The following is a 142499-nucleotide window of genomic DNA, read 5'->3' as shown; positions in this document are numbered from 1 at the left end:
TACTGGCACTTAAAGGCAGTGACCAAGTACTCTGAATATGGAGAGGGAAACTTAATTGTTGTGTTTGTGTTGTAAAAGCGCTACTGCATGACCAGCGTTGGTTGGATCAGGCCAGAGGATAACATCCTGAAGAACTCCTGTAAGATCAACTGTGCTTGCAAACATGAACACAAAATTTTTCTGCATCTCACCAGTAGGAAGGAGTCTGTCGGTAGGGACTAGGTGAATTCTTGGTTTTGTCTGTCCTTAATTTATGTGATTCAGCTTACAATTGTAAAGCTGTTACATGACACCGGAAGCATTCTGGAGTGACATTAAAAGAAAAAAACAAACAAACCACTTTTAAAATATCAGCTCTGAAGTCACATTTTTTTTTACTTCCTAAGTGGAGAAGCAAATCATGCAGCAAAGAAAATAAAGGACTTACGCACTTTGCGCTCCTTGACCTTCTCACAAAGTGGTGGGAGACATGAGAGGCTGGAGGAGGCTTTAAGGAGGGTGTGGGGTGGGACACAGGTGGGTCCAGGGCATGCAGAAGAGGAAGCACATGTGAGCAAAAGCCCATGGTGGCCTAAGTGTTAGAGGAAGCTCTAAAGAGTAGTTGCAGCCTTGATAATGTGCCTTAAAGTCTTCACCTTGATATGTGCTAACCTAGGTCCATGCAATAGAACTGCTCATACAAACACTGGGTTTATACATTTGTTTTGAGTATTCTGGGGTTCTTTACAAGTCATTTAAGTTGTGGTTCTGTATCCTGGTGTATGCAAGTCTCCATGTACTTGTGGAGCATGCGGCGGTGTGCATTAGTGTCACCTGGTGAGTCCATTGTAAGTCCTTGTTTTCAGTTTCTTATGATTGTTGAAGAGAGAATTTCTCACACATTGTTTCTATTTGGAGGCTGCTTTTGTTCTCTGTTCATTGAGTTTTGAGGGAACATTTAGCTTGTTCAAGAGCAGAATTTACAAAGTAAGGAGGGAGAGAGGCAATCTCAATGTAAAAAAGCTGTATTATCTTTCTTTTTCTGAACAGCTCTATGCCTTAGGGATTTGACACAGGAACTTGAAATTTGGCAAGGATCTAGCCCTGAGGTCTGAGAAATGCATTCAGCTGTAAAAAATAAATAAATAAATAGGCAGAATTATGAGTCATAATGTATCACCACCTTCTTGTATCCAAGGTAGAATTTGCAGGATGTTTTGTTACCTGCTCTTGATCATGCTTTTATGCCCGTCATGCACACTTGCAGGCTGCTTTAAACCACCTGTATTAAATGGATTCTCCTCCTCCGTCTATTTAGGTGGTTGTACTGGCATGCATCAGTGTAGTCCTTAAGCTGCTGCTGCTTCTTGTGCTCCTGGAAATGCCACTGGCCTAGCAGGAGGTATAAAAGCATTGGGAGGCAGTAAGCACTGAGACTTAGTCCCGCTTGTTTAAGGGTGGAGAGCTCCTAAGGCTGTTAATTGCTGTTGAGAAGATACCATTTTGCTATGGTGACAAGCAAATATTAATGAAAGCAGATAGCAGCCGATTTGAAATCTGGTTTCCAATGTGATGAGGGCACGTACAGTTAGTTACAATCAGTGGAGGAGGGGGAGAGGAGAGGGAGACAATCTGTGCTGAGCTGTGTCACCTTTAAAAGCGCGGGGGTTCCTGTATAGCATGAGGGATGATTAGAGAATGAGTCGGGCTATCTGGCAAAGGAGGCCATCTGTAGGACTGCTGCTTTGGTCCCTGAAGAAACTGAAAGGTGTCTGGGGACACAAACTCTGGGAAATGAAAGGAAGGTCTTGTACTTCCAGCACTAGGCTAGGGCCTGGGAAAATGAAGGTGTCTAGAAATTTTTCGTCTGGGGAAAAAAAAATGTAGATTCAAGTCAAAAGGAACATTTTGTGAAATCATGTCTGTGCCAGATTGTTTCATTTTAAAGAAGGAAATCTCAGGAGAATAAAACCTTTTGTTTTGATGTTTTAAGGAGAAACTTTTTTGATAAACAGTTTTTAAAATGAACCATTTTTTACTGTTCTATTTTTTTAAAAGCCAATATGAAACATTTTGGGGGTTGAATTAAATATTTATTCAACCCAAAACACATTTAAAAATCTTCTCATGTCAATAATTTATTTCTTCCTCCTTTCCTTTTCCTATGTAACAGCACAGCAAGCAAAACAAAACAGAGCTGTAACTATGCAAAAAAAGTATCCCTAACTCTGCTGCTGTTTTATTGGGTATGATAAGCATTTACATAAGTCTGATACTCACTTTCAAGAATAATCATGCAGAGATGTCTGATGTTAAAAGTACTGAGTGCTCACAACTTGAACACTTTAGAGGTCAGAAAAAAAACTGCCTATGTGAAGTTTAGCTGCCAAGGTGACTGGATGACGTAGAAAATAAATGCTTATGTGACTGAGGAGCAGAGACATGCACAATGTATGTTAAAGGTACTTCTTCGTCAGTGCATCTGTGACTTTTAAGTACTGGTCATGTTTGATCGGTAGCTTCTATATGATCAAACATAAAAACTGGTTATGGCTTTGTGTGTCAAAAGCACCAGCACAAGGTACTGTGCTCACTGTAGAGGTACCTGGGGGATATTGGTAATAGAGAAAGATAATGTAGGTCATTTAGTGGTCGCCTCTGCCTGAAATTCTGAGAAGTTTACTTTGATGGAACCTGTTCGTTACCCATTAAAACCAGCGGTGGTAGGAGGTAACCGATAAAGTCTAGTTGCATGTCCTGTGGCAGGCTCCTTTCAGCCTCCCCTGGGCTTTGTGTTGGCTTCCCAGTGCTCCAGAACGGATCTGGCTTTGGCATACCCTGAAGCTGTGTGTGGACAGGCAGCACAGTAGCTTTTGGTACGTGCCTCCGTCATTACAAATTGTAATGCGACAAGGACCCTAAGCATGCCCTTATCTTGGTAGCACACATGAAGTCCTGCTGAAATCGGTTTGACAAGTTTTGCTTCTGTGTTGAATTAGAACCAGATCTTATTTTAAAATGGGAATCAAATGTGAATATTGCAGGGTTTAGACAGAGAGTTGGCTTTATTTTGGAGTCATAAGCAGCAGTGCCCTCTGAACTTTGCAGATAATGAACAACTGAAGAAGGTGGTACTATAAAACAAAGTCCTTCACCTTCTCGCTGAGAGGCAGCATAGACCAGATTACCTTATACTGAGGTCTGTGCAGAATAGTTTTTGACATGGATACATCTACTCTGAATAAATGGTAATAGTTATAAGGAGGCTAAACAAAGGATTGACAAATGCGTATTGTCATGAATTAATCAGAAGCTATAAGAAGACAAAACAACATTTTCTGTGTTGAGGGAGGTTGTAGGCAATTTGTAATCTAGGTGATTTTAAAAGTTAGAAGCAGTTTCTATTGCTTTGTCTTCTCCTGAGCCACCCTGTTTGTCCATATTCTTAAAATCACATTATATGGCTTTGGATTTTTTGTTGTCATGCTTTTCCTGCACGCCGGATGGAAATGTCACAGCAAGCAGGGAGAAATGCCTTTTCATAAAGCATACAACCTGCACACACAGTGAACACTTTCTGTAATCTCATTTATTTTCTTGCTGCATCAGATGCTCCTGTTTTGGGGAGGGAAGGAAGAGGTGGGTAAAAAATTTGTGCTAGAAACAGATTTTTACATGTGTCTGATGTCAACCCTGTGTCTTTTCCTTCTCAAACTACAATCAAAGGGGCAGAAGGTTTCTGCCTGCATTTAGAAAATACTTCTATAAATCTTTATCCAAATCTGTAGAGAAAACTTTAAATGTTGAATTCCACACTAGAGAATAAGTCTGTCTTAATATAATTATTAATCAATTGGGAGTATTAACTGTTTACGGTCTGTTTCTGAAGAGCAGTGTCCTGAGCAATTGACTGCTGAAAGATAAAATACAAGATCCTGGACCTTCAAAAAACTATGCCTACACTTACGTTTCTGTGTTCCTGGAAAAATGTCTGTTTCATGGGCTGGTTTTGTTAGGAATGTCAATTGTATGAAAATCTGAGGTACAATTACAGAAGGGGGTTGCAGAGATCAATGTCTTGAGAGATTAAGAGCACAACTAATTGAAACTTTTTCTCTAGATTCTTTCATTGAAAAAATGCTGCTTTGACATAAAGCAAACACCTGAAATATTTCATTACAAACCAAACTGCACAATATACTTTCAGTATTAACAGTGAGGGATAAAAATACAATCCAGACAAAAATAGAAAATCTTAAACAATATTGAGTCATGTATTGGACTCTAAAGTATGTAAGGGACAAGCCAAAGCAATCTTTGAACCTTTCGTGATGATCTTCAGGAATTCGTGGAGGATGGGGGCAGGTCTCAGTGGACTTGAGACAGGCAAACGTAGTACCTAGTCTGACATGGCAAAAAGGCATGAGCAGAGGACAACAGAATCTTCATTCTCAGGACAATACAGCAAGAATTCACTAAAAATCTGTGTGTAAGAACCTAGAGAATTGTAACAATGTTCCTAAAAAGGTGGATTGGTCAAAACTAGACTATGTCAAGCCAATCTGATTTCATTTCTTGCTGGAGTAATTGGCCTACTGGAATGGGATGTTGCAGACCTTACTGATGTGAAGATATGTGACAAGGTCCTACATGGCATTCCTGTAAGCAGTACAGGAGAGGTGTTTTAGAGGAACTGAAGTACAAGGGTGACGCATGCTTGGTTTGATAAACTACTCGGGTGTGAGTTTTCATAATCCCCTGGTAAATTGAGAGAACATGTCAAACAGGGTGCTACAGATGGAATAATCCCGTTAGCACCAAGGAGAAGGGAACAGAGGTTTCTGTAAAGTTTGTGGAGGAAAGAAGGCTGGGAAGGGTTGCAAGCATCTCGCTTTGTTGAGATTTCAGTGAATGCTTTTGTAGCTTTTCATAGCCCTGAATTAAACAGGGTTTTGAAATCACAACATTGGGTTTTGGTTTGTTTTGGTTTTGTTTTTTTTTTTTTTAATCTTACATAGCATAGTCAGAAGAGCATAGATGCAGCTTTCATTTTCTTAGATATACTTGCATCAAAGAAAGATGTTGGTCCGTTGGTGAACAGTGGAGGGACAGGATAATCTACATGTGGACCATGAGTGAAACTGAACCACAGCAAACAGAGATGCAATACAGAGCTTTAGCTAAAAGGCTGCAAGTGATGCAATTGCACATGGACGTGTAGGCTTACAGGCACTGTGAACGGTATTGGGTAAATGAGGGAACTGGAGAAAAATGCTTATTGATTTGCTGGACAGGTTTCCCATTTTATTTGTTATATCTAGCCTTATCTCAAGCATGCTTCAACACTGCCTCTCGGGTCAAACATTGCTTTCACTTGCGCTCTGTGCCATCCCTTGCGCTCTGTGCCATCCCAGAACAGGACCCTCAGCAAGCCCTTAAGCTCACTTGGGTTGCCCTGTGTATAGATTGTACATGCTGTGCTAGGGATGACACACTGCAGAGTACCAAAGTCACTTTTCAAACTGCAGCTTCAGTCAGCAAAACTAGATGTTAAGTAGCTTTTGAAAATGGGCATTTCTGGCGTTTCTGAAATTTTACTCAAGATCACAGAAAGATTAGGTAATACCACCCAGCTCTTCCCCAAGAGCATTGCTCAACATTGAGTCTTGGCAGTTGTCTGTCTTTTGTCAAGAACCCTCCAGCCCCACAGAGAAGCAGTACGGTTAATAATGCTCTACCTCTTGTCCCTCAGGACACCGAGACAAATGGATCCATTTAGCTTTGCTTCATGGTTCTCTCAGTGCAAAGATAAATGAGATAGCCTGCAATACATATTTAGTATATATGTTAAAATAAATATCTTTTACACTTCTTTGCAGTTTTACAGACTGCCAGCATTAACTTGTGGAAGAAGGGTATCTTTCAACCTCAGTACAATTAAATAATTATCATCCTGGAATGACGATTACCCAAGATTTATTGAGCATTGTCGGTGTCCTTAATACCATGTAACTGTATCCTTAGCATAAAAACCCCATCATGTCAGGCTGTGCGCTTTGGATGTAGGCACAGAAGTAGTGTGGAGGGTGACTGTTAAAAACATTTGGAGAGGATTTTTGTGAAAAAGTGAGGTAAGGCACAGAGCTTCAAAAACAGAGCTTATGGAACAGCACTGGGTGGCAGCTATGGATGACCACTTTTGGCTTTTCCCTAACAAAAAAAATGTGAAGCTAAGAATTATTTGTCTTCCTTCCCATCTACAGCCTCTGCCCTCCCATAATTAAAAAAAAATATCATTGTACAGTGAAAAATGGTATTTCTTTACCCCTTCCCATTTCTTGTAACTGCCTTTCTTCCTTTTACACTGTTCTTTTTCCTTTAAGACTTTGTCATGAGCAAAGCAGACCTTCTGTTTTTAACCTGTTACATGCTGTTCCCTTTCTAAACCTTCTGAAACAGCTACTGAGTATTCCCCTTGAACTTGAGCATACCCCCACTTTGGAAAGTAGATGATGTTCCACTGTCTAAAAATGCACGTACCTATGGGATTTCTGGTATGAGAAATCAGTGTCTTATTTTATTTCAAGAAGAAAACTATTACAGAGTTTATAACCCCTCTGGAGAAGTTTCTGCATCATTTCCAACAGACTAGTTGTGGTCCCTGTGGGATAAAATTCACTCCAGACTATGCTATTTATTCTCTGAATTTCTGTATGCCTCAACTTTATTTGATGGTACTTTAGTTTTTCTTAGAAATGGACAAGGAATTCTAAACAGAGAATACATAATTTTGTTTGGCTTCTGCTTGCTGTATCAGTCTTCAATGCTTTTTCTCTCTGGTACAGTTCACACAATCAATCATGTGCCTGTTAATGCATAGAGGCATGAAAACAGATTTTAGTTAATTGCCATGTGCTAGCAATCAACTTTTATTGGTTTGAGACTGGTCTTCAATTGGAGAATGACATTTGGGGAGCAAGGAAGAAAGGATAGTCATCTTTTGTCTGTCAAAGTGCCATAAAAAGGCATTGTTTTGCCGACTTGGGAGAAAGGCTCTGCATATGCTCATAGTCACATATATAATACAATAGAAAAACACTCTAAACCTGCCTTTTCTTGGGACCCTTCACAACCTCTGACGTGAACGACATGACAGAGTCGTAGTGGAGGTGTCATGCTGGGGTTGAGTTTGTGATTGGAAAGACTTGAGCCCACAGGGAAGTTGTCATAGCATTGGCAAAGTGGTCCAAAGGCAAGACCGAAAAAATTATGTAGGACAACTGACCTCAGCATTGTGCCAAGAAAAAGGCTTCTGAAGAAAGAAACAGTCAGAAAGTTACCTGTTTTACACCATCCTATGTTTTGTGCCTTTCCTTGCATTGCCATGAACTAAAACAAATTTCAGCCTGTAATAAGCAGATTGGATTTTGCCTTTTTTAACTTAGCTTCGAGTATCTCTTTTTGGAATGGGTCTTCTGGTTTCAGGGGATGAACCCCAAAGGGCTTAATTACCTTAAGCCAAAATATGTAGCAGAATAGAAGTTACTCTTTAAATTGAACTAATTCCCCTGTCTCTTCTTTGCTACAGGTGGTGGATGTGGACTTTAAAACAGTGTGTCTCAACATTTCATCCTCAACTATCTATTTTTAATCTGATTGCACTACAAAAGAAAAGCTGCTAATGGGATAAATGTTGAGACTTTACAAGAACTGACTTGAAGTACCAAAAGCCATTATTATTAATCAAGAAGATCTTGAAGCTAAGTCTGACTCTGACCAGTCAGTATCATTTTCACATAACAGGCATGGCAAGTAAACGAAAATCAACAACACCATGCATGGTCTTAGCCAACGAGCAGGATCCGGATCTAGAAATGGTATCAGACTTGGAGGAAGGACCACCTGTACTCGCGCCAGCAGATAACCCTACAGCAGAGAGCGTAACAAGTGATGAGGATGTTCATGAGTATGTGGATTCAGACAATCAGAAAAATACAAATAAAGTAGAAGGTGGTTACGAGTGTAAATACTGTACTTTTCAAACTCCAGATCTCAATATGTTTACTTTTCATGTGGATTCAGAACATCCCAACGTAGTATTAAATTCATCCTATGTTTGTGTAGAATGCAATTTCCTTACCAAAAGATATGATGCTCTCTCAGAACATAATTTGAAGTACCACCCTGGAGAGGAGAATTTTAAATTGACCATGGTGAAACGTAATAATCAGACAATCTTTGAACAAACAGTAAATGATCTCACTTTTGATGGGAGTTTTGTTAGAGAAGAAAACACTGAACAGGCCGACTCTTCCGAGGTCCCCTCATCAGGGATCTCAATTAGCAAAACTCCTATTATGAAAATGATGAAAAACAAAACTGAGACTAAACGTATTGCTGTTTTCCACAATGTAGTCGATGACATTCCTGGTGAAGAAAAGGGAACTGAAAATGAGCCAAACTCTGAAGAAGTAGTAGAAAACCCACCACCGACAGTTTCTGAGTCAAAAGCAAGCCATTCAGTTGTTTGCAGTGCAGCAGATGTGGCTAGTGCGGTAGTGACTCCAGCACCAGTGCTTCAGCCTGGGGTGGCGCAGGTTATAACAGCTGTTACAGCTCCACAGAACTCAAACCTGATTCCAAAAGTCCTAATACCTGTAAATAGCATTCCAGCCTATAATACCGCTTTGGATAACAATCCTCTTTTGCTTAACACCTACAACAAATTCCCATATCCAACCATGTCGGAAATCACTGTTCTTTCCACTCAAGCTAAGTACACAGAGGAACAGATTAAAATATGGTTTTCTGCCCAGCGTCTGAAACATGGTGTGAGCTGGACGCCGGAGGAAGTGGAAGAAGCAAGGAGGAAACAATTTAATGGCACAGTGCATACTGTGCCACAGACAATTACCGTTATTCCAGCACACATTTCTGCCGCTAGCAATGGTTTACCTTCAATCTTACAGACATGCCAAATAGTGGGTCAGCCAGGACTTGTTCTCACTCAAGTTGCAGGTGCAAATACATTACCAGTAACAGCCCCGATAGCTTTGACTGTAGCGGGAGTCCCAAACCAAACACAGTTACAGAAGAGTCAGATTCACACCGCTCAACCTGTTGCAGAAACCAAACAAGTAGCTGCCGTTCCAGCCCCTCAGCCTATCAAAAATGAGTCCACGCTGATGAATCCTGACTCCTTCGGCATCCGAGCAAAAAAGACAAAGGAACAACTGGCCGAATTGAAAGTCAGCTACCTTAAAAATCAGTTTCCTCAAGATTCAGAAATTGTTAGACTTATGAAAATAACAGGCCTGACTAAAGGAGAGATCAAAAAGTGGTTCAGTGATACACGCTACAATCAGAGAAACTCAAAGAATAATCATGGGATTCATCTCAACAGTGATTCATGTGCCACCATTGTTATTGATTCAAGCGATGAAATGAATGAGTCTCCAACGGGAGTCCCTCCACAGAGCAAGTCATCGTGGAGCGCTTTTCCTGATTTCACCCCACAGAAATTCAAAGAGAAAACTGCTGAACAGCTGCAAGTCCTCCAAGCAAGTTTTCTTAATAACCCTGTCCTTACTGATGAAGAGATGAATAGGTTAAGAGCACAAACCAAACTGACCAGGAGAGAGATTGATGCCTGGTTTACAGAAAGAAGGAAATCAAATGTCTTGAAGGAAGAGGGAGCTGACTTGAATGAGAGCAATGCTGGCAGCTCAAAAGAAGAGGCTGGAGAAACATCTGTGGGAGATGGAGCGGCAGGAGCAAAATCAGGGTGTTCAACTTCAAGCAAAATAGGCAAAAAATCACCAGAGCAGTTGCACATGCTTAAGAGTTCCTTTGTCCGTACTCAGTGGCCATCTCCACAAGAGTACAACAAGCTGGCAGAAGAAACTGGCCTCCCAAGATCAGAAATTGTGAGCTGGTTTGGAGATACTCGCTATGCCTGGAAAAATGGTGGATTGAAATGGTATTATTATTACCAGAGCGCCAATGCAAATAGTCTGAATGGCCAAGGCTTTGCAAGGAAGAGAGGGAGAGGAAGACCAAAAGGGAGGGGCAGAGGGAGGCCTCGGGGGAGGCCTCGAGGAAGCAAGAGGTTAAATTGTTGGGACAGAGGCGTGTCTGTCATAAAATTCAAAACTGGAACAGCAATCCTGAAGGACTACTATATGAAGCACAAATTCCTTAATGAGCAAGACCTTGATGAACTGGTAGCCAAATCTCACATGGGATATGAGCAGGTCAGGGAGTGGTTTGCAGAAAGACAAAGAAGATTAGAACTTGGAATAGAGCTGTTTGATGAGAACGAGGAGGAAGATGAAATGCTGGAAGATCAGGAAGATGAGGAAGAAACAGATGATAGTGATACTTGGGAACCCCCCCGACATGTTAAGCGTAAACTTTCAAAATCAGATTGACATACAATTTGGGATTTGGGGGCCAAAAACCTATGAATTAGGTTTGATGTTGTGGTGAAGAGCCAACTGATTTTTTCATGGCCTTCAGTTTAGCAAGCACCTGCTTAGCATCTTTCTTCCACCTAAAAGAACACGGGCAAGATGCTACCTGTGCAGGCAACAACTATTTGCTTCCTTGCTACAAGAGATGGACATCCACAGACCTAGCCTAGGACATGGGGTTATAAATCAGATCCAGTTCAGCTCCTCCTCTTCCACATTACCAATGGGAAGGTTGATGTTCATCATTCATGTGACTGCTTCTCAATATTTAATTGCCTTATGTTGTTTAATTCCAAAAAACACACAGACACATTTTTTCGTTGGTGTAGGAGAACATTGCCTGCTCATGAAGGAGGAAAATACAAAAAACCTAAGATGCCATTTTGCAAACATCTCTTCACCTGAAAGATTTCAAGGCCTGGGTTTATTTCTTAAGGAAAGAGTTCAAAACAAAAGAGAAGGGGAAAACTGTGACAAAGGAATCAATAAACCTAGGGGTGAGGATTGCTTGGTTTAAGAAAATGAGGTGATACTGGCACCTTTTGCGCATCTTCAGAGTGTTTTGGGTTTACAGAACTTGTGCTGATATGTTCCTTGTTGATAATTATGAGCTAACTGAATGAGTCTAATGCTAGAAGATGCTTTTCGTTACATTTAATCAGTGTATCCTACATCAATTTAATTTAATGCCTGACAGACTTGATGCAGTTGATAGTTACATTCGTTTTTAGCTTGTGGATTCTTTCCTTTGTTGGAAATGGTAAGAAAAGTATGTATATTTCTAGCTAAAAAGAATAACTTCTTGAAATCTTACACTGAATTTTAAGGTAAACGTGAGGTGGAAACTGCCTAAAAGTCATTCAGAGTTGCTTAAGGGTTTGTAAGGAATACACAGATATAGAGACGAAAAGCGTCTTCAGGTGCTAGTAAGAAAGGTTTTCAAGCAAGTTGTGGCAATGACGTGATGTTTGATTCTTAAACAAAATGAAGTTATATGGCTTTTAGGTGCTTAGGAATGTTAAACATGTTAGTGTTCAATTGTTCTTCAGCGATAGCCCAGTTGAATGATTTGTGTGCAAGTTTAGCTTAAATTCATCCCAATGGACTGAGCTCGCCACTATGCTGATTGTTCGTAGGGCAGCTGGGTGAACACACTTAATTTTAGAGGTGGTTTGATCTACCTGTACTGAACTCCGGAAATAGTTTATTCTGATGCAAAACATCTACATCTTGAATAAGTGTCTTTAAAACAGAAAAACAAACAATCAAACAAGCCATTTAAGACATTGAAATTATAGTAGAGTTTGAATTGCTGAGATGAAAACAATGGGCCAAATTCACGGAAGTTAGTTTAGGAAGATGGCTGGCATCCTAGAGGACTGGTACTCTGAGGACGAGTAGTTTGTGTTCTTGCTACTGTCGGTCTGCATTTTTTAGGGATAAATTACTTTATATTTAGATGTCAAAAGATGAATTGGTGTTGCTGTTGCCAGCATTGTCTGCTTTTACATTGGCACTAACAAAGAAAGGATACTAGCAATCTCCTTTAGCACATCTGTCAGCATCTTCTCTGTAGGCTTCTGCATCTGATGACCAATGAGAGACAGATTAGTGTAGAGAAAATGTGTCCTAATTTTTCCACATTTCCAAGAACCTAATCTGGAATTACTCTTTCTTCCTCACTGTGATAACTGTCAAAAGACCAAGAAAGTCCTTTTAGTCATGATTTTCTGAAGCAGAGGAGTCCATGTTAGATCTGTTTTTCATACCTGATTGTGGGTGAAACCCAAGTCAAATAAAGAAAGGGAATAATGTCTGACAAAAAAAAAAATATTGTTAACTCACCTTCCTCTCTGGACACTTGTAGCTGTCCTTCTGCTTCCAGATTGAACAGGCTGCCTGAGTTGCAGGAGGATGTTCTGGGTGAAAGCCATTAACCAGGGTGAGCTCTTCTGACTATTTGAGATTGCTGGAAAGAAAAAGGCTTTTGGTGTGTGACACAAATTTGATGATGAAACTATTTCCTGGCTTCCAAGGCTCAAATTGGTGAGACACAAAGTGGCCAGTGGTGCTGGAGAGGGCTAGCCAAGAATCCCTCAGTTTAACTTTGGGGTGGGGGAGAAGCAAAACCGTGTTGTCAGCGTATTTCATTGGAGTGCTTATGACATTGGACGTATTAGGACACGTGTATTTCATTGGAATGCTGGATGTGAGGTGGTATAAGAGAGATCAGGATCTGGCCTTTTCAGCATTGACTGCTACATGTGTTAGGGAGGTATTCTTGTTTGGCTGGTAATGGTATGGATGAGGCTGTTGTAGAGGCCAGCAGATATAAGAAAGATTTGTGTTAGCTTCAGGCTCTGCTGGAAATACAGGGTCAAAAATCAGTGCTTGCTGGGTGGGAAAGGACAAATCTAGTAGGGAAAGAGATGCTATTTTTAAGTTTCCAAAAATATTAAAGCAAATTCTTAAAATCCTTGGGAATATGCCTCTAGCAAGCAAAATCTGGAGTTGCCTTAAGCCTTAAAGTTGACCCCGAATTAATTTGCTTAAAAAAAGCCCCACAACACAACAACAAAAAACCCCACCCAAGCAGCCTGTCCGAATAAACATCTCAATTTTTGGTTAGCAGAGGCTGCATTTAGGTTAGCATTAAATCCAACCTTCTTTAGTAGATGGGGAAAAAATAAAGATCCAAGTTAATTATATGATTAAACTGGGAAATTTTGCATTTTGGCAGTGTTCTGTTAAATAACACTCAGCTACAATGGTAGGCCTTAGCACATCTGGTCTGAAAAACACAGGAAGAGGAAATACATTGTTTATCAGACTAAATATAGTTGGGTTGGACATCTTCTTTCAGTAAAATAGTCAGAGGTAGTGGCTGATGTATACTGGGCCAGATTTTCAGTTGCTGTAAATATTACAGTTCCATGTATTCCACTGGTTATAACAGTATTTACAGCCCGTTGAGGAACATCATCTCTTTGCAGAATATAAAATTTAAATTAAACCACGTGCTGTGGGCCGACCAGTGAGAGATACAGAGTACCCACATTTCCTTCGGGGTAGATGCACGTTGTAAGCCTTTCAGTTGTGCCAAGGATGAGAAAAATCTGAGTGGCTTCAGCCTGAAGACAGCAGTTGTATGCATTCATTATTGCTCATAGCCTGTCTGTTACTTCTGTTGAACAGAGTCCATTAATTACCAGTTTATTCATGTTTACAGTATGTATATATTTGCACTGCATACTAGGAGAGAGGGAAACTCCTTCCGGAGGCCTCCCGCATCAGGACTGACAGGAAAAGCATTGGAAAGAGCTGTCAGCGTGCTGGTCTGTTTTATCTGTGAATTGTGGTCGTGGCTGGTGGGAACTCAAAGCTACTGGTAACAGCAGTTCAGCGCAGATTCATCTCAGCCAGCCTTGGGCTGCTGTGCTCCTTTACCTGAGTGCCCAACGCTCACACACTATGTAGTCAACTGAGAAACAGAAGTCGCCTGGTGGGTAGAGAGGATACGGCACCTTCTCATTCTCTGCCAGTTAGACAGAAAACTTCCTGATCTTAAGCACATCAGCAAATGTCTTGATTTATGATGAATCTGAGCATTGCTGTGCTCATCAACAGTGCACCCCTGCAGCTTGGCTCCCTCTTGTAGCTTACGCACACCTGCAAGGTGTTTTGGAAGCCATTTGGCCTGAGCTACATTGACAGTGGGGAGGGAAGGGGCAAGCAAGTAGATCTACCCTGAGTATCCATGTGGGGTTTTGTTGATTGCCCTGCTCCGTGAAGAGCTGTGTGTAGATGAGCCTGTGGTATGTTTTCTGTATTTCTGTGGAGCTTCCCCTCTTAGGTTTGAACTAGTTATGAGCCAGGCTTCAGTGATTGTCATTGACAGTGAGATGAAGAAACTCTTTGCTCTTGCTCAGATCTTACCTCTAGGTAGCTGGTTTGTCCCAACAGTCTTCGTTGGGATCACTGTTTCAGAATCCAGCTGTGAGGACCAGTTCCTTTAGAGCTAAAGTAGAGCTTTCCTCTTCATCTGCTGTTTCTGCTAGGAGTACCTGATCTGATGATGCTAGTTACTGCCATCTCTGGAATTAAGCTAAAGAGAGAATAAAGCTAATCCTGTGCCAGAATGGAGAGGGAGAAGAGCTAAAAGAAAGCAACTGATGTCACAATCGGGTGAGGGATCCACTTTATCGTGCTGCTTCATAGTATGTTTCTCTCTTGCTTCTGGGTACAATGAAGGAGCACAGTTCCATCTTAAACAGTGTTGTCTTCCCAGTATCAACCTCTCAATGACCCCATGGTTAGCTTTTGTAAAAAGAAAGTCAGACCTATTCCTCCCTGGAGGTTTGAATGACCTAACAGAGTGCTGGCTTGTAAGTGGAAAGAAGGGAAAATGTAGGAGCTTGAAGGCTCTTGACTTTTGCTTGCCCTGCAGAATTCATGTACCTAAAAGCTGATAAGCAAAACAAGTTTTACTCTTGCTGTTCTGACAGAACAAGTAAAGTATTGCAATCACTCATTTTTAACACATAGAAATCTCTGCTTTGTTTTGAAAGCAGAGGAAAGATATCTAGTACCTCGTGATTAGAATTTAGTGGATTATCTCGAATACATTATAGTAAATGAGGCCATCCCCTTTTTTAACCTTGTCCAGTACCATTTTAAAAACTGGTTTTACGTGACATTATATGCAATATGATGTCTGGCTGTAACTTTGATTATAGGGAAGGAAACTCTTGCAATGCCCACACATGACATGAAATAATTTTTCTAATGCATGATTTGCTGACTTTGGGCAAAAGCCTATTTTATTCCTGGTCGCCAAGGAACTCTTGAGGCAGGCAAACGCACTCCCTTCTCCTTTACAGAGCAGAGAAAGCATTTCTGGAACCCATATGAAGTGATTCATGGCCTTTCACCGTCCCCGTAGGCCAGAAAGCCCAAAGATGCAGACACTCTTTCCCTCCTCCGTTTTCCTCTGAAATGAAAGCACAGCAGTAACTCTGACAACTAGGCCCTCGCTGCTGAGTAACCAAGCTGTAGGTTAAGGTGGGGAGCATTTTCCCTTTTGCACTTAATGGAGTACTGTGTATTCAGGCTGGATATCGGTATTTGCTCCTGTAAATATGACAGTATCGATTTGCGTCCTCCACCTGAGTCCCGTATCTGTCTATATTCATATCTCCCAAGGAGAGAAGATAATCTTTATGCTTCTGTAATATTAAATATCCCTGCCCTAACCTGAATGCACAAAAATAGAGTGCAATGAAATATAGCTACTTTCTTTGAGTTAATTTATTTTTTCTTGGAAAATAATTTTGCCTACGTTCAGTAGTAATGAAAAGATAGTATCAATGATCAGAGAGCAGTAAAACTGTTGAGAGTTGTTCGTAATGCCTCGGATGATCATTAATTTAGAGATGGGAAGGGCTAGTATAGGGCTCGGTTCCCTGCACTGAACAGTGCTGGATTGCACCTGTATTCTCCATCAAGCTTGTGATATCCTAGGATAAGCAGATTTTCCAAGTAGCATGACACAAACTTATCAGGTCAAGTTACTTGAGGTTTGGTGATGTATTAAAATCTATAGGAAGAGATTTTAAAGTGGAAGTTGTAACAGAAAGTGAAAAAAACCCTCAGTAGCTACTCAATAGCTCAAATTTCTGTATAATTTTCACACTTTTAAAAAGGGAGATTTTGAAGCACAGGTGGGTTAGAGCCAATATTTTCAAGTTTAATGGTCTGAGCTTTTGGGGGTTTTTCTCCTTCTGCGGTGAAGAGCATCTGCACTTTTTCAGTGGATAGTCATTGCCAAAAACGACTTACACAACATTGTAAAATGTAGAGTGGTAACTGAGGATCCCATAGCACTTTTCACTAATTAAGCTGAGATTTGTCTGATAGCATGTTGACGTCTGTATTTGAGCAGTCTACATAACAAATGCAAGCCAGCTTATCCTAAATGCCTGGAGCTGGTCAGACGATCTGCACCCCAAACTCCATTGACTGTTACACGTGGCTCGCAGGCAGACACTGACACTACAGACATCTGAAATGAGACAAGATGGATCTTCGCCTGGGAGCATGCTGGTTGGATTGCAGCAGTGATCCTTGTTTTGTGGTTAGCAGTGGTACTTACCTCTGCTTCCGACTTGACCCTTGTTGGGAAGTGTGAGGCCTTTTTTGTTGTTTTTTTCTTTTTTTCTTTTTTTTTTTTTCCCTTTTGTTCCAGAGCAGGTAGCACTACAGTGGTGGATAAAGTAACTGATCCTTGGTTATAATACTGTGGCATAAAAATGATTTGGGGTTTCTCAAATATTTTAGAGATAAGGTTATTATATGAACATTGGACCATGCATAACTTAGAATGTGTTGAGAAACATAATATTTGTGTCCCAGTTGATGAAAGTATTTCCTTATGCTTATTCAATACTAGATACCTATCATGAAACTTCCCTAAAGAATCTGCTAGAATGACAGAAGATTCAGGTCTTCATCAGTGATACGAAACGATCAACCACAAGAGCTCTATTACAATTTTGAAATGTTGCCCCCACCTCCAGTTCCAGCTTCCAAAAGTGTTTCCAATTTTGCATAGTTGGCTATCTGCATGTATGCTTACAGTCTGTACAGAAATGCACTAAAATGAGTTGCCCTACCTGGGAAGGCTTTATATTGTATAGAAAACATGGCACTAGGTACTGCTCTTCATGTGCACAGGAGAGTTAACAGGTGTCGATCTCGTTTACAGAAATGATGGCGCTTTGCAATTTTCTATAATATATTGCAATATATTTAAATGTCCTGTTTGACATGTGAAATTAAGTTAATGCATTGTTATGTATTTGAAATATGAGGAAGACGATTCACTAACGACCAGCAAGGTTTTTAGAAGGTGTCCAGTATGTAGCTGTCTGTGTGATCTGTCTGGTGTATGTGATGTTAAAGGAAGCAACAATACCGTTACTGTTTAGAATGAAGAGTTTCTTTTGAATGATGCAATAGCTTACAGTGTCTTTCCTTTGTAGCTGCCCAGTGTGGTGAAGGGGAAGCAATTCTTGAAAAAGTTCAAGATAACTGGTTAACTGTGAATGGGCCTAATCTTTCGTGAAACCAAGAAAATTTTTGGACACACACAGGACTTGAATACTCAAAAGGATTGGAACTTAGTGTTGTGCCAAAGTTAAACTACTGCAGTTGGCAGAAGTTCTGCACTGTAAATAGAAGACTGATTAAAAGACAGCTTGTAAAAAAAGAAAAAAAAAATCAAATTTTAATACAGTACGTTTTTATTCTGATACACGATGGAAACATTCTGGTTTAGACCTTTTTTGAAGAGGCTTCAGTGACCACTAGATTTTGTCCTCTTATATTTTGTTTGGCCTAATACTATATGTTCTAGTAAGATGGGCTTTATTGCCTGTGTTCTTTGATATGTGATTAAGCTTATAGCTTTGAGTGACCAAACATTTTACAGAGTAAAAGTTCTTAGAAACAATATAACGTAACTGATATTTCTGTGTCTTATTTATCAGGCTCTGCACAAACTTGGAAAGTTGTGCTGGACTTGTACAATTCATATATGGGAACGCAGCATACTTCTGGATATCACAAACCTAAGCCTTTGTGGCAGTATGGATCTTGTCTTTGAATTTATTTTTGTTATTTTTTTGAGGCAAAGAGACAAATGGATGCTGCTGTAAAATATTTGTAATATTGCCATTATTGCTTTCTGTAGCAATTACTGCTTTTGCTTCAACAGATAAAGAAAATAAATCAGAGATAGAAAAATCCTAAAAGACGCTGGTAGAAGAAAGGATCGTGTGGGAACTTCTGAAAATAAACTTTGTACCAAAAATTTGAAAACAGAAATAATGGAATAAATGTCTCCTTACTGAGTGTGTGTGGTTTTAAGAGGTGGTGTGGAAACGAGGAACCGTGTCTGTATGAAAATGTCACAAACCAGATCTTCTCAAATGTCTTTTTTTTTCCTGTTACACAAAACTGAATTTCACCAATTCCTCAGATGCATTGAATTTGGAGAACAGGCTTGGCTGAACAGCCAGCATGAGGTCAGCTTCATGTGCAAGTCAGTGCAGCTGCTTGTTGCTGAACTGTTCTGCTGTGTCAGCAGGCCAGGGACATTCACCTGATTTTTCTCATTAAGGCTCTTTATTATCGCATTTAAAATATTTAGGGTGGGAAGACTAGGGGTAAGTAGGAGCCACCTCCCCACTGACGTCCCTGTCAGTTGTATGTCACACTTTGTGGCTGTTTTTAACATGTGCCTTTTCCTCAGAGAAGAAGGGTCTGAGATGAGCACTTTCCATTGAGCTCTGCATCTCCCTGTCACAGAAGGTCCCTGCCAGAGGCAGTGCCGCTGTCTTGCGTCAGCGTGACTCGTCGCACTCGGCTACTTCAACTGTTGTGCTGCAACCGGAGGGGTTTGAGACCCGGTCTTCCCTGCCGGACCCAGCGTTGTGCCTACAGACCTATTCCTGCCTGAGAAAAAGATATCTAAGGCGATAGAATCGTTCCTGCGCTGTAGCTTATGTCAGTCCCGAAAAATTACATCCCTAGCTGAAGTAGTGACCTACGCACAGGCCTAGAGATGAGCGCTAATAGTCAGTACAGCTTGCTGTATGGCCAAATACATTTTACTTGGTTTGGTGAGAAAAAGGGAGAGGAAAAAAAAAAAAAGAAAGAATGCTTATTCAAGAATCTGTCAGCTAATGAGGGAGTTATGAAAAGCCCTGGATTATGCACACAGTCACCTTTTTTTAAACAGTTACCTTTTTTGTTTACAGTGTTATCAGCAATTCCAAAATGCTGCAATTCAGTCTATATTTTCACAAGAGACCAGCTGGCCTTGTGGGTTGTTTCCCCTCTCCCAGCCCCCTCTTCCCAGCTCCTTCCATCTTCCATTTGTTTTCATAACAATACTGTCAACTACTATTTTTAAGAATTTAAAATACCAAACCACTTTGTGCACTGCCGTATTTTTCTTTTTACACCCAAAAGTCCCCTCTAGAATGATGTTAAATTGCTCCCTGTGGGCTTGGCGTTGCTTTGAGACACTGCTGGTGGTGGTCTTTAGTTTGTCAGATGATGGTTTCTAACATTTTTGGTTGTTAAATGACTTGTTGCACTTCAAATACTGTAAAATGAAACATTTGAATATATTTATATGTTTCTACTGCAATAATGTTGAACTATTAGCGTTGTGACTAATTCCTCTCCCATGTGTGTTTCTTTACAGGCTCAGTCCTGAGCTGATGTTCATTACCTTAAAATATTTATTTGGTAGAAGAAAGAAAAGACGGAAAAAGGGAATGAAATTGTGTGTCGCACCTAGTTGATTTGTGTCTTTGGGTGAAAATAAAGGTCAGTGTTGGCAATATCTCTCCTCTTAGTGATTTTCAGTTTTCCTAAATGAAAGCCAAATAGGAAAAAACATACTTGCAGTGACGCCTGTCTTAAGGGACTAACGTGGAAGAGGGCCCACAAAGCAGCCTCTAATAATGACATGTTCTGAAGCGAAGGAGATGATGGTAAAACAATATTGCAGTTTTAGCTTCCCTCAATGCTGCAGTTCCATTCCAGCAGCCAGCCAGAGCCTCCAGGTGAAGCGCAGCTGCAAGGATTTCTGTGCAAGCATCGCAGCCAGTGCCCACAAGGTGCAGAACCAGAGACCCATGGAAGCCCTGTGATGGAAGTGGCTTTGTCATTTTTCTTAGCGATGCTACAAAGCTAAAAACTGCATTGCTGATGTATGTTTTATGGTGTTCTTTGCTCTAAATTCATTTCACTCGCAATGATTTGGGGAAGGGAGCATTTGTGGGCAAAGTCCATTCTTGATTTCTGCATTTTGTTTGCATTTGTTCATGGAGCAGTGCTTCCCTCTGCTTCGCCTCGGGCTATCTACGGGCACTGATACCTGTACAAAGCAAATATGAAGCCACAGAAGCTAAATTTAATAGCAGTTTCCACTGTTCCTTTCCAGCAGTGCAAAAGCTGCATGGGAAGCGAGGCACTGGGCAATCGACAGTTTGGTTGTTTCCCTTGTGGAGGCAGCCTCCCCTGCCAGCCTCCGTGTGGAAAAGGAGAGCAGGACTGGGAAAGCCCATGAGTTGTGAGGGTCACTCAAGGGCAATTCTGAAGCCCTGGGTATATTTCTTCAACGTGGCATATCTTTAGACTTGTTTCTCTTTGTTCCTGCAAGACAGCAGTATCATAGGAAGTCAGCTCAGTTTAATGGATGTTAGTACAACAGAGGTCTACAGCAGCCAAGGCTGCTTAAATGGTGTCCCAGGGGAGTTGCCACCAGTGTTACTTAGAATCATAGAATGGGTTGGTTTGGAAGAGACCTTAAAGAACATCCAGTTCCAACCCCCCTGCCATGGGCAGGGACACCTTCCTCGAGACCGGGTTGCTCTGAGCCCCATCCAGCCTGGCCTTGAACACTTCCAGGGATGGGGCATCCACAACTTCCCTGGGAAATTTGTTCCAGTGCCTCACTATGCTCGGAGTGATTTTTTTTTTCCTAATATCTATTCTAAATCTCCCCTCTTCCAGTTTGAAGCCATCACCCCTTAGTCCTGCTCAGTCCTGAAAACGGCCGTAGTAAAGTTTTAACCTAGAGAGGTAACGAATCCACTGTGCTCTCCACGACCTGGTTTCATCACGAGTAGCAATTAAGCAACAAGGCTAACTGTGGCCAGAGGAAGTTAATGAGTTTTCAGACAAACTGATAAAACTGAAAAAAGGGCGTAGGAGGCATACAAACTTCACCATGCCCAACAGCAAGTTGGTTGGGTTTTTTTTCCAGTTAGAGCAGTAGATCTGAGATACAACCCTTTATAATGACTTCTGCATCAAGCTTGTATCCGCAGACCATCAAGCTACAGCCTCGGTGCTCACGCTACATGGCTGAGTGAAGCCAGTCAGATACGTGATTCACATCAGTAGTGGGAATGTGCAGGCTTGTGTGGGAAGATTGCTGCTTTAGGATTCTCCCCAGCACCTGATCACCTTCCTTCTTTCCAGAAAGCTTTTCTCCTCTTTTCAACAGCATTCTGGTCAAACTCAAGGGCGTGCTCATTCTGTTCATCATTTATCTTACTAGACAGAAAATAGTTGCAAAACCCATTAATAGAAGAACACATCTGTGCGTAGTGCACCCTTTTGGCAATACCGACTTTATTGGGTTTTGTGAGGCCTGAGGGGGAAGGATTATGGCCTTGTTAATATGCCTTGCCAGGGGTTTGAAAGGTTGCACTGTTTTAAGGTAGAGCAGGCAAATGAACCATCTTTCAGGGGATGTGTCCTCTCCGGTCTGTCCTAAGGACTCCTGAAAAGCTTTTGGCTTCTGTTAACAACAAATGGTTCTTACTCTTTGATTTCTATGATGCAGGACCCCTCAGCTCCCTACTCTTTCTTTGTGTCTTACTGGAACGGTGGGGTGGCTTGATAATTTACAAAGAAACCATATTCTGTGGTTTTACTCTTCTGGAGAGATGAGAAAGCAAAAGGAGATTCACTGCCCGCTGGACTCAGCGGCTGGTTGGAGCAGTGCTGCCGCTCTGGCTGCCTCCACCTCCCCAGTCACCTCTTCCTGCCTGGTTTCTTGCCTTGATGCCCTTCTGCTCAGCCACTGGCCTCTGCGCTCTCATGTTAATACTGCCCTGGTTTCAGTGTACCCTCCTCTTTCTGTAGTGCGTCAGAGCACTCTTCCCTTTAGGAGTAAGGAGCCATTTTAGTTCCTGCCTTTGCCTTTGCTCAGAATTGCTTTTACCTGCCTCAGGGACAGATCTGGATTTAGCAAATTTAGCTTCCTCTTGGTCACGTTTGGCTGAACTGGTTCCTCAGCTAGCTTGAGATGGATGGAGGTTCATCTCGATTCTACCAGCACTTCTTTAAAGACATACTGAGTTTCAGACAAGTATTCTTTTCCCGAAATTTGGGTCAGTGGCTTCTGGGAGCTTTAGCTCAAGGGGGGGGGGGGGGGGGGGGGGGAGGGGAGGTAGTGTGTCTCAGTCTTTTGCTGCCCTCAGTGTGACGATGTACTGTTCAAGGAGGATTGCTCTTGAGCTCTGCAGTTGGATCTCAAACCATCGTAAGATTTGCTAGAGCTCATGTGAGCTCATTAGAGCTTTAACTGCAGTTTTGTTTGCAGTTTGTAGTAGTGATAACCTCTGTATGCCCCTAACATGAAACGTTGTTATTTGTATTACCCTCGGCATTAGTCATGGACAATATCCCCTTATGTGTGACACCATGCAAAGAGGATGAAAGATGGTCTCTGCTGCAAAGAACTTGCAATGTAAATAAAATGCAAGAGACAAGGACACAGCGAGACAATGTCAGCAAATAAAGAGCTGCTCCTCTTCTCTTTTCATGAACATGTTCAGGGAAGAGCCTATGTTACGACTTTCAGAAAAGAAAACTAATCTTCCCTCAAGGTATGAATATTTCACAATGTCTGGAAGAATCCACTTAACGATTCAGGAGCCACCCATCCTTTGAGGAATGCTGCCTGTGGGCCTTGCTGCCCTCTTCACTGCAGGCAGCTCTCTTGCTTTGAGGAGGGAACTAGTCTCTCTTTTGCTTTCTTCCAAAGTCAGCTCCTTTCCAGCATATTTTAATAAAGCTATAAACCATGTGAGAGCTGCATTATTCCATAGCCGACGTGTGTGGGTAGTGCCTACCAAGATAGGGCTCCAGTTGCCGACCGAGGTTTCTTGTTTCTACTGTGTGTGCTTGATGGTCTCTGAAACCTTTGTGGTGTGCATTCTCCTGGCACAAGAGTGGCCAGGCTGTGGCAAGGACCCATGGAGGCGATCACAATACAAATAATAACTTCAGCAATTAAAGAAACACTGGGGGAGAATTCTTCTGAATTAATTTTGCCTCAGAGTAGACTGGGAGACAGGGAGAAGAAGGGCTGTCTGGATCTAGACAAGCTCCATGTGCCACGCTGTATTTTCTTTTACTGGCCCAAAGACTCTGGCAATAGGGCAGCATGATAAATTCCTTCCTATCGCTTGAGTTGTCTTCACCGCCCAGGCTTTCTCTTGGCTCACCCTGACGGCAAGATGGAGCACACTAGCCTGCCCCCGTTCACCGAGGCTGAAGCTGGGTCACAGCACCTCACCGCTGGCGTAACAGGGCACACGCGTGTGAACAGCTGCAATAGCTTTGCTGATGCGCAGGAACTTCCTGGGTGACCACAACTTACTGGAGACCATTTGTTTTATTGGTCTGATGTTCATGTGCCGAGGTGGTGGTTTAGGCTGGCGGTGGAGTAAGACCTTGGCTGCCTTTAGGAAGAGATTCATCTACGGCTTCTTTTTATCACCGAAGCTGCCTACACAGAGCAGCTGCAGCAGCGCAGGCTCTCGTAGGGCTCGTCTGTCTCTGAGCGTCCTCAGAGCTGCCTCTTCCAGAGACATTTTCTCCTGCGTGAAGCCAAGGCTAACAGCACCGCGGCAAATCATGCTGTGCAAACTCAGGCAAACAGCTTTACTTAAGTACAGTGGGAATTTGTATTCTGGCAGCTACACCGATGACTCGGGTCTTAGGGGAGAAATTGAGCAAATCTCCAGTGCTGACAAGGCACAGGAATTTCCTAAAGTTGCATTTTTTTATTTCTGTAAATAATGCACGAGGAACCTTTAAAATGTGTGAGGGGAGGCGGGGGAAGGGGTGAGCCCGGCAAGGGATGAAGGAAGAAGAGAGGCAATATTATGCCCATGACTTATGAGCGAAACCACGCAGTCAGCTGCTCGGCCCCCCGTATGGTGCTTAGGAATTGCTGCGCTCCTATCATTGATTTACCAAAGACATTCTCTGCATTGCAACACAGAGCCTTTGCAGACCGCGTTGGTATCCTCAGAGGCAACGATGGCTGAAACCCCCTGCCCTGGAGGACTCTGCAATCCAAGCTGGCAGCCAACCGGCTGCTCTGGGATTTGCCCCTGGGAGTGCCTTGCTCTTTGTGTGTTTTACTTTGAGCTGGGGCCACATTTCACTTTGATTACTCATGTTTCTTTTTTGGTTTTTCTTCTTTTTGATTTGTTCTTAATCATCTTGATGGATTTTCATGCTTTGCTTGTTAGACTGGTGTGTTGCAGCGTGACCAGCAGTCCTGGAGGAGTGGGAAAGAAACACGTATGTCCAATGTATGTGAGGAGAAGTGCAGATGCTGTAACTGTTTAGGCACTGATGCTAAACTCCACTGACTGACGCCTGTGCGCTCTGCCTCTGTCCTGCAGGAGCCCATCGCACTGGTCTGCGCACAGAGGAAGCCAGATGGTTTTGGTGTGCACATACAAGCAGCTCTGACTGTGCTCACCTACCTTGACGCGCATAACAAAAAGACTGAAGCACGTTTTGCAAACTCCTGATTCTCTCCAGACTTACTTGCTAAGCAGTTTCCTTTGTTCAGGAGGACTTGCTTGCCAAACAGCAAGCTTAAAAGCAAAACAAACCTCAATCTTTCATTTTCTGATCAAATCTACCTGCCAAAGTTGAGTTTCTACCCAGGGAATTACGCTAGTTGATGCTACATCCAGTCATAGCTATGCTGGTATGGAAGGATATTTTGAACATGTATCCACTTAGAACAACAGAGAAAAAAAAAAAAAAAAACAACAGAACCTGCATTTTACATGTCTACTAGAAGGAAACCTTTAAAATTATCCATATAAGCAGTGTTTTGGCCTCAAAAGCTGTTCTGGTAGACACAGGTTCATTAGTCCATTTTGCAAGTTAAGGAAGTACAAGGATGACTTTTCAGCTCACCTTCTCCAAACCTACATGGTGATTAGATGGGACAAAATGGGCCTTCCTGGATGGACAGACTGGCAAAGTGGAGAGAGGAAACAGCATTGCAGCACACTTAAACCACAGCACACTCTGCAGGGTGGGTACCACGAGGCAGGGCAGACAGCTGGGGTACCTACAGCTTCACCTGGGTGCTGTTAACGAGCAGCGGTGTGCCTGAGAATCTTCACCTCTTGAAGCAGCTCTAGGATCAGTCTGCACTTTGTTGCATCCCAGTTTCCCACAGCATGCTGTAGGGGGCTTTGGGAAATCCTGTCTCGGAAAGCCTGAGATTTCACAAGTTTCCCCTTCTGCTCTGGGGCAAAACGTAAATCAAATGGAAAAGTTACCAAAATACACTCCCACCCACCCCCGCACAGGCGCTGGGCCAAAATACTAACAGAACAACTCTACAATTATGCAATTAATTTATCAAAGCATGGGACGCTTTGGTTCAACTATTTGTTACAAGATCTTACAACATTTCCATTACAGTGACTTGTGACCAAGCTCCTTGCCAGAGCCAGGGAGGTCTCGCGGCCCTGCCGCCCCTCGGGGAGCACAGGCTGCGCCCGTTTACGGCCCACCCCCTAACGCCAACGGGCAAACGCCAGAAACGGGGAGTCACGAGCTGCCCTGAGGCAAAGCCATTCCTCCCCTCTCGGCCCGCTCGCCCCGCAGCGCCGGCCCCGCGTTTCCAGTCAGCTCCCCCGGCTTGGAGGGGGCCAGTTCGGCGGCAGGACTGCCCCACCGCGGCCGGCTCCCATCTCCCACCTCCCACCCCGTGTAGCGGGGGAAGACACCCGGCCTTCCGGGGGCGCCCGCCCCGGGCACTGAGCGGGCAGGGCCGGGGCGAACCGGGCCCGGGGCGCGGCGGGCGGGACTACAGCTCCCGGCGGGCCGCGCGCCGCGGCCCCTCACACCACCCTGTCTAATATGGCCGCTGCCCGCTGCGGCCCCTCTAGCCCGCGACGCCCCTAACTCGGTGCCCCGCGGCGGCTCGCCTCCCCCCCCGCCGCCGCCCTCCATCGGTGGACCTCACGCAGCGGCGGCCCGACAGGGGGCGCGTTTGCCGCCCGCCGCCGCCCGGCGGGAGCCGGTCCGGGCGGAGCGGCGGGATGGAGCCGGTGCTGGGCTGGCAGTTCGAGGACTCCCTCTTCGCCCCGAGCCGGCAGCGGGGCCCGGTCGGTGGAGCCGGGCCGCCCAGCGGAGCAAAGCACTGCGAGCCCTGCGTGAGGAGCCGGCGGCGGCGGGGGGCGGCGGGCGGGCCCGGCGGGGCGGCCCGGGTACGGCGGGGGCGGCCTTGGCCTCGGCCTCGCCCCCCCCTGACAGGTTTGTGCTGTGCCCGCAGTGGTTTCGCAGCGAGGCGGACGGCGAGGACGGCGGGCTAACGGCCAGCAAGTTCCGGGCGGACTGGGCCTACCGGCAGCGGGACTTCGAGGTATTTCCAGGGCTCTCGCAGGGCCGAGGCCGAGCCTCGGCCCTGGTCGGTGGACGTTGTGGGGATATAAAGTGGGGTGAGGCGGCGATGGGTAACTGCCTGTGTTCTGCCCAGCCCCGCCCCCCAAGGCGGGTGGCATCTTCCCAGGCGTCAGCGTGAAGTCAGTGTAAACTGGCCAGAAATGCTGCTCCGCGCCCGGGGCTGATCCAGACCAGGCCCAGTAGTGAGCAGAGCTGGTGTTTGTGGCCATGGAGGTCACGGGCAGCCGGAGTTCAGCTCTTGGGTTTTCTCTGTCCCACAAAGGCGGTCAGGTCACCGGCAACCACCTGGCTGCTGCTCACCTTTCTCAGTACTCCCCCCACTGTCAGGTGAAGTCTGGCTGTAGTTGTCAGGTTCCTGGCAGTTGGCTTATGAACGTCATCATTAGCTGTCCCACCTCCCAGCTGCCTCCCCTCACTCTGGATGGCTGGTTGTGTCTTTGGGGTGCATTTGTGTTCCCCATTTCTGTTCCTGCCTGCTGTAGTCCTAGACCCCTCTCCTCGCTGCCTGCTTCCTGAGCTGCATTCCTGATGATCAGTGCTCTCCTGCCTCTATAGTCCCAGTTGCAGGATCCAGTCTTTTGTTATGTTGTTTCCTAGGTGAAATCAGCCGATTCTGCCCTTCTTTCAACCCTAATAGCTTCTTGTTCCAGGCTATGGTTTGCATTACAGGCTCCCTGATTCTAAAACCCTCAACTTCTGACTTCGCTCCTTTTCCTCTGCCCATTGAATTTGTGGATCTTTTTGTACCTCAGCTGGCACTGACTTCTGCTTTTTAATGTTATTCCAGCGCTGCTGTTGCCTTGTCTATACCTGACAGATGCTTCCCAGTCTCAGCTGAGACACCCTGAAGGGATTCATAAAAGTGTGCTGAGAAGAAAGATGCCTCAGGCTGGGGTCAGACGTGGCTGCTGACCCTCAGGAAGAGCAGATTGCGCCTTGCTGTGTGCTGTGGTGCCCTCTCAGGAGAGAATGACACCCCCTCACATCTGCTAGTGCAACAGGCCACTGCTTCCTAACCCTTTTCTGTCGCAGTGTTCCATGTCTCCAGTGTTCCAAGACTGTGACAGAACCAGAACTAGACAACACATAAAGTTACAGATTTGAGAGCACTGACCTTTGAAGGGGCGCTGGAAATAAGTAAATGGGGGTAGTAATCTCTTAATTCGTTATGAATACTTTTTTACATCAGCCTAGGGTAGGCTATCACACTTGATAGGAAGTGACAAGGACAGTGGTGATCTAAGCTGTGCCCATTTTTAGGATATAAATGACTGTAGAATCTGCTAAGGATTCGTAGTGCCTGGTCCTTGCCAGATTATATCCTTTTGTCGCATAACAAGACGAACAGGGGTGTCCTGTGACCATCCTCTAATCCATTTTCACCAGTGGCTGCTGCACTCACTGGGCAGAGGAGAGTTCCCTCTTTTGCTTGAGAAAGAATGCGAGCTTAACGTCGGGGAAGAAAAATATTTCAGCCATTTTGCTAGCAACTATTTAGGGTATGTCGCCTGGAAGCTCTTTCTGTTAGAACCGTTCAAGTTTGCAAGGAATAATTAATTATTCATTTCAAGATGGGAGAATGAGCACTGCTCTTTAGTCTTCTGGTCTGAGCACTTACACAAAGGGAGAGGAACCAAGATTCCAGTCTTAGCTTCGCTGAATACTTAATTTAATGTATTTAAATGTTAATTGGAGTCCTGGTGAGTGCCCTGAGCGTTAAGCTACAGAAGTATTCCATATTCTCGTCTTTTTCCTTAGCCCAATTAATATTTAATTATTTCATGCAAATTAGAACCACCCTACAGGAACGATGGAGATTCACCTTCCTTGCGGTATTCTCCGACCTGCTGATTATTCATGTGAGGTGAGGTACTTGCAGGTTCAAGCCTTCCCGTGGAGAATGTCACGGATTTGAAACAAGATCCCCCAAATTCAGGATGAATGCTCTGATCATTGAGTTGGTAGCTGAGGGAAAGATGCCTTGTGTCATATATTGCCCAGGTTAGTGGATGATCCCCTCTGGATCAGGCCTGGTGGTGGAGTCGTAGACAGATGTGTGGTGAATCCTGTAGGGCTTAAACACGAGTTAGGATTGAGGTTGCTCATCTGCATCTCGATTTGGCTGTGTAGTACTGGGGCCCTCATCTGTTGTTGGCATAGGTGGTAGCTGAGTCTGGAGAAAAGAAAATGTGGACTTCAGCTCCTGAATTCCCTTTGTGACTGTAGGTATAAACAAAACATACTGTCAGGCTTGATTTTAAATGAAAATTTCTCACTGTTTTGTTTGGCTTTTCTTTTTGTCCACTTTACTAGATAGCCCTGTGTGAATACTCAAACTGCTTACTACTCTTACCTCCCAGTAACATTGCAATGAGACGAGATGTCCAAGAGGGCCAGGCTCGGTGTTTGTCTCGCCTAGGAAGGCACAAGGAGGCTCTGGATATTGCAGAAAAAATGGTAAACAACGCAATCTTTCTTTTAGGCTTTGAACATGAAAATATTGCCAGTAGTTCTTTTATATGGACCATTTTCTGGAAAAATAATCTTTATATGTATAATCCTTCAGGATGTTCAGAGCTCAGAGTATTTGGTAAACAGAGGGTAACTGTCACTGCAGATATAATCACTCTTTAGAAATCAGAACACCCTGTACCACAATGAGCTCCCTGTGCAAGCAGGCTGGTAGTCCTGGAAGGGACTAAATATCATGCTCTGCCAGGCAGAATTAATGTAATGTAATAGGAATTATAAGAAAGGGGATAAATGAGCGCTTAAATCTTTCCACTATAAAAGTGACGGTTCAAAACTCTGTTTTATTTCCATATACTCGCAGCCAAACTGCCACCAAGAAGAGTATCTAACCACAAGTTGAGTTCTTCCCATAAAGGAAAAGGTCCAGAGACTCTGAAGTCTGCTAGAATTTTACTGCTGCTGTTTATTTTATATAAAAGGTGTTTATACTACAAAGAAGGGCAGCTGTATAAAACTCTGAAGGCAAATAAACAAATTACACAATTCAGGGCTTTCTTGCCATTCAGACTGGGACAAGGCAGCTAGAGGGAATGCTGTCAGCTTGATCGTGCATGATCTGTATCACGTATCATTTAAAATTAAGAGCACAGTTCCGTACAATTTAAATATTACATTTAGTGATATTTGTGTGCCATTATTCAGGGACACATTTTCTTAGGCTCTGAAGGATGATTCTGTTCTACTCCTGTTTTTAATCTATTATCTTTTGTTTCTAGAGAAACGGCGCTACTAACACAGATCACTTAACGACGGTTCTCAACCTGCAGTTTGCCATTTACCAGGGTCTGGAAGATGTAGAAAAAAAAATCGTGTGTTTGCAGCAACTGATCTGCTTACATCCTTTCAACCCTTGGTGCTGGAAGTTACTTGCTGAAGCTTATATGAGCCTTTTACAGCGCTTGTCTCCAATAGTCATTCCAGAAACAAACCTAAATCAGTCCGAAAAGGTCAGTGTAAGTGATAGTAGTTTCAAAACATCAACTGGAAGAGAGATTAATTTGCAGCCTAACAGATCGGATGGCCAGAATGAAGGCCCTTGGTCCAGCCTAGCTACGGAAACAAAGAGGGACAATGCAGTGACTTGTAGCAGCAGCCAAGCTGTAAAAGAATTCCTCTGCACTTTGGAATACCCGGAAGGGACAAATGAAGGGAAATGCTCAGCCTCTGAGTCCTGGGAGCAGAACACATCGAAGAAAGTTGGAATAAAGGCATGTGCCTCGTTTATTAGAGCAAGGTAACTAAACATATTCTTAGAATAATGTTAACTTCTCCCAGTCGAGAACAATATAAAGCATATTTTCCCCAGCCTTAATATTTTCAGATTACATTTTCAGTTTTAGTGTTTGTCTCAGCATTGACAATGCTAACTTAGAAGCACTCTGCTGTTGCTTCAGATCTAAACAGCAACAGTAGCTGTGAACCAGCTAAATCTGAGGGGAAAGAGTAAACCAGTGTCATGCACTTTTGAGAAGTAAAGCATTTTTAATGACCTTATTATATGAATCTTTTCAAGTAATTATATACAAAAGGGCTTGTTCTTCAACAAATGCTCGTGTTAGAGCATGGCCGTTTCCTGGTTTGGTGTTAAAGATGCAGCAGCAGAAGTGCCCCAAAGGGAAGGCTTAGCCTGTCTTCCTTCTGTGAGTGCCACCTGTCTTATTTGCTTGAAGCCTCATGCTTGAGCGAAAATGTATTTTATAATAATACCCCCATCCTGCATAATGGATGAGGTTGAAAATGAACTCTGTGACAGCTGATTGACAGGGCTGCATTAAAATGCTCTTTCCTTTTCTTTCTTCCTAAAACTCCTGCACACAACAAAAGTCCCCAAAACATAATCTTTAAAAGAGATAATTAGGAACTAGTTTTGTTAAAATAGTCTTGTTTTTTTTCCCCCTCTTGCCTCTCAGTAATGTAATAGTCATCAAATGTATTTAAAGCCACTTTGTCAACTTCCACAAATGTTTACAGAGAACACTTTATATCTGCCCTGTTAGGGCAAGATTTAAGAAATATAAAAAATGATATAGTAGCTTTTAACTGTACTCAGACTAAGAGATGGTGACTTTAATTGTTACTTGGGAGAAGTTAATAGACTTAGTAGTGTTATTGAGTATTAAAGCGTCATTCATATTAAAATAATTTGTGTTGCTTATTTCATTCTGTACGGTTCAGCATTGAGACAGTTTAAAAATGTGGGATTTCCTTGCTGGGCTGCACAGTTTCACAAAGTGTTATTGTGGTTTATATTTGCAGATACGCTTGTCCAGGGCAAGCATCTCCCCTGGCCAGGGCTTATACATTAAATAGGTTGTGTAATGTTTTCAGGTCTGTTGGATTTTAAGTGAGATGTGGATGTTGCATAAACGTATGTGCAGGGTAAATTGCACCTGGAAAAGGGATGGTAGTACTGCTTTTTGTAGGAAATAAGGTTCTGTCTTAAAGCATTGTCAATAATTGACTCTTCTGGTTTTGTCAATAAAAAACACATTGGAGAAACAGTTTTGTTTAATTTTCATTGAGATGTCATTCTTTCTTACATTATGTTGATACAAATTTTGAAACAAAAATGCTTTACAAATTAAAAATACTTTCCATTTTACATTGAATTTCCCAGTCAAAACTTTACAGAATTTACAAATGGTTTGTTGGCTCAGACTTGTAAATTTTGATGTTTATAATGTTAAAATGAAACCCTTCATCTAAGATCTTAAGTCTTCTCTTTGTAAAAATACACACCTTTATTATAACACCTGCTTCGTTTAACTTCAGTAAATGTGATAAAAAATTTGTTGTTGTGCTTTATGCATAAAGCTTGAATTAAACATAGATTCAGTAGTGATACTGCTAAGTCCCAGTGGTCCTTTGGTTCAATATACTTAGATATTTCCTCTGCTGACATGTTTTACAGTCTTTGTGTGAGGAGGACTCTGGAAACTGCCATTGCTCTCTCTGGTCGAGCAGTTGGTGGTGGGGTTCCTCTGGGACATGAAGCCACGTTGTGGGCACAATGTCTAACCTTCATTGAATCGTGGTGGTGACTTCTGGGGCGCTGCCTCGAACATAAAACTGTGGTGAAAGATTTTAGAAAATATTCCAGGGTTGGCCTATGTGGGGAGGATGCTTGGTGTTTGTCTAAAACCCCCAAATTTCTAGCTTTTCAGGTTACAAAGATAATCACTGCCATAGGCAAAACTGTGCTGCTGTCTTGTTAGGCCTTAATAAGGATGTGGGACACCTGATGTACTGCAGCTCATGCTGGCAGATCGGAGCTTCACTTTTGAATTGTGTGATGGATACATGGGGAGAAAAATGTTTGTGCAGAGCAACCAGAGGTGCTTGGCATTCAAAAGTAATTCTCAGTATTTCTGCCATAGCACGGATATACCATACCCACAGTAGACGGATACACATGTATTCATTTCTTTGAATTTTTTGCAGGAGTCAGGAAGAAGAGTTGTTTTAAAGTATTCTATTTTGGTTGGGTTTAGGTTTGCTGACTTACTCTTTTGCCAGCTGTGCCTTTTTTTAACTGCCTTTTTCATTTCAGGCTTTTACTTCAGCTTACGCAGTTGCAACAGTCGTCCTTTGCGTTGGAGAACAACATAAAAGGTCAAAAAGAAATTGATGACAAAGTGGCACAACTTGGTTTCAATGAAAACTCCATGCTGTTGATGACCAAGGTAAGGGAATGTTTCATTGTATGCGTGTTCTCAGATGTACATAGGCTGGTTGAGGTACCTGATCAGTTCTGGCACAAAGTCCTGTTAAGTGTGACACTCCCCTGAGCTAATTAACTGTGCCAGGAAGCAAGGTAAATTAGCTGGGGCGGGTTGCCCTGGTAGTGTGTTATCCTGAACTGACAGTGATACCTATATAGCGCTGCTTTGTGTCATGCAGGTGTATCTCTGTGCTGCTGAGATTCTCTTCCCGGGAATGTTCAGGGTTGTTAAGTTCCTCATTGGACTTGTATTTGCAGATGCATCATCGCTGTGCGTTTCCTGGGATGCAGATTTTATCTCAGGAATTTCAGATGCTACAAAGTGAATCATAAGTATGAAATGGAAGCGGAGACTACTTTGGTGGCCACAGCAGTATTAAACACTTCCAGAAAAAGTATTAAACATTTTCAGAAAAAGCTAGACATCCTTTTACGTCGCAAACCAATGATAGGACAAGGGGTAATGGATTCAAGCTGGAACACAAGAGGTTCCACTTAAATTTGAGAAGAAACTTCTTCTCAGTGAGGGTGACAGAGCACTGGAACAGGCTGCCCAGGGAGGTTGTGGAGTCTCCTTCTCTGGAGACATTCAAAACTCGCCTGGACGCCTTCCTGTGCAACCTCATCTAGGTGTTCCTGCTCCGACAGGGGGATTGGACTAGATGATCTTTTGAGGTGCCTTCCAATCCCTAGCATACTGTGATACGTGATTCTTTCATTCTGTTTGATGCACTGGGTTCTAGTTTTAAAGAAATACAAAGGAGGAGAGTAACATTGCATGACTTTGTTCATAGAGATTAAAAATTTTTAGTGCTATTTTATAGAGTTTCTGACTTTATCTTAAGGAACAAAAGGAAACCAGAGAGATTCTAACTTTGCTGTCAGTATTACAGCTTTAAGTTCGTGGACGCCAAGCCATTGCCGGGTTGGCAGGCAGTCTGGTGGGATTTCATCCATAAGAGGGCAGTAGCATGCAGACTATCTCAGGTTTTGAAAAGGCTGGGGAAACAAACATCTCTCTTTGCTTCCCCTGGTCCCACACCTCCCCAGGAGGAGATCAGAGCGTTGGTGCTGTTGCAAGGTGAGCACTGAATACAGAGTTGGTGTTGAGATTTCCGCTGCTACTCGGAGAGTAAAAATCCCCCTGCACAAGTGTAGCCAGAAGCTGGGCGGGGTTGTGCAGCTGTGAAGCTTGGGCGCTCAGTTCTCCCCCCTTACTGCAGAAAGCAACAGGCAGACAGCTTGATCGTGACTTGGAAACTTCTCCTGGATGGCCTGTGGTTCATGTGTCAAGGGCTTTTCTTGTAAAGATTTGTTATTAATGTCGTATTTGCTGTTTTCTCTGCAAGTTATTTTCTTGTTTCCCTTCTTTTTTTGTACTCTGTTCGCAGGTTATGGGGCAGGATCTTATACCAGAAAAACTAAAAGAGGAATTTCAGGGTGAGGTAAAATGCATAGGACCTTCAGCGCTGTCATCATTGGTAACTGCGTCATCCACAGAATTTGAAATCAAATGGTTCGGTAATCTCCAAGATGATTTATGTCACTTTGACAGACAATTCTATTCAGAAATATATCTCCCCCCTTTGGTAACTTAAAGGTTTTGTTGTTTGTATTCTCCTACCTCCAAATGATTATGAAATGATACATACAATAAAGTTCATATAGCATTTTTTAAGAATTCTTATTGTGTATCTTTTCTGTATCTTTTAAGAATATATATAAATCTCTGCATTCAAACTCTTAACATCTCATCAATTTCTTTGTTCGCTAATTTGTTTGTATTTAAAGTAATAAGGAATCCAATATAAAATTGAGCTTTCAGAGATAGCTTTCAGTCATAAACCTCGCTGAGTTGTGCTTGAAGCGCCAGTGATTTTTTGGGGCCTGTGATGCTGGTGGGATGGAAGGCTTCCCTTATGGTGTCCAGTTTGAAAGTTTTTTGGTATCAAATTTTATGTTGTTGCATTTAGAGCCATGGAATTAGACATTTTCTTAATTCTTGGTTTGTTTTTTTTTTTTTAATATTTCTTGATTAATTGACATTATAGTGATTTCCTGTTCAGAGCTGAATAGCCAGAAATCTAAAATATATTTATGCTGAGAATTTGTCAATAAGAATAATTCTGTATATTTTAGGAAACAAATCTAAATGGTAAATATTTTAACTTAGAACTGGAAGAAGATTTTCTTTCTTCAAAGCTAAGTGGTTTTTGCAGGCGTAGAAGTAGCTATAGTCTTGTCTTCAGTGTGCTTAGATGAGGGAGGAGAAAAACTGTCAACATTGTTTATGTGTACTGAAGAGTGTTTAGTCAGATCGTATCCTTTGTAAAACCCTGCAAGGAAGAAGATCTTTGCTGTGAAAACTGGCAGTGTTGTTTCTGCGTCATGTAGCTCCTTATGTTATGCTTTCAGTTGGTAATGACACCACTTTGCTTTACTTTCTGAAGCATCGATGCTGCGTGCTTGGGGCTTCTACAGATAAAGGCAGAGATTATCCTGTAGCTTCTTTTGCTTGAAATAATTCACATTTGAGGCAAACAAGGTATGCTCTTCCCCCATCTTCTCTTAAACTGTGAGAATTAAATGATGTGTAGCTTTTTGTAAAAGTGTTCTTAAATGCATATAGTTTAAAACCAAGAATCCCTTAGACATAATTTGCTGGGACTTTTCTTCATGTTTTCCTGTGTTTCTTTCTGAAGTACTAAAGAGTGACGAAACTTTAAATAACTCACAGTTGACTGGTAATTCACCATATGTGAACACACTGCGTATCTGCTACTTTGAGACAGTGGTCAGGGACCCTGTCACTAACCCTTGGTATGGTATAGCCCTCTGCTAAGTTGACTGTGAAACCTCTCCAGAAAAATGGAATATTGCCTTCAGCCATGTCAAATTATCTTTGATAGTTTGGTGACTTAATGCGATTAAACCACATCCTGGTCAGCTTGTTATGAAAGGTGATGACTTGGCAAGTATACTTGGGTAAGCATTAATGCACTCATGTATTGCAGAATATTTGGTTTAGTCATGCGTGTGCTTTGCTAGGTGGAATTTTTTGTGTGCGTGTGTAGAGCACTATATTCGGACAGCAGTGAAGCCCGCCTGAAGGGCTGGGGATGTTTTTAAAACTAACTGGTGTCATAAGTTTTCAGTAGAGACTGTCCATAACATGCTGTAAATTAATTACGACGTTGGCATCAACAGTAGAATGTCTTACAGCAAAGGCATAGCAAACATGGAAAGCTTAATGCCAAATGTGTCAGCAAAAAACTGCAACAGGGACTTCTGCCGATTTCTTCTTAAACTTAAGGTCATGAGTAGCCACATAAAAAGGCTATAATGGTTTTTGCCACAGCTCCGGAGTAGATTCAGTAGTTAGGACACCAGAACACAACTTTTGTGGAACCAGGTCTGTATGGATGTTTAATGGGAAATTGCCAAATGATTTGGCTCCGCCGTTTAGAAGGTGGAAATAGCATTGGAGCTGTTTTAGCAGCAGATTAAATACTTGCCAAATGTTGTCATTTTGTGACTGAGATGTCCAAAGTACACACGGGCTGGCCAAGGTGATTTGGAAACGTTTTTGTGTGCGTGCAGATTGTTTGACTTGAGATTGTCTCTTAGACTGGGAACGCAACGGTTAACTCCCCACTGCCTCCGGGAGTGGAAAGCAAGTGGCAGGTCTTAAGAACAGGCAGTATTTTCTCAAACACAACAATAAAGCAAAAATGTTGTTTTTAACTACTGCAAAGAAAACAACATGAATGTTGTTCTGAACATGTCGCATAGTTACTGTTCCAAATAACCAGTGTTTATTGCACTGGGGCTATGAAATATTCCTTTGTCCCACTTGTGCCTGCCTATCTCTCATCTCAGCTACTTCAATTCCTCCTTTTTTGGCTTGCTCCTCGTTTTTTTGGCATGCCACTTCTAACTCCAGTTTTCTGTTTCTGATCACATCTCACGAGGGGCTTTGCATTTCCATCTTGCGTTTGAATGCCTCCTCGTTGTTTCTACATTCAGCATAATTTTACATCTGCCTGTAGTAGATTTCTTCATGTTTTGGCTCTTATGATATTATTATTGGTATTAGTACATGCACCAGTACTCCACGCTGAGTTAAATAACAAATTTTAGTATTGCAAACTGCAAGTGAGAACTCGTTAACAGTTACTGAGGTTTGATTTTGTTATTTTAACACTTGCTTATGTTACAGATGCTTTGGGAAGGACTCTCTGACCCTGGTTCTGATGCTTCTGAAATGATTGCTGTGTACAAACACAATCTAATTGTGGGTCTTGCTATGGAGTATGTGAATACCACTGGCTTTGAGGTGAGGGAACACGTTAGTGCTGTAACTAGTGACATGAACACAGTTTTCTCCATCACAGAATCATGGAATGGTTTGGGTTGGAAGGGACCTTCCAAGATCATCTAGTCCAACCCCCTGCCATGGGGACATCTTGCACTGAATCAGGTTGCTCAAAGCCTCGTCCGACCTGACCTTGAACTCTGCCAATGATGGAGCATCCACAGCTTCTCTGGGCAACCTGTTCCAGTGTCTCACCACCCTCAGGGTAAAAAATGTCTTCCTCATTTCCAATCTAAATCTGCCCTCTTTCTGTTTAAAACCATTGCCCCTTGTCCTGTCGCTATGTGGTGGGTTGTCGTTGGCTGGCTGCCAGGTGTCCACCCAGCTGCTCTATCACTTCTCCTCAGCACGGCAGTGAAGGAGAAAATAAGATGAAAAAAGAAAAGGACTTGTGAATCGAGATAAAGGCAGTTTAATAAAGAAAAAGCAATGGCTGTGCGTGGAAGCAAAGGAAAACAAAAGAAAAACTTTTATTCTCTATTTTTCATCAGCAGGTGATATATGTGTATAGTCTTCTCTTCACATTGCGTGGGGTCCTGTTCGTGCTCCGAGCCGAGAGCCACCTTTATTGCTGGCAACAACAAAGGGGTTTTAGCTAGTGCCTGCTTACTTCTGCTGCCTTCTTTCCGGTACCTGCACACAAACTAGAAGAAAAGAAAAATGGAAGCAAATCCATTTTGGTAACAATTTGGCAACCCAGGTGCGACTCTGCGGGTTCCCAACCTGTTGAGTGTGGCGATGACATATGACACTGCCGGTACTGGCTGAGTTCACCCAATTGTCCTTGCGGGATCTGCCTTCCCTGGGAAGGCACTAAAATCCAGGGGCAGCATCAGTCGTGGGGGGCTTCAGTAGGTAGGTAAAATGGGGTTTGCCACTGGTGGAAATTGTGGGAAAACAGAAGAAAATTGTTGGTGCTTCAAGACTCAGTAAAGCTTGAACTGTAGTCCTCTGTCGGGATGAGTGGCCAGCTGGAACTCGGGAGGGGACGCCCTCTGAGCAGTGGCCCCTGGGAGGTTCATTTGCCGAGTAAGCTGTCCTTCCTGCCTCGCCTGCCATACGGTGTAAGGCAGAATTGCCTCATGTAGTAAATCCGGGCTGACCGCTCCCCACCACCTTCCTGTCCTTCACAGGACAAGTTGAAAGTAATTTCCAGGATCTGTTGCTCCATCACCTCCCCAGGGATGGAAGTACAGCTGGCAGGACTAGCGAGGGTCATGGAAAGGGCCGCACAGGAGTATGGTCTGCAGTGGTCCAGGAAGGAGAAAAGTCTGGGTGCTCTTTATTTTCTAGGAGGAGAAACAGGGGCAGACAAAGGTGCTCTCTTTTGGGGGGGGGGGGAAGCAGCCTGTGGAAGAAGCAGTGAGTGAAATGTTCCTGAGGAGCACAAGGAGCGAGCACAGGGGATGTCCTTGAGCACCTGTTCCTCTGGGTGCTTTGTGTGTGAGCAGCGATTGCACGCGCAGGCGTGCACGCGAGGTGCGCTCCGTTACCCATCCTACGGCCAGGCACCAAGCTTCACACTCTGAAGCGCTTTAATGGGCAACGCTAGCAGGGCCAGTTTGGGCTGGGGAAGGGACATGAGGACACTCTGGAAATCCCTGGCCAAGCCCAGCCCATTTGGTCAGCTTACTGCCACGGTATGAACACAGAGGCAGCAGTGGCTTCAAAGTGCACCATGATGATCCTTCCCTGGCGCGTGAGCGATGCCCATGCCATGGTCCCCTGGGCAACGCCGCTTGCTGTTTTGCTGCTGTCCACTCTCTGCTCCCCACAGGGAGGACATGCAGAGCAACCATCCCCGACAGGAGGGTCCCCGTCACCACCAACAGCAGTGGTGCCCTGACATGGCAGAGTTGCCCTCTGGAAAGCCCCAGGGGCCTTTGCCAGGCTCTGCAGGGGCCCATGCAGGGACCTAATTACCCTGCAGGCTGCCCAGGGGCCTCCCCAAATTATCTCCTCCCAGAGCATGTAGGGGGTTGGTTTGGGCAGGACCAGCATGGCTAGCAGATCCTCTGGTGTTCATCAGCCAAGTGGCTTCTGCTAAATTTATATCCCGCTGCTTCCATTGCCCGACGGTCTCAACATAGTCTTTAGTGGTGCATTCTCTCTCTTAGTCTTTCTGGAGGCTTTTGGGTGGTTTGGGATGTGATACACCCACTTCATGCTGTGTTTCTTGGCCCAGAAGTTCATGAGGTTATTTTGGAAATGAGTCCCATTGTCTGATTCAGTTCTTTCTGGGGTACCATGTTGCTACAAAATTTGCCTTCCAAGGCCTGAGATGGCATGGTCTACAAGGTATGTTTCTGGCCAATTTGTAGTTGTTTCCACCATGGTGAGTATGTAGCACTTGCCCTGGTGTGTTCGTGGCAGTGAGCATCTACATGACGTGCCTTTGGAGAGATGTTTTCTACCCAGACAGTGGTGTCTTGCCACAGTGCAGCAGCCCAGATGGGTTTACCCCTGTGCTGCCAATTGGTCTTCTTCCACTGCCGTAACCACTGCCATGGGGCGTTGGCCACCAGCCAGGAGTCAGGATAGAGATGGAGCAATGGCTACATTCCTTGTGGGGTGTGGGCAGGAGTTTGGGAGGGGACAGAGCCAGGACAGCTGACCCAAGCTGACCAAAGGGATATTCCAAACTATGTGACATTGTGCTCAGCAATAAAAGCTAAGAGAAAGGAGCAAGGGAGGGGGAATTCGTCATTCATCTTCTGGAACAACCACTACATGTGCTGAGGTCCTGCTTCCCAGGCAGTGGCTGCACGTTGCTGCTGATTGGAAGTAGAGAAGAAATCTTTTTTTGTGTTATCTTTTGCTTCCATGTGTGGCCTTTGCTCTTCTTTATCAAAGGGCCTTTATCTCAACCCATGAGTTCTTTTTCCTCCTTTTTTCTTCTCCCATGTCCTGCTGAGGAGGGGAGTGATAGAGCGGCTGGGTGGGCACCATGCGGCCAGCCAAGGCCAACCCACCACAGAGGCCACACCCCTCCATGGTGTGCAGGGCGCCAGGACACACATATAAGGTCGCACTCGCCCACGGCAGATGCTGTCTCTTCTCCTGCACACTGAAGGGAGGCAGCAGCTGACACGGGGTCAGGGCTTTGCTGCCCCTCGCAGACCCAGGGACTGTGACTGGTGGTGGCTGTTGGCAGCAGTGTTCGGTGGCTGATGGCCTGTTCCCTGAGACTTCAGCCACGGGGTTGGGATGGTGTGGGTGGGGGCCTGTGGTGCACAGCTGCCTGTTGCCCCACCGGGGCCCAGCGTGGGCCCCCAGCTGCCCTTCACAGATGGAACAGCACTGCTGGATCAAGCCTCTATCTTTCTGGTTGGCACTAGAGGAGAGATCCCCAGAAGCCACTGCCCTGGGCAGCAGAGGACATGCCAGGCTGTGGTGGGTGCTCTGCTCCAGGTGCTAGAGCCTGTGGGGAAGACTTGGTGCTCCCTGGCAGCGCCTGCAGCCGGCTGCTGGAGCAGAACACCCGCCTGCAGCATGCCCTGGAAGACCTGGAGAGCCAACGTGGTGCCCTGGAGGCAGAGAACCATCTCCTGAGAGAGAAAAGCTCTCCAGAAGCATGCAAGGAGGCAGAGAGGCTCCAGCAGAAAAATGCTCAGCTAGCTGCCCTCACCGAGCAGCTGACAGAGAGATGCAGGCAGCTGCAGGAGACCATTGGGCACCTGCTGAGTTCTCCAGTGCTGCAGCCCATCCACAGCTCCGCTGAGGAACTGTGCATGAAATAATTTCTTTGGCAGAGGGCTGGAGAAATGAGAGAGCATGCTGGATCTTTGCTGGCACAGGACCAGCAGAATGAAGCCTTGCCGAAGGTAGCCAAGGAGCTCCAGACCCAAGTGGCTGCAGATGACGAGGGCTCACATTATGTGATCAGCCTCAGCCAAAGGCGTGAGGAGTTAGAGGTGCAGCTTCTGGAGATGACGGATGAAAACACCACGCTGGCTGAAGAAAAGTCTCGCCTCTGTGGGTGCTGGGCCCAGCATTTGTGCTGGGCAGAACAGGTTCAAGCTGAAAATTCTGACCTGAAGAAGCAACTGGTGCGAGAGGCAGAGAAGAGAAATTCTTCCATCCAAGCCATGAGCCGGCTTCAAACCCAGCTGAAAGCCGCAGGGCGCAACCCAAAAGCTGTGAGAGACATGGCCGAAAGTGCTCTGATAGAAGTAAAAAGGGACCACGGAGGAGCCAGGCAACTGTTTCCAGCGCAGGTGAGTGAACCAGAGAATCAGTTTCAGAGACCCTCAGAGTCCGTTTGGGCAGAGGACAGTCGTGGCTGCTGCCTTCTTTTGGAGGAGGACCCCACAAGTGAGACAGAGGAACTGGTAGCAGAAAATGGTCCATCATCCTGCAGGCTGTGGGGCAACAGCTGAGAAAGCTTCGAGCATTCATAGCTCCATACAGCTACGGTCCTTTTGACGGTCCTGGTGAGCAGCCTGAACTAGAGCTTCCTCTAACTGTTGGACAATATGATGATATCTTTGGACTGGTGGATGAGGATAGTTGGTCTGTGGGTAAACCATTGGACAATACAAGAGGATTCATCCCCTCTGCTTGCACTAAAGAAGATTCAGATGACAACCTGGAAAATGAGAATTCAGATGATCCTTGTTATTATATTTTTGGTCTGTCACCTATTTTTGGAGGCAGATGAGTGGATCTAGATGTGGGTGATGGGGGCTAAAAAGCATAAATAAATGTAGCCTATACAAACCTCCAGGATATCTTCAGAAGTGAATTTGTACTTAAAAGTGATTTTTTTCAGACTTTTAGATTTTTGTGTAATGGATCAACTTCTGGGGGGCAGCAGGGACCTGCAACAGGCCCAGCAAAGCCCAAATGAGGCCCTGGGGCACTCCAGAGGGTAATGTGGAGCCTTTGCAGGGTGTGTCCCCAGAGGTGGACACAGTACTCCAGGAGGGGGTCTCATCAGAGCAGAGTAGAGAGGCAGAATCACCTCCCTCGACCTGCTGGCCACGCTTCTTTCGATGCAGCCCAGTACGTGGTTGGCATTCTGAGCTGCAAGTGCACGTTGTCAGTTCATGTCCAACATCTCATCCATGAGCATCCCCAAGTCCTTGGCAGGGCTTCCCTCTACCCCTTCACCCCTTGCCTGTGTTGATACCGGGGGTTGCCCCAGCCCAGGGGCAGGACCCGGCACTTGGCCTTGTTGAACTTCATGGGGTTCACATGGGCCTCCAGCCTGTCCAGGTTCCTCTGGACGTCATCCCTTCCCTCAAGTGAATCAACTGCACCCTCAGCTTGGTGTCATGCACAAACTTGCTGAGGGTGCATTGTATGGCGGCCGTGTTTATTCCAGCCCTTCTCTGACAGCAGACGGACGAGGTACGTCAGCATCCTGCCCTGACCTTCCTGACAGGTAGTTTCTGACGCTGCCTGTAATGACACATTCCCCTCATCACTGAGTGATCAAGCTTGTGGGAGTGGGTTAGGATTTTTGGCGTAACTCATTGTTGAAATTGTAAACTCTGATTGTTTTCTATCAAAACCGAAATTCCGTTCATTTGATGTTCAAGTTCAGCTGTTGTCTGAACTAGCACAAGCTGCATCCCTGATCCAGGGCTGAAATCAGCTCTTCTTTACTCACAGCGCTCCTTCTGGGTTATTACCTTGTCCCTTATCTAATTTTCATTAGCTGTGTTCTCCAAAACTTCTGTAGGCAAGCTATCTTGCCCCACAGAGATGAGGAGAGCTCCTTCATGGATTCCATGGGTCATGGCCTGAGGGAATGAAGGCTTCAGAGGTAGTGGTCTGCAAATTTCTCCCCATATCCCTCTCTACGCCACCCCTAGTTGGGTCACAACAGGATAAGGGAACTGAACCAAATTTAGAAGAAAAATGTTAATTAGGCTGGGGGAACGCATATGTTAAATTCTGTTCCTGTTGATTTCAGAAGAAACAAAATGTAGTTCTCTTCACCTGGACTCTGACTGTATGGAACTCATTTAGCTTTTAGAAGAGAAGAGTAAGGTGCACAAGTCAAGACAATATGAAGAAATGAAACGATTCTCAAAGGGATTTTAATGAAAATCTCTTTTATTGGAATGGTTGCCATATTTAGATAATTAAGTAGAATTGTCATAGGAATAAGAATCAACTTTCCCTTCTTCCCAAGGAATCCGAAAAATGTTGCTATGTACAGAATTTACAATTATATGCAATAGTTCATTGTTATTCTGGACTCCAAAATTAGATATCACAGGTAAAAACATCCACACTGAAGCTAGAGCGGGATGTGCCCATCCTGCACTTTTCATAACGTCCTGTAAACTTTACCGGTGTACTTTCAGAATGATCGCTCTTCCAAGGATGAGAAACTTTCCTCACCTGAGATCTTGCTGCTGCATACAATTTTCATCATCCACAGCCCATAATAATTGAACTGTATTCCTTTCTGAGCAGGTGAGCAGCCAGGCAAAATGGGCCAGACGTGCAAATGCGTTTAGGGTTCTGTTTTCTGTTGGAGTCAGATGAAAGATGATATAAAGCAGGTGTAAAAAAATAATCTACTGATGAAACAATAGATGCTAGGCATCTAGTAAGTTTGGGATTTGGGTGGAAATCCTTTGTATCCTTTGTTTCATGAATTTTCTTACTATTTTTTGCCTTTCACTTACTGAAGCTTCCTTTGTTTTCATGGATTATTTGGCAAAAAGTTTTTCTGTTTTGGTTCAAGCTGCTGAACCTCTGTCATCCCTCTGTAACTGTATTCTATGGGCACTACAGACACCCAGTTTCTCTTTAAAAATTAGAAACTTTGAAGAACTCTGAATTAAAGCATCGTTATCTCTAACTTATTGTTCAATCAAATGACCACTGAGGATTTCTAAGATCCCCGTGCTATTAAATGAATTGGAACTCAGTCCTGGTGTGTTTTTAGTAGGACTTTGCCTCTTTACTCAGCTTCATTTTCCAGCCTGAATCTACACAGCTGCTCTGCAATAAGGAAAATTGCTCTGACCTGGTGGGATTGGAGGTTGGTAACAGAGCCTGCTGGAACACATCCGCGTTGCTAATGAGTGGAAGTGAGCATACGGTGGCTGCAAGATGTCATCTGTAACCTGGATTGTCCGTCTTGGTCCATGTTAGCAGGCCCCTTCCTAGGAACCTTGCGAGCAGCTGTCCTTGCTGTGCTCCTCAGACAGCGCAGTGGCAGAAACTGTGCTTCCCCGTCAGCCCTAAGGGAGTCCTCCTAAATCAAGATTAAGGTGCGATGGCAGCATGAAGGTAGAGTGCTGCTGCCAGCGACACCTCAGTTTGGCAAGTAAGCAGCAGCCTTCAATCTCCTTATGCGAGTGCATAAAATGCAGAGTAATAAACTGTGACTTACACCACTTCCAGGTGCCTGGCCGTACAAACAACAGTTAACCACCTAAATCTACTGCTACACAAATATGCTACCAAGGGCAGGTGATAGGCAGCAGCGGCGTTGCACTGTGAGCAGCATTGTTTAGAAGTGTTCTTCCTGGGATTGTGATGCACCCAAGATTTACGTGTTAGCAGGTTTGGCTTTTTAATTAGGGAAAGGAAGCATCCATAAGCAGCAAAACAAAACAAGAGGCTTGAAATCATCCTCATTTTGTATTATACAGAATTTCTATATTCATCAGTACACAAGCGATTGCTAAACAGGTCCTCACTACATTTACTTGCAATTCAAAACAAGGTGGTTATTATGCAAACAGGTTAGCTTTGTGGAGGCATCTCCAGGGTGAGCTTAACCCTGTCCTGTTTGGTTCCTCTTGTCTAAGTCTTACAGGTCTGTAAATGTTCATGTTGTTATACAGAACTGCGGAGTTATCGGCCACGTAGTGCGGCTGATAGTAGTTAGCCTGGATGGCCTTCTGTGGCGGTGGGGGTGTGAATGAGACATAGCTGTGGAAGGAATTAACTCTATGGAGAGGTGACTGGGGGGTGAAGTTGCTGCTGAACATGAGAGTTTTTGGGGCTTGCTTGCTCTGGTGGTTGCTGCCAGCTGAGAGGCTGCTGAAGGGATCGGAAAGAGTGTTAGCACTTTCCTCGTTGCTGTCGGGGAGGCTGCGCTGGGGGGCCCAGCTCTTGCTGAACAGGAAGGGCATGGTGCGCGGTGGAGACTTGGGTCCCCTCACGGGCTTGGACAGTGCATAAAGGTGTCGGAACTCTTCATCAAACAGCTCCACAACTTGACCCGTGAACTTGGAGAGGAGGTTGCGGTGAACCTGGCCGCATAACCATGTGAAGCTGGAAGGAGAAACAAGGTAAGGGTTAGCGTTAAAGTCAGCCATTAGGAACTGGTGATCCCCGCAGGGGTGGTGCGAAAGGCAAATGTGTTTTACTGCTGAAGCTTCTTGTCTAAATACAGGATGAAGATGGTGTCGCAGTTGAATTTCAGGTCAGTTCACATCAGTGCTCTTTGACTTGGATCAAGCTTTATTATTGCAGCTGCCTCTAAAACCTTCAAGAAACCTCGTGAAGTTATACAACCTCAGTGTATGGTGGCAGTGGTGATCCAGATTCACTGCAGGACTAAATGTCAGATACGATATCCAAGGTTTGGGTGTCTGGTCCATGGAAAGGAGTTTAGACCCCTCTTTTGGGTACCTCTCTTCCATGCACAATGCTTCAATTCAGGTCTTACCATGTCTTGTCTGCGCACACATAAATTGTACCTTCCCTACAGTATGCTGTGCCGGTTGGCAACTCTCGGCCCCTCAAAACTGACATTAGAAAAAGACTACTGAAAAATAACCATCCTTTATTGTCATTTTGCCACACTTTTTCTGCATTGGTCAAGAGAAAAACATAAAACCTCAGTCTCCCTGTCACATCCCACTCCCACAAAACAAACCACCACACCTGACAAATGATTATTTTCTTCACTACAGAGAAAATGAAATGATAAATACTTCCTACAGCCTTTACAAAACTAAAAATACTACTTTGCTATAAAGTAAGGGAGAAACACTGCAATAGTTTTCATTCTGGTAGTCCAGAAACACATTTTAGTATACCCCATAGCTTTTAAATGATTCTTCTTTATGTACTTCCCCAGTCCACCTGGCAAACATAAATTTGCGCTCTTCTTCGAAACCACAAGCCAGCTTGATTGCTCTGTGCAGGTTGCTTTGTTTGAGCAGCAGCAGCATCAACAAAATGAGCATAGTTGAGAGAATGAAATGTAATTACTTCCTGAGCTGCTGGGGCTTGAGCTGCGCAGCAGAGGACACAGAGCAGCCTCAGATTTGAACCCGAGGTTATTCTGTGTTGGCAAAGCTCTGCCCCGGTTATTCCTGCGTGACTTTATTAGCTACGCTGGATTTGCACAAGGATTGCTGAAAGCCAGATTTGGCTGTAGGTGTGTGCACTTTAAATCTTGTTCTTGTCATGTTTTGACAAAGCTCCTGTGAAACTCAGTGGGACTGACAGCCTGAGCTGGTGCTGAGGGAATAAAGACAGACGATTTACATCTGCCCATTCAGAGCATTCTTAAAGAGGGCTGGGTTTGGGGCATACAGGGGTTTTATACTGTTGCTTCAGGAGCAAGGGGAGGAATGAAGAAATCACTAGTTCAATGCCACCGGGCAACCGTACAATATATAATGTACGTTTTATGGTTGGACCTGAAGATACAGAGTAAGTTACTAGAATACACGTACTTCTCGTCTGCTTTGTTCAAATCATTCTAAATATGGACAAGACCTTGGGAGTCGAGGTAAACAGCCCAGCAAGCTGACTCTCTGCTGTGTGGGTAACATCTGCTGTGCTAGCTCAACATTGCCTTTATTCACTAAGAAGCACTCTCTAAACCTTTGCATGTCCTTCATCTAGCTGCTAAGGAGATAATAAGCCAGGAACAAATACAAAAACACACACAATTAGTCTGGGATATCTACGCTGAAGGTTACAAACTCATGAAAGGGCTGAGCTTCGGAGTGGCAGGTTTATACTTTATGTTCTAGAAATATATCTAGTTTATAAAAGAAAATTTAAAGAGAAATAAAAATCAATTACGCTTATAAATGGATTTTCAAAGCCCCCAAAAATCAGAGGAAAAAACTGTTGCACTGTTTTGATAATTTACTCCCACATGTAACTTCGTGGAGTACCTGACGGTTTTTGGCTCATTGATCTTATCTGTAACCCTTGTAAGCAGAGAAAGTTGAATCCAATTAACAGCCCAAAGATTCTCCATGGATTGACTGCAAATGGGTCAGCTGTAAAGTAACAAGGTGACACCTTCATGATTTTAGAAAAACATTTGTGGATTTTGTGTAGTGAGTCACAGCAATTTACATTCTGTGCACTTTGCTGAAGAACAAAGCAGAAACTTCACAGGTTTTCATTGGCTTCATTCTAAAAGGAAACGCATTGTTTAGGTTTTAGGCCCTGTTTTGCTCCTTCGTTTACAATTCCAAGTGCTCTTTTGGGAAAGGCTCAGAGAAGTCTGTTGTCACTATCTGCCCAGAGGGATCATTTTTCTACCAGGCCTCTTTGAGTGAAGCACATCAGAAAGAAGAGAAAGCACAAAGAAGTACTGCCTAGCTTAGGGCCAAAGCTGTATCGCAAATTCAGTCATTAATAGATACTTTTCAGCGTCTTTCCATGGCTCTGTCCCAAAACCTATGTCCTGTTCTGGATCCTCTCATTTATGATTGTCTGAATTAAAACCTACCTCTCCTGTCCAATCTTTATGTGCATTGAACTTGTTTTATTCTGAGCGTACCCTCTGCATTACTGCAGCTGCAGTTCATTAGGAGTGCTCTCATCCCTTGTGTTTACAGCGCTACAGTACCACGCAGCATTACACACACTTAATCTGAAAGAGGACTGGGTTTTTCAGCTGAGCTCAGGTTTGAATTAACCTACACGCTAGTGTTGCCTGCTGGTGGGATAACCTCTGCGTGAGAAACCTGCCCCACCTGAACCAATGCTCTCAGCAAAGCACCCCAGTGTTAGATGTTAGACACTGGCTCTGAAGAGGCCAGTGGCTTTCAGAGTGGCAGCCAGGGAGGTACTCGGCTGCCCCTGAGGATCAGGGTCTATGCTTTCTGCTATTTTCATTTTGCCTTCTTTAGAAGCACTGAGTTCATGCACTACCTATCTTCAAATTAGTTTTAAAAAAAAAAAGGAATGACATAGTTATCACAGGATGGGGTAGAGTAACACAGAGACAGCAAAAAGAAATACTGCATCCTAACGTCACACCATAGACATTGGCAATAAACATTGAGAGGAAAACTGTAACTTAAAACACTTACTCATGCCTGCACTTGTGCAGACACATCGCTGGAACAGCCTTCAGAAGCTTCTCAGCTCTGGTCTGCCCCGTGCAGCAGGACCATGCTTACCCACACTGACCCAAGCAATGGCTTTTCAACATGGTTTTAAAAACCATTCCAGAGCAGGAGATGCTACAGTCTCGGTGGTTGTTCCTTTGCCTCTAACTAGTTGCCAGCTTCAGTCCTCTTCATTGTCCATTAGGCAAATATATTTTGTCTCCAAACACCTTGGGTAGAAACAGTGAGCCAGGGTCCCTTTTAGTGCAATATGTCCTGAAGGGCTATTTTATTTCCTCAGCCTGTTCCCCCACAGCTATAACGGTCACGCAGAGCACAGCACTAAGGTGAAACTTGCTGTTGTATTAGTTTTAAGATCTTTTGTATTAGTCTTAAGATCTATTCCAATTTGATTTCCAACAAATGCATTGCAGAACAGTTTGAGTCTGTTTTACTCAACATCATTCTTGTTTATACCTGCAGAGGTTGGTGGATAAGGTTTAGGGATAAAAGAAAACTTTCAGATTAATAAAGTGAGAGCTAGCAAGCCTACAGAAATGCCATGTATTGATAGCCAGCTATAACCCACGTGAATCTGCAAACTGGTGCTGAGCACGCTGAAGTTAAATAGTGTATAATTTGTTCTTCACCACCCTCTCTGCTTGCTTGCTGGATAGGGGATTATGCAGTTTGACAAAGCTCTTCAGGTTAGAAGATACTGCAACAGCAGTAGAAAATGACAGAAGTAACCCTGCACAGGACTTCGAGGGTTTTTCTTTTCTTTTCTTTTTTTTTTTAAGGATTGAAAGGAGAAGCCCAAAAGAATCTTCTTCATAGAATCATAGAATGGTTTAGGTTGGAAAGGACCTTGAAGATCATCGGGTTCCAACCCCCCTGCCATAGGCAGGGACACCTCTCACTAGACCGGGCTGCCCAAGGCCAATAGACCTTGTTCTGTCCCTCTTCTCCCACACATCCTTCACTTCTACTCTGTATATAAATCTGCTGTTGCATTTCCAAACATCTTTGGCAAGGGATTTAAAAAAAAACTGAAAGAACAAGAAAACCACAGAGTGAACAACCAAAAAACCCCACTGAGTGTTCGCTCATTTTTGTCTTTTGGAAACTGAATGAAAACTGGATGCCTGCCTCTGTGGACAGCTGAGCTCCTGCAGCCTCTGCTAACCCCATGTATTCACTTTTGTCATCCTTACTATGGTTATGTCATCTTCCCGGTGGCACAGTGTTATCAGACTAGAGGCATTTAAGCTTCCAAAACATAAACTGGGATTAAGAAAAATAATCTCATCCTTTTAATTAAATAATCACCTCTTGTCTTTCTGTATCTGGTTCTCAGATCCACTTGGTCAGTTGTGAAGCTTACCTATGTAGCCATGAGGTTTAGGAACTTTATTTATTTGATGCAAGCTTGGAGTCTCCTGAAAATTCCCTGACTGAAGGATCTTGGATCTTAATTAAAAACCCAATTGCTGAGATGCTACATCCTCTGCCTGAAATAATTATAGCAGCATAAAAGTGGACACTTACAGACTCAGCTCACACCAAAAAAAAAAGGAAAAAAAAAGGGAAGGTACAACAGGCACATAGACACATACCGCCTACCTGTTAATGAAACACAAGAAAAAATAGTAAGTCTCTGAAGTATTTCTGTTTTACCTTTAATCACTAAACTTGTCATATGGAGAACAAATCCTCAGATAAGCTGAGTGACATATGCTACATTAAGGGATCCCGAGGGAGATGGAAATGTATCGTGTGTCATGATCACAGCATCTCAGGACGCAAACAATGAGGAAACCATAATATTAAGCTACACACATTTCTAGTTCTGCTCCAGGGCTGCACTGGCAAAGTTGCTTACCTTAGTTTCTGAATGTTAAAATTAAATATCATGTTCCATAAAGAACTAACATCAGCTTTAAAGCAAGTTAAATGGATTATTGAAAAATGGCACGTATTTGAACACGAGGGGGGTTTGTTCAAAAAAACTCAACAGTCCAAGAATTTCCATAGCACTTTTTTTGTGAAGTAATATTAAAAACCATAAAAGAGCACCTAGACATGAACTGCCATGGCTTATCTCACCTGTAAGATCCAGAGAGCACGTATCTCCAGTCAGAGATAAGAAATTTTTCTTGTATTTGTCCTGAAAATTTCCTGCCTGATTTGGCACAGTAAACCTCTCCTGTAACACTGCGGACTGAAATATTCTGTAAATTAAAAAAAAAAAAAAAAAAGGAATTCATTAATTATGTTTTTATTATTAAAAATAAGAAGGAGAGGGCCCTTTCCCTCCACTGCCTTTAGCTCTTCTTCACTTTCCCAATGTCTGTTATGATTTTGTCATGGACTCTCCAGTGTTATAATTGAAGGTTTGGGGCTAGAGGAAACCTCGCCAAGCTCTTTCAGCTGTCACAGGGTTACTTGTTTCAATGGGGATATAAACCTGCATGGAAATTCACAGAGCTGTGCTATGTAACAGTAACAGATAGTACCCCAATTGAAATGAGTATGAGAGGGGTCCATAGCTGAGAGCAGTCTGATACCTCTGCTGAGACCCCAGCAACAATTTGCTCTAGCCATATGCTCTCTTGATTTACGTTGGCTACGGTACAATACATCAGGGCAAAACCTCTGCTCTTCCAATCCACCTGGGCCTGCAAGGACACACATGCTGCTCTCCTGGTGCAGCCCAGATGAATGCTGTTCTGCAGGATCAGATGCAAGTGCATGTGTGAGTGGAGAAGCAGGTCAATGTGGCCTATGCGATGCTCTGCACTGTCCTTGTACCTGAGCAAATGCATTTCAGGCAGGCCAGGCACCCAGACCTGACTGCAGAATCAAGGCCTTAGTAACTGAGTGGCACTGGGCATTTGGCTTGGCTCATACATTGTCGAAGCTTGTGCATTGTAGCAGCATACTTACAATACATAGTACAGGCTTGTTCTTCCTTAGGAGTGGGGGTTTACAGACATGCAAACACTGTTATGAGTGTGTTTTATTAATTTCAGTTTCTCTGCATGTTTGGGGTGGAATTCAACTGTTGAAACACAAGTGTCTGGTGCACATAAGAGGCCCTCAGGTCTCCTGCCTGCCCTCCAGAAGGCCGCTGCCTCTGCGGTATCAGCCATCCCCACAAAGATGGCACAGGTGCCCTACAGCATCTCAAGCAACAACTGAAATGGTCCCTAGGAGGTTATTTTTAAGGTCAGTTCCCTCTGGCAAGAGATGATTTTATTGCGGCCTTCCAGTACCTAAAGGGGGCCTACAGGAGAGCTGGGGAAGAACTTTTTACTAGGGCATGTAGGGATAGGACAAGAGGGAACGGCTTTAAACTAGAAGAGGGCAGGTTCAGATTAAACATTAGGAAGAAGTTTTTCACTTTGAGGGTGGTAAGGCACTGGAACAGGTTGCTCAGAGAGGTTGTTGAGGCCCCATCCTTGGAGGTGTTCAAGGCCAGGCTGGACGTGGCCTTGGGCAACCTGGTCTAGTGGGAGGTATCCCTGTCTACGGCAGGGGGATTGGAACTCGATGATCTTCAAGGTCCTGTCCAACCCTACACCATTCTATGATTCTATGATTCTATGAAGGCAGACTAAGCTAACAGCCAGCTAAATTTGAGGCATTATCTTTAAAACAGAGCTTTAACATGTTTTATTAGAAACCACCAAGTGCAACCAAGGTACTGCCATGCAAAAGAATTTTGTGCACCTGCTACCCACAGCTGGCAGACCACAGCTGCTGCAGAGTTATTAAACAGAAGAGTAGTTGTAATGCTTATGTTAGACAACTCTACCAGGGGACTTGAGCTCTGTTTCAAGGCTTCAGGGTCCAGATTAGTTTCATCTAAGGACCTAATGGAAATGCCTTAACTTTCCATAACATCCATGGGGAAATGTAGGCATCATCAGAGAGGAAGTAGGTGCGCTATGCTATCTCTGGAAAGCTCTTGCTCCCTTTTGATTACAAGGTGGACTGAACCTAGCATAACCATGCTTCTAGCTGAGTGCCTAAAGTTAGGCAGACGAATGTGAGCCTAAGAGTTTCACAGAGCCACAGTACCTTGAAGAGATCCTCAGCAATTTGCAACTTATCACACATTTCTGAGAAGAGATTTATATTGCCGTGATCAAGTAACAGGTAGACAAACACCATGCGCTTGTTAGCTGCCTCCAGGAGGTCACAAAGAATCTCAGTGTCTGTGAACACATCCATCACGATAGCTAGCACCTAGAGGAAAAAAGCAGAGGCATTACCAGAGTCAATTTACATAACTTAAGGTTGCCTTTGAGGCCTCTGAAATGTAGTTTATTTGTCTTAAAAAAATATTCCAACAAACACAAATCTTGGGAGGTATAGGTGGATATTTCTTCTGGTTTTCTCCTTAAGTCCCTGAATCAGTAAATCGATGAGACATGTTGCCTCATTGTTTTATTGCTCATATAAAGCCAGTATAACACGCAACATAGGCACTTCAGTTAAGCTCTTTTAATCATAAAACACAAGATGACCCACAAATTTGTAGCACTAGGAGATATATTGAAGCTCTAATCGAAGAATAATAAGGATGTAGCCAAAATAAGAGACCATAGTCCTTGCCAAATGCTGACTAGCTTTTGTAAGTCACGTACATTTAGCAAGACTCACTGGATGATGCTTTACACCTGGAACAGTCCTGGTTTTAAATCCTCCCTCTGTCATTGGTGGTGGGGCAACAGACTGCAACAGCTCCATATTTTTTTTTTTTAATAATTATTTATAAACTAATTGTTTCAATTTAACCATACATCCATGCTTCCCCATCCACAACTGGCAGGACAGTGTGTAAAAGTCTCAGGACTGGGCATAAAAGCCCCCAGAGCTACTTAAATTCACAGCCTCCAGCCAGTGCAGATCAAGGGAACTGTAAATGTGATATAAAACCAATTCTATACTCTAGCCCCTAGGCTCAGCATTGGGCACAGCCTCATGGAAGTGCTGGTCTTCGTTGATGTCTGCTATTGTCCATGGAAAGGATCATCTCCACAGGGCAATTCTGCCCAACTAATACCTGACTTATCTGCAGAAGGTGCCTATTTCTCCATTGACTAGAAAGGGAACCCTTGATAATTGCACTCACAGGATATCATCTTCAATCAAAACAAACTCTACAGTACCTTTGCAGATCCGTCTTACTAATTGCTTCCAACTTGCACTGAATCTTACTCTAAAGCCTGTGCCCACACATGCCAGCAAGCTTTTTCCCTTTGCCACCACGAGGAAATCCGACAAGACCAAGCACATCCTGTGTGGCCAGCATCCTGTTCAGGCAAGCCAAATTATTCATGGAGTAGAGAGGATCCCACACCTTCCTCCTGCTGCCAAAGCATGGTGCTTCAGAAAGGACCTTGCCAGTGCTAGGTAAGTAGCACAATTACATCCAATATCTCACATCCGCACTTACTGGTAACTCACCTTGTCTTCTTAAATAGCACAATACTGCATCCAGCCTCACTGTAGCTCCAGACCACTCTCTCTAGTACTGCTTTTTCACCAGCTGTTCCCAATTTGTATTTCTGCACCTGACTTTCCTCTCTTACTTCCAGTACTTCTCGCTTCTTTTGACTAAATGTCATTTTATTATTTGTGCCTATTCCACAAATGCTTTAAGATTATAGTACTGCTTGCCAACCCCGTGCAGTTTGCCATCATCCACAGTCTTTGTTCTGTTAAGTTGTTAATGGATATATCAAATACTAGGCTATCCAGGATGGACCCTTATCAGATACTAATTAATAAACACTGCCATTGGAAAACTGTACTCAAAAAGCAGTTGCCAAATTCATACGGTGAGTAAGTGTTACTCCAGCACCCCCTTGTAATTTAAATTAGATGGTTAAGAAGGTCACGTGAACTATGGATTTATATTACCTTGCCTATTTTTTTCCATACCAGTCTTATCCTCTTGGGACAGAAAATTGGCCTGGGTTGATACTTTACCTGATGCTTATTTTATTATTCCAGAGACATTTCTTCTGTTACTGTACATATCTGATGCCGCAAACTTAAAATGACTGATCTCTAATTCCCCTGATATGCTGAGCACTTGTAGCCTTTGACAAGGCAGTTGCCAACAGGGATTCTTCTCCCCTGCCATTACACTCAGCGTTATCAGACCCAGCACTTGCCCTTGCAGGAGAATAATAAAGCCAAACTCTGTAATCCCCATGAGCTCCGCAGCCTGTGCCGGACAGCAGGCACTACAGCCTGGTTTTGCTCCTGACCATTACCCTGTGAAACTGCAAGTGGCATATCGAGTTTATGCAAGGGGAAAACTCCCAGATGATGGTAAACACGGCACTGAAATGTCCAATATTTTTTTCCAAGAAAACAGGAGAGCTGCCAGAACACACATGACGGGCTTTTTGTCCCCCTTCAGTTGCGCAGCCTCTGGTTTCTCAGCACGTGGGCAGCCTGGCTTGTGGCTGGCACCTCTATGCGGCCCCTCTGCCACCTGTCTGTTGTCGGGGGCATCATCTGCACCTTTCCCACGTGCCAACTTACACTGCAGAGTCTCTGTATGGAGCCCAAGTGGTATTTTTAGTGACACTGACAACGTATTAGGGATGAAAGGTCTTTTTTTCTGAATAATTTCCATCCTCTGGGGACAGCTGCTGGCACACCAGACACACATGCCCTTCTCTGGGCTCCCCCTTCACCCACACCTCCCACGAATCCCCTAGAACAATTGCTAATGGCTCAGAGCTCGCTTTAGCTTAATTCTCATTACTAGACATCCACAAGAAGGGACAGAGCTCAGTTGCCCTATCTACAGCACATTTGCTCCACCAGGTTAATGGGAGTTTAAAAGAAGAGGGAATGCTTTTTTTTTGTCACCAACATAAAAAGGTGTTGGTGTGAGTAAAAAAAAACAAAACAAAAGCACTGTCTGTGTTCAACACTTTCTAGAGCAAAACTTCACTGCAACGCACAAGGCTGGCTCAGATCAAACACCGTGTTTACCTGATCTTTTTAAGAACAGGAAGACAACCGAATGCAGAGGAAACAGCAATTCTCTCCCCATACCTGAGTGGTCTTGTTGATGTACCGGCGTATGATGTCTCTAATGTTGCTGTTCTTCTCTGTTTGGAAATACACAGTAGCGGTGGATTTTTCCTTTAAATAGGGCTTCTCTGCTGTAATCCATGTGTGCAGCAGGGCTGGCTCACTGCTGTCAGAAATGGTGGGGAAGTAGGTCCCTGAAGGGAGCGACCTGGCGTCGTTCTGCTTCGACGCAGCTGCCCCGTCGGTGGCCAGGGACTCCTGCGCATAATAGGACTCCCTCGCGTTATCCTTGATGTACTGAGCTTCCACCGAGGAGAGAAAATCCACCTCGCCCTCTTTGCTTAAAGTTTCCAGGTAGGAGTCTGTCCCACCGTCCAGGAAGGCATCAGTGGCCAACCTTATGCTTTCGTTGTGGCTGAAATCCGCTTTTGTCAACTTTGGGGACTGGTTCTTGATATCCTCCAGCCTCTTCCTTATCTTGCCCATGTGTCTGGAGTGGCTCATGGCTCTGTGTCGCAGCAGTCGATCTGCCGGGCAGGCACCATGCATATGCGCGGCGCAGGCAGCGCAATCGTCCTTGTTTGGAGACTGCATTCTGGCGTGAAATCACCTCGGCTGCACGAATTAACTATGAATAAAAATAAAGAGATCTTATTACCTCAGGTAAATTCACACTCCCTGATTTCGTTGGTACAATTATCTTCAAAAAAAACCTGAAGCTTGCTTCTCAGGTGGTGGTGTACTTCGGCAACAGTCTGTTTCCAGATGGGACACAAATGCAAAGCTGATTAGATTGCTTATCTGAGAGGCACCCACCTCACCCCCAGGGCATACGAAGGATTCGAGTCCAATTATCAGGGTTGTCCGATTTGGTTGTATTTCCCTTCCTGTCGCATCCTGTGAAATGTGAGCGAGGAAAGCACTCAAGCAAAAGCAGGTAGGCTCCCAAGCATCGTTGCACAATCTTCAAAACAGCTTGAGGCTTCTCTCTCTTCCCATGGTATTCGTTAGGGAGCAAAAACAATTCTGACATTGAGCTGGGACGGAGACATCAGCCATGTCCATAGCTTCAGAACAGCAGCAAGGGACACGGACTCTTGTCTGCACCTACATGCTGCCAGGCAGTCTTAAAAATAGACTTGAACTTCGTCACTGTGCCCAGTTTGTAGTATGTTGCTATTACCACAGACGATTCACTCATTTATTTCTTTAAAGCTTTGTGACTACGCCATCCTATTAAAAGAAAAATACCCCTTCCCAAACATCCTGAATATTATGTGGAGGGAGGGTTGTGAGCTGGCCTCAAAGCATCAGAAATACAAACACTCATCACTTGATTGTGCACATTTAGGGCTGTTTGGTTGGTTTCTTTTTTTTTTTTTTTTTTCCAGGCTGCAGCTTCTGGAGTCACGTTGTCCCCGTGGCAGCTCGGCTGCTGTGTCATTAGCAGGACGGAGGTGGAGGTTCGCAGCGGGGTGAGAGGCGCAGTGCCTCCGGGGAGCCAGGCCGACTGGTATGACTGCGCGGGGGTGAGGAGAGGCAGGGTGGGAAGGCAGCCTGCCTGAGGTACGCCATAAATACCTGCGTGCATGCTTCTACACAGAGGCACGTGTGACACAGTTTTCTCACACAGGTTGGGTTTGCCCTTGCCCCTGCGTAGCTCTATGCTCGTGCACCGGCATGCCACAGCTTGGGAGGGGAGTGCAGGATCAAGGGGACGCGCCAGTCCACACTCTTGCACAGGGGCACAGGCTGCTGAGGGCATGTGTGAGTGGGGAAGGGGTCCTGCTGCTCTAACCAACGTGCTCGGGAGCACGGGCATCTTCAGGGCCACTCAGTTTTTCCAGGGTAGCTTCCCAGATTCTGGGTCTGTGACTATGTCAGGTGCCTTATGGGGGAAAAAAAGTAATTATACATAAGGATGACAAAAACATATATATATATATATTTGAAAATAGAAAAGAGTATGAAACGGTTCCGATTTTAATCCCAGAGCCACGGAGGGCAGGAAACACCCACACGGGGGCTGAGGAGAGCTGGTGGTGGGGCCCATCCCCGAGATCCTGGTGTGATTTTAAAAACTATCCCGTCCCTCCCCCCGCCCCCAACATCCGCCCGCAGCTGTCAGACGCGGCCAAAAGTCACTAATTATCTACTGACCTGTGCTGCGCAATTATGCCGAAAATGATGCCGCCTAATTAACCTGACATGCAAGATCGCACCCTGTCAATGCCGATCGGGTCCTCCCTGTGCCCAGCAGGGCTGTCACCCCCCACCCTGGCCAGGGCCAGCGCTGTCACCTCGGGTCCCACACGGTTACCCAATGTCCTACATGGTCACCTCAATGTCCACACAGTCACCCTGGTCCCCACATGGTCACAGCAGGGCCACGCAGGCCACCCAAGGTTGTCACCATGGGGCCTCACACTGTCACCTCAGGGAACCCCTGTTGTCACCCTGGGGTCTCATGGTCACTCCCATGTCCCACACAGCCACCACAAGATCCCACACCATCACCCTCAGGACCCACATGGTCACCCTGGAGCTCCACAGCCACCACAAAGCCCCACACCGCCTCCACAGGGCCCCACCCAGTCACTGTGGGGTCCAACACGGTCACTCCGAGGCCCCACGCGGTCACCGTGGGGTCCTCCGGCACGGAGCCTGCTGGAGCAGCCGGCGGAAGGGCCGTGCCGGGCCACGCCGTATCACGCCTCTGCCCTCTCCTCCTCCCGCCGCGCCGGCCGAGGCGGCGGCCGGGCCCTCAGGGGCCACCGGGCGGGGCGGAGGGATAGCGTCGAGGGTGAGCCCCGGGAGCCTGCTTACAGCCGCCTCGTTAGCGCAGTAGGTAGCGCGTCAGTCTCATAATCTGAAGGTCGTGAGTTCGAGCCTCACACGGGGCAAAGGCGGGCAGCTTTTTTTCTTCCGCCCGGGGCCCTCACGGCTGCTCCGGCTTCGGCCCCCGCGCTTTTAGCTGCGACAGAACCGCTCTCTGACCCCTCGGCTTTGTTGTTGCTGTCATGATTTATGAAGCTGCAGGTTCAGGGCAAGGGCCTGTGTCTGCTGGTTGTGGGTTGACAGAATTTGGTTGAAAAATGCATTTTGGCACAGGCTTTTCTGCATCCCAGCTGTCTGCAAACCCATTCCAGCTTTCAGGAACAGGGAGATGGGTCCTGGTCCTGCTCCTGCAGAGGGCTGTGGAGCGTCTGTGGGGACATGACAGGGCACTGTCTACCGTGCGCTGGGAACACTCCGCTTTGGGCACATCCACAGCTGTAACGTTTTTACAAACTGCAAGTGCGTATACGTGGCCCAAGGTGCAAACCAAAAAGTTTGTGGGTTTATTCTTTCCCTTTAAATATAGAAATAATTGTATGTAAACTCCAAGAGAGTAATCAGAAAAAGGCGTTTTTCTCATCTACTTTTGTTTCCCAGTGATGATCTGTGCTTGCTGCATTTTTCTCCCTTTGAAAAGGGAACATCACCTCTTCCCCACACTCCGCTGAGGTCTGCAATGAGCTTTCCCTGGATCCTGGCTGCGACTGTTTCTGGTTCCAGGCGCAGAGGATGCCAAAATGAAGATAACCAAGTACCTCTGTGCATTTAGGTCTTCATGTAATTTAGGGAGAAACAGGGAGGCTGCTCTCGGCCCCAGGTGACAGAGGCATTGGCCAGGTCTGCCCTCTCCCGCTCCCATACAGCCGCCCCAAAGGGCATCAGAAAAACCCCACGGGAAGCAGAACAAATTACGTTCCAGGTCCTCATATTTTTACACAGCCAAACCTATCCCTGTATCAGCACTGTGGGCAGTGGTTATGAACGATTCAATTTGGTTTACTTTCCCTCCTTCTTTTTTTATAACAACACCACCTCACGTTCTACTCTTGGGTTGAAAACATTGGCCAGGGAAAATCACCCTCGCAGCATGAAAAACAGCATATTTATTTAGATCCTCTCTCCCCCTCTTTCTCATGAAATGAACTTGCTAATATGTATAACAACTATACATATCTCCAGCAATGGAGGCTCCACAGCCTCTCTGGGCCTTACCTTTGGCTTTCAGGGGAAAGGATTTTTTTCTTCACTAACTGCAAATTTTCCTGCTGCAACTTGTAGAATCCACTTACACATCACTGAAAAATCTCAACATTTTAACAGTGTTTTTTTTTCTTCAAGTCACGGCATTCCCCAGAACAAATAAAGTATACAAATACTGCAAGTGTAATAACTTCATGATAAAAAGGGAGTTTATTTTAAAAGTAAAAATAGCATTATAGTTACCAAGAAAATAATGAGATTACCAACAACACACGTTTTTCTAGCTAGCATTTTATTTTTACATAAAAATATTTCGAAAAACATTTAAAATAAACAATCTATGATTAGTCCTTAATCACACTATACATATTTAGGTTTCACTGATTAATAATTTGAAAGCACAGATGAGGTCCAGAGCAAACCATCTCAAGGCGTCCACTTTGTAGCTGAGAAACGAGCTGGCGGATGTCTAGTTCGAGCCTGGGAGGTCAGCTTCTGCCTGAGCCGCCGGACTTCTGCCATCAGTTCCCGCTCTTGGCACACCAGTTCTTCTCGTCTTCTTTGTAAAGACACTTAAGTACAAGAAACTCGGACTTAATATTGCAACTAATGTTTTGCCATAAATACTGTGAACGGTTATTGGAAAACAGTTATCTCTGGCATAAAAATGCTGTTTTATTAGTAGCACTGTATGCCAGACAGCCGTAAGACCTGTAACAGCACATTCTTTGAAAGTGGTGCCTATGTTTTGTTACAAAAAGGTCAGATGCTGATGGGTCGCTACGGCAGGTCCATAGATACGGGTTCCCCATTGCGTGCAGAGTCTTGCACATAAGCTGCATATGATTTTAAATTGTGCTTTCACTGACCATAGTGGCTAGCACAGCCCAGAGGAAATGATTACAGACTAATTCCTGACTCTAACTCTCAGTAAGATTTTGATGAAAGACAGTTCTACACCTTCTCAACATCCCCAAATCATACCCAACTACGAAGACAGAAAAAGCCTAGGTAAAAAGATCAGGTCGGAATGGGCTTAAACGAGGCTGAGGTTTAATAGGATCCCTCTCATAATATGACACACTGTAGGCACTTCCTACCTCTGCTGCCCCTGCTAGCAAAGACATTTTTTTCAGGTGTGAAAGAGAATACAACAATAAACTGGTTTACTATCCACTAAATGCCTAAACAGCTAATAACAACTCAATCGCACAATGAGGTGTTCCAGTAATGCTTCTGAAATTAAACGTGAAAGAAAGGAGGGCCCCAACTTAGAAACTTACTGTGTGATGATGACTCTGATGCAGAGAAATCATTTAGACAGATGTTTCCAGACCTCGGCACCTGCTGGAGTTCTGCCCCTCTCTCTGTATGGCCAGCCTTTAAATCACGCAGTCTCTCTGTGGGACATGGAGAGAAGGATTCTTTGTAAATTAAGTGTTTAAATTTCTAGTAAATTTTTCTAGCTTGAGGTGAAACAGTTTTTCTCCAGGAAGCAAATCTGGAACACTCACTCACTCCAGCTAATAGCAAGTACAAGTTGCTCAGAATTAGAAGTCAATGTTTCTACTCTATGGGTCAAAGCTATGCATCACTGCATTTCATTTTAAGAAATTACACCTCCACATGTACTGTTTCTTCCTATATAATTAATTTTCTGACAAATGGGCCACTAAGATCATGTGGAATATGGCTACTCATACTTGCAGTTTTAGAAGGAAACACCCATTTTAATAATTCACAGTTGCAAATTATTCAATATTAAAAACATTAGGTAAGTAAGGGCAAAGTCTGAAAAAGTCTGCCCAGAGCAATACTAATCATCTAATCTTAACACTAATCTTGTGTGACCCTTGCAGAGATGGGGGAATACGAGAAATAACAAACACAAATGCAGCATTTGAGAAGGACGTACTGGCCAATTCTGGAAGCATAGAAATGCTTTTTCCTGTTAACAAACACTTGGCATAGTCACTTGTTAGCAGCAAGTTTGCTGTTCTTTACATTATTTGACAGAGGATTTCTAAGGTATTTAATTTTACGATTGGTTTAAGCTGATCTAAACCTGTGCTCCTACCAAAAATGCCTTTTATATTGCTGCATCTGATAGATATCAAACTGAGATTCCTTTCCAAGTCGGGCCTGATACATTGGTTTCATGAAAGAATACTGCCAAAAAGTATTTCTGTAAAGGAGTCAAGCTTAAGTTTATCCCTAATATTGGACACTTATTTTGTATTCAGTTGCTAAATGCTTCATGCCAACACCCACACAGGAGAACTGCATTATCTATACACTCACCAAAATAGCCATCTTCTCTTTGCAGCTTTTCAGCCAATTCTAATGCGTCATTCATTTTGTCCTCTAAAAACTGCTTCCTGTGTTCATCTGCAGCAGCAGCAGCCTTCTGCTCTTCTTCCAGTTCAGCTTTTTTCTGTGTAACTTCTTCCCACTGTGCAACAGAGATATTAAATATGTCTTCAACAGATGCGTTGCAAGGAAAAAGCAACAAGTAAAACCAGCTGGATTATTACAGATTACAGTTCAATCTTAAATCAAAATATATGTTATTAAGATGAATGAATGTTTCTTTTTGAAAAATTTCTCATTCAAACACCTGGAGAAAGGTAAAAAAGGAGATTCCTAACAAAATAGTTCTTTAATACCTTTCAGTTCTCTGCTCTACCATGTTATGGGCAAAAGACACATTTATGCCAGTCCCACTTAGAAAAAGAAATAATACAAATACCTTTTTTTCTCCTGCTTCCCTCATGGCTTTCAGCAGTTCAGCCTCCTTCACCCTGTTGTCGTGCAGGAGCTTGGCTATCTCTTCATAACGCTTCTCACGCTCCTGATCGTCACGCCTTAGTTTACGCAATGCTCGCAACCGCCAGTCGGTGTCAATGCGTTTCTGCTCTGCTTTGGCTATATTTTCTTCAGCCACCTAAAAAAACATCTTTCTTACCAGGAATCCATTTATCTCAAGTACACAGCCTTACAGGCAGATAAGATAAGATGAACTGAAGCATTCTCTGATACTGGAGATGTCTGATACTGTTAGATGTCCCTGCTGGGAGACTGCACCTGCAGTGCCACTCCTCCATTCATTACAGCAGGCTGTCTTTTATCAGGGCTTTCTTCTGCTTCTTCTTCATCCTTCTTATTCTTTCCCTTACTGAGGGTCTTTTTTTTTTGGTTTGTTTTGTGGTTTAGGTTTTTTTCCAAATCTTTTGGAATGAGGCATCAACTCTCTCCGTGAGTTTGGGGATTTTGCTTTCCTAGCATGGCTTTAATATGATTTACAGGTGCAATTAACATAAGATTGATACCTGGATGCCAATACTTCCACCCACATCCATCTGCTTCCAAAAATTGAAGGCTGTTTACAAAAATTCAGACCCATATGTTTATTTCTAGACAAAATATAAATGCAGATGCCAAGCATATGGGCAGTGGGTTAGCTGCAACTATTTTTCCAACTGTGCAGTTACAAATTCTGAGCTTGAAAATCTGAACAATTCCTAATGTCAAGCTACACACATTCATTACTGTGATCTAGAAGACAGCTTCTATGGCTGAATTTCCTGCCAAGTACTACCAACTGAAAGCTCCTTGGAGGCTTACTTTTGTTTTATTATGGTTACAAATAAAACATGTTCCTTAACAGGGGGATGACTTATTCTGAAAAGCACTTTTGAGTCTTATATGCCTTCTAAGTTCTGAGAAGTAAAGCAAAGTTACTATTCATAGCAGATCCAGAGAATTTCAGTTTTATATAGCTGTTTGGACGCTTCAGTCAGATTTTTGAAAACCTCAAAACTTTAAACATACTGTCACAATCTATTAATATAGCTATCTAGAAATTAGTTTTCTTTAGAACATTTTCATATTAACTTGAACTAGTTAATTACAATTAAAATACTATTAACTAGTACTACTTGTACTAGTTAGCATACTAAACTCCCCAAAATACATGTTAAGATCCAATCATCTTACTGTCTGAGCTTTCTGTTTTTCTTCTCTATCTATTTCCATCAATCTCTGAACAAGATGATCTTCTAGATCCACCTTTCTTCGACGGGCATCCACCTCTTCTTTCATTTCCTTTGTAACTGCCTCTTGATCTTTGATTAGATGCTGCCAACCACACAAACATAAATTATTGTTGCTAGGCTACTAACCCACATTTGTAATTCTGTCTCTTTAACATTTATTAAAATTTCATTAAAATAGTATTTCAATATATCCACACATCTCATCCCACTGCATATCATCACTGTCCAAGAAAGTGATAGTCCCTGCTGTTTTATCCACTTGGAATTACACTAAGCCTGAGTCATCACAGTGGTCCAGCAGGTTGATACTGATGTAATCCCCTTCCCTGGATTACAGTGGATTGTAAAAGCTAAATTCCAACTTAAATGAATTAGATTCATCATGAAAATATTCTGCACTTTTGTGGCAAATTTTAGCCAAAACCTCAAAATGTTTCACAAATATAAATCACGTTTCACAGTACAGTGACTTATAATAAACACATCTGCAGCTTGAATACAGAGATGATTTGCCAAAGTAGGATGAACCAGCAGTAGATCTAGAAATAGAATTTTAACTCTCACCACCTTTTCTTCACATTCATTAGGGCACACAGTTTTCTGGAGAAGACATAACCCCTTCCCAGGCCTGCAGGAATCTATTGAGATGTGTCAGCGGGGTACCAAAGCAAAGTTCTTTGGCCTTCTAAGCTTGAATATTGCCCCTCACTGACAGCAGTAAAACAGTCAGTTCAGGGCATGGGCAGGGAAAGCCTGACTACACAGACTCTTGTGGGCAGACATATATCCTCAGTTAGTTAAATAATTGCTACCTTTCTAGCCTATAGAGGATGATCACTGTAGAATTACTTCCCTTAAACAGCTGACTTTACATGTACTGGAACACAAATGAGCTTAGCCTTAGCCTGGTTTGCGTTATGTAGCCACAATACAGCTGGCTGTGTATTTAATAAATAAATGCTAAAAGAAATTTAGCCCAGTTATGCTCAGCATGGGTTATAAAAAGTTCATGGCCAAAAACTTTAAAAAGCCAAATATAAGCAGACACATGCTTCAAAATAAGAGTTAGCTATCTGGATGTCCACTTCTGCCTGCATTCCATCAGATCTGCAGATACGCAAGATGGGCACATGTAGCTGTGATTTCTAAACACTCAACTTACTATTTCTAACGAAAACGGACATTACTGAAGCCTTCCATTGGCAGCCTTGCTTTTCAGTCATTAATTATTTATAATAATTAACTCATATTTAACAGTATTATTGATTAAAACCCTTTAATACTGAACAGTGATCTTTCTGAATTATAAGTCAGTCATTTGAGAAAGGAACTGCACATTCCCCAGGAACCATCCATTCCTTTTTGCTTAATAATGTTGTTGGCAATTAGACATTTTTTCATCAACTACATCAAACTGCTATACTGGTCCCTCCAGAAAAATGTAGATATATCTGGATACCACAGATGAAAAGGTGGGAGTTTCTGGGATGAGGAACATATTATTATAGACTTATTTCTTATTTACACATTCCTCGCTTCTCTCAAGCGGCTGAGCACAAAGCTAAACACTGCAGCAACCAAATGCTACCTCTGCACAGGAGAAGAATAAAATGGGGAGGATATGGGTATTTTCTCCCAGAAAAAAAACCCAACAGATAAAAGTGAGTTCTACTAATGCTTTTATCAACAGAGGGTTTACTCTAAAAAGGGGATCAGAGAAGAAAAGTTAAAAAAAAGGCTCCATTTTTCCTTACAAAGTCTGGTTGCATGAACACAACCAGATCTGAGAACTGCAAAGGAAGAGCCATTAAATATAAACATCTGTATAGTTAGTTCCCTAATAATTACCTGTTCAAAAAGCTGCCTTTGTGATTCAAGTTCCATTCGTTGTACTTCTACATCTTGAACAGTAGCAGCTGTTTCCTGCTCTCTCATGGATGCCTTGAGGAGATGAGGAACACATAAAAATGCAGTAAAGGAGATATTCTTCTCCCTTAAAATACCAGTATCAAGAAGAATGTTCAAAACCACAAGCCACACCCTACTTCTAAATTCTGGTTAACTTTCTGTATACCATAAATAACCTGCCAGATGCAGCTCCAAATCGAATAAGGAGTCTCTGAACGCAGAATGTTGCGTTCACGTTACCTACACAGGTAGGGAAGTGGCCACTTTGCACCTGGCAGAACCTGAGCAGAGCTGGAGCTAATGAATCTTACAGTGCCCTGACTGCGGAAACAAACACGCAGCTGCACTGCACTCTGCAAAGTGTGGTGCTGAGACATGAGAAATGGCCCTGCAAAGACTCAATTCATGCCCACAAGGTTCAAAAGCTTCCATTCTCTGCATCTGCATGCCACGGTGCTCCAACTAGTAACACAGGAGCAGAGCCAGGCCTGGCCAGAGGCCACTGCGGAGCCTCTCAATCAATGGCAGAGTTAATTTGCAATCTGGACATACAGACCACAGACAGCTGAGAATTCACTAGTCCTTTAAGGAGCTCATTACATTTTTCAACACTGCCAATATACAGATGAATCTGGCTTTTCTCAGGAGTTTTGCCAGTTAAAGCAAGCCAGTGGAACATAGTAAGTGCCAAATAAAACTGTTAAATTATGCATTTACCACTTAAAGCAGTCCATCTCATACCAAATACACCTCTGGGCTCACAAATCACAGTATAGCAACTGAAATTTTAGTTAGACATTTTTTCCTTGTTTATTTTCACTAACAAACCTTCAAGAAAAGAACCACTTGAGCAATACTCAACCTTTCTTGCAATTTCATCGTCAAGATGTTTCAGTTCCATTTGACGCTGATCTTGCTGGTATTTCAGAAAACGCCTTCTCGAAGCATCTAGAAATTGTAGCTCCTTTACTTTCAGTTCCCTTTTCACAGCAGCTAGTCTTCAAAGCCAAAACAAACAGAAACAAGGGAACTTGTATATACAAGAAGTCAGTACCAAAGAGCATAAACTGGCACTGCAGTTATCTATTAGTTACTATGAGCTAATCTCTAATTTATAAAGCTTAGGACAGTTGCTTTCATTCTTGTAAATTGTCCAGTTTTCATTTGAGACAAAATTAAATTCACACACACACACACACACAGAGACATCCTCTAAGGGCAATGCCCCCAGTGCAGTTTTGAAGTCCTGTGCTCTGTTTCTGTTCTGCTTTAATAAGCACTAGTTTACTATTGCAATGATCCAGAACTGGAAACTATTCCTTAGAATAATTGCCAGTGTTCTAGTACATCTTTCTGCACAAAATTAGGCCTGAGTTTATTTGGAAAATACCGAACTCTTTAAGGAACAAAACCACAAACTCAAGAATTAGTTTGCAAAGAAAGGCTCACTGTCCTCTATTTTCTAAAAAAAAAAAAAAAAAAAAAAAAACAACAAACCAAACTCAAATCTTATTCTGTAGGTTACAGAGGTTGAGAAGTGCCTGTAGACGTGGCACTTAAGGACATAGTTCAGTGGTGGACTTGGTGGTGTCAGGTTAACATTTGGACTTGATGATCTTAAGGGTCTTTCCCAACTTAAATGATTCTATGATTACCTGTAGTTGATCTAAAAAAAAAATAAGGAGCTGTTGAAATTTTGTTAAGCCTTCACACCTGCAAAATATACAAACTAACAGTTCAGCTTTGGTACTGTTACAACTCTTTGCTCAGCAACTGATATATAAGGCAGTCTTTTTTCTAAATCCACTAGAAATACAAGAATGTGTACAGTCACTGATATGATAAGTGACTCGTATATTTGCATTATGAGTCTGCTCACAGTGCAGGTCTGAAGTCTCAGTGTGGAAACACAAAGCAATTCACTGCTTAAGAGCATTCAAAATCTGAAGAGACCAGACAAATGGCTGGGAGCTGAGACAAAAATATGAGGTGACTTGGCCTCTAATCTGCTGTATTGCCTCAGGCAAAGCAGTAATACAACCCAGATCACTTCATTCACACACCAAGATCTGACCCACCAGACCACACTCTTTTCCCACATTACAATTTATACAAATTAGTGGCTATTTCTCCTTTACTCATGGTTAAAAATGTAATAGCAGGATACATTAGCCAGGCCCCTAATGCTTCTTGTATTATAATACCTCTGTCTCTGTTCCGCCAGCTTCTCTTCTTCTTCCAGGAGCATTTTTCGCCTCTGTTCTTCAGCTTCTCGAAGTAACTCCTGCTTTCGGTACCAGGCTTCATCTTCTGCTTTCCGTTCCAGTGCTTTAGCTTCTAATTCATGTGCTAATTGTCTAAATGGAAAGAGACCACATGTTAATAATTCAAGCCAAGTATCAAGAAATTACTTACTTAGAAATTGATGACTGTACTAGCAAAGAACTGCTGAAATGATATGTCATGAAAGAGTGTGGCATCCCCTTTACGTGCTGATGAAGTACACGAGGAAGAGTTACAATACTGACTGTTACAGACAATATGACATTTCCGATGAGTGCGTGTATTTTCTTCCTCACATTCTTAACAAATACTAGTTTCTAAAGGTGCCTTGGCATCACGGTACCCAGTGATTTCAATAGCAAGCTAAGAAATCCTGGCCCTTCACAAAGTTGGACGCTACAAGGTCAACAGAGACTTAGGCTCTGACTTATAAACTTTCAAGTTTGAAGACTCGCGGCCCAATATTTTCTGTGAATTGACAAACATTTTTTGTTCAAGATCAGAATACCGGTTTAACTTAAACATGTGTCAAACCAAATAACTCATAACCTTTTGCAGCTATTTAAAGTCAACTTCCTGAATTTTCTTAATTGTCTCTCTTCTCAAGCATTCACATTACAACAGAAAAAGGCAACTGTGTCCAGCTGTCCCCCCAAGTCTGATACTGTCTTCAACCTTCCCATTAATACCTCTCTCGCAAGTATTCAATTTCATCTTGTCTGATCCTCTCCCGTTCCTGAGTTTGATAATCCACAATGAACTTGGGATATTTATTAAATACAGGGTACTGTCCTTTTGTAAGTGGTATGAAGTCATCAAGCATACGCTGTGGATGGATATCTAGTGGTGTAGCCTCCATAAGATGATAAGCTTCCTTAATCACAACGTTAATGTCCAGGTTGTTACGATGATGAAAGAAATACTGTAAGAGACATGCTTCCATTTACATTCTACAAAAGATTAAGCAAGTTTTTAACATACCTATTTGGGAATAATTAGGTAAATTAGCAAGGTCTGTGTTCCAAAAGTTGATTTAAAAAGGGATTATTAAGTTAGCCCAACCAATTATTAAATATCACTGGCTCAAATGACTTGACCCAAACCGCTTCAAGTTGTAAAAGTATGCTCTGGTTCTTTTCTTTCTCTTCAAATGGCAGTTGCATAAGGGATCTGGAAAGCTAAGTGTGAATTTAGAGCCTCCAGCTGCCCACACAGACATTGCTACCACTGCATAAGCCTCCCTTGACTTCTGGTGTTCAAACATGAAGCTTGGAAGTTCCTCTTCTTGAAGGACTATTCTTAATGTCAAAGATCTTATTGACCAAGAAAATCTTCAAATTGGTTATTATTAAACGTAGCAATAACGTTGTCTGTTTGATGTCTCTCAAACTGATTGCTCACAAGCACATTTTCAAGGTGGAACACTTCCTTTGCCTACAGAGATGTTTTCAATATGAGAAAACCTCTTCCTCCCATGGAAGGCTAAACTTAAGGAAACATTTTCATTTAGCTTCAGAGAACATCAAATAATACTGCCTAATTTTGCAAATCTGAAAGCAAAATAATGAAACAACATGACAGAGTGACTATGTCTTGTCTCCACAGGCGCAAGTCCATATTAGATCCCCCAAAAGAGGCAAAATTATTTTGCAGAAGATGAACTATTGACATTTACAAAATGGCTTTTAGTGGCATTGGAAAGCTTATGAAAGCTTTTAAACATCTTGTTGCATGAAACTGCAGGAAATCACTTAATATTTTACTAATTTAGGGTATAGTTGTCAGGTACTGGATGACATTGTTCAGAAATATGTAATAATATAGTAATGTAGAAATGAAACATCTCCTTCCAACCTCCATAACAAGAGATACAATGTTTATACATTTCTGTAAGTACACTTTCATATGACTGAGTTACATATGAAGATGTTTACCTCAAAATCTGCTGTTTGATCACAGTGAAGCAAGGGAGCTCTGGAACATATAATATAGGCAACAGCTATCATTAAGAAGTACGAAGGATGGTTGGAGAAGATATTGTCAAAGACTTTCAGCCATTCTTCTCTTGTTAGAACCTCAGAGAACAGTGTTTCTAGAAGAGGCCAAGCATAAACCTACATTATTTGGGAAAATTGACAAAATAATCCATTAGTACAGTTTTACCATTACTTTTAAAGAAATAATATGAATTTTTCTTGTCTTATATCAAGAATCTATTGATTTATGAAAAAACAGGAACTAAACCAGAATATTTGAAGATAAGTTTTATCACCCACTATAAACATTCAAACTTAATATGGGGTGATTATATATAAATTTCTTATTTCACTAGATGTCTAAATCTCCTGTCTAGATTTGTGAAGCTAAAATCATCCCTAATGATAAAGAGGGATTACAAAATTAATTCATCACACCTATGCCTAGTTTAAAAACAAACAAAAAGTACATTTATAATTTGATAAGTAGATTTGCAAGCAATGTGGATTTGAAAGCAAAGGACTTCTAAGAACAACAATAGCATGCATGTGAGATTTATGACCATGGAAAAGGAAAAGCTGCAGGAAAGCAATGATATATTCTTTACACTCCCGTATCATTCACTGTTATTTAATGAAAACTCCCTCAAAAAAGAATTATGTCAAGACAAAAGACTAATGTGCTATCATTCACTGCAGCGACATTTCATATACAATAGTTGGCTAGAATATTACCTGTGAAGTCACATTGTATTTTATTAAATGCTGAAGTAGTTCTTTGTCATGATGTGCCAAAACATTTTCCATCATACTAAGGACATTAACTGGAGGATTGGGAAAATACTCAAACCAGTGCTGACAAAGGTTAACTGAAAGAGGAAAAAAAAGCCCAACACAATCCACTGTAATCCACAGTGATAGACTTTTGACAACCTTAAGGTTCACTTATAAAGGCTATGAATTTAAGAGGTAGTTTTATGCAGCAAAACCTATTTAAGATATTCCCATCTTTCCTCTTTCCTAGCATTTATTGCTAAACCATTTCCACAGTACACTGCTCCTCCAGCTGCACTGGCAAGAGCGTTTTTGTCAGTACACTGTGAACCAGACTGGGGAACTAATCTGGCTCAAAAGTAAAATGAAAAAAAAGTCCGTGTGCTGTGGGACTAAGTGGTTGAAGGCAGATGGGAATACTTAAACCAGTATTTCTGTCTCATGAAACTACAGCCTGGATCAAGTAATTTTTAACATACTAAGAATAATTTCCGTAAACTTGGATACTTATTCACTAACAGCATGTGTTTGCAAAGTGTGTATGTATGCTTGGCAGCACATATCTTCTGTAGACTTAGCAGCAGCTGCAACAACTAATTTAAGTGTAAAGCACTTTAATTTAGAATGTTTCTTCAGAAGACAGCCATAGCCAGCTTTCAGCCAAATGTCCAATTTTGAGTTACCAGATGCTTAGGACAACTAAACACAGTAAAACTTTAAAAGAGACCATTCTCTTTTGACTGGAAGTGGGTGAGGGGGAGGGATGGACGTGCGTGACTACTTTTCCCACATCTCAGAGATTTTAGTCATTATGGTATAATTATGCTAGATACATTTGTTTTTACTGATTAGACTTTACAAATACTGATAAACTGCTAACTTTTTGCTAGAAACACTGCAAAAGGAAGTCTGATATCTTGTTTTCATTTACAAGCAGGTTTTTGTTTTAAGCATACGGTTGCTACATATTAATTCCTGGCAACACCTTTAGAAGAGAGCCCGGTGACCTCTAAGGGAATACCTCATTCATTTCAGCAGGAAAAGCTCTTTTGCATGGGAAAGCTTAAACGTGTTGCAGCATATTTGAGTTTTTAAGATCACTGCTTACCTACTACCGTAGCAACAACTTCAAAGCAGATCAGCTGGTTGTTCTGGAATAATTTTACAAACGGGAATGCTAGCAAAGGAATATAAGGCATCTCAGCAAAGATAGCAGACCAGTGAGCTAGAGCTGATAAGGTCCTGTACACGAAGACAAAAGTGTAGAAGACATTGATCCAAAACCAAACAAAAATATAGTAAGCATTTTAGAACCACAACATAGAAAAACTGTGGAATTCAAGATAGATACAGGATTATACGAGTTATAAAAACAAAATTCCATGAGGGCACTACTATTTAATTTTAGAGTCTTCTTTACAGCTCATTCCAGCCATCGGATACATTTCAGATCACTATATGAAAATAAAAACCTATAATATTTAAAGAAATATAAATATATATTTTACCTCTGTAAAACTCTCAGCAGTTTCTGACTTTTGATGGGATACTCATTTTGAATATTCACAAATGCACTGTGGGTACCCTTATCTATTAGGCTACTGAATGCTAAGTGGTTTTCAGGAAGTTGTAATAAGGAACGCCAAACAAACATCCTGCAATTAAAATGCAGACTTAGTCAAGCAACTTCTCTTTCATAGGCCAGTAAACACAAGCAATTTTATTTTGTGCAAGCATGAACATGCACACAAACATACCTGTACTTTGCTGGATATTCTCCAAATCCTTTCAGTAAGGCCCGCAGACGTTTCTTGTTTAATCCACCTGGCAATTCATTCTACAAAACAGGGGATCAACAATAAATGTAAGGATTTCTCTTTCGTAATCTCTTTCTTTGCACTCTAATTGATGACAGTAGCTAAATACTGAAGTTCCTAACATAATACTAAAAAAATAAAATAATGTGTACTGCTATCGGTTACATAATCCTGGGTATTTCAACAACAAAAAGGTAATTCAAAAGATCATTCATCGTCTACTGAACTCAAAGAACAGCTGCCATTGGTTTCAGTCAGAAGCAAATCAGACCCTGACTAAGCTATATATAATTAAATAATGGTTATAGCCAAACCATAAAGAATACTGACATGAGGAACAGATCACATTGTGACGAATATTACAGGAGGAGATATATATACACACAGATACGTGTATATATATGAGAATATGTATACACGAGATGCAAGACAGAGAAGATGGCATAGTGATGGCAGAAGGGAAATAAACGCGTCTTCTAAATAATTAATAAAAAATTGATATTTGATTATTACTGATAAATAATTAATAAAAAATGAAATGGCTTCTAGGCAGACATTTTAGAAGTGCCATCAGGGAAGCAGATCAGATCTAGCAAATATTCAGATGCGACGCAAGTTGCTCGAACAATTTCAGAGGTACTCCAAGCTGACTGGAGGCAGCTCTGGCTGTGTCACATAATACAGGAGGATGTGCTAAACAGAGAGTGTGGAAATGTTACTAAAACTCCCTCAATCACCCCTCTGCTCAAACATCCAAGTGAATCAGTGTCTGAACTTGTTCTTTAAAGTATGTGGCTAAATACTTTTTGCAAAGAAATTTAAATGCTGCAGACTGGAGCACAAAATATTTGCAACTTCTGCCTACCTCTTTATTTTCAAGTGATGTGTTCACTTGCAGTTTTAGCAATCTGGTTTGCATTTTGCTTCCTTTTGATTTCCAAGGCCGCTCTGACCTTCCTGAAGTCACTCTCATTGTCAGTTTATTTGCCTCTGACGTGCACTTGGACCAATCTTCTACTACTTTGAATGTGGGTGGTGGAGGCTAATATTGAGTGAAAATAACCCAGTTAACATCTTGTAAGACAGATTAAATAACACTATAATTTGATGTTTAATCTATTCTATATGCCATATTTTTGAGCTTGATGGCCATAGCAAGAAGAATAGAGACACATTTATACCATAAATAAATATATATGGACTGTATGCTCCTGAGTAAGTATGACAGCGAATAAAATTGCTGTAATAAACTAGAAAGACTGTGAGAAGGTTTATGTAGCTTCCAAACCAAGTCAAACACCATGTTATTTCCTTGTTTAGCAAACACTAAAATATAATTGGGATAGTATAAATGTGTATCATATACTGTTCAGGTTATTTACTTTAGTGTGTTTCTCAATGTCACTAAAATATTTTGCATTTCTATAGCACCAGTTAAAAAGAATACAAAAGACCTTTACAAACTTTAATTAGTATTCAGTGTCAGGGAAGTATTAATTCAATGTTGGAGACTGAGAAAGCAAGTAACAAAGTGGATATCCCAGTTCATGTCAAACCGGCAGCAAAAGTGCAAATGGAATGCACGTGTGACATCTTTCCACATCCTTCCTCAGCCCCAACTCCGTCATTACCCAAAGCTGGTTACTGTTTACTTCAAAGACATGGTGATTAAAGATATATGGAATTCTGGATTTAGAAACCTGACTCTCATTAATAAATTGCTTTAATAAAATAAGAACTGGTATTTAGAATGTTTGTTATTTAGGAAGGATTAGGAGTATGATTGTGACATAATGATGGATGCTGGTATCCAATAACACAGTAAGAAGAACAAAATCACAGTGACAAAAACACCATTCATACCCGCAGTTTAAGACAGCATCAGTTGCAAAACATTTCCTATAGGAAACGGAACAGAGGCAGCACAATTATGCTGTTTCCATCTCCCCTAAAATATCTTTACAAAGAGAAACTGGTCCATATGAATTGCTGTAGAAAGAAATAGAATCTCCCCCTCCTCACAGCACCAGAAATACAGTGCTATATATACTTTAAAAACATCTTATTACCTGACAAGCTGGAGTAACTACGAAGGGAAGTCTACAAACCACTTTTTCTTTATTTGTAGTGCTAAATATGGCACTCCAACACATGTCTGCAAACTACTGCTGATACAAAAGTTATGTATACAAGCATCAACTTTAATGGGATTTACTGCTGTTTTAAGAAACTTAAAACACTCTACCTTATTTCCTTCTTCAGTCAAAGCTTGGACACTGTATAAATTAAGGCTACCATTTTCCATTACTGATGCAATATACCGTCCATTGGGGCTAATTGCTGCTGTACTAATTCCCTCTTCATGACTCCCAATGTCAAAAAGAAGTTTGCATGTTTCTATATTGATAAATCTCATAATATTATCTTGACTTAACACTCCAAGGACCTGTAAGTTAAAAGGATTCATCAATTGATATTGTCAATGTAAAACAAAGAGGAATACCCAATTCAGCAGTGACATTCCGTTAAGCTAAAAGAGCAACTGAGCAAACATTTAGCACAGTAACTTTCCTTTTGTATGGTGTGGGCCCATATCCCCAGTGTCCCCCAAAAGCCCTCAAAGTGTATGTGTTGAATCAATTAACCAAATACTACAGCCTTAAGCTTTGTAAAAAGCCTGACCTGATTGGCACCCCCATCAAAACTATCAGGGAGAAATTCCAGGTGACGGACAGCTCGTACTTTTGCAGGCATCTGGATTATTCGTATCAACTTCCTTGATTCTAAACTCCACAAGTGAAGACGATTTGATTTTCCACCAGCTACAAAAATCTGGCCATCTCTGGATCACAGATGAGGCAAAGTTTCCATCAGAATACTAGAATTTAAGTTAGTATTAGCTAGAAAGAGAGGGATTGTACATTTCATTCTGTGCCTTCAAATCACTTTTGAATCTGTCGTTATTGCTCTCATACTCTCCTGAAAGAACAAAATAGCTCCTAAGTAATAAAATGTGCTTTTGTAAAGGATAGTTTAAATCTTATTTTAGTGGTCATTAAAAACCAACATACTTTATTTCAACTGCTAAGGGATTGTAATAAAAACTGCTATTGATCCTTGCTGAAAGTATCAGTCACAGCAGAGTTCAAAAGCTTATCATAGTATATAGCTCAATACTTCCATAAAACATTACAAATAAGGAAAGAAAACCTGTTTTAAAACTACAATTTTTGTAGTCCACCTTTAGAATGTTTAAAATAGCAAATTACCTGGTAACTGCAAAAACCTTATAAAGTAAAACAGAACCTTCTACAGGAGTTGGCAAGCGGTATTTACAGCGAAGAGTATCAAATTCCCATGCAAAAACAGAATTATCTTTGAAACAACTGAGGATGGTGTTACTCAATGGAAGAAAAAAAACCTGGAAGATTATAGAAAAGAAAAAAAAAAAAAGTCAAGAAAGTACCCTTTAAATTGGACCAAAGTGCATGGCAGAATAAAATACAGCATGAAACCGTGGCAGTATGGCAGCAGTATGGCTAGTACTCTAACTGCATAACGCAGCTGCAGGCTTAGATCTCACAGGCAGCGGGTCCCTTTCCCCTGTTACAGCCCAGGCAGGCCTGCTCTCCCTTGCACTGGTTCAGAACTTCTTGTACCCTTTGCTAAGCCAATTTAACTCACCAAAATGACACAAATCTTTACCTGTGTTATTTGTATGACTATCAAACTGTCTTGTGGAGGTTCCTAATGACTGCCAGAGAGGACGTAATATATACAGTGGGAACATGAACCCAGGAGCAGGAGGGGACGTGAGACATGAGCCAGAACTGCTCATTCAGCAACTGCTTATTGCATCTTCTACAAACTAGCTTCAGCATTCAAACAGTACCAAGAGCCTGCAAATGCACTCTATGAAGCATTCATCTTTAGATTTAAACTCCTTAGTTTTACATACAACTGTTAAAAGTAAAAAATATTGTAGAAAGTTTAGCGATACATTCTCCAACTCTGAAATTTTACTGTGAGGATGAATGAAGATAAAACCAAAAAGCTTGTAAATATATTTTTTCAATTATTCTAAACTTTTTTTTGTTTATGTGTACTCTCTTTCAATAAGAAAAAAAATTGATTGTTTACATTTTTGGATGTCATCATATACATTCTTGCTTAATGACAAATTATTGGGTTAGATCAGAGGTTCTATTTTGAGAGGAGCACATGTAGCTTCAGCAAATTTCCTGTGCCTATAAATTTGAAGGTTAAATTGAAAATGTCTTCTGGTATCTGAACATTGGAGGGACTACCTGAAGCACTCACTGGCTGAGATTAACAGTCAGTGCTACGAAGTTCCGAGTTTTGGTCCGAATGGTCTCTTGGGGCCTTGAAAATATGTAAATCTGAATACACGGGATGGGATTCATCTTGCAGAATGTTAGTAACTGAAAGATGTATGTTCAAGCCAAATCAGTCACTTGACAGTGAGCAAAAGTTACCTGTGGGGAAAGAGTCACCTCACCTACTACAGTCATTTATCTTCAGACTGAGCTGCCTGTCCTCCTTCAGGGACCCTGAGGAAGTCTAGACAATGACTTGAGAGCAGATGCCTATCATGCAAATGGATGAAGTTTAAATTTTGGTAAACTGGAGTGCTGAACAGTTCCTTGTTTTTTACTTTGCCCTAGAAAAGTACCACAAGATGGTCACAAGCAGCTGTTGAATAAGCAGTGATGCTTTGAAAATGGTGATTATCTATGCCTTCTTTCAGCTCTTTCTCATTTTTTTTTCACCCACTATTCTTACAGTATGCAGCTCAGTTTCTGTCTTTTTCAATTAGCTTTGCCCCATACCAATTTAACAGAAAGTGTATGTTGGAGTGCAAACTGGGCTTAAGTAAAGAGGCACCAAAACATACACTGCAGAGATTGGTGTGACACTACTATGATGGCTCAGACACCAAGCAAGAATTCAACTTTGGACAGCAAATATTAGTACTGTGGTCTAATAATAAATCTGATCTTTAATAAAGCACTTATCTGTATGTCTTAAATTGTGGCATGGGAGTAAGCATCATTATCTCTATTCTAAACTCAGGAAAATGAAATCCAAATAAATTTGATTATTTGCATAATGCCCTGTCAGAAATGGTAGAACCAAACCAAAAGTGCAGGCTCTTCATTCCCAAACAGTGATTTATTCATTCAACCATAATCATTGTTGTTTGGATTTAAAGGTTGTTTCCATACTGTAACATCCTGATCCTACCAAATTCCAAGAGCCATTTATCAGTAAGAAGCCCCTACACATAGCCTACACAAAGAAAGATATCGAGAAGTAGAAAAATCTTGTCCACTAACGAAATGCAGCCACCTTTGGAGGAAAGGCATAATTATTTTAGCAACGTGCACTAAACAACAGTTTTAATAAAACAAACAAATAAACAAAAATGTATGTGTGATCTTCCACAGTAATTGCTAGGTGACTATTTCAGGCTGACAAAATTTCTGCCTGACCTAGAACACAGTGAAGACACTCAAATGAATAGCCTTGTTTGCTGCAAAATCAGCATGGCTTTTTAGTGACCAGCCTGATGAGAACTTTGGTTTGAAGTGGTGTTTGTAAGACTATTCACTGCAGGGCACCACATGTGTAAGCAAAGCTCAGGCACTGCGTCGGTACTTTCTGTAGTACTTATGCCAAAGTTTGACATTTGGTGGCGCAGTCAGACCTATTTAAAGCACCGTAACATCAAGAAAGACCTATTTAAACCACTCCCTGACACAAACATGTCACACTTCTCATCTCCTATGTTGTTCCAGTATAAGTATCTGTGCAGCAAGCCGAACCAAAGAAACCACTAGGCTGAAGAGCAGCAATTTGTTTTTCCTGAGTTACTTTTCAGCTTTGTTTATTCCCACATCGAGTGCTTAGCATGCACAGGAAGAAGAGCAACTTTGGAATAAGCAGCTGAATGGCATAGGTGGTGGTGACTGTTTAACCATTAACATTATGACACCAAAATCGTTTTTTTAACACCACCCTTAAATCCCACAATCATTCAGGTTGGAATCAATCTCCGGAGGTCCTCTGAGGCCACCCCCAGGTCACAGCAGGGTCAGTCTAGAAGACGGCTCCAACTTTCAGGTTAAATCGGGTTAGTCAAAGTTTTGAGTATCTCTAAAGATGGAGGTTCCTTAAAAGTTCCCAGCAGATCTTTGCAACTATTGAGTCATGATTCCAGTGGTCTGGGTGACATGACAGGATGACAATTAAGGAGATATGCCCAAAGAACATGGAAAAGATACAGTTGTATTTGCAAAAATATTTTCAAGCACTGCGATTTTAACATGTGGTGTTACTGCTGCTGAGGTATGCTTGTTCACCCTTTAGCAATTGCTCTTTACTCACCTTCTGTATACCCACAGACTGACGAACATTCAGCTTTCTTTTTCTTTGAAAGGTGTCCAAGTCCCACAGTTGTGCTGTATCAGTGGATGTAGTGATGGCATACCTGCCTGAGCCATGGACAGAGATGGAAGACACTGAAGAATCATGTCCCCTCATCCAACTAACTAGCTCCTTGGTTTCTGCAGGAGTTGATGAAAAAAATGAAAAGGCTATGAAAGCCATTCAAAGTGAAACAACTACTACTTTACTCTTTATTGCCAACACTGTGCTGTGAAAGAGACTTTTGATCATATCTAGTATATGACCATTTAGCATCACAGCCCAACAAACAAGAAACAAAGGTATCAGTCTTCATGTAGCTATTATGCCTTAGAGAAACATAACCATCTCATCTCCAAGTAACAGATTTCATAAGTTATTCTCAGTTCTACACAGAAAGCCAACTTGCACAGACTTGTTTAATTTAGCCCAAGAATCAATCAGTCACGAACACTGTGATCAGGTAAGTTCAGCATTCCTCATAGGCAGATTATCTGATGTGAACACTTGCAGTAATCTCTAGAAGTTGAGACTGAGTGTTCTAGTTAGAATTCTCCACTTTTTTTTACTTGCGGACAATATGTATGAATGATCACACAGCTATTTACAGGTGCAAGAAAGAAAGGTTTAATGACAATGGGCTATGACTATAGAAAGGCACAGTCAGAAAGCAACACCTCATTAATTCTTTTAGAGTCCAAAACATTTTTGTGCTGCGTACTGCATACTAAGGAAATGGTTCCCCTGACTACATTGTCTCCCACTTGTGACTGCATGACCAGTAATCCTCCCTCAGCAACCAAACTGTATTTGTGGCAATTACACTATTTACGTTGGGCAGTTTGCTTGACAGCCCATGGGGTGGTTACAGCTGACCTACTGCTGTGGCATCAAAGATGGGAAACAGCTGTAAAGCAGCTCATAAAGCTTAACAGTCAAACTTTCTGCTGTGCTTACAGGCAATTGAGTGCTTATAGGTATTGTCACATGGGAGGATGACATGGGATTATAGAGTATGGCTTCTAAAGCAATGGATGGACCCCACCGACTAAGTATTATCTAATACACCTCTAAGGATAGTTTACACAATACTGACTCATGTGAATAACATTTATATTTTAAATCATTCTTCATTCGTGGTATGTGGAAACAGCACCATATAAACATGCAGGACCCTGTGGAATAATTAAGATGATTTCTCTATGTGCATCCAAAATCTAAAGTGTGGTTGAAAGGAAGAGAAAAAGCACAGAGGATTTAAAACCTTAATTCTGACTCTTCCTCTACAGCGGGAAACAGTGTTACATTAAAATCTTCATGGATAATATCAGACTCAAACCCTTAAATTGCAGATGATATGAGACATTACAACTGCACTTTTTGATAGGTTAAGATTAATTTATGAAAAATGGTCAATGCCTTTCACCATTTAACTTCTAATAAGGACAGAGACACACAGGTGGCCTATGAAAATTTAAAATATCGCTTTTGAACAAGGATACAGATCTACTTGCATACTCAAAAGTATTGACAGTTCTTTTAGTGTATATTGGCACTTTGTTCAAATATTTTACTGTAAATATAGTTAATAACTGGTCCAGTTGCAAACTAACACACTGCCAACTCACTTTGGTTTGATTTTACATACAGCACCTCATTCTAAGCAAGCATACACAGAATTGCTTTAAAAAAGGCAACACACAACTGCGATCCTATGCTAGACTTCAGTTAAACAGACACCTGCACTACTCAGTGGGAACAAGAAACTTTGACAACGCAAAGGGCTCATTTACCCACACGACTATAACCCACATGGGCCCAAAGTTTTCTTTTTTGGACACATGGCATGAAATACATAGTAAGATTTCCATCAAAAAAAACTTACAAAAAATCGAGATCAAAACTAAAATTATATAGGTTTTCATAGCAATCCAGATAGTAAGCCTTTAAATTCCACCTTACCTGTATCAAAGCACTTAATGGAATAATCTGCCAAAGCCACCAAGAATTCTGTCTTTCTGCGAAGATTAAACGCCAAAGCAGTGCAAGCCTGCATTGTTCGCTGAACAAGGTTGAACCTATTTAAAAATACACAATCTCATTATGTTAGGAAACTTTGGTTCATAATGTCAAGTGAAGTAATAACTTAATCAGTTTTAATATATTTCACTGAGAGAAAAAACAGATTAAGTCAAAAGAAGGGAGGAAATAAATCATATCTAATTATAACAAATCTAAACTCCAGTCCTAATATTTTAAAACTCAGTAGTATAAAATTGAAAAGACTGATTAATGTATTTCCACAAATGACAATAATAGGCCTAGTTTATTGTAATTCATGACTCATTAATTGATCGGTACCATCCGATGAATAACTTCTTGTGGCAGTATTTAATCACTTAAGTTCTATGAAATTGCTGTCTGTTCAGTTTAGAGTTACAAACTTCTGGTATTTTGGAGCAGCTAAACTAATAAAATAATAATTCGGGATCCTACATGAGACACTGGCTTGTAGTTGCAGTTCTGAGCAAACTACTACCTATTTCCACATTCATGGAAAACTGCAGGTTAAAACCAGACCTGTGGCATGCTGTCCAGACAAGTTCCATACCCCTAAATGTTACAGATGTCAAGACAATTAAAATGTCTTGATAGAAATATTCTTACCTGTTTCCATTCAAGTCAAAAACATATATATTCCCTTGTTGGTCTCCAGCAAGTAGAGAATCTCCGGAACTGTCAAAAGCCACATTCAGAAAACGTATTGTCTTTGAGTGGTATCCTTTGACGCTATGAATTATGTTTACTATAACTCTGAAGAAAGCAAGCAGAACAACCATGCTTAGAATCATTTTATTAGCACACATTTCTCCAAGACCTAGCATTAAAATGTTCTCAGCTTATGGTTTTACAATTCTAATCATTCATAGTGTTCTATGAAACATCTTTTCCCATGAGAAACATGTATTTCTAATATTAAAAAATACACTAAACAAAGGAAGCCACTCACTATGTTGGAACGCAGTTAGAAAACATGTAAAACAGATGGGGGAAATCCACCGTTCATGATCCTTTCATGTGGCTTCTAGTAACACAATTTTCATTTATATTATTAATGAATAACACTAACATATATGGTGATGTATGATCTACCAATGTATCTGAAAGCCTAATTCAGCACTCAGAGAGGAACCTGGCTCTTCGTTATCACTGTAAAGAAACACACCAGAAAACTGAGAAGCTATGAATTACTGTAAGAAACCACTTGGATTAGATTGGGGGGGGGGGGAGATCCAGTTTTAATACCACTTCTTTCCAGAGTCTTCAAAAGCATGAAGCAAGACATTTGTATCATTATTCATCTGAGACATTATGGAACAAAAGTTGCTGTTTTTTTCACATTCTATGCTTGTACTGTGCTGTTAGTATAAAATGGAGCCAGATGCAGAACGAAAGCCCAGGTGCAGAATAAACCATTAGAGCAAGGTTTTTCCAGGAAACAGGACAGGAAGATTTGGGAGATCTGCCACACCTGGATTTCTTGGATAACACTGGGCCAATCAATTATTTTCTATCATCAGTTGGATGTAAATTTAGAGCCTAAAGCTGTACAGCATATTGGCAGGCTGATTAAAGACTGTAGGGCACTTGCAGAAGACTGTGATCATGGCTATTTAAGATGTTGATAGCCATCTGAGACACCAAATCCCAACAGAGTAGAATAAGCAAACCAGCACTGGCATGCAACTGTTGGCGCATGTACAAAGTGTGAGTGAGTATCTGAAGAAGGGCCATGGTACAGACTAGAGACAAAACTAATTTTACCTCATCCTACTAAGCGCATTCTTTTCTGCAATAAAAGGAAAGGACCACAAAAATGAAATTAGAGAGATGTTAAGCTAATTTGTTTAAATTATAATTAAAATTTAGTGATACTAGAATCTTTAGGGTCATAAAAAAGACCCAAGGCACAACGTCTGATTCTAAAAACACCCTGAGATGGGAGTACTTTTCAGTGTAGTTACAGCACATCCCAGGACTTCCTCAACACCGCTCGCTGCTTTTCACAAGTGCCTTTGCCACTGAACTAACCCAGGAGAATAAAGTCAGGAGTTCACGGAGCTGCATGCAGTCCCCCATGTCAAACGCCACACAGGTACCCCAAAGTAGCATTCACAGTGCTGCTCTTCAGCTTGGACCAGACTATATTTTCCTAGTATTTAACATTTTAATTAAACTCTCGTGGGAATTCTGTTCAATACAATTAAAGTTAAAAAAAGGTAAACCGGGAGAGTAGCCCAGGCCCTTGCCCGGCCAAGTGAGCATCTCTGAGCACGGAGGTTTCGCAGCCTCCCTGGGGACCTGCTCCACCTTCAACGGGAACGTTTTGCCCCGCAATCTAACCGGGCACCCCCGGGCTGTATCTCCAGCCTTGTAGAAGCTCAGGTGAGCTCCGGCCGGCACTGCTCCCTCCCCGATGCCCTCGGCCTGCCCACTCCCTCGGCCTCTCCCCGACGGCGCAGCGCTGGGCACGGCCACGGCTACCGCCGGCCGGGCACTGAGCCCCGGCTGAGGCGCTGAGCGCCGCCGCCCCCCGCCCCGCAGCGGCCGTTACCCCCGCCGCGCCGCCGGCCCGGGCTTGCGGTGCCAGATGGGGCCCTGCTGGCGGCCGCCCAGGTCCGAGCTCTCCATCCTCGGCCCGCCGCTCCCGCGCTCGCCGCCTCCCTCAGGGCTCTTCCAACGGCCGCCGCGGCGGCGAGGGGCGCTGCACGCATGGTACGGCCCGCTCCCGCTTCACCAATGGGAGGGAGGAGGACAGAGGCTGGCGCTCCCCCCCTCCCGCCCAGGTATCGGCCTGCCGGGGAATGGAACCGCCCGCCCAGCGGCCCCGGGGCCTGCCGGGAGTTGTAGTCGTAGGGGCCCGTTGCAGGCTCAGCCCGCGGGAACGGCGGCACCGTCACCCGGCAACGGTGGGTGCCTCCCTCCCTCTCTCCACCCGGAGGCAGGACTTCCGGCGCTGCCGTTGCCCCGGCAGCCGAGGGGGTGGGGCCGGAAGTGGCGGCGGCTCGGCCGAATTCGGCGGCGCCACGTCTGGCTCGGGGCTCCCCTTCCTGCCCGGGGCGGCGGCGGCGGCGGCGGCGGGCGGAGTGCGGCTGGTCTCTTCTTCAGCGGCTGGTTCGTAGCGAGGCCTCGGTGGCGGCCGGGCGTGACGGCGGCGATATGTCGGACCTGGGGGACTGGTTCCGGAGCATCCCGCTGATCACCCGATACTGGTTCGCCGGTTCCATCGCGGTGCCGCTTATCGGCAAGCTGGGCCTCGTCAGCCCCGTCTACCTCTTCCTCTGGCCCGACGCCTTCATCAACCGCTTCCAGGTACGGGCCGCACTACCGGTCCCGGCGTGCTTTGCGGCCCCCGCGCCGTAAGAGAGCCCGGCCTGTGACGCGCTCGGCATGCTGGGAGTTGTAGTGAGCGGCTGGCTGTGCTACGGGGCTGGTGCTGCGGGCGGGGGCTGGACCCCTCCCCCGGCCTCCGCGGCCGCTTTAGGAGGCAATGGAGCACCAAGGCAGCCCGTCGGAGTGACCCAGGCCACCTCCAGCGGGAAGCCGGGGCCTGCCTCCCTCCTTAACCTCTGTAAGGCCTGCGAGCTGGGCCCCAGGTTTCGCTACTGCTCTGCCTCCGCAGGCCCCAGACTTCCCACCAAGGTGACACAGGCTGCGGTGCCCGGCCCTGCCAGGACCCCTGGGTGAGGCAAGGGGGCTGTGGCCCTTGACAGGCCCTGTAGTTCGTCTTCAGTTTCATTCCGGTGCGTTTTTTCCCGACGTGTTTTTTTGGGGGTGTTGTTCTGCCTGGCACCGGTTGTTGTGCCAAGGCACTCTAATGATAAAACCTGTGGCTGTGACTTCAGGTGGCTTGCCTGGCCTCCGTTGTGCAATTGTGTGGGCCTGGCTTTGGGAGCAGGGGTTACAGGCAGGTGTGCAACCATCCTAAACTGCAGGTGGCTTTGGAGATACTAAGGCAGAGCTAAAGTGCATTTTTTGCACCTTCTTGCTTGCGTTTGGGATTGTCAACTTCTGTGCGTAGGTGTGGTTGACATAAACTAACAACTGAAGTCATGAGGTTTCAGATGTACAGTGTTTCCGGGTGTGTTAGCAATATCAAAAGTGGTCACAAACTGGACGTAGTCTCTTTCCTTGGACTGGGAGGTTACAGGTTCAGTGTTTTGGTATGTAGGTGTATGGGGGGAGAGCGCCCATTGGATGAGCCGAAAATGAAAGTGAAGGAAGAGAAAAGATCCCAGTCTTTGCATTTCTGTTATACATGCTCATTATATCTTCAGTGAAAAAGGCTTAGTGCAAAAAAAGATAGCTCTCTGTTTCATGTTCCATTTCAAAACTTAGTAGCTTAAATGACTGTTTTTTTCCTTTAGTTCCTTATGGAACTGTGATGTTCAGGATCCCAATACTCTATTTGGAAATGCGTCCGGTTAAAGAGCTCATTCATAAATGGCCAGATATTTTCTCTCGTTGCTACATGCTGTCATGCAATTGGCTGTGCTGATATTGATTGTTGGGAGACTCTAAAGCAGGTGCAAAATGCTCAGAGCAGCGTGTGCTGTCTGGAATGGTACACTCAAGGCTCTTGTGTGAATTCCTTGGCCTCTGTTCAATAGGTAAGAATGGGTTCTGTATAGATGCTTTTAAAATAGGGTAGCGTCCTTGCAAATATATCCCTTCTGCACTGCAATAAAGACTCAGTACTGCAAAGATGTAGTAGAAGCGATCTGGGAAGTTGTGTGTGATTTCTGTTGTAATCTTTATAGCTTTGCTTATCAGATTGAAAAAAAACCAACCAAACAAACCAACAAAAAACCAACCAAAACTGTAAAAGCTGCTGAAGCAGCAGTAATTGATACTTGGGCCATTTTTAATCTCCTCCTTGATCTTCCAAGTAATGAGTAACAAATGAAAAGAAAAAAACTATGCACGAGTTCATTCTACAATATATAAATATATCTTTTTCTTTTGATCTGGACAGATCTGGCGGCCGATAACTGCAACTTTCTTCTTCCCAGTGGGACCTGGAACAGGATTTCTCTACTTGGTGAATTTGTATTTCTTGTATCAATATTCATCACGATTAGAAACAGGTATGTTATCTGTGAAATTGTGTGCATGTGATGAACTCTGCCTGGAGATGATAGAGGTTAAGCGTTGTCAAATAGGGCTTCTGTTGGGAATATTTGTGGCGATGGCGTTGTGGCTGATTCAGACAGAATCATGAGAAACACAGCTCATGTCTGTGCCCGCTTATGTTGGTCAATGGAAAACTGCTCTGAAAACTGATTTTCTGTGACTGGCTCCTTCCCTTTGGCAGGGAGCCTGTTCATTTAGGATCTGAACTTGATACTTCTTTCAGTAGGAGGGCCTGGGGCTTTTAGTTGTTGGATTTCAGGAAATGAGGGATAGAGACTAAAAGATGGCGTTTTCTGTTTTCTTGTGTCGGATGTCCTTTAACTTGGAAGAGTGATAGAGCATATGTAGTAACGGGTGTATGCATCTTGAGAAAATAACAACGTCAGTTTTCCTTTTATTAAAAGCCAATGATGCTTACTTGTGTTATTCTGTCAGTTATGTTGAATTGAGAGATCCCTTGTACGAATGAAGCATACCCCTCTGTCAGATAGAAATGTGAAAAAGTTAAGGAACTAGGTGGATTTTCAGTTAGGGGGGGAAATGAGGAGTGGAAGAAAGGAGATCAGATAATGTCTCATTTCTCTCAAAAAAGAGATTTTAGTTACAAGGTAGCTTCAAAACTGGTTTCATTTTGCATTGCGCAGTTCATTAAAGCCAGACAAAAATTGTTTCTGTTGAAGTAAATAATTAAAGTATTTGCAAAGCCAAGCTCCTCCTGAAAGCATTTAGAACTGCAATGAAATTCTTGTTCATAATGGAGTCTTAGAACTCAAGGTGTAAGTGGCAATGCATTGCAAGGTGACGTTTGGTAAGTCCCATAATAGAAAAGTAAACCTGCAATCCAGAGAGTGTTGTGGAATCCCTTTTAAGTCATAAGAAGCGTAGCAGGAAAAGGGAGAAGTGGTGCCAGATTGTATTTGGTTGTTTTCTTAGTGAAAGTAAGTAGTAGTTTAATAGATATGGTTCCTCCTTTTCTTTCAGCCTTTCTGCAGTAGGTTATAAACACATGGGAGTACTCAGTTATGACATTCTACTATGCAAAGCTATATGTAGTAAGAGTTAATATATGCAAATTATAAGACATCACTGCTTGTATGTATACGTAAAAAATGCTCTTATCTATGCTGTGGCAGAAGCCTCATGGAACAAGAAGCCAATTCTTTCAGCAGTAAATTGAGATTCCTGCTGTACAATACATCTGGATTTTGAAACTGGGAAGTCAGCTGTGTTGTTGTTTGGATCAAAGCATTTCTTTAATAAAACAGTTATTTTTCTGGGTATAAATAAAGTTCTTGGTTACGCCAGTGCTTCCTCTCTACGAAAAGGCTTAAATCCTTCTGAAAGTGGGAGGTGTATAACTTGCTGATAATATGTTTACAAGTGAAAAGCAGCATAGGGCTATGCCTCCATTTGTTTCTGAAACTGAGGAAGTGAAACTTCTATTTCAGGGATGTACGTGTATTTTGAGGATACACTGGTGTTGCATGCTATCTTCAAATTTAGCTGTCATCCATATGGTTTTGTACTGTGCTTGTGCTTTCCTAGCAAGCTGACCTCTAGCTTCCTGAGGAAAAGGAGATTGATGTGTTTTTGTTTTGTTTCTGTTGGAGAAGAACATAACAGATATCGACAGAGAAAGCAGAATATGTAGAGTTCACTCCCTAGCAGTACAAATTATGAGATTAGCAGTCTACAACACTTCCCCGGGCCCTCCTGAAGGACCCGGTGGGCTAGAGCTCACCTTGCCCCCATGCTGAGCTTTTTGGCAGTCTGTAGCTCAGTTTTATTAGGTATTCATTGGAAAGACAACTTAAATAGTTTGTATAATATTCTTGCTAGTAATCTCCTAGATTACAAGAAGTGAAAAACTTTAATGGGATAATATTTGGTTTGATTTCTTCCTATTCTGGAGGAATTCCTGTGCTGGAGTTTCTACAGGGTTAGTCAGCTTCCTCTTTTTATTTGTTTCTATTTGTTGTATGGCAACAGTAAGGAGAAAACTCCAGTTCACACAGTTCTCCAACTTTCCAAAAGAGTTTTCAAAGTTTTGATTCCCCTCTCCCCCCGTTGTGTAACTTGCATGGCTGAACTTAAATTATAAACTAATAAACTTAAAATTACTAAAGTAGCTGTTTTGTTTCACATAAGTTGAGTTACTCTAGTTAGTCTAAAAAGCTAATGCTTATAAATAGGTTTTCTTTCTTCAAATTTTTGGGGACATGTAAAACAGCTGTAGGAAGCCAAATAGGGCTAACATTAAGCAGTGGCCTTCTTTCTAGGCATTTTGATGTTTAATTATTAGCATGTAATTCAGCTTGTTTGTGGTGCACTGTTTGTCGCTGTGTGGTTTGGGTCTTTTTCAGTAGTATTCGCAGCCTTTCCTTGCCCGCATGGAGCTGTATGAAACTTGATGGGAGTCTTGCTCAAACGCTGAGGTCCGTGCCAGCCTTTTACCACACTCCTTGTCATGTACGTTGATTTTTCTGGAGTGTAGAAACCATCGTATCTCTTGAGTCTGACTAAATGATGCAAAGAGGGTGCAATTTGTCTAAGTAAGGACTGGTTTTCACATGACTCAATCCTTAAACTTGGTGTCTCTGCTTTTGCTGTGCCATGTGTATTTCCTTACTGTGTGCTTCTGACTGGTAGCTTCTTATGAAGGATGGGGTCCAACTCCATTTTGAAATCTTGTGAAGTTAAAAACACTTATCTCCAGAGATAAACTGTGTTCTTTTTTTAAGTAGAGCCGCTGTGTGTGCACTTAATGCAGTAGGCTGAATGTCTTATTTTTTGGTCCTGTAGGTTGTTCTATTATAAGAACAATTTTTTTAAAAAATTTAACACATTTTTTAAAATTTCGCAAATTAAAAAAAAAAAGCACAGACTGCATGTAGGACAACTGTTATTAACCGAGCTTTTCTTAGACTCCCCCCAAAAAAGTCTTAATTTCTTATCAAGAAATAATAATATACCTTTCCTAACAATTCTTTTTATTTACAGGGGCTTTTGATGGAAGGCCAGCAGATTACATGTTCATGCTCCTGTTTAACTGGATCTGCATTGTTGTATCCTTCTGCTCATCATCAAACTTTAGAATATTTTGGTTCTCCTATTTCTGCCTGAAATACGTTCAAAAACCACGTTTTAGCAACTAAGAGTTTTAAAATGTAGCAGATATCCACAGGTGCATTTTTAGTCTCCCTGGAAAGGTAGCGAGTGGCTGTTACGGGTATGTAATCAGGGGACTAGAGTTCTGCTTGTACAAAGCTCGGCTCCTGCTGCGTGAACTTCCGTGGTTCGCTGTATTGCTTCACTTAGCCACTTTAGTGGATTGCCGCATGGGCTGAGAGTGAATTTGGTGTGTTTAAGCTGCTCTGAGCAGAGATCTGATCTCTGTCATTCCCTGAGCTGGAAATTCAGGAATCTCATGGAGGGATCCTTTACCTGTGGGGTGCAAGTCAGCTGAGTCTGTGAAAGCAGTGTTGTGATATCTGCACTGAGATAACTTCCTGAAGAAGCCAGGCTTGTTCGGTTGGGAATGTTGGGAAACAGTTTTTCCATGAGCTGTGCTCTTCTACCTGAGTTTTCTTTAGGTCTCAGATGCAAAACTGGAAGGGGTTGTTGATAGACCAGATGGTTGTGCTACCATTCAGATCTTGAGATCTTGAGAGGCTGGAGAAATGTGTGCTGGTCAGGAACCTCAGGAAGCTGAGCAAAGGGAAGTGCCAAGTCCTGCCCTGGGGGAGGAACAGCCTCAGGCACCAGGACAGGCTGGGGACTGACACTCTGCAAAGCAGCTTGGCAGAAAAGGCCCTGGGAATCCTGCTGGACACCAAGCTGACCATGAGCCAGCAATGTGCCTTTGTAACAAAGGTGGCCACCAGCCTCCTGGGCTGCGTTAGGCAGACCATTGCCAGCAGGCCAAGGGAGGTGATTGCTGCTGTCTGCTCAGACCTTGTGAGACATAGCGGGGGCTGCATCCAGCTCCAGGTTCCCAAGTATGAGAGAGACATGGACGTACTGGAGTGAGTCCAGTGAAGGGTCACAAAGATGGGTTGGAGCATCTGTCACATGAGGAGAGGCTGAGAGAGCTAGGATTGTGCATCCTGCAGAACAGGTGGCTTCAAGGGTGTCTTTTATCCATGTGTAAAAGTAAATGGATAGTAAAATGGGAGTAAAGGAAATGGAATTGGACTTCTCTCAGTGGTGGGACAAGAGAGAACAGGCACAAAATGAAGCACAGAAAATTCCATTTAAATGTAAAAAAGACTCTTTTTACTGTAAGGGCAGTCAAACTTTGGCATGGGCTGCCAAGAGAGGTTGTGGAACTCCCGTCCTTGGAGATACTGCTATTCTGTGCTGTTGCTACCTCCTTGTAGCAATTTGTGGTGGCACAGCATGTGAAAAAAAGGGAGCAGTGAGATCAGCGTGAACCAGATACAGCCAGAAAAGCTAGTGTGTAGAAATGCTGTCGCCTTTATCAATAGATTAACTTAGCTCTAGTTACATTCCACTGTATGGAGGGATTTGCTATTTGTGCTGGTCCTGTTGAGCCACAGCAGTAACTAGGAAAACAACGTTGTTTAGATGTTGTTAAGAAAACCATCAGCTTCATTGTGGTTGCAGGCTGTTGGCTGTGAGCTATTTGATGAATTTGATTGTGACTTGACTTTCAAACTGGTCATTTAAAATCTTCCAGTTGCTTGTTCCGTATATGATGTAAGGAGCAACCTGGATGCGTGATCTGGGAAAACGCTTGGTGCCATTTTGTACATGTTCATGAACTGTTAAAAGCATTCTGGTCATAGCAAAACTCTTCAGCAATAGTTTCTACTCAGCAGTTACTACCGCAAGTAGATCCTTTGGGTTCCAGGGTAGGAGAGTAGTATTAAAAGCCTGCATTGATGCACTTCAAGAAATTATTTTCTATGACTCAGTGACAATATAGTGGTTTTTTTTTTTTTTTTTTATGTTCTGGTATTTCTTTACTTAGAAAACCAATATTGTAGCCTTTAAAAAACTAATGAAAGAATCCAGCTGTTAAACCTGTAACGTGCTTTTATGCAAGGACTGGTTGAGTTTGTAGTTAGCCAGTTTCATCATGAAGGGAAGGCCAGTACATCCATCAGCCCTCGAGGTAATGCCTTGAGGTGGTAGCTTGAAAGCCTACTGAAAAGCAATTCTTGAAACTAAGTGTGTAAGTCTCTAGATCATTGGAGATTTTTAATTTTTTCCAGTGGTTAACTTAGTACTACACAGGAACGCTGTTTTAATTTTAAAGTCCTTTGCGTGTGTGTGCAGCTTCTTTTTGTCATTCTAGTCTATCAGGTTTCGCTGCGTTTTCCTTAATGGTGCAATGACAGATAACTGGCTTGGCAATGGACATGCAGGTAAGTGCAGTGCAGTTTCTTAAGTAATAACCTTATGGAACTTTCTGACTACTTAATGACTTTATAGAGAGCATTATCAGCATAATTGCAAAACTGCTAGGCTGCTGGTTTAGTTTATATCAAAATAGACTGCTCTGTGTGTTTTGTTAATTTTTTAGCTTGGGTTAGCCTCAGCTAATGTCACAAGCCTGTATCCAAATTTGCCACTCCTAACCAAGTTAGGGAGTCAAGGGGTGAAAATTGGCTCTTTGTGCAGGCAGGAAGTGTTCGGTCACTTACTAAAATGGACACAAGATGTCACCTGTGCACTGTTTCTTCTAATGAATGCGGATCTGCATTCTTACTTTTTTATCTAAAAGTGATTCTTGGGTTCCTTAGTCTTCTCAAATTTAGTGTGTCTTTTACTTGAAAACAGAAGATCTTTTTGTGAAAAATGCAGCTTCAGATTCAGGTCAGAACTGTGAAGTGCAAATCCTTACAAGAATGGTTAAAATAGTGGTCTAAAGAAGCAGTTTCAATGAGGTAGTTCTTATCTCCCCAAATATTACCGGGGGGGAAACGGGGGAGTGTTTCTTGGACACAAGAGAGTGCCAGAGAACTGTATGTCTTCAACCTGCTTCTGCTGTTCTCTCCTCCTCTTGTTCTCTCCTCGTCACCCAAAGCCTACACCAATATCTCTAATATTCAGTACAATATTAGCATTTATTAGATCACTTATCAGGCTCCCCTTGATAAGACAAAAATAGAGATCATGCATCTGCAGTCATGACTGAGTTCTGTTAAGGGCTGTCCATAACTTCATACTTAAACTTTTTTTGCTGTGGGGAAGATGCCACAAAATTCTTCAAAAACGTGCTGAAATCACCCGTACTTTGAATGAATTTTAGACTGATTGTGTTGATCTGTATCTTTTTAATGGTTTTATATCTGCATACAAAATATTGCTTAAAATAAGGCGGTTTTACTTGTGTTCAGTGGCTTGCTTGAAAGTGAGAGGATAGACTTGGATAGCTGGGCCTTTATTCCCATGTCAAATATTTTCAGAAATTACATATTACTTTGATTGTCCAGTAAAATAAAAATAGTTTTACTAAAGACCGTAAGGTGCTTGTGTGACAAGTCAGACTGTTGGTGTGTTGTAGGGCTTGGGGAAGGCTGGACTGATGCTGATGTACCAGATTTAACGTGGAACGTGTTGAATAGTGGCACCCCTGAAGGGATGAGTTTTAACCTCTCTTCCAAACACATGAGCTAGTTCGTAGCATAAACCAGTTTGTGGAAATGTTGCTAGCACAGTCTGCCTTCAGTTCAGAAATCAGCAGATAACTAAAATAGTGCTTTATATTTGTTTCACTAGAAATAGTCCAATCAGCTAATATATGGTCATAGTAAGGAGGTATTTGAAACAATCTCATCTCCTGGCATGGACCACGGGTTAATTCTGAGCTCGACCGAGGTGGCTTTGCCAAGGCTGGCTGTGGTACTCTGAAATGGCGATTTACTGGTGCACCTTCCCTCTGTGGTGCTCTGAGTGGGACGTAGCTGGCAATTCAATGGAGTAACACTTCATCTGGCGTATTAGCTTAGCCCCAGATGAGTGTGTTCAGGTTAGTTCCCTGCATTGTGAACATAAATGATTGTGGCCCAAATGCGTCGCTGACTGTGCTGTAGGTGTGCTACCAAGCAGCTGGGAGCAGAGGAGTTTCACTTCTTGCCAGTTGGAGCCCTTTGCTTTGGCATGGTCTTGCAAAAGAGAATGACCAAGTAGGTTCTCCTGCTTAGCTTTCTCAATAGCTTTTGAACAGATCCATGACACATGATGGCAAAGATTCAGGGGAAATCTTTAAAGATTTTGCTGATGTATCATGCTTACAAGACATTTTTTGATTGCTTACTGCTGCTTGTTTAAGTTTCTCAGGCTTCTGTGAAAGTGATAGTAACTTTTTGCCTTTTTTTTTTAATCATTGCAGTTGCTGATGATTCCACTCATCATGTCAGTACTTTATGTGTGGGCCCAGCTGAACAGAGACATGATTGTATCGTTTTGGTTTGGAACAAGATTTAAGGTATGTCAGACAGGATATTGGAAAGGTTTCTGCCCAGAAGATGCACATAAAGGGGGGTGAGGGGCAAAATATAAATATTTTCTCTTATTAAAGATGTCCCATGCTTTGACATAGCTATATACTCCTTGAGATGCAGCAAAGATAAATTTCTTCATGGTCTTCCATATGGTGTCACTCATTGTGGCTTTACTGAAAAGATGTCCTGACAACTGAAATTCCTTGGTCTGAAAACAGGAAAAAATTCCTGGTAAACATTAACCTGGATAAAAGCTGAATATAGTGACACTGTAGTGACAAAATGTTGATATTTGAAATTGCTCTTTCCTGTGCAATCTCATCTGTTTCTGCCAGATCTTGTAGTGAAAATTCTTTTGATCGTTGTTTCCAGGCCTTTTAAAAATCAGAAATATTAGACTTTGTTTCAGATGTAAGCTTGTGAGGAACACAGAGTGCAAAAGATGCATCTACTAATAATGTTTAAATTAGTATGATTTGTCTAAAAATGTTAGTGATTGCTCAGTTTGGAGTATCCTACCTTGTTAGGTAGAATCTGCTTAAGTTAATATATCGGGATTTGTGTGATGCCTAAAACATTGAGATCATTAGTGTGGTGGGATGTTGAGCAGGGTTACGTGCTTAACTTTTACTTACAACTTCTCTGTCTCCCATTGCATTCTTTTTCAGGCCTGTTACCTTCCATGGGTTATTCTGGGATTCAACTACATCATTGGTGGATCGTATGTATTTACTTATATGGCCAATTTGAAGTTATAAAAGCTTTTACAGCTATTGCACTTACTGCTGAATTTAGAAACAATATTAAAATAAGATGCTTAAAGCTATTTAATCTGACTGATAATATGACTCAGTGTCATATGGTGGTCATTTAAGATAAAAGAGGAGATGTGCACATGAGAACTAGAGAATGTAGGTGAGGGGAAAATAATAAGAATTTGTTTTATTTTCTAGTAAATCTATGCATTAGGCCTTTTCCTTACTAAAACACTACTGCACAGTAAAGAAAGATGTCATCCCATATGACCAACCATCAGTACTGCTTTTAGAAACAAATTTAGCTTGACTGATTGTGCTGTTACTTCTTTCCCTGACAGTCTTGCCCAATGTGCTGTTTTTTTCAGCTTGTGAAACAAGGGAAAATGGCAGTAATAAGCCCATAGAGTGCCATATTAGCACTTGCTGAATTCATTGGTCTGTCTTGGGTTTCTTTGACTAAACTCCATGATGCAGAAATCCCCTCTGGGCACGGTCTTTCCCATTGATGCTCTGCGTTGATTGGGGCCTCTTGGTGCCGCTGTAACATAATTAGCGGCAATACCAAGTTATGTGGTTGATTTATTAAAGGAGGAGATACTACAGCAAAACCAAATTCCCTTTTCTGGCTGTGCCTCCTACTGACTCACCCGTCACTTGAGAAAACTGCTTGCTGTTAGATACCTGCTGTTTCTATGCATGACGGAAGATACTCAAGGGCCTCCATTCAGCAGTGTTTTTGCAAAATTGGGAACAAAACAGTTCAGTACAGCAGGAGACAGGTTGTCCAGTGAAAACAGCCGTAACTTCTCAAGCTCCGCAGACTATTATTTTAGACACTAATAGCTGTACGGTCTAATTCCCTGATGTAAACAAGTATTTAATTGCATTTTCAGTACAGACTGTAGAGAAGGCTTGGAAGGGAGGGTGGAACAGCCTGTTGATGTGTTGGCACTGAAGGTTGGCCCTTCTAAAGAAGTGGCTGCAAAATGCTGACGGAAGGGAAATTTTCTGTGGCTCACAGCCCCGACAATGCCTATGGCAGGTGAACAGTAGTAACTGACAGAAGATGGTCACTCTTTATTTTCAGAGAAGACAGCATGTGAAACAATTATTTTTTTCTTTTGCCTTGCAGAGTCATCAATGAGCTGATAGGAAATCTGGTTGGCCACCTGTATTTCTTCTTAATGTTTAAATATCCAATGGATTTGGGAGGAAGGAATTTTCTGTCCACACCTCAGTTCCTGTAAGCTGGCTCTATTCTTTAGCTCACTGTTTGTTTGGTCCAATTTTGTGTATTGTTCATCAGACATATATTTGCTGGGATTGTAAGGTGTAAAATACTTTGCTAAATCAACCTCTTTCAGACTATTATATTCCCTGTGCTCCCAAGTTATCAGAAATGTTGAGTTTCTTTTAAATGGCCCATGTGAGAGTTTTGTTACCCTTCTGGATGGCTTGTGCCCTTTACCTATTCTTAAGAGTGAGAGTAAAAGTCATAGTTCTGCTAGTGAATTGAACTATAGTAAAAAGAACTCCCTAACGATTATCAGATGGTATAAAAAAAAAAAGTTTGTCCTGTAAATGATCTTTTATCTGTGTTTCCATTTGTCATTACAGTAGCTACCAGTTCAGCAACTTATAACAATAATAGGAGTCAGTTGTAGACTTGTTCAGGACTATAATATGTGTTCTGCTTTGCAATTTGTACCAGTCATCTTGACTGAGACTGCAGGTCTTCGTTTCTGAAGTGCTTTTTCTTCTGATATGTTTATTGTTTTGGCATTGAAATACTACTATCAGAAGCCAAAGTTTGTAGCTTCAGTTGCCCTTGCCCTCATCTTTTTGGTTTGTAAATATTCTTTCTCTACCAAACTTTACTTAGCAACTCAGTTAATACTTTTTATAGCATAAACTGTTTATTAGAAGATGCAAAGTTGAATTACAGTTATATTTTCTGTACAAGTTTTAATGAGTAGAAAGCGTTATATTCTAATTTCGTGTTTGCAAGCCCTTTTGGTAAACCTAATTTTCCGTAAAGATTAGAAGATGAAATGTTTTTTTAAAATGTCTTTCAAGGTAATAACAGCTCTGAAACTGCCATCAATCTTGTTGGTTATGTGCAATTCTCTTGATTCCTTATATGTGTATTTATTTTTTCTCTATACTTGAGAAGCAGGAACAGAACTACTGCAAACATCTCTACAAAGGGATAAATTCTGCCTTTGCACTGTAATGTTTTGTTAAAAAAATACTGTGGTGAATTACAGATACCTTTAATATAATCATGAATAACTTTTTCTATACAGGATCATTTTTCTTGTAGAAAGCAATCTGGGTTTTATGTTTGGCCCTCAGATTTTAGTGGTCAAATTCAGGAAGGGATTTGCAGGAGCTCAGTGTAATTATTGTAGAACTGAAATACCTCTGCATTCATGACATCCCTTGCAAAATGCAGAAGCTGTGTTTTAGATCACTCTGTCTAGATGGTAGCTTAAGTTGGATGATGAAGTCTCACAGCTCTGATTTGCTCTGGCCAGGTCACTTGAGCATGTTTCCCTTAGTCTCTTTGGTCCTCAGTTCCTTAGGAATGTTTACTTGGAGAGCAGTGAAGTGGTTGTATGCTCTGCAATGATTGAAGAGAGAGTGATGCTCACAAGTGATTTGGATTTTTTTATTTCATCTGGAAAAAAAGGGAGAGAAGTTAGGGCAATTAAGTTTGTATCACAGCATTAATTCTCAACAATGAGACTCCCTTATGTGTTTGTTTTTTTTTTTTTCCCCCCCTGTGTTTGGATTATCATTATCTATCCATTTCCCAGAGATGGAAGTTCCCCAGAATTCTCATTCCTCATGTGCTGAGGGCTTAGATTTGGAAAGAATTCTGCAGAGTACTGCTGTGAAAATCCAATTTTACTGCAAATTCTAGCAGCTGAAAGGAAGTGCATGGAAAAGTAGTCTGGCGTTTACCCCTAAGATACAGCTGTTTCTTAAACTCTCCTCTTCTTTTCTGGCTTGTCCTAGGTACCGCTGGCTGCCAAATAGGAGAGGAGGAGTGTCGGGGTTTGGTGTCCCACCCCCTAGCATGAGAAGAGCAGCAGAAGACCAGCAGGGTGGTGGAAGACACAACTGGGGCCAAGGTTTCCGGCTAGGTGACCAGTGAAAAACTCCTGCTCTTGGAAAACAGCAACTCTTTGGTTTTAATTGGATGTAGAACCGACCCTTCCTGGTGCAGAGCATGCTTAAGAACTGAGCTCTCTGTCGTACTGTTGGATTTCACTGATTAGAAAGAATGTTTCTGGTTCAAGAGAAAGTGGAAAAACTCCAGAAGGGAAAAATGTAGATCTTGCTCCAGGTTAGCCAGTAGTGTCTAATTTGATTCTGCCATTTAAAACAGCCTTCTTTATACAGTATTGTCTGTCTGTCGCAATGGGCATCCATTATACCATCTTGTTCCGTGATGTGATGGAACAAGCTAATTGTGTTCTGTCTCGCCTGGTAGGCTAAAAGCTTGATTGTCCATGGTAAGGTAAGAATCCAGTGTGAGGCAGATGGGTCATACTAACCCCAAAGTCTAGGAAGCTGACTTTTTCCTTAGCTGTACTTAAGTCCCAGGATCTTTGGAAACATTATTTAAGTGGTATCTCTCTGCTGCATTCATAAAGCAAAGTGCAAATGTGTCATTTCCATTATTAAGCTCTGTTTTGAGGGGAGTTTTTTCTTGCTGTGTAGCATTTGTCCTGCCTGCTACAGCATGGGCTGGGCAAGACTAAGGATAAGAGTGCTTTCATTTGAAATGGCAATAACAGATATTCACAGAATTGAAATCTCTGAACCCTTCATGGCATGTTACAAGGCTTGCATTGTTTAAACTGAAGTTGTCTGGCTTGTCTTTTTTCCCGGAGATCTGTAAATTCTTGGCTTCAAGGTTTCTATTTTGATTGCAAAATTGGGTAGCACAAATACTACTTAAACTGGAAAATGTAACATATCATTGTGATTAATGTAAAGGGTACTGACTGCAGCATTGTGTTTGTTAACTGAATCTTCAACTTTCTCTTAAGAGCTTTAAGACATCAAAGAATCAAAGCTGGAAATAAACTTTTCCAGGGTCAAGATACAATACAACAGATTGCTTTGCTACAGGACTCTTTCGTTGTCAAATAAGAAATTACGTACACTGTTTATTAGTATCTGTACTTTTTTTGGTAAAACTTTTTGACATGGAAAAGGGAATGATTCTGTACGGTAGTTTTCCTCGTATTGGGTTTCCGTGGGCAGAGCACAGGGCTAAGATCCAGGAAGCTGTAATACTAGCTTGTTACTGACTCACCGCATGGGCTTGAGCAAACTTCTTATCTCCATTTTCCCAGCTGTAAGGAGGACTCAAGCACATCTCATAGCATTCTGAAAAGGTAGCTGTCCCCGACTCCCCTAGGTGGGAGGTGCTAGTGAGCAAGGTAAGGCTTAGGTTCACATAAATGACAACACTTAAGCTTGGAATGCAATTACTCTAAGCTTAACCAAGACTTCTAAGTCGGAATACAGTAACTCACTTTTTGTATTATAGGTGGAAGACAAGCATCATCAGTAGGATGAAATTCAAGTCACTGACTGAATTTCCCTTTAGCATTTGTCTGTCTCTTTACTTGGTAGATAGGGCACGGAAAGCTGTTCTGCCCCAACTTAGGTATCTCAGGTATCTATAAGTAGGTGAAGTGAATCTGGGCCAAACATTTTTGTTACTCCTTTGTTTCTTCACTAAACCTATGTTCTGAAGGTTTAAAAATTTGTAAATACTACGTCATGTGAAACTGAGCGGAAAATAAGCAGTCAGACTGGAAGATTTTAGCTGGCTTGCTTGCAAATAAAAAGCATGCTCTATTTCTTCGCTGCAACGCAATTTTGTTGATTCAGCTTATGGAAAAACGTAGAAAACTGGTAATGATCATATTGTATGCTTAGGTTTTACAGGGACTTGGAGTTCAGAAATCACCTGCCATTTTTGTCTGTTCAGTGATGAATTTTAAAGATGCTTTTGTCTCTTTCTTTGTATAAAATGGTCGGTCAAAAAGAGGAATGCAGTAATCTATCGTTGACTGACAGCTGTTATTTGATGCTAACTTGAAAAGTCTGAGAACCATCAGTTTTATAGGAGTCATGATGCAGCTGGTCTTTTTGGTCATAGTAATATCACTGTCTCCAAAGCATTTGTCTTCATTTTGAGTCAGGACCTAACTGGTAAGTGAAGAGGCAATAGTTTGTGATTCAGCTAAAACCCTGGCACACTCAAATTGCAGAACATCTTTGTACAGAAGGCCAGAAGGAAGGCTTGAGTGGGAGGAAGCATGGCAAAAGTCATTGTCCTGGCCCAGTGCACTGTGCTGGGTCTTGCTTTCCAGTACATCCTTCTCTAAATTAAGAGGAAAAGGTTTGCAAGGAGAATAGACTTCTGATAAATCTTGATTAGCTTTTGAGCTGCTGCTTCAGGTCGATTTACTTTGGTTTATGGAAAATTCACTTCAGAATTCCATATTAGGAGCTCAGTTTGTTATTTCTCACTTGTCAGTTGACCTGAAGCACTGTTCATCCTCCAGTGTACGCTGACAATGGTAGTCTTTTGTCAAATGAGTACCTCCTTTCTTATTTTGTACAGATAATTTCCCTTTTTGTAATCAATTTTTGTTGGCAAAGTTTTAAATTAAAGTTTTAATCTCTGTTACTGTCTCTGTTTCGCTAAATTATGTTTCAGCTCAAGACAAGCCTTGTGATCTGCACGTCCCCAAGGATGTCTGACAGCTCACTCTGACACCACCTCCTGCTGTTGATAAAAGTACTCAAGAAAATGACCTGCTTTTGGGTGGGAGTCTTGTCTTCTCTGATCGGTTGCAAAATCGTAAAGGCATTTTCTTTGTCTCTGTTTATCACCGTGAGTTTCAACAGTCTGTGTCCTTCCTGGGCTATTAGCATTTTACAGCTTTTCTTTGTATACTTTATTGTCCTTTAGGAGGAAGTATCCTTCTACTCACCCTCAAACTTTGTGAGATTGATAGAGATCACTTACTTTTTCAGGGGTAAGGTTGGTATTCTGCAATACCCCCTCTCTGTCCAGCCAGATGTGCACAGCCACTGGAATTCGTTTTGCCGCTCTTACCTCAACTGATTTGGAGACACGTTGAGCATCCTCTGAATGACTCTCCTGGTCCTCGTAATTCATCTGACTGTACTTTTCCTGATTGTTACCATAGAGGCACCAAAGAAGATCATGGACTTGGTATCTAAGGCACTGTGTGAATTTGTGCTCCTTGAACTGGAAAGTCTTGGTCAGTACTAAATACACCAGAGAGAACAGCATGGCAAGTGTGTGCCTTTCGATTTTGCCCCAGCAGCATAAAAAGTCAGTGGAAGAGCCAGGAATATGAAATCAAATGCTTCTAAAATGCTTCATCTTTCTTTGTCTTGGCAACAGCTCCTGTATTGACACTACTCAGTAATGTGGTGTTGCCAGTGACTTAATGAGAAACTGGACCTGTTGCTTTATTCTGTCATCTAATTGTCACATTAGGAAAACTGAGAGGCTTTAATTTTCAGAATAGCATATTGTTTGCAATACAATGTAAGATTCTTTCTGTGTTTATTTATCACTGTGTTACCTTATCAGAGAGCAAGACTGCTTTGCCTTGATGGTTAAGGTAGTGAGCTGGAGAGATACATACTAATTTACAGTCTGAAGCTTCTGATATTACAAGTCACCTAATTGCTTTGTACTCCTGTTCTGCATCCATAAAACGAAGATGATTCATATTCTCCCTTGTTCTGTGCTAGGCTTAGGATGACGGATCAATTTGTACTTGCCGTAGTATGGCAGAGCACTAATTTTGGTGAAGATGTTCTTAGCAGTGCCATCACCTGTGGTAGTAAATGGCTTTTCTTGGTTTGTGTGTCCCTAGCTTCTTATTTTGCCATGGATGATAGTAACAGTGTGACTTGAAATTCAAAATTGAGTCTATTGTCATGATTTTATTAATTTAACTTAAATATGCAATACCTGCATATTAAGCAGAAGTACTTAACATCTGAAAGGTGATGATGTGCTGTTTTCTAGGGTTGAAAAGATAAAAAGACTTCAGCTGCTTGTATTTTTCAAGCACAGTTTTTTGGTGATGAAAGGAGTTCTGTTCACAGCAATGGCTTACCCTTTTATCATCTGGAACATGATCCAGGAGGAGTGATTACAACACTTGTGAGCAAAAGTTGCATGAAAGGAGCTGTAACTGTGGGATGCTGGCAAGGCCTCTGCAGAATCTTGTTGATGTTGGAGGGGGGGAAAGTGATGATGAAACCTTAATTCTGGTGCCTGGAGGTGGTTTGGTTTGTTCCCCCCCACCCCAAAAGGACAAAGCCCTTGCAAAATGCCATTAGAGCTAAAATCAGCTCTTAAGGCCAAATTTCTCTGGAGTGCTAACTAGCTTAAGTCTCCTGTGATGAAGATCATGGCAACTGGAGGCATTGTTGAAAATCAAAACCACCACAAGCAGTCTTCTTGCGTTTGAATGTTTACATTTATTTCTTAAAAGGGATGTGTGCATTTAGTCCCTGGACTGGCCATGGATTAAAGGATGATGGGTGGATCCTTCTATTAATGGTTTCCAGAGGTGTGAGGATGCTGCCTGCACCAACCCTTGGGCTTGCCAAACTGCCTGGTGAATCTCTTCATCCTACAGAGGTCAGGTCACCTTGCCATAGCTAGTTAGATGTACAAAGTTTCTTTGCAGTAATGTTTCCCTGTCCTTTCAAGTTAGACTATTGGCTGGCCATAGTTAACCCAAACAGACCCCTCAGCCTGGTTTAAAATCAAAATGTCCCCAATGTACTGTGCTATGACAATTTTAGTCATATGGTTTAGTTTTAGGTAGTCCCGCAAGGAGCAGGGAGTTGGACTTGATGATCCTTACTGTGTTATTCCCAACTTCAGATATTCTATGATAGTCCAACTGGAAAGGGTTTTTGTAGCACTTGTCTTCATTAAGACTTACTTGACTGGCAGCACTTGGGAGAGCTCCCCAGGGAGACTGGCACACCTGAACACACACACACACACACACACACACACACACAAAATATAAATATTTGTGGGAACCGAGTTAAGAGGAAGGAGAGGAGTGTCAGGCATGACTTTCTCTATTTGACTTTCCTTAGTTGGTGGAAAGGAGTAGGAGGAGTAGGACAGCCAAGGATGAACGAGTGGCCAAATTGTTTTGAAGCGGCTCTGGTTTGGCACCTCTTGGGTACAGCCTTTCTGGAGAGTTTTAGGGAAGCTTCTTGGGATGTAGCAGCCACTTGGCTGCATCAGAAGAAGTGTGGCCAGCAGGTCAAGGGAGGTGATTCTGCCCCTCTATTCTAGTCTGGTGATACCCCACCTGGAGTACTGTGTCCAGCTCTGGAGCCCCCAACATAGGAAAGACGTGGACCTTTTGGAGAGGGTCCAGAGGAGTGCCACAAAGATGATCAGAGGGCTGGAGCACCTCTCTGATGAGGACAGGCTGAGAGTCGGGTTGTTTGGCCTGGAGAAAAGAAGTCTCTGGGGAGACATTATTGTGGCCTTCCAGTACCTAAAGGGGGCCTACAGGAGAGCTAGGGAAGGACTTTTACTAGGCATGTAGCGATAAGACGAGGGGGAATGGCTTTAAACTGGAAGAGGGCAGGTTCATATTAAGCATTAGGAAGAAGGTTTTCACTTTGAGGGTGGTAAGGCACTAGAACAGGTTGCCCAGAGAGGTTGTTGAGGCCCCATCCCTGGAGGTGTTCAAGGCCAGGCTGGATGGGGCTTTGAGTAACCTGGTCTAGTGGGAGGTGTCCCTGCCTATGGCAGGGAGGTTGGAACTCGATGATCTTCAAGGTCCCTTCCAACCTAAACCATTCTATGATCCTATGTAAACTGCTGTTCCTGAAGGCTGTAGAGAGGAAGGTAGCTCCTAATATGAAAATAAAGGGGGAAAACGTCGGTGTGTGCGGAGGGAAGGTTCCTAGCGAGAGAACAGACTTGCGTGTGCTTGCAGCATGTGCTGGTTTCACTAGAATAGTGTCAGAAAGAAAGTGTGTGTGTGGTGGAGTTTTTGCAACGTGAGAATATTTCATTTGGATGACACTGATGAGGATGAAATGCTTCAGGTTTTTATTTCTAAAATGACTTTTCAGTTAGGTTTGAAGATACAGTGTTTTTTTCTGTTTGCTTTTAGAGCTCAAATCAACCCTTATAAGTTGAAATTGGAGCCTATTGTTTTGATTGGGGCAAAAGACTTCTGCAGCCTTTGTTTCCAGAAGTGTTGTGGTCATGGCTTGGCATTGCAATAAGCCAAAAAATAATAGATTTGTGACTCTTGCCTGAGATGGGACTTGCATGTTGGAAAAAGGCCGAACTTGGATCATTGTCAACAGGCTTCTAGCTCCTTTTCTTTGTGGGCAGGGAGTACCTGGAGAGGTTTAAGAGCCTATAGCTTCTGGGCAGGGAGTTTCTGCATTCCTGGTGAAAACTTAGTGTGCCCACTGCTCTCATTGGGGTAGTTACAATCCAATTTTTAGTAATCATGGAATCATGGCATTTTCAGAGTTGGAAGGGACCTCTAGAGATCATCTAGTCCCACTCCCCTGCTAAAGCAGGATTGCCCAGAGCACATTACTCAGGACTGCATCCAGGCGGGTCTTGAAAATCTCCAGAGAAGGGGACTCCACAACCTCCCTGGGCAGCCTGTGCCAGTGCTCTGTCACCTGAACCGTAAAGAAGTGTTTCCGTGTATTTGAATGGAACTTTCTATGTTCTAACTTGTGCCCATTGCCCCTCGTCCTGTCACTGGGAACCATTGAAAAGAGCCTGGCTCCATCCTCCTTCAGCCCACCCTTTAGATACTTGTACGCCATAATAAGGTCTCCCCTCAGCCTTCTCTTCTCCAGGCTAAAGAGTCCCAGCTCTCTCAGCCTTTCCTCCTAAGGGAGATGCTCCGATCCCTTAATCATCTTAGTTGCCCTTTGCTGGACTCACTCCAGCACTTCCCTGTCCCTCTTGAACTGGGGAGCCCAAAACTGGACACAGTATTCCAGTTGTGGCCTCACCAGTGCAGAGTAGAGGGGGAGAATGACCTCCCTCAACCTACTGGCCATACTCTTCCTATGCAGCCCAGGATTCCATTGGCCTTTTTGGCAACAAGGGCACATTGCTGGGCCATGGATAATTTACTGTCTGCCACGACCCCCAGATCCTTCTCCTCAGAGCTTTCCTGTATATTTAAGTTAGAGCAGTATTATTTCATTTAAATCTCCCTTCCTGCTTTTTGATCTGAAACTGTGCACAAAGAATCAGTTTCAAATTTAACATCTCACAATAGCAGAGGAGGAAGAGGGATATTCTCGGCTCCACTGCATTGTACCTGCACCCGCTGCCTGTGTTCTGCAGGGGCAGGGAAGACTTTACAGGCAAATGTAAATCCTCATCTCTTTAGAAAGCCTGAGCAGGCTTGAACAGGGACTCTTCATCCATTTCCTGTCGTGACAGCCGTCGTACATAAAAAAGAGCTCCAAACCATTTTCAGAAGTTGAGTCTAGATACTTACAATCATGTGCCCAGTAGCAATATTGGTTTTGTAGCAATTTATAATCTTTTCTTGCCTCCTCTGTTGGCTGTCACACAGGCAGTAAATTACCAATATATCACTTTTTTTTTTCCTCCCCTGTAGGTGATAACCAGTTTAATACCTTTTCCCTCTCTGGTTTCCAGATATCAGCTACTTGTTCCCCCAGATGGTCTGATGAATGTAACTAGTTAAACTCAGAGTAATTGTCCTCAAATGCCATACATGCTTTTGGAGCCTGCTGCTGCTATTTCAGTACAAGACCTTTTGTGCTTTCAGTCTTACCCATTATTTTTTTTGCCGGCTGTGCCAACTGAGTGTCTCATGAATTCTCCAAACCTTCTTCTTGTTTCTGTTCCTCCTGGCCACCCCGTGAAGATGTGTAGGCTTCTTTGGGAGCGTGAAGGGCCGTGGCAATGGGATGTCATTGCAGATGTACCACTCCTCCCAAGCAGAGGGGCAGCTGTCATTAACCAAGTGGTGAGCTCTGCCCGCTTCTGGTTTGTCTGGCGCTGGGAGGTCTCAGCGGGCTGCGGGGTCCTTGGATGGACGATTGCCTTCACAAGAGATGGATTTTGTGGGTTCACAGAGCCACTGATTAAGAAAAAGCTTTTCTCATCTCTAACAATGCATTTCCCCCCTCTCTTGAACCAACTACTTTGTCCTTTTCAAACAATGGATTCTTTTGTTTTTTAATATGTTTTTTAAGAAAAGAAGAAAAAGCAAGAGCAATTGATAGCAGTTGATGCCATTTAACCTTCCTGGGCAAGGTGGCTGTAGCGTTGAAGGGAAAAAATCCTCTCTCAGAGGTGTATGCGGTGTGGTGATACTGCACTTGAAGGTCCAGTAAATCTATGAGGACTGTGTCAGTCTAATTCTTGAAAGCAGACAGATAACAATAGGCCCTACAGCTGTATGATTTGGTTGAGTAGCTAAGTGGGTAGGGGGACGTTTTAGGTGGATGCGGTCCCTGTGCTGAAGGATCTCGGATAGCTCTGCAGCTGCTATTAGAGCACAGCTCGCTGGGACCAAATAATTACTGTATAATTTAATGCCAATACAAACAACAGAAGCTAATGCGTTCACTCCCCTATAGAAATGCTTTGTCCTCTAAATCTGCTCTTGCCAGTTCCTCAAAGTCATCCTATAGCTTTCCGTGCCCCCTTGTGCATCTTAAATGAAATCAGTCACTTCCCAGGCTGGCTCCAGTGGAGTGGCTCGCTCCACGGAGCTGCTCTCTGAAGCTGAAAGCAATGCAATCCTGAGGAAATCCTGCTGAGTAAGGAGAGTTTCTGTTAATGTGTAATCGAGTCGTGATAAGACCAGCTAATAAAGATAAGGTTCTCAACAAGTGGCACAGGACAATAGGCAGGGAAATGGAGTATGGAAAACTCTGTGATTAATCATGACCCCTGGCTGCATTGTTCAAAGAGAAAACCACCCTGAAGAGGATGCGTGGGCACGTTACTGAATGGGAGGGAGAGCAGGAGGAATCTAGGGAAAAGAACAGCAGGAAAGCGACTGTACCTCTGTGACTGTGAAGGCAGCACCCTGACCCTGGGGAAGGCTGTCTAAGAATAGTTCAGTCTTGAGGCCTCCATAGCCAAAAGGCCAGAGGGAATTAAATCCTGCTCGTGTGGGTCGGTTTGGTTCTGATGCACGGAGATGGGCTTGTTCCGGCTCGCTGTCTGGCGGGGCTTTGGTGGAACGCGAGACATGGGGCAGTGGAGGAGCCCCCCACCCTGGAGGAGCCTGTCGGCAGGGTCTGGAGCAGCGGGACACAGCTGTGCATCTCGCTCCAGCCAGAGCACGGCGTGGGACAGCACACCGCATCTCCTTTGTTATTTGGTGATCTTTCACTGGGTGCTGTTGCCACCGCCAAGGTCGCTCACACTGGATATGTATCTTGCCATATCGCTGCTATTTTTTTCACCCAAGCTAAATTCATCTGTGGGCCAAAGCAGTAGGGCCAACACTCCAAATTCATTCACTATCTGGTTTATAACGCTTTAATGTTTTTTTTTTCCCCTTTCAGAGCAGCATCTTAAAGTTGCAAGCTGTGCTAAAGTGAATGCTAAAAGGTAAGCTTATTTACCCTTTGGTGTTCCCTACTGGGCAGGGAGTAATGGTAAACCGTACATTGCCCAAATGAGGGCAATTCTGTGGACTTGCATCTATTTCTGACTATGCCACTGTGTGTCAGGCTTCAGCTTTGTGATGTGTTTGCCAGGAAACAGCCACTGACTGGTACCGCAACCCCAGTAAAGAGCTGGTCAATGCGGGTGGGAGGGGAGAAGGCTGGAAGAAAGAAGTATATTGGTGCCCTGAGCTGCAAGCCCTCTTTCTGAATGGCAGCAGCAGGGATAGGATGTGGCCATGATTTTTTTTTTTTTCTTTTTTATTCCCCACCCCTTTATATCTGTTTTGCAGCCAGAATGGTGATGGTTTTAAGAAGCTGTTAGTCTGGTCTGTAATTTATGCTTGATCTAGCGTTGAACAAGCATAAGTGTCAATTAAGAAATTGCTATCTGCACATGATGATTCAGGCAGAAAGTCATTCCAAAGAAGTGCTGGTCTGTCTTGTCCGTGAGTTTGTTTCTTGGCTGGCTTAGGTACCAGTGGCTGTGGTTCAGGAGTAGCAAGTTAAAATAGGTTCTGCAAGGCATGGGAAGTAGGGCAGTTCTAGCTTGCATCAAGAAATGGACAGTAAAAGCCTGATAAGCTCTGAGTAGCTCTTATATTTAATCTTATGCTTGTTACACTTTAAAAAGAAATTAAGGCTGTGACGACGAATTAAGAACTTCAGTGTGCAGGATGCTGAGGCGGCATTGATTTTGTCTCTACCATCAGAGAACTGGGATGAGGCTCCCGGAGTATTGCTGAAACAGTCTGGTAACAACAGGCCAGCAGGAGCTTTCCTGTAAAAACTGCCCCGTGCCTGTGTCCTTCAGTTCTTTAGCAACTGTTTAGGTAAATCAGCAGCTTTTGCCAAAAAGTCAGGATTAGGAGGAGAGCTGGGAGTTGTGCCTCCAGCAGGCTGAGGCTGCGAATGGCCACAAGCAGTGGCTCTGGGAGAGGTGAGAATTGCTCTTTTTCAGAAGGGGTGTCAGGACTATGGTGAGAATCTAAACACCGTGTGATTTTGCTTGTTGAAGGTCAGCGCAGCAGCATCTGCAGCTAACCTGAACTGGCAACTGGTGCTTTTACTGAGGGAAACCATTTCTCTCCTGCCAAGGGCCACCTGGAAGTTATTTGTGAGCAGGGGAAGGAAAGCTTCAGCAACCTGTATGAATTCAGTTCCCAAGTCACTTGTATAAAAACCAAAAAAATCTCCTTCTAAACAAATAAGGGGGGAGTATAAGTCTGGGAGCTATACAGAGGAATAGTTCGAGCAGCCAGGGATCGGGTTAGACAAGCTAAAGCCCAGATAGAACTAAATCTGGCCAGGGACATTAAGACAAACAAAAAATCCTTCTTTAAGTATGTCAGTGAGGAAAGAAAGACTAGGGAAACTGTGGGCCCTCTCTGGAAGGAAATGCAAGAGCCGGTTACCCGGGACAGAGACAGAGCTGAGGTACTCAATGACTTTTTTGCCTCAGTCTTCACTGGCAAGGACTGCAGCCACACTACCCTTGACGCAGAATGCAAAGATGAGGATTGGGAAAATGGAGAACTGGCCACTATAGGTGAAGATCAAGTATGAGACCACCTGAGGAATCTGAAGGTGCACAAGTCCATGGCACCTGATGAGATACATCTGTGGGTCCTGAGGGAGCTAGCAGATGAGGTCGCTAAGCCACTAGCCACCATATTTGAGAAGTCGTGGTGGTCTAGCGAGGTTCCTGCCGTCTGGAAAAGGGGAAACACAACCCCTATTTTCAAAAAGGGAAACAAGGAAGACCCAGGGAACTACAGGCCAGTCAGTCTCACCTCTGTGCCTGGCAAGATCATGGAGCAGATCCTCCTGGAAACTCTGCTGAGGCACGTAGAAAACAAAGAGTTGATTGGTGACGGCCAGCATGGCTTCACCAAGGGCAAGTCATGCCTGACAAATTTGGTGGCCTTCTACAAAGGGGTTACAGTGGCAGTGGACAAGGGAAGACCAACTGATGTCATCTACTTGGATTTGTGGAAAGCATTTGACGCTGTCCCACACGATATCCTGGTCTCTAAATTGAAGAGACATGGATTCAACAAATGGACCACTCGGTGGATAAAGAACTGACTGGACGGTTGCACTCAGAGTTGCGGTCAACGGCTCGATGTCCAAGTGGAGAGCAGTGACGAGTGGCGTTCCTCAGGGATCGGTACTGGGGCCTGTACTGCTCAACGTCTTTGTCGGCGACATGGACAGTGGGGTCGAGTGCACCCTCAGCAAGTTTGCTGATGAGACCAAGCTGTTTGGCAAGGTAGACACACCGGAGGGGAGGGATGCCATCCAGAGGGACCTGGACAGGCTGGAGAGGTGGGCCCAAGCCAACCTCATGCAGAGAAGCCCTGAGGAGGAGGACCCAGGTGTGCTGATTGACAAGAAGCTCAACATGAGCCAGCAGTGTGCAATCGCAGCCCAGAAGGCCAACCATATCCTGGGCTGCATCAAAGGAAGTATGGCCAGCAGGTCAAAGGAGGTGATTCTGTCCCTCTACTCCACTCTCATGAGACCCCACCTGGAGTACTGCATCCAGCTCTGGAGTCCCCAACATAAGAAGGACATGGACCTACTGGAGCATGTCCAGAGGAGAACCACGAGGATGATCCGAGGGCAGGAGCACCTCTCCTATGAGGAGAGGCTGAGCGAGTTGGGGCTGTTCAGCCTGGAGAAGAGAAGGCTCCGGGGAGATCTTATTGCGGCCTTCCAGTACCTAAAGGGGGCCTACAGGAGAGCTGGGGAAGGACTTTTTACTCGGGCATGTAGGGATAGGACGAGGGGGGATGGCTTTAAACTGGAAGAGGGCAGGTTTAGCTTAAACATTAGGAAGAAGTTTTTCACTTTGAGGGTGGTAAGGCACTGGAACAGGTTGCCCAGAGAGGTTGTTGAGGCCCCGTGCCTGGAGGTGTTCAAGGCCAGGCTGGACATGCCCTTGGGCAACCTGGTCTAGTGGGAGGTGTCCCTGCCTATGGCAGGGGGGTTGGAACTCGATCTTCAAGGTCCTTTCCAACCTAAACCATTCTATGATTCTATGAGTAAGAGGCTGAAGGAAACGATTCAGCCCCCTGAAAGGCCAAACACATAATCGATAAGCCCATTCTGAGGTGTGACTTGCTGCTGCCCAGCTGAGGACAAAGCTACAGACATCCTTCAGTGCCAACTCCCCACCGCCTGCTCGCTTGGAGAGGCGTACTTCATCTTTGTTTAGATGCTGAAATGCCCTTGAAAGCAAAATCCCCAGGGAGGAGGTGGTTTGGAGATAAATTTGTGTTTGGCAAACCCCTGCCCGTGCTGCAGGGCTGTAATGTGCTGCAGCAACAGCAGCCGGGACGGTTCTTGATGCAATTACACCGTGGCGCTTTGTGGCCAGTGCTGATGTTTGGTCCAGTGTCTTCCTCTCGGACAGCATAAAATCAGTGTCTGTGAGTCTGAAAAGAGAGCTGCCCAGGTTCAAGTGTAGGCCGAGTATGAAGAAAACAAAACATAAACTCGGTGGCCTCCTGTGATTTAAACGGGCAAAACTCCCGTGCCGGAGGACAAAACCATGCTCTTTGGATAAGCGCTTATCATTCTTGAAGCTGGCACAGCAGAGCTGAGCAGCCCATGCTTCAAAAAGCAAAGTAATTAATTCTCCTTGCTCCCAGCCGCAGCAGTCTCTGTTGTGCAATGCTGTGCCACAACCGGGCATGGAGGAACTTTCTTTCCAATCAAAAGAAATATTCATTTTTTTGCTCTGACACAGCAGGGTTGGTCTTCCTTTTAATATTACTGAAGACAATGTCTGCCTTGCCTTTCCATGACCTTCAGCATGTGGCTTCGTGTTAAAATTTCCATCCCCCCACATTCAAATGCTGGCATTAATAAGAGGGAGGAAAAAAAAAAAAAGGATTAAAATTCCTTTTGTTTAAGTCCCTAATAGGGAACCTTACAGCGTGCTGCCCTTCAGATGCAGGGAAGGGGCTTGGCTTGTGCTCCTGGTTCTGGGCTCTTCACCTGGGCTCTGTCGGCATTGTGGAGACTGGGTCAAACCCACAGACCCCTCACCCCAACCCTGGTGCTCTTTGACTGCTCTCTGCTCAGTTGGAACCCGGTGGTGACTGAACCTGGGCTGGAGAACAGGTTTGGAGCTATACTTCCCAGTTTTGGGTACTTCTGCTCGCCCTCTGTATAATGGGGCTAATGGTGCCAAAACCACTGGCATCTTATTTCCATCATAGCTGCTCCAGATGTGTCCCCTTGCTCTCAGCATGGGCAGTGCCTACCTTTCTATCTCCAAATGTGTCACAAGTAATAATTAATAATGACATCAGTTGATTAAATTTAGTGCTGATTTAAATTCCTGGTTGTGGGGAGCATCCCTGGCTTTTCAGGGCCAGCTCCTCTGCTCAGCATCCTCCCCCCACCTGAGGGGGGAGCAGAGGACATGGCCTTGCAGGTGAGGCAGCAGAGGGGGCTCAAGGATTGAAGCTACGGCCAACCCAAGGGAAGGTAAATGTTCCAAAAAATGCCGTGGGAGAACCTGGCGCAGAGTTGTAGACAACAGGCCATCAAGAGAGGAGCCAAAGAAGCCTGGATGTGAGTGAAACCCTGGGTGCAATGAAGAGGGTTAGCAGTCGGGGGATAAGATGTGGTGCTGCTGTTTAATGCATGTATTGGGAGCACATCATGGCAGGAGATGAAATCACGGGTTTCCCCCTCTGCATCATCGTTTGTCGGCATTAGCCGATGGCACCAGTGCCGAGACAAGAGGGACTGCTGGGGTTAGAGGACGATAAAAAAGCAAAAACCATCAGCTTTGAACATTGAGGTACAGGTGTATGTTAAATGCTATCGTGTGGCAGAATGTCTTTTGGTATTAGTGACTCCGCGTCAGCCGTTTGGGGAGGCCAAAGAGGCTGAATGGTTCCATCGCTCTCAAGCAGAGGAGATAGTGATGCTCTTAATACCGAGAGGGATTTAATCACACATGCATACTAATGTGTTATAAAGCACCCCAGGGCATGCCGTGAGCTCCTGCTTTAAAGGGAGGAATTCTCCCTCTGTGGGAATGAAAAAGCAGCTGCAGTGATGGCCAGAAACACCGGCTGGGCGGGGGGGAGCAGCTGACACCTCCCGTGGGGGCCGCCAAAATGAAGGTTGCTGGAAATGAGAGACAGAGAGATGTTTGGGGAAACACTTAAAGATGGAGGGAATTAAGGCAGGAAGGTGGAAGCTTTGCCTGGAGAGCTGCGTTGGGGAGGAGGGATGTCCCAGCGGGATTCTGCGGGATGCAGGTCCCTGAGGAGCCCCATTCCCGGCTCACTCTGTTCTGCCCTTGTGTCTGTGTCTGTTGGAAAGGGAAAGGCTTTGGGTGAAAGAATAAGAAATGGCAATGAAACGGCAATGATTTGATACAAATATAAACTGAAGCTTCCTTGCTGAGGAGTCAAGACTCCAGCTCTCACCTTTAGCACGTTTATGCTGCTGTCTTGTGAATAACTACATCCATCTCCCAGTTTCTCTGTCCGTAAACTCGGGTTAATGGTATTATTCCTTTAACTATCTTATAGATGTGTTGCAAAAACAATGATTTTTTTTTTTAGATTAAGATTGCCGCACAGAAATTTTACATGATATATTGTGCAGGGATGGTTAGACTTTTAAGAAAGAGGAAAAAGAAGAGCAAGGAGAGGGTGAGTTTGTGTACTGAAGAAGCTTAATAGATGTTCCATTTGGCTGTGTGCTTTTCACAGTACACTTAAATTATGAGAATTGTAATATAATTAGAACGACCATTTTGGAGCATCAGGTATGATGGAAATAAGAAAACAATGGAAAAACCCTGCTTTTGCTTACTGTGCTCAAGATGTGTGCTGCGTGATTAGGTCTGACAATTATCCGGTCACTCAGCTCTTACCTCCATCCTTGCTAGAGCTTGCTATAATCTGATTGGGATATGGTTCAACTGCGTAACACTTGGGTTTTATGCTGCTTTTTCATTCCTTTGCTGCGTATCTCGCATTCTCTTGCTCTCAATACATTCCCTTTTCCTACTGTACTATGAGTATTTTCCGAATTATGCTTAAGAGCCACAGGCCCCATTCATAACTGCTTTCCATTAGTCACTGATCACATGAGCGCAGAAGTCCTCCCTTTCGCTGAGCTAAATGGTCTCAGGTCTTTTTCCTCAGGACATGATTAAAAAAGTTCCTTTCCATCACTGGTGGGCTCTTTTCTTGCCATTAGGATGCCAAACAGATTTCCTACAATGTTGCCTTATGCGTCTCGAAATTAATTTTTACCCTTTCTGTAAGGGGAATATGTAATACGATTTCAGAATGTGTCTTTTTGCTGCCTAACAATATCTGAGGGTTAGAAGAAGATGATAGCGAAAGTTTCAGTGGTTAAATTTCTGCTAATGGTGACTATAATGCATAAATATTACTTATCTTGGTTGCCGGTTTACCTGTATATTTCGCTAGATTTTAAGTTATCACCACATAATTATCATTATGCTCATAATCACTGAGATTTCTTGTGTAATTCCGCACCTCCTGCCCCAGCCTGTGATGGTCCCCATGGTGCTGGGACACCCCTTCTTCTGAGAGTGATCCCCGCGACTGCTAGCTTCACCCTGCAGACACAGACTACTTGCACCACTCACTGGCTGACTTACCAAGTGATGCATTAGATGAAATTCCCAAAAGTCAACAAAGTCAACATCAGAGATTTGAGGTTAGAAAGGGTGCAACTGCAGTGATGTGGCTGAAAAGAGCTTTTTTTTCTTAAAAAAAAAAAAAAAAAAAAAAAAGTTAGTGAAAAACAAATCATTTGGACTGCAGAGAGGTTCGTATATGCTGAAGTTTCTGCTCCGAAATGTCCCAAGGCCAGGTCGGATGGGGCTTTGAGCAACTTGATCTCATGAAAGATGTCCCTCCCTATGTCAGGGGGGTTGGATGAGATGATCTTTGAAGGTTCCTTCCAGCCTAAAACAGTGTGTGATGCTGTTATTCTCTGTTGTCTGAGTGGTCCCTCACCATGATCACATTTAACAAGACTTCTGTCTGACCAGCCCTAACCTGTAGTGGTGTTACCACACACTTGGAGTCCCCATCTCTCTGACGGCAGTGAGGAGCCAACGGCAGCTCATTTTCTGAGCCGCAGGTCCCTTCCCAGCATCTGATGAACGAGGCAGCAGGAGTAATGTGTGTATATAATGAAAACCCACCGTCTTGTCAGCATACAAGCAGACTAAATTAAGAAAGAAGAGGTCACCTAATTCAAAAGTCATTCCTGGCTGCCGAATGATGCATATTTTTCTACAAACCACATTAAAAAAGAAGTGTTGCACAAGTGCAAAAAATCTGATTTTTTGTTTTTTTAATATATTTTTGTGTTAACTACATTTCTTCTGATTAGAACATTTCAAGAGACTTAGGTTGAAACACATTGTGAAGGATGCCAATCAGTGCCTGAGCACCAGGGGCTGCTGGTCCTGGGGGGGCTCCTGCCCAGGCAAGGCTGTCCCACGCCATCTCCTCGCCACGGTGCCATGGCCAGGCTCCTGCCCTGGGGAGGCAAGGCCGTGCGGGAGGAACCGCCGTGTGCAACCAAACCCCACGGCCAAGGCCGTCCCTAATGGCCACAGCGTACAAACAATGTCCCGATTGTGCTGTGCCACTTGGACTCTCCTAGAAACGCAGTCACTGCGTCGGTATTAATTAAAAACAAAGCCTGTTTGCAATGCCCAGCTTGTGAACCCATTCCAGCAGCCACACTGAAGCAATCTTTGTGGGGACCTGGGTTAATTTAAGCCCAAAAATACAAGGGGCTGCTGGATCGGCTTTCCCTGATGAAACCCGGTGTGTGATGGTTCTGTATCACACCACAACCCGCCTGCACAAACCCACCTGGCACTGCCGGGGCCGGCAAAGGCTGTGCCAGTCTTTTGCAAGCCCGTTTGTTTGCTGTGGCAGAGCTTCGGCTTTATAATCTGTGCGACCACAGACTCCAGGGCTGCCGCTATTGTTTTATTTGAATTGCAGAGATCTTAAAGTGCCCTGGTCCCAGCCCCTAATCCCACCGTGTCTCGGGTGGTGCGAATACAGAAGACCCAGGTGGGTCTTGTTCTTGCCAAACCTCCTGCAGAGCTCCCCAGGAGCTGCTGGTTAAGCAAAGTAGGTCAGTGCTCCAGACATGCAGACGTATGCGCACATCAGACAGGAGAGACACAAACCGGAATATTAAGCCGCCAAGTGGCTGTTAAAAACTGTGCACAAGGGCAATTAAAATATTAGCATCCTTTCATGTAAGCAAAGCAGACAGAAGTGGCAATTAGTTTCAGTTACAACTCCGGAATCCTGGTGGAGCATCCTCGGAGGCCTTTTCTTTTTGGCCACCTGACGTTTGCATCCATTGATCTGACAACCTGCGCGGCGGGTATGGACATGACTGTGCGGGCACCCGCCTCCACGCGCGCGGGAGAGCGATGCACAGCGCCACGTGTGATGGGACACGTGTGCACATGCTGCCCGGCTGCCTTTGCCCACAGAAGAGCCAAGGTTGCTTCCCCATCTCCTGCCGTTGGGCCGTGCCAAGCAAATGCAGCAAGCCCAAGCGCTGCCCCATCCCTTCACTCCTCTTCGGCAATGCACTAGGCAACTTCAGTGTAAGGAAAGTCGCCAAGCGCTCGCCACCGCCTACTGCAAACCTCCCTCAACACTTAAATGTTGTGCTGATGATTAACAAAAATAATTCCATATGGGTGAGTCACAGGGATGGTTTCATTCATTCATTCATTCAGGTTGTGATTGCAACCAAAATAAAGGTGCCTCCTAAATCCCCATTCCCAGGCACTATCCGATCCCCTTGTGCAGGGAAGAGCCATCTAACACCGGGGAAATAAACACCAGTAGTTCACTGAGTTCACTTTAATCTGGTTAGGGTTTCCAAGCTGATTACTGCAAAACCAGTTAAAGCCCTAATCACAGTTCTAAAGACACTGAGCTCTTGTGCACCAAGGAGAGCTGGTGCAGGCTGAGTTTGGGTTTTAAATGGAATAAAATAATAATGATAATAATAATAATAATAATAATAATAATAATAATAATAATAAAAAGAGACGAGAAGAAGTTTACCAAAATGTTTAGCCTTTGTTTTATTGAGTTACAACAAATGAGCAACAAGTTAGAAAAGTTGGATTTATTCAAACTCCCTAGCATTGTATTTGTGCAGCGTACTGAAAGGTGGGTAAGTTTTCCGAACCCAGCTCGTCAGAGGAACGCACCGGATGGCTCTCGCACCCGCTTGTCTACACCCCCACGCTCCCACTCTCCCTCCTTCTCCTCCCACGTGCACGGACAGACACCCCCACGCAAATCCAAATTAGCAGTATTTGAAAAAAAGTGCACTCGGGAACCTAGGATTGATCTAAGAATTTAGTGGCAAGGGTTAATCAGAAATTTCTGTTGTGCACTACAACATCTAAAGCTGGAGGGCAGACTGTTGGTTATGATGTCCATTGGTGTACCAGCTGAAGAAACACAAACAAGTTCGGATTATGAAGCATCTTAATTTCTTCTCTCCAACCCCTCTAGGGGTTGTACTGCATGTTTAAACAAAAAGTGCTAAAAAAAAAAAACCAAAACAAAACCAACCAACAACAAAGAAAAGGCGTTTCTGCCAGATCTTCAGAGACCCACAGCTGGGGCTGATTCATGAAAAGTGAAGTACAGGAGCTGGAGAAGACTTGCCTTGTAGAAGCACGGAAAAGCAGAGAATTAAATACTTCAACCAGTAGCAGGTGGCCATAAAACAAAACAGAAAAGGCAACAAGAAAAAAACCAAACAAACCCAACCACTCCAGAATGACCCTCTCCAACCCCATAATGCATTTTAAGTGGGCTGAAATGTAAACTGGGGTGGGGATCTGGGCTCAGATGTTGATCTGCACCAACAAGACTCCAAAACATTGCAAATTTGTCTTAAAATGCTTCAGAAAAATTCTCCTCTCCCTCCCCCACAAAAGTCACTTCCCTCCCCCAAACCAACACCCAAATTTTGCAATGGCATTATATGCAAGAATAACTTGCACCTATTAAAAAGTTAACAAAATTTCCACGTCGTACAAATCTGCTCCAGCAGAGGAAGAGGCTGGGCAGGAAAGTGGGTGGGAGAGAAGCTAAGGAGAAACCTATGTACAAGGACCCTTTTTTCTTTCTTTCTTTCTTCCTTCCTTTCTTTTCTTTTTAAACGCAGTAGTAGGACTTTGGCACTATAAACGATCCCATGATGACTCTCCACAAGAGTATTTCTTGCTGTGCCTCCACAAGCGTGGTTTGAGACTTGGAGTCACAACACGCTATCTCACCCCAGGCAGGAAAATAGTTTTCTTCTATTTTCAGACAGCATTTCCCCTTCAACGTCAGGACAGTGCAGCTTGAGGGGTACCCCTGCAAAAATTATAAAAGCAGCATATTATTTTTGAAGGCACTGTGAACAACTATTTAAGCTGTCAACTAACACGGCATCCAGTTTACATCTCTGCACACGCCATAGCACTGTATTTTGTACTAACCATAGCCTAAAGCCTATCCCTATCGCCGCCCAAGGCTGCAGTAGGGTGCTGGATTTTTGTTGTACATAACACCCAGCTAACAGCCCCCTACAGACTTCTAACAGCGACATACAGCCCAGCCTCGACACTGCTGATCCCTCATTACTATACACCTCAGGTAGATCCTCACACTGACTCAAAGACGATGTGCACATGGGTTGTGGGCAGCTACTTTATGACCACAGGACGCTAAAAGCAAGAAGACTTCAGGTCTTTCTTCTCTGGTAAATCCTCTCATTAAATACTTTTTTATTATTATTATTATTTTAGAAATAATTATACAAACTGCAAGACAACGGAAAAAAACTGCATGTGCCCGTGCTCTGCAGAGCAGCTCCCTGGCTCTGCTATGACTCCTGCACCTACATAAAGGCTGCACCATGGACCAGATTTTAAAAAATAATCCCCCCAAACCCAACCTTCAAATACTCACCCACCTACAAATATCCCCAGTTCCCAGCACAGAGCAAGGGCTCTGTGACAAGAACTACTTTAGCATGTTTTTCCCCATTAAGACGTACACGTGCAAGTGCAAGCAGCTGCTTGGGCTGGAGCTGCACGCAGCAGTATGAGGCAGCTTTCCTGCACCATCCTCTTCACCCATCCTGCACTAGTGCTTACCCAAACCTGAGCTAACCCGTTATTTCACACCTTTTATGAATGTTGCTACCACATCTGTTATTTCCCACAAAAGCAGCGAGCTCTGCCTGGTACCTGCAATGCAGAAAGCAATGCAGTCCAGCCCAGCAAAAGGGCATGGGCTTGCACCACCACCAAAGGTGAAAGTCCTCCCCATCCTTGTGCCCTTTCCTCAAACAGCCCCCTGCTCCTCTTAACTCACTGGAAAATTTTAATTGCTGCGTTGGGTTTTGCTTCCCCCTCTGAAGCCCTTCATTGCGTTACAGCTTGGGTCTCCGACATGCCTGACTGGTTTCAGGGGAAATGGCAAGCCCTCCATACTTAGGCCTCATTCCCTGAAATGTTTTAGGCTGACCTGAGTTCTGCAAAAGCCACTGGTCAATCCAACGCTGCCTTCAGGGTGGCGCCTCGGAGCCCAACACCAGTACTGGGCACTATAGCTAGCTTTAGGGATGAAACCCTAAACCCCAAGAAAAATAGGGACTTGGACAGAAAGGGGGAGAAACCCCAATGCTGTTCACTTTTACCAGTTTCAGACACTGAGGAATGCACTGGGCCACCAGCAACCAAGTGATCTTAGCTCCCGCAGTGGTGCAAAAGGGGTTGGAGGCACCAAGAGGAATCAGACCACCTCTAACGCCCAGTACAATGCAGATAGCAGAAGCAAGGGGTGACTTCCTTCGGCCTCCTCTTTTTTTTTTTTTTTTTTTTTTTTTTTTTCCCTCTGGTGTGCAGCTCCCAGACATGGTTTTCCTTTGGCACATCTCGTCAGAGCAGTGGTCACACCCATCAAGAGCCAGGGCACTCATCTTCTGGAGTGTCCATCTACCTTGCTCCCACCATGAGCCACGGACTTTGGTGCCTACATCTTGCAGGGTTTGGTCTTAAAATGGGGGTCATGAGATAACTCTGAAAAAAAAAAAAAGTTTACAGCAGAGAAGGTGGTGGTGGGGAAAAAATATCCTCATGCTTCTGAGAAAAAAAAAATAAAAGCTCTGGGCTGAGGAAATACTGATCTTGGGAAAACCCCATGGAGAGACAATGCTGTGAAGAAAGCCAGGCGTAGCTGCCAACCACTCTGGCACGCTCTGGTCCCGTTCTCATGTCTGAGCTGCAGTTTGCTGTATTTAATTTAGGACCAGTTTCCATTTGTCAGGCTTGTGCAAATGGGGACAAACAGACCTAATTTTGACCTGTGCTGTCGGAAGGCAGGAATATCTCTACTGATGGGAAGGGAACTAAAGAACTCTCTTGATAGAGCAGTTAGGCCTCGTTACAAGAGGGATGCGAGGCTTCATTATGCAGCATCCAGAGCATTTTCAGTGATGGCTGAAACACTCCACCACTCCAGCAACCACTCCACAGCTTGAGACCCTACAGGGACAGGTCTCCTAGCCTCACTGCTCAAGAAACCTGACTTGCTCTGCAGAATAAATCCAATTTTGTCAAGAGCTTCAGATACGGACTTGGTAACAGAGCTTTTTCTTAGTCCAGGGATGGCATTTCAGAGCCAGGCGTAAATCCTGTTCTCGTCGAGGCCGGGCACTTGTGAAACTCCCATTAACTGCAGCAGCAGCAGAATCTGCTGAACACGGATTGGTTTTGAAAAACTCAGTTTTCTAAGGCATACAGTCTGTCTAGGCTGCAACACAAATACTCCCTAATAGTTTCAGAAACTCCTAAAGCTACACACCGGAGCAGAGAGTGACCAAGATGGTCAAGAAGAGCTCAGGTTTTACAGACGCCGCACACACATTCAGCGAACAACAGGAGTATAGAGATCAATCACCCCAAAACGTTCACTTTAAACTATGTACATCTAGCTGAGAAAATAGCAACACCACGACGACCAAAGGAACACGTTTCTGCCTGATTTAGGGTTCAGCAGTGAAAGCTTCACATAATGGCTGTGGCTGTGTGAGACTCAAGAGGAGGAGAAATCCCTTGTCAGCTCTCCAGTCTACCTCTTATGTGCAGCCAGGACAGCGACACAACCCCGAGGGCTACAATGTTAGGAAAAATCAGATTTTTATAAGACAACAGGCAGAAACAAGCTCTCTGTCAGGTCTTACACGGTCTTTGCTTTTGAGTCATACCCTGGATGTCACCTAAGATAATGCCTTGTTAATTTAACTCCAAAGTTTTAGTTAAAAATTATAAAAGATAGGCTTCCCAAAGATAAGAGTGAAAGCTCATCCTGAAGGAAAAAGGAGCCAGTAGCTGGGATTTTTCCATGGGTCCCATCAGTGTGGGGCATAAAGCTTCTAGCTTTTGTGTCACAATGCCTGTGACGATGCCTCCATGCAGGCACCTGAGAGCAGGCACTTACGTTTCTGGGCTGACTTACAGGGAGAATAAAGGAAAATGAAAGAGAAAGACTTTGGGCTTTTGTCAAGTCCCCAAGCCAACATGCTGAGAAACGGGCAAAGAGCAGAGGACAAAATGGTTCTCTGATCTTACTGCATGGTCTTCACAGCAGAAGCCCTGCTCCAGTGCACCTCTCCTCAGTAAGTGCATTTTACAACCAGCCACTAGAAAGCTCCTCATCAAAAAGATAACCCAGCAGAAGTTTAACTGAGATCAAAGTTCTTACTAAAATTCTTCTCTGATACCACAGCCCTGGAGCTTTATGGTCAGTATCTGTGCCGGGGCACAAAGGCAGGAGGTTCACCCCAACATACCCTACGCTACTCACAAGCACAAAAATGCAGGCACCAAGCCTACGCTGCTGGAAGAGGGTTGTTGCAGAGCTTGGGTTCACAGTACAACAGGTTTGTAACAGTGGTTTTGGGCAACCCTTCATCCCTCTCCTGCCCTCCTCCCCATTCCCTCTCCTAACCCCTGGTCTGCTCCCTCTCCTCAGTACGAACGTTTATAGCTGGAAGGGGGGAAATGATCTGGAATAACAACCCTGAAAAAAAAAGTATCCCACAATGCATTTATTCATCAGGTATTTGATTTTAAAAGGCAGATCAGATCCTGGCTCTCCTTTCTTATGTGGCTGCACAGCAGTGGCACCTCAGCATGCCTCCGGCTGATGTGCCCGTGTCCTTCCTCCTTTAATCTCTGCCTCTGCCACACAGGTAGCGCAGCCTGCTCCTCACATCCTTAATTATCAACTTCTGCAAGCATAACCCAGGACAGTGCCTTGCACTGCATTCTGGAGCTTTAAGATACTTTGCAATAACATTCCTCAAAATTAGCCGACACAATTCATAGTTCAAAATAAAACCACTGCAGGGTTTGCCTTTTCAACTCAGAGAAAACGTCCAGAAGACTTTTGGACAAGTATTGCACAAGGAGAAAGTGGTGGGCTCTGGGCTAGCCAGCAGGGTTTGCTATGGAAAACTGCACCCCTGCAACAAATAGTAGTTCAATTCAAGTACTGCCAGCTGCAATAGTAAGTCTCCACTGCAAGCGTGGAGGGACTTTTTTTTAGTCCTGGCTTTTGTATTTCCTTTATTTATTTATAATTTTTATATTTTTTTAAAGAAATGCTGAAGTATATCATACTTATTAAACACCAGAAAACTACTGACTCTTTCTAAAATAGGCGTTCGCTCACTGTGGTGGTTAATGCAGGGTGCTGAGCTTTCTGTGGGATAAATTCTAGCTTAAGGAGACTTGTTTGGGAGAGACAGACTCTGTTACACTGAGCACAAAATGTTACAGGCTCCAGTGAACTCAAGAAATGCAAGTCAAGAAACGCTGACGGTGCTTGCTCCAGATTTATACCTGTGCAACTGTGATCAGAAACAGGCTTCAGCTCTCCATCATGTCCTTTCTCATTGTGAAAGATCATATAAAACCCCCTTAAATAAAGGCTCTGCAGCTTGCTTTTAAATTCAAGATCCTCTGAAGAAGAGCTGCTAAAACACCCACAACAGCCTAGTCTGGGGCATTTCCTAAGCCTCTCGAGTGAGCAAGCAGAACAAAGCGAGGCTGGAGACTGTTCTCACCTGCAAGAGGAAGAGAGCACATTTGCATAAGCCACTTCAGTCCCCACAGAATTTTTTTTTTTTTTTTTCCTCCTCTTGTTGCTGCATAAAGAGGCACCTCTGTCCTGGGCCCTTCCCCCAGTGACCTTTTATTCGGAACAGGGCAGGATGCTGCAACGGAAGGACCCAAGGTGCAAAAACAGGCACAGCCTGTATTCACAGGAGATGAATGATCTGTTAGAAAGGGGGATATTAGTAACTAGTGTTACTATTTCATCGCGTGGCTCGGCTGGTGTGTTTTCCATCAAGTGCTGCAGAGGTTACATAGGTGTTTAAAGGCAGAAAGTTTAATCACTTATTGCCAAAAAAAAGAACAACAGCAAAAATTCTCCCTTATCCAGGACTTGACCCACAAGCAGACAAGAAACAAAGCGAACAGCACTAACCCCTCCCCTACCATGCAGTTGCTTTCATTTACAAGTAGGATGGGTCTCCCTTTTGTTCAGGCATCCAGCAGGCACAAGGATCCAGCACGGATGGGCTCCAGGGGTTTACACTGAGGAGGGGCTACTGGATGCTGGAAGCACACCCAGACAGAGGCAGGCTCAGAGAAACAGGGCACCATCAGCATTACCTGTCTATACGTGGGAATTGTCTCCAGATATACTTTCAGAGTCAAAGTCCGCCAGCTCTGCCTGGCCTTCAGGTGCCGTTTGGCTCCAGCTGTCTGTACAGTCTGATGCAGCGTCATCCTCACCCACCGTCACCTCCACCCAGTTGACCTCCGCTGGCTCCTCGTTCTCCTCACTGCCGTGGCCATCGTGGCTGTTGCACTCCAACCTGTCCGTACCCTCCGCCTGATTCCCCAACAAAGAGTCTTTCAGTGGTTCGCAGTCTCTTTTTGCTCTCACCACTGGTTTCCCCCCATTCTCTTCATTCAGTTTTTTATGCTCCTGGTAATGCTGCCGAGACACCTCATTACCGTTCTTTGGATTCTCAATGTGTTTTGATCCCTTTTTCTGGCTTTGCTCGTTATGACCATCAACAACATACTGCTGCTGGTACTGGTCAATCCATTTAAGTGACCCTGTTCTTAGCGAAGACCGGTTTTCCTTGAACCAGCGAACTATTTCAGTTCTTGTGAGCCCAGTCTGAGATGCTAACTGGTCATACTCCTGGGGTGATGGCCACTGGGTCCTTGCAAACGTGCTTTTCAGTAGATGAATCTGCTCTTGAGTTTTCTTAAACGTGGTGGAGGATCCAGATAAAGCACCGGGGAGCTGAGAGCTACTCAGCAGTTCTGCCTGGCTTATTGCACCGTTGGGAGTTCCTTGTTCTTTAATTTTTCTGTATGATCCCATGGAGTCCAAGACGGCTTGCTCCATGCTGTCCCTTATCTTTCTCCGCTCAGAGAACCATGAATCTATCTCCCTCCTACTCAGCTTAGTCTCCACTCGAAGCCTGTCCAATTCTCCTTGAGTAGGAAAAGAACATCTTAGGAAACTCTCCTCAAGGGCCCTAAGTTGCTCTTGGGTTTTCTCTTTGAATCTCTGGGGAGTAAAATCTGTGTATGGGTGAAATGAACGGCCATGTCGACCAGCTGAAGGTGCTATTTGATCTTTCCCTAACGCATCGCCAGGGACGTGCACAATGCCCCTTTGACTTCTGTATCTGTGGTCGCTGAACCACTTCTTGATCTCACTCCTGGAGAGACCTGTTGCCTCTATCAGCCGGTAGACTTCTGCATCATCAGGAAACTGGCTTGCCATGAAACTGGCCTTCAGCTCTGCTATCTGCTCCTTTGTCTTTTTTCGCTCACTGGCTGGCGTCAGTGGTACAGCAGTCAACTTGGCAGGAATCTCAGGCACCTGAACTACATGAGGACGCTTGGCCTCTGGGGCACTTGATAAGGTCTGTATTGTCCTCTTTTGCCCCTGGTTTGGGGTAACAGCAAGCGTAATTGGTGAACAGGAAACAGTTGAACCATTTGACACAGGAGTCAAAACCAAACCAGTCTGGCCCAGTATCTGACAAGGCAAAGCTGTCTGGATGATAGGCTGGGGCATTTTTGCAGTTGCCAAAGGAGCTGGTAGGACGGTGATGGTCTGGGGAACTGCCTGGATAGTACCGTTGAACATCTTCTTTCTTGCCTCCTCCACTTCTTCAGGAGACCAACTTATACCATGCTTCAAACGTTGCGTAGCAAACCAGATTCGGATTTGTTCTTCTGGATGTTTTGATGCTGCTGTCAACCACGACAACTCTGCTTGCGTTGGGTAAGGAAATTTATTAAAGGAGTTGATCATGGTTGCATTAGTGTCCAGTGCAGAGTTGTATTTGGTACTGTTCAGAGGTACCGGGACCTTGGGGACAAGGTTAATATTTGGTGGCAGCTGTACAGAGGGCATAACATGGGCTAACACATCATGGAGAAGGTCTCCATTTATACAAGCAATAGCTTCAGTGGCTTCAGTTATGATGCGGGGTAGTGCGCCATCCACATGGTTTTCTGTAACTCCCTCTTCTGGCTTTTTGGGACCCTTCTTGGTTTCCCCTTTAGGCTTTCCCAGTTTCATCATTGGTGTTTTACTCGCATTAATTCCCCCATGAAGTGAATCATCACACTCTGCATTTTCTAGCCCACCACTTGTGACAGTAACATCATTAGTGGTGGTCTCAATTGACTGCTCTAGAACAGTCTGATTATTGCGTTTAATTAATTTCAGTTTAAAGTTAGTCTCTCCCGGGTGGTATTTTGTGTTGTGGTCAGATAAAGAATCGTATTTTTTGGTTGTGAAATTGCATTCAGCACAGACATACAGGGGGTTGAGAATGACATTTGGATGCTGAGTGTCAACATGCTCCGTAAATTCATTTAAGTTTTGTGTTGAGTAAGGGCAGTATTTACACTCATAACCACCCTGAGGTTTCTTAGACTGATTTTCAGCTGGGGGCTTTGCCTCAACCACTTCGCAGTCTTTGACTGAGCTTTCTGAAGGCAAATTTTTTTTAGACTCCTGATGTGATATGCCAGCCCCCTTCTCTTTAGGAGCCTCTACACCCTCAGTGCCTTCCTGCTCCATGACTTCAGAAGTTCGTACCATACAGGGAGTTGTTGACTTTCTTTTGCTAGCCATGGCAGCTGCTGGCAGCAGGCTCTTGTCCCAAATGATGACTTTTTCAGACAGGGTGAGCAATCAACTCAATAGATCTTGCAAACGGCTCCAACCTTCCTCGACTATTTTATTCTGTTGTGTTTAATGAAGAATTTCCGCCCTGGCTGTGACCATCAGCTCTGCCAGCTGCGTGACACCTGTGAAACAAAGCACACATCGTTAGGCACTGATCTATAAAACACAGATTTACCTGAAAGCCACAGCTCAAGATATGTACATTTACAAGACCGTTTTGGACAACGCTGAACAAGAGCATCGCCATCAACTTAAAAAGTAAAAATCTCCCCACAAAGAACAAAAGCAGTGGATAATTCCCAGTGAAGCACACCACAGGTAGAAAAAGGCTTTGAAACAAATAAAATGAACAGACAGGGGATTTTAGTCTCTGCTACACTCAACGCATTTAGCTAGAAAAGAAAGAAGATACTGCTATAAATACTGCATCTTTTTATACAAGCTGCAGTTTCTATTAATTATTATTTTGAAGCCTGCAGATTTGAAATTGACTGCAATTTATATTAAACTTAATTACTTCCCACTGTCACTTACCTTGTAAATATGCCTACTAAATGATTGTGGTTACTAATGATGGGTGATTTCTAAATAAAGCTATAGGGCCTGCCTTGGTTGTAAAAGTAAAGGCAGAAAGAAGAGTTAATGCAAATCAACACATTCAAAGGTCTGGGTATTGACAAGAGGTGGGTTCAAAGAAACTGCAGCAGATCTATGGAGGCCTATTAAGTCTTTTCTGGAACAAAAGTTTCTTTAAACCACCACTTTTCACTCAATATTGACAGAGGTAGCTAGCAAAGGTCACAGAAGCCCTTAGATACCTTTTCAAACAGGGTCCCTTCCTCTAACCCTGGTGATATTGTCATCAAGCCCTGATTTGTGCACTTCACTCCCTACAGAATTAAAAAAAAAAAGAATCCATTTTTAAGCATGATTCATACGCTGAAACATTTGGAAGTTCCCAAATATAAGAATACTGTAAAACATGTTTTTAAAAGGATCTGAGGTCAACATCAGAACAACTACAAAGAAGATCTACACCAGCTGTTTCAGGATCTACCCACACTTATCACGAGTGGGTGCAGGGAAGGAGGGGAATTTAGTTGTCAAAACAGTTTCATTAATTGAAAAAAAAAAAAAAAGTAAAAAAAGTCACTCTCCTATTTGACAAGATCCCTTTTCTAACCAATCCTTGACTCCAATTTGCTACTCCTCTTGATCAGATAGGCTCTGGATTCATAATACTTCCAGTCCTGATGGAAAACTCATCTTACAATCAAGAAGTCCTTGGGATGGGGTGGGGGAGGCCCTGGGATTCACAAACTGGAGGAGGATGGAAAGTGGAGATTTGCGGAGTGGGAGAATCTGAACTAGAGATGTGCTGGCCCATTGGCGGGGTGTGTGTGTGGGGTGGACTAGATGATCTTTAAAAGTTCCTTCCAGCCCAATCCATTCTGTAATTCTATGATCTCATGTCTAACCAAATGCAGATATTCTCATTGTGAAGCCTGTAAATAATAAGCTGCCTCCAGTACCCAGCAGACGTGAAGATCAAATGAGAAAAATCCCACTGCAGTTGGATCTGGACACATCCATCATCACTGGACAGTTTATGACCACCTCAGTGCTGTCCCTGAACCTGCTCCTCTCCCTTGTGCATTAGCATGAGAGCCAGTCACTGTAAAAGCAACCGCTAACTTCTCAGTTCTGTTTGCAGCTCATGAATACTTTGCAGGTCTCTAGAGCATATTTCTGCTACTGTGCCCGTCACAGATGATACCACTCCTGTATATGTGGAAACTCAAAATGATACACTGCCAGAGGAAGCAGGTCCAGCTGGGGATAAGAGCAGGGATAGCAGCTTCCAGCTCAAAACCCAGCATGATGCAATTCTCCATACACAAAGCACTTCATACGCGAATTCTCCATAAAGCACCTTTGCAGATAAAGTGCTTGCAAAATGCAAGCTGTGAAACACTAAATGCGCACCATGGAGAAGGTGCTGTGCAGAGATACTACTTGTTGTACTGCAGATGCCCCAGCACAACCACACAGTGCTCCGCCTTCACAGCCACCACTGCCTCTGTACCTACCAGCCCTGACAGAGATCGGGGATGCTCCTGCATGCTCACTCCAATTCAATGGAGCACTGGAGCATCTGGTTGACTTTCAAGGGTGCACTTAACCTCTGGATGCTTCTCTGGAAAATGGAGCACCTTTGCTCAGCTCCATGAAACAGGCTGCCCTCAGGCTTATGGCTCTGCCTCTATCAGGATGACACAGTGCCATTTCCCTCTAACCTGGGATCACCAACGTCGTCATCGTCATTCCCCAAAGCATTAGCACCTCTGAGCCAACCTCTCCTCTTCTGTTTCTGTTTTTCCTTCTCCCTTATAACAACAAACAAGCAGATGAACAATGGAAGAAACGATGTCTGGTCTTCAAATTTGTGCTGACTGACCTTTAAACTGGATTACACTGAATATTCTCTATTATTTCCACATATTCCTTCAAAATTCCCTTCTACTTCCCCACATAATCTCCTACAGATTATTTTGGCCGTGATCTGTGGCTTTCTGCGTCCTGCTGCAGATGGGATCAGAAGCTAGAGACAAGCACGCAACTGTCCAAAAGCCCATCTTCCCAGCCACCCATTTTTAATGATGCTTGTAGAAAATTAATTATCTTTGAAGCTTCTTCCTTTGTACCCAATTTGGCTGAAACAGGCCAAAAGTTGAGAGGAAGGGACAGAATGGGCTCTGTAAGCCTGGCCACTGCTGGAAACAGGGTGAAGGTGATTGGGTCACCTCACCCTGCCCTGCAGATCCCACCATGCTCATGACGCTGACTTTCACAGATGAAGGAAGGGAGGCACCAGGCAGTGCCCTGGGACAGAGTAGAGGAGATAAGGATGGAGCTATGGCTCCCAGGATGCTCCTCTGCAGTTTGCTCTCCCTCTCAGGCCACACAGCTGCACCTAATGGTCTGCTCCTTTTCTGATGTATGACCTTCTGCAAAATTCATGTGGCAACATCAGCAAAAAGAAGAAGATTCAAAAGACATCAAAGACAGAGCGAGGCTTATTTATATTTCACTGAATATCCCACCCCCACAAAGGAAGAAAGAGATAAGAACAAAAAGATAAAGCAATGTGATGGAAGAGAAAGAGTGGAGAATGAGAAACATCTAGGTTACAACTTTTAATCAATCAAAGGTTTCTTAAAAGTCAGACTACACGTTTTGAATTCTCCACTCTCTGGAAGCTCAGCAAGCTCTCCGCTGCCTTGAGTTTCTGCGCTGAGCTCCAACCTCTCATGAGGATTTGCTCCAATCAAGGATGGTCTGACACGGATGAAGGGCCAAGGTCCCTCCAAAACATAGATAAATGGGTGGATGGATGAAAAATTCTGTCTACTACAGTTTTACTAGAAAATTGTACAGATTGTTGCTTCTCTTTCATCTTCTATTCCACAGAGTGGTTTTCTGCCTGTCTAATTGCTGGTTTGCCAACTCTGCACTTCAAATAGTTTTTCTGCCACATGAGAATCACTATCCACCATAGAAATCAAGCCCAAGTCAAACACATCTTTTTAGAGGTCGGTAACAAAACCAAATGAGTTTCAGTCCAATATGTGCAGTTTGGGGGGCTCATGACCAGCCAGAGACTGTCTTTGTCCCTTCAACCTGTGTCCTGAAAGAGGGGGAGGAAACGAGGCCAGATACCTGCATGAGCAAGGAGAGTTTATTGGGACCTCCAAGCCATGGGCCCTGTAGGGCCTCGCTAAGGATGTCATTTGGTATAAATTAACAGTTGCTAAGGAGGACAGACCCCGCACCCCCAGCACATCTCCGGGAGCTGCATCATGAACGTTTGCAGGGGCTGCCACGTCTCATCTAAGGACATCAGAGAAAGCACCAGGAGCATCTCACAGCTTTCAAACACGAGCTGCTTGCCAGAACATCAAAGCCACAGCGGACAGCTTTAAATACATGGTGTTGCTCCTGACAAAACTACTAAATGATGACACTTCAGCTCCTCCAACTTAGGGGGAAGAGAAGATACCCCTCAGCAACAGTCAAGGCTTAGTAACCAGCGCATCATGATGGCAACCCAAGCTACACTTCATCCATAACCTGTCCATGGCACATGTGTCCCTTCGAGGGACAAAATTCACATCCAGCTCTCGATGAATGAGGCTGCACGAGGGACAGGACACTCTCTAACCCTAAAGCTATCCTTGTTCACTCTTTGTGTTTCATTATGGACAGGAACCCAGATAACTGACCTCCTTTTTGGCTGCTGCTGCGGTTGGGCGGCCATAGGAGTGGGGTGCAGGGGTACTGCTGGTGGCTGCCCCATGAGCAGTCCCCAGGTGTAGGGAGCAAAGGCAGCCCTCACCCCTCCAGCTCACCTGCCACATCTCCTGCTTGTCTTGCCATGCTGTAGGAGGTTGAAAAAAAAGACAATAAAACCACCTAATGGTTTTTTGTTTTTTTTTTGTTTTTTTTTTTTTTTTTTTTAAATAAGCAAATGCACAAAGCAGCAAAAAGCAACCAGGTGAAAAGCAAAAGCTCTCGGCTCTGAGCAGACAGCTGCCATTGTGAAGGTTCAAACCAAACCACAGAAAGCTCATGTGCAGGAACAAGAGCTTTCAATTTGCTTTGCTTCAGCAAAGCCATCCAGGACCAAAGCATACAGGTCAGAAACAACGTAGTCTTTTAAACGTATCTCCCCAAAAGTGTGTCGCAGCAGTTATAACAGAGGTCCTGATCTGGTTTTGTTTAACTTCTGAAATTTGTTTCTTTTTTTTTTTAATTAACAAAGTAACACAGCCACAGTCCTCCAATTTTTCAAACCCCCTTAAAATGGCTCTGGAGCATCCAACATGAGAACAAAGTGGGACCTGGCTTGGCAACTGTGTGTACAACTGAGGAAACACCACATTTCCCACCTGGTCACCTGGACCCAGAACAGGGAAAATGTAGAGAACCGCACAGGGAAAATAAACCATGCTTTTAGGCCTGGCTAGCACTGGAAAAATGTTTGCCTGTGTAGCAATGCCACCTTCCAGCAGCAAAAGATAACTGTACAGTCCAAGCAAAAGGATGGAAAAAATAAATCAAAAAGCTTTCTCTTACTGAACATTGAAATCTTTTTACTCTCTCCCATCTTTCCTTTGTGCACACAGCTAGTTTTACACCCCCTTCCCCAAAAAGGCAAGTATTTGGGTAGAGACTGAACTCCTTTTCTGCAGTACTGTTCCCACACGGGCTCCTCTGCGGTGGTGGCAGAGCGGGAATTTTCCATGGCAGCCTTGTTGCACAAAGTATTGACCAAAACTCTGAGAGCTGTGGCCAGGGAAGTGGTAGGGCAGTAGAGAGACAGGGTGAGATGCTGTCTGTCTTTGCTTGTACCCCAGAACGTGAGTGAATCTGAAAAAGGCTGTCCAAAAAACAACCAAATTAGAAGGGATGTCAAATTAAAAAGCAGGGAAAACCTTAACTTCAGCAGAGAGGGAAAGCACACCAGAAATATCAGTACTTTGTGCTGCATCTTGCTTCCAGACGTGGGCTGGAAGAAAGTAATTCAGCATCTGTTGTAACAGGTTAAACTCCCCACCCAGTGCAAATGGATCTTTACTTTTCATAGATATACCTTGCCTTTTTTGAAAAAAAAAAAAAAACCAAACAAAAAAACCCACAACAAACAACACAAATAAACAAACAAACAAAAAAAAAACAGAAAGAAAAACACTTTAGTGACACTTGTGTGATTTGGCAATAAAATCTTTCTTATTTTTCATCTCACTGCATTGTTTGCTCTGCTTTGTGCTAGCACAGAGATCCCAGCACCTGGCCTCATTTGAAAATGAACAGTGGGAAAACCACCACCACGAGGATACCTGAAAATAAGCACAGAAATACAGTGGGTTTCATTTGCAAGGCCCAGCTAATATTTAAAGAGGGCAGAAGCATTTTACTGCTTTGGACTTCAGTCTCCATGAACAGCATCCTCTCTGCTGCATAGGACAAGTAACAGCAAATCACACCCTTGTAATTTAATGTAGTCGTCCCGCTCCCCCCCCCCCCGAAAACACCCCAAACCAAACCCTCCCCCATGTCTGAACATGATGTTTAACATCACAAAGGTGCAAACTTCTCCTTACAGCTTTCCCATGCCCCCTCCCCAGCTGGGGATGCAGCAAGAGTGACATAGGAGGTGCACAGCACCAACCAGAGCTCGTTAGCAAGGACTTGACAGACACAAGCTTTTCAGTCCCTAGTTTTTTGGGGGGGCATACTATCCCACTTTTATCACGTAGTAAGTGGATCTCAGCAAACCTCAACACGGTTGCCACGCTCTGCACTCAGATGCGAGCCAGGCCCTGCTGCCCACCGCCTTGCAAACACCACAGGCTGCTTTTAAAGCAGAGACACCACCTGCACCACTTTCTTCCTGAGCTGAGGAACTTGCCACCCCTTCCAGGATGTGTGACCAACCACACCGTGATGGACCTCAGTGGGTCTGTTCATTTCTGACTACCTTCAACAATAGTCCGCATAACATTCTAAGCTTGTGGGACCCTGGCTCCCCCAGGACTCAAAAGCACGTCTCCCTGTGAGCATCTCTGCTCTTAACAGTTGACTCCAACCTGCATGGCTGCTCTGAAGTCACGCCCATAGAGTTTAGAGCATAGCAGAAATTAATTGATGCTGCTTGACAGCATCATAACCTCCCCATGACCACCTACTTTTCCCCATGAAGGCTGTGGCAACGCAAACACACAGAGCAGAGCTATGATCCTGCTCCATATCAGAGACACCGAGCTCTCATTCATTAATGTTGCGGTAATATTATTCTCCCACAAATCCAAGGATGAGAGGTGAGAAACACGTTTCATGGTGCAAAAGAGTAACACGCCTTGCGTGATGTTTTGCCTTCCTTACAATTGTTTTTAGCGTGCAGCTGCTACAGTAATATCAAAAAGCACATCAGCTAGCACAGCAAAAAAATGCTGTTGCTCTCCACTGTGATAAAACACTTAAAAACATTGCTTAATTATATGCAGGAATAAGCAGAAGCAAACCAGGGAAAATAATTCCTGCATGATGGATTGGGACTGTAATGATTTACAAAAGAAAACCACAGAAAGAAAAGCGGGTTTTGTGAACTAGAGCAGAGCTTTTAAAACAGCATTTAAGTCAGAGCAGCCTAGAGCTCTGACACTTCTGCAGTTCTTTGTAAGCTGAATAAAACACAATTAATGGGAAGGTATACAGATCGTTACAGCAATATTTTTCGCATGTCTGCAAAAACATAAATTTGAACATGCTATACATTTTCAATTTGCGTATGTCGGTGTAGACATTTCCAGTTAAAAAAACAAAAAAACACACTTAGATGTTTGTAGCAGGGTGCCGTGGAAATGAATTTCTGTCTACAGAAAAGCAGAAATTTATAATTTTTCTTTTCTTTCTTTTAAGGACCAGAGGCTCACACCTTTCAAAGGTGACCAGCAAAACAAACTGCCTCCAGGATTCCTGACCCCCCAGCAACGCATCCTGTGAAACTGGACATCAACATGTCTGTGAACAAGGGCAGAAGCAAACCCAGCACACATCCTGCCTCTGCCTTGTACCCCTACAGCACGGTCACCAAGAGACTCTAAAAATAAACAGATAAAACAAAAATGAGTTTTTTTTTTTTTTGCGGAGATGGGCTAAGGGTAGGATGAAATGGGGTTTCAAAAGGCACTAACAGCAGTAGAAAACCCTGGAGAACTGTGTGCCTAAGCCAACCCACATGAAAGCTGCCTCTTTACATTAACAGCTCAGCTGCGATGTGACCACTGCGTAGAGATAAAGAAACTTATTCTAGAAAACACAGATATTCTGGAAAAAAAAACCCTCTGTAGGCTTTACCAGAATAGGTTTTGTCAGGCAGTACCAGCAACAGGCATATTTCAGAGTACACCACTCACAGGCTATTCCTTTGAACTAAAACGTTCTCATTCATGCTGCTGCAAAGCAAAGACATGGGAAAAATGGTGGGTTTTCTGTGCTGCACATTGTATGAACACGAGTGGCCAACCCCTTCCCAGAAAAGGGGAAGTTGAACATTGCGTGCTGTGAATTTTCTATTTTAAGTACTCATCTGCAATTGTTAGCTTGTACTTTTTGTTTTTCCCCCTTTTAAGTGCATGCTTAAGTTTTGTTGCTAAAATCCAGATTAGGCCCGATTTTGCCTCTTTTTCCCTCTCTGGAAAATAACAGAATTATCTACTCAGGATGAAAGACATCACCTCATGAACTGGTTCATGCCCTGAACCGATATTTATATTGTAGTAATGGTCACTTGTCCCACCCAAGACAGTGGCCTTAATCTCAGGTCCACGTGGAGACGGTCCCTCCCTAGGAGGGCACACACACGAGCGGACAGGGCAAGCAATAAGCAGGAAGGAGAGCACCAGGACAATGGGGTGGGGATAAAATCCAGGTTTCCTTGCTTCCCAGCCATTGCTTTCTTCTCCAGAAAGAGGGCTGGCAACCCACAGCTTACACACTAAATGGGGCATTGTGGGCAACCACAACGGGCACACAAGAGCTGCAGCTCCCACTGGTTTCTGAAGCTGGTGTACTTTGGGAAAAGCTTTTTTCCTTGTAGTGTGGGCTTCTGCCAGAGGCACCTGCTTTGGTGTCCTGCTGAACACACAGCTTAGCTGGTGCCCTCCATGTGAGTCACAGATGTTCAAGGGCAGAAAGGGACCCAAAGTTCCAGTGGCATCTATGGCTGTGCCCACTCAAAACCCAAAGGTATTAGTGGTGCGCTCCTGGGGCCTTGCTCTCTTCTTTGGGAGGGAAAAATATAAACTGACCTCTTCCAAGCAAGATGTATGAACCACCCAATCAAGATACAGTCGGATACAACAACAAATGTTCTCAACACCCACAGGGGGGCTGAACCTCTGTCCAACGCCCTCCATCAGTGGTTTCCAGGGGCAGCAAGCTCCAAAGATTAGTCACATACCCTGTCAAAATGATCTCCTTTAATCAGCGGTGTGTTTACTCCGAGGGTGGGTACTTGCATGTTCATAAGAGAGAAATATAGACCAGCAGATTTCTTAAGAGAGAAACAGAAACACTATAAAAACATTCATTCTAATTAGTTTAATTACTTGTCTGTGCAGCTCACTGAATCCTCATCATTGGACTAGATTAAAGTCACTGGATTTAAGTAATTCTTCATATTGAGTTTTCATCCTGCACCATGTGGTGGGAGGACAAGAGACTCACAGACACAAAACAAAAGTTATATGTAGACACTATCTTCATCTATGTGGGTAAAGCCTGGATGTATTCATCTTTGATTTTATGCAGGAAAAAAATAGTTTATTCTGTGTAAATGTTCAGCTTCCTTTCTTTTCAGGTATGCTTTTAAGTAGTGTGTTGTTTTTTTTCTGGGAAAGGTGGGGGTGTTAAAAGAAGTATTCTTTGCTTAAGCAACTTTTAGTAATCATTTCCCATTTATTAAGATCTAACATTTTAACAGCAACATCTGATCCCCTTTCTCCTTTATGTCTTCATTCCATAACACTGCCACCTAGACAGGGTATAGCTGTATACATTTCTTGTATTACTATATATTTTATATATTATTACCCGTTCTCTTTCTTCAGATTTACTGTTATTATAGGGACACCATCAGTTGAATGCCTCCAAAGCAGAAAGAAGATGGGCTATCACAGAATCAAGACACTCGATTTCTTTACTCCACATGTTTACAAAAAAACTTAAGCAACAGTACAGAAGTTTTGCTACTGTAGTACTTCTCACACTGCTTGTCTCCCTTGGCAATTTTTCTGGTCTGGGAACCACAGCACCCTGCCTTTAGTCAGCTGAGCGTCCATTTTTTTTTTTTCAAGTAAAATTATCAAGGCACTCACAAACACTTTTGCAGGTGAACTGCAAAGGGGAAAACAAAAGTCACATGCACATTCTGGGAGTCCCTCTTGCATGGCTGCAGGGTAGAAATAAGCTCTAAATTTCTCAAAAAAAAAAAAAGCTTTCACTTCTCAAGAAGTAGCCCCTGAAGCTCCACATCTTTTGGCTCAGGCAGCACATGGCACACATCACAGCATGAAACAGAGAGAAAAGTGCCCAGAGGACCTGAGGGGTGGGGGGGAGTAAAGGCTGAGGCCAGGAGATGATTTAGTGACTGCTTCTAGAAGGATTTAGATTCAAGGGAAAGACAAAGGAAAAGAAATCAATGCCACTAGGATGTCAGGCCTGAATGAGACAGGGAATACACACAAACTTATGGGATGCCTGACCATCACTTTTGTCTGAGATGGGGAGCATCCCTTGCATCAGCCTCATCCAACACAACAGTAGCACTGAAGGAGTCTGTACAGAGTTCCCAAAAGAGATGAAGGAGCTCAATAATTAACACAAAACATTAGTAACCTGTGTGTGTCTATAGCTGTACACCTCCCCCCTTTGACTCATTCATGATGTGTTAGAAAAACGCAGATGGTTTATGATTTATAAAGCTGATGAGTCACTGTACCACTTCCCCCCGCCACGGGCTTCTCTGTGTATCTTCACATTCCCCGACGAGGAGTACAGATGAGAGGATAAAACACTACAAGCAGACTAGCGTAACGTCTCCTTCCCACAGGATGGTTTTAGCTGTGCCCCCCAAACACTGCTATTCTTCTCTCCTGCCCCCGTTTCCCTCTCCACTCATCTATGCTCCAGTGAATGCAACGGCTATCGCGTAAAGTCATGCAGACTGACACTGCTTACGCAGTCTGAACCTTTGCACCATCAGGAAAAGCTTCAGTGCACAATAATTTCCCCTTTAAAAACATTAGGTCTGGCTTACAATTGCAACACCTAAGAATATCCACTTCCTGAAGGGAAAATCTTGAGCTACAGTGCCAGACACTATTGCAGGAAACCCAAAACCAGGGTCTGGGGTACAAAAAAAAGTATCTTGGAGCCCACCACACTGAATACCTGCATAGCGATGCAACATTTTACAATACAATGGAAACATTCACCTTGACATTTCCAGAAGCAGGAATTTCAACACACCTCCTTTGAAACCAAACCATCCCTGGAAACCACCAGACAGATTTTCACAAGACCTGAACACCCAGTGTCCTCCAAACTCAACCAGAGGATAGCAAACAAATGTCCAAAGCGCTTCAGGACAGCTCCAATTTTAAGCACACGAACAGTCAGCTGTTGGCCTAACTCACACGGTTCAATACCCTGATGAACTGAGGAGGCAAACCTCAGGCGTCCCACATCAAAATGCCATGTTTCTGTCTGGGGGTGCAAACAGACCCCGTGCACGTACTGCTGCTGGCTCGCGGGGAGCACGTTGTAATCATCCAGGCTGCCTGGACCCATAGCCAGGCAGGTCTCCTGCTCGCTAGCCAAACTCAGACGAATAACCTCAAACTGCTGGTAGATGATGCACATGCGTTTCCCAACCTGAATGTCTATCTAGGAGACTCCTGTGATACAGATGAACCCCCGTATTGCTGGAAAAATACATCTCCTTCCTCAAACCTGACACAGTTTCTTCCCAACCAGAGCTGGTGCCCACTCTCCCAACCAAGACAGAGACAAAAAGCAGGTGTATAAAGTTAGCAGGCTACATCTCTGTTGTCCCAGCACACAGGAAAGGTGGCTGTTGCTGGTTAAGAAGAATGATATGCTTAGAAGAGTACCTGTCTATGTACTGCTTTGCATCGGTCTGACTGCTTCGGCTCCTTCTGGCCCTAGTGACAAGCAGATTTGGTTCTGATGAGGGGTTTTTGCAAGTATTTTGGTGTAAATAGTATTCACTCTCATCTTGTCACATTTTACATTAAATTTCATTGTGCCCTACTTGGTTAAAAGAAAGACTGTTTCAAAAGTGAGCTTGTATCAGACCATGAAAAATGTAGTTCCACATTTGGAGGCTTTTCTTCTCTAAAAGCAATGATGTGACTTCCACCGACTATGTAAAACAGGTATCTTTTCTGAGTCCTTTCCCCTCACACAGGAGTCTGCCTTAGATAGTTAATGACTTATGGTGATCAGAGGATCCCACTGGCCCAGTATTTGGAGGCTTTACGGCTGTTAAGACACCTATTCTCACAGCAGGCCTGCGAATTAAGGCTCTGCTACCATCCCCATTGCTCAGACGGGCAATTAAGGCATGAAGAGAGAGTGTGGCCGAGGCTTTGTTAAATGGCCAAGCCAATTTACAGCTTGGTGCCACCAAAAGGGATGGGGTAGCCACAGTGCAAAATTCATGCCTTACCCAAGGTCTTCAGCAGGGTTGGAAACCGCATCCAGGTTTTCTGTGCTACAGGCTACTGCTCCATCCTCCAGCAAATTCAGGTTATCCTCCTGGCCTGTGAGTGGAAAAATATTTAGCAGCCCCTGCATAAAGGAGCTGGTATGCTTAGATTAGGTCCCAGCAAACAAGCACTGAAGTCACAAAAACACCACAGCTCTCACTCACCAGCAGGCTCATGGGAGGAAACAGAAGTTTGAAGATCAAAGGTTTGAACTATCTGCCTTCCCTCAGAAATTGTACATGCGCCTGGCCTGATGAGCAAAGCAGAGAAACCCGACTGCTTCTGATGAAGCCAAACCTCCCTCGGTCCTCACACAAGCTAACAGTTACCTTCCTCTGCAGCTGCAACAAAACACATCACTGGCAAAGCCGCACCAATTCCCCCTGGTCTTACTTTGGTCCAATGCTACAGTTCAAGAATTCTCCCCTTTCCATTTTTTTTTTTTTTGGCCTAAATTCTGGCAAAATCTAGTACTGTAAGGATCATTTTCATATGATGCAGACCTTCTCATGACAACCTCATCTCATCCAAAGTCTGTGGGCACCATCAATATACTTGTTCTCTTCTCTCTCTCTGACTCTGAAGGTGCTGTAAGAGTTGATCCTTGTCTCTCACTCAAGGGCATATTTTATCCTCCTGTTGGTAATACAAACTGAGTGTTCCCAGCATGCATCACATTAACCCCTCATCAGTTCCTCAGTCAGCTCTGAGGTCAAATCCTGAAAAAGTGACCCTCTGAAAGACACTTAGCTACTGTTTTCCATCATCCTAATCACATGCTGTGTCTGCTGAAGTTGTTTTATTACATCTGCTGTACTTCATCTCCTGCCATTCCCACTTAGATTACCTCTGCACATCATTTCCTCCTTATTGGCTTCAAATTTTTACCTCAGCATTTTATTTGCAAAGTGTATTTAATTATCTACCCTTTTCCTAGCAAGCACCTAGACCTCGTACCCATGCAAACCTCCTTGCTCTAGTGTAATCCTATGGACTGTGTGACAGAGGACCTACGTTCAGCAGAAGAGGCAAAGAGACAACAATAGCAAGGCCAGCAAGGTCCTTCGAAACATCTGCATGCCTTCCCTTTCCTGCAGGTAACAAAACACTTTCCTCAGCTTACTGGGCATTCAAGACATCTAATAAAAGACCAAAAGCCACCAACTATTGTCCATCATTGGAAACCAGAAGCCAGCTGAAGCATCACTGATGTTCCAGATATCTACACCATCTGAAGCTCGAAATTAAGAGTTGTTTGGAGCTGAAGTTATTCATGAAGTAACCCTGTTCTAATTTCTTCTGTCATCCAATAAATATACTCCCAATCAAATATTTATCTTTCTTAGGAAAAAGTCACAGACTATACACACAGTTTTTAAATTAAAAAAAAAAAAAGAAACAGTTAGAAAGCCTTTCAAAACTGTGCTTGCTTATGGGGAAAAGGCCTTTCTATCCATGCGGTAGGCTGAGATTTCAGGTGGGCGTGCACAGTTTACTAAGTGTCCTGACAGGTGTCTTTAGGCAGGCATTTTGCCCCTGGGGATCACAGGACCCAACAAGCTTCCTCTTCCTCCTGCAGCACCCACTGCTGCTGCGATTTGTCACAGGGCAGAGCCACTGCCCTCTGTGCACAGTAACAGTTTTGCTCTTGGGAGAATTTGGCACGGCCACAAAGGACCTTTGTTCGTGCCAGAAGTTGGGCACACAATGCAATCCTTCCCCCTTGTCACACAGAGTTGGGTTTCCACAGCCGGGTGAGAAACACTCCCTGATGACTGCAACCCACAGACCCAAGCACCGTCCCCCTCCCCAACAGGACATCCTCCTTCCCACGTCAAGTACTGTGGGACAGAGGAGACAAGGGAGCAGTCGCCACTTTTGGGGGTGTTAATTCCTGCAAACTCTAACCTGACCTGCAGCAAAGATGGGTCTGAGGGAGTGCTGGAGCTCTGCCCTCCGTCTCTCTGCAGGACTCTTGCTACCTGGATACAAGACCACCTGAATATAAGGCTCTCCAATTTCGATGTATATTCTTGTCCTCAAGAGGCCAGAAACTTGGCAGATAGATCTGATCTAACAACATGCGATTCCTTTGTGCCCCATTTACCCATCTGTGTTTAATCTGCCAGCCTGTGTGTGTGTATATATATATAGATTTCAGTGCAGCAGCTCTGGGGCACTGGTCTGTATCCAGCCCATCCTACCTTTCCCTCAACCAGCCCTTGCAACGAGGGTCCCTGGGCCAGGATAGGAGCTGCCAGCACCCAGGAGCTCTGGGAAAGGATGCCAGTACGGGGGGCAAGGGACAGAGGGTGAGCACACCCTGACACCATGCTGCTGGGATTCAGCGGGATGTGAATGTCTCTGCATTTTCATTTCACCTAGGAAATACAAAGAGCAGACAATTACTGGATCATTCACAAATTATTTAATATCCCAGTCCAAAAGAAACAGTGCTTCTTTTGGAAATATGCAGTGGAAGAGAGTGAAAAGGGCTTAAGTGAAGTTTCATAAGACCTGATTATGTATTAAAAAAATAATAACTGACACACTTGTAAATATGATCAGATTAGCACAATCCATGCCTTTGCAGATTTTTACCACAGAGCATGCCACAAAGGAGGACACATTTTGTTTTTTTCCACTTCTCATTTTAAACATCAAGGGACACAGAACAAGCCAGTTGCAACTTTCAAAACTGAGCTTGATCTGGACCATCAAAAGCTTGGATGCTTTGGCATCCACCTGGAGTGCCCCTTATGCTCCCAAACCATGGAGGGACCATGTTTCACCCAGGCAGATTATTACTGTGCTGAAGAATAAAATGCCAACAACAACAGCAAAAAGAACTTTCACCCTCCCATTAATTTATTTCTTCGCAGTGGAAGCGTTTGCCACCAGAACACCTTAAAGCGTGACAAAGTACACTTGGCTGTCACCTCCTCCTGTCTCCTCCCATGCATTTTAATCCAGGCATACTCACTATTCCCTGTGCAGGGCCCGAGTCATCGCAGGCACCGGCCTCTTTGTCTCCCTGGTGCCTGGATTCCCTCCGGGGCTACTTCATAGCGCATCCAGATGAACAAACTGTAACAATGATGCTTGAGCAATACTTGAGAAATGCAGAAAAGGAGGAGAACTGCTCCTTAAAACAGTTTCTCACTGAAGGGAATTTGCTAATTTTTTTTTTTTTTTTTAAAAAATCTAGGTTTCTTCTCCTCCCGTTTCTGGTGAGTAGGAGGGATCTCGCTCGAAAAAGCAAAGGCTGGTTTATACACATGAAAAACATCTCCCTAGGGGAACATGTCTTTGTTGCCTCTCACGAGGTCAATCAATTATTTCATGTTGCCTTTTGGCACGTCAGAAATGGTTGAGCAATTTTGCACCATTAAAAATTATCTGAAGAAATTATTTTTGAAGAGTTTCTTATACATAATTTATTCCCCCCCCCCCCCCCCAAAATTAAGAAAATGAATAGCTACTCTCCAAAAAGATGACATCCGAACGAGTAAAATGCAACGCTGCAAAGAAGCCATAGCAAGGCAGAAGCACAAAACCAGGAGTCAATGCTGAAGGCGGCCACTCTCTCCACTATCTAGGTCAACAGAAGAAAAGCAAGACCCAAGCTTAAGTTTGTAACATCCCATAAGCCCCATTAGTTCAGTTTTCCTCTTATTTCATATGATTCATGTTCCCTTCCCAACCCGCCTCCCCCTCCTGCTTTAAACTCCAGAGCTCCGGTGGTCCCATGGATGATCTTGCTAAATTATGGAAAAGGCCAAAGGGAAGGTGGAAGGAAAGTGTTAACCTCTTTCTACCCATACCTGTGACCTGCGCAGACTCTGGCTCAGCTCATCTGCTGGCACAGCCCGGTGAGGTCCGCAGAGGGAAGGTGTTACAGAAGCGTTAAGTCTCACTGCTTCCGAAAAAATCCCGTCATTTGGGCAGCCTGCGCTGCCTCTCCAGCCAAACGGAGCTGGAAATCCTGCAAAGCCCCGCGCGTAACCACCACAGAAAGCATTCAGGAATGGTTCGAGATATGTTAGTGCCAGGAGAATTCCCAAATTTGGGATCAATTGTATGGAGTGGGCTCAGAAATCACCTCCACTCAGCCCATGCGCTCTTAGAGCCACGTTTTACACAAAGTTCAAACGTCCATCTCCTCCGACGCAGTACATTAATAGCCTGTCACACTGTGTGCCAGGGCCATGGAACACAGAGGCAGAGGCACAGCAACAGCCAGGACAAGGCCTGCAGCAGCACGTCCAGGGCGTACACTTGCTCCCACCTGCTCCAGCAAAGCCTCCTTCCTCCTCTCTCCTCTGTGCTGCAAAACAGGCTCCAACCAACAAGTCATCAACATCCAGCACGACACTAAGATCCAGTATTTGTTTGCCAAAATATATGTGCACTCCTTCCAAGAGAAGGGGGGGAAGGGAAGAAAAAAGATCCTTAATGATATAATTTCAAGAGCCACTGATTTTGTGACCAGCTTGCGTTCATTTAGTTCATATTCCGATTTTATAATGTTTGTCAAAATTTCTC

General features: G+C 43.5%; 6 protein-coding genes across 8 annotated transcripts; 3 read left to right on the top strand and 3 right to left on the bottom strand.

Moving 5' to 3' along the window:
• Window positions 1-7784: 7784 nt before the first annotated feature.
• ZHX1 (zinc fingers and homeoboxes 1) lies at window positions 7785-19817 on the top strand (the record flags this gene model as incomplete). Of its 2 annotated transcripts, none has more annotated exons than XM_082479800.1 (2): window positions 7785-10948; window positions 19723-19817. In XM_082479800.1, the coding sequence occupies one exon, from the start codon at window positions 7785-7787 to the stop codon at window positions 10407-10409; it is 2625 nt and encodes an 874-aa protein (XP_082335926.1). In that variant the 3' UTR covers window positions 10410-10948; window positions 19723-19817. The 2 variants fall into 2 exon arrangements, with proteins under 2 accessions (XP_082335926.1, XP_082335925.1); XM_082479799.1 differs by lacking the exon at window positions 19723-19817 and adding an exon at window positions 17492-18507.
• Window positions 19818-26225: 6408 nt separating this feature from the next.
• LOC309686374 (uncharacterized protein C8orf76 homolog) lies at window positions 26226-34686 on the top strand. Its single transcript, XM_082499029.1, has 6 exons — window positions 26226-26518; window positions 26638-26727; window positions 29082-29225; window positions 30017-30534; window positions 32851-32983; window positions 34413-34686. Exons 1-6 carry the CDS (start codon window positions 26405-26407, stop codon window positions 34617-34619), a joined length of 1206 nt encoding a protein of 401 aa, XP_082355155.1. The 5' UTR covers window positions 26226-26404; the 3' UTR covers window positions 34620-34686.
• Window positions 34687-45096: 10410 nt separating this feature from the next.
• FAM83A (family with sequence similarity 83 member A) lies at window positions 45097-56337 on the bottom strand (the record flags this gene model as incomplete). Its single annotated transcript, XM_082478945.1, has 4 exons — window positions 45097-45643; window positions 50785-50909; window positions 52762-52929; window positions 55765-56337. 4 exons carry the CDS (start codon window positions 56335-56337, stop codon window positions 45097-45099), a joined length of 1413 nt encoding a protein of 470 aa, XP_082335071.1.
• A 3725-nt stretch (window positions 56338-60062) lies between these two features.
• TBC1D31 (TBC1 domain family member 31) lies at window positions 60063-74980 on the bottom strand. The gene is made up of 16 exons (XM_082499637.1): window positions 74840-74980; window positions 73460-73636; window positions 72535-72614; window positions 72286-72432; window positions 71886-72019; window positions 70739-70872; window positions 69962-70141; window positions 68717-68949; window positions 67949-68101; window positions 66607-66742; window positions 65685-65777; window positions 63778-63918; window positions 62531-62725; window positions 62083-62233; window positions 61065-61181; window positions 60063-60353 (listed from the first exon to the last, which is right to left on the bottom strand). Exons 1-16 carry the CDS (start codon window positions 74897-74899, stop codon window positions 60208-60210), a joined length of 2277 nt encoding a protein of 758 aa, XP_082355763.1. The 5' UTR covers window positions 74900-74980; the 3' UTR covers window positions 60063-60207.
• A 9131-nt stretch (window positions 74981-84111) lies between these two features.
• Window positions 84112-101397, top strand: DERL1 (derlin 1). 2 transcript variants are annotated; one of them, XR_014268901.1, is made up of 9 exons: window positions 84112-84414; window positions 86078-86189; window positions 89236-89300; window positions 91599-91625; window positions 93596-93691; window positions 94376-94428; window positions 95598-95708; window positions 97487-97817; window positions 100215-101397. XR_014268901.1 is itself a non-coding variant. In XM_082479999.1 (8 exons), exons 1-8 carry the CDS (start codon window positions 84262-84264, stop codon window positions 97623-97625), a joined length of 756 nt encoding a protein of 251 aa, XP_082336125.1. In that variant the 5' UTR covers window positions 84112-84261; the 3' UTR covers window positions 97626-101397. The 2 variants fall into 2 exon arrangements, 1 of the variants encoding a protein (XP_082336125.1); XM_082479999.1 differs by having other exon boundaries at window positions 97487-101397.
• A 14956-nt stretch (window positions 101398-116353) lies between these two features.
• Window positions 116354-125751, bottom strand: ZHX2 (zinc fingers and homeoboxes 2). The gene is made up of 2 exons (XM_082479442.1): window positions 123042-125751; window positions 116354-117666 (listed from the first exon to the last, which is right to left on the bottom strand). The coding sequence occupies exon 1, from the start codon at window positions 125542-125544 to the stop codon at window positions 123046-123048; it is 2499 nt and encodes an 832-aa protein (XP_082335568.1). The 5' UTR covers window positions 125545-125751; the 3' UTR covers window positions 116354-117666; window positions 123042-123045.
• Window positions 125752-142499: the final 16748 nt, after the last annotated feature.

This window comes from Vanellus vanellus (genome assembly GCF_965231255.1).
Source record: "Vanellus vanellus genome assembly, chromosome: 2".
NCBI lineage: Eukaryota > Metazoa > Chordata > Aves > Charadriiformes > Charadriidae > Vanellus > Vanellus vanellus.
The sequence above is the reverse complement of the archived record's forward strand: the minus strand, read 5'-3'. Positions and strand labels throughout refer to the sequence as shown.

What these genes read in the sequence shown, in the direction of transcription:
- LOC309686374 (XM_082499029.1), top strand. Translation starts at nt 26,405, where the DNA reads ATGGAGCCGGTGCTGGGCTGGCAGTTCGAGGACTCCCTCTTCGCCCCG. An exon ending in CAAAGCACTGCGAGCCCTGC is followed by an intron (nt 26,519 to 26,637) that starts GTGAGGAGCCGG and finishes CTGTGCCCGCAG; the next exon opens with TGGTTTCGCAGCGAGGCGGA. An exon ending in CCATGCTGTTGATGACCAAG is followed by an intron (nt 32,984 to 34,412) that starts GTAAGGGAATGT and finishes CTCTGTTCGCAG; the next exon opens with GTTATGGGGCAGGATCTTAT.
- TBC1D31 (XM_082499637.1), bottom strand. Translation starts at nt 74,899, where the DNA reads ATGGAAAATGGTAGCCTTAATTTATACAGTGTCCAAGCTTTGACTGAA. An exon ending in AATACAATGTGACTTCACAG is followed by an intron (nt 70,142 to 70,738) that starts GTAATATTCTAG and finishes CAAATAATGTAG; the next exon opens with GTTTATGCTTGGCCTCTTCT. An exon ending in AAAGGCAGCTTTTTGAACAG is followed by an intron (nt 63,919 to 65,684) that starts GTAATTATTAGG and finishes TGTGGTTGGCAG; the next exon opens with CATCTAATCAAAGATCAAGA.
- DERL1 (XM_082479999.1), top strand. Translation starts at nt 84,262, where the DNA reads ATGTCGGACCTGGGGGACTGGTTCCGGAGCATCCCGCTGATCACCCGA. An exon ending in AACTACATCATTGGTGGATC is followed by an intron (nt 94,429 to 95,597) that starts GTATGTATTTAC and finishes TTTGCCTTGCAG; the next exon opens with AGTCATCAATGAGCTGATAG. An exon ending in CTGTCCACACCTCAGTTCCT is followed by an intron (nt 95,709 to 97,486) that starts GTAAGCTGGCTC and finishes GGCTTGTCCTAG; the next exon opens with GTACCGCTGGCTGCCAAATA.
- ZHX2 (XM_082479442.1), bottom strand. Translation starts at nt 125,544, where the DNA reads ATGGCTAGCAAAAGAAAGTCAACAACTCCCTGTATGGTACGAACTTCT.